Source organism: Eretmochelys imbricata, chromosome 18, assembly GCF_965152235.1.
Source record: "Eretmochelys imbricata isolate rEreImb1 chromosome 18, rEreImb1.hap1, whole genome shotgun sequence".
Lineage (NCBI taxonomy): Eukaryota > Metazoa > Chordata > Testudines > Cheloniidae > Eretmochelys > Eretmochelys imbricata.
This window is the reverse complement of record NC_135589.1, coordinates 16,878,318-17,009,979: the sequence shown is the minus strand read 5'-3', so window position 1 is coordinate 17,009,979 and position 131,662 is coordinate 16,878,318. Positions and strand designations below refer to the sequence as shown.

At 48.6% G+C, this 131,662-nt stretch overlaps 3 protein-coding genes and 1 long non-coding RNA gene across 5 annotated transcripts; 1 reads left to right on the top strand and 3 right to left on the bottom strand.

The window, feature by feature from the left end:
* Positions 1-15,727: 15,727 nt before the first annotated feature.
* ATAD3A (ATPase family AAA domain containing 3A) lies at positions 15,728-83,081 on the bottom strand. Its single transcript, XM_077837314.1, has 16 exons — positions 82,823-83,081; positions 81,395-81,471; positions 80,730-80,831; positions 79,763-79,822; positions 79,239-79,308; positions 76,576-76,741; positions 75,635-75,704; positions 58,369-58,524; positions 58,163-58,219; positions 56,641-56,766; positions 51,546-51,670; positions 48,694-48,745; positions 46,017-46,087; positions 42,134-42,301; positions 40,080-40,188; positions 15,728-20,176 (listed from the first exon to the last, which is right to left on the bottom strand). The coding sequence occupies exons 1-16, from the start codon at positions 83,040-83,042 to the stop codon at positions 19,997-19,999; spliced, it is 1,809 nt and encodes a 602-aa protein (XP_077693440.1). The 5' UTR covers positions 83,043-83,081; the 3' UTR covers positions 15,728-19,996.
* A 309-nt stretch (positions 83,082-83,390) lies between these two features.
* Positions 83,391-94,613, top strand: LOC144276960 (uncharacterized). Of its 2 annotated transcripts, none has more exons than XM_077837429.1 (5): positions 83,391-83,515; positions 86,282-86,415; positions 87,518-88,391; positions 90,344-90,517; positions 91,723-94,613. In XM_077837429.1, exons 1-5 carry the CDS (start codon positions 83,469-83,471, stop codon positions 91,886-91,888), a joined length of 1,395 nt encoding a protein of 464 aa, XP_077693555.1. In that variant the 5' UTR covers positions 83,391-83,468; the 3' UTR covers positions 91,889-94,613. The 2 variants fall into 2 exon arrangements, with proteins under 2 accessions (XP_077693555.1, XP_077693554.1); XM_077837428.1 differs by lacking the exon at positions 83,391-83,515 and adding an exon at positions 84,764-85,363.
* On the bottom strand, positions 88,924-91,756 carry LOC144276961 (uncharacterized). Its single transcript, XR_013348369.1, has 2 exons — positions 90,919-91,756; positions 88,924-90,437 (listed from the first exon to the last, which is right to left on the bottom strand). It is a non-coding gene; the product is annotated as an uncharacterized LOC144276961 (long non-coding RNA).
* Positions 94,614-97,603: 2,990 nt separating the features above from the next.
* Positions 97,604-127,495, bottom strand: VWA1 (von Willebrand factor A domain containing 1). The gene is made up of 6 exons (XM_077837427.1): positions 127,226-127,495; positions 114,070-114,633; positions 104,284-104,562; positions 103,036-103,308; positions 101,708-101,977; positions 97,604-99,896 (listed from the first exon to the last, which is right to left on the bottom strand). Exons 1-6 carry the CDS (start codon positions 127,296-127,298, stop codon positions 99,856-99,858), a joined length of 1,500 nt encoding a protein of 499 aa, XP_077693553.1. The 5' UTR covers positions 127,299-127,495; the 3' UTR covers positions 97,604-99,855.
* Positions 127,496-131,662: the final 4,167 nt, after the last annotated feature.

The following is a 131,662-nucleotide window of genomic DNA, read 5'->3' as shown; positions in this document are numbered from 1 at the left end:
GAACCCTGCCTTAAGCAAAGGCCCCCTAGGAAGCTGCAAAGAAATCACCCACCAACCAATGGGATTTTAGCATTTTAAGAGGGCTGATCCTGCTCCACCTTGCACCAGTTTTATGTTGGTGTCACTCCATTGATTTCACTGCTGTCACTCCGTGTTTACACCAGCATGAGAGGAGAATTGGAGCCAGGGCCTTGGATGGGGTTGCTCCCAGGGCAAGAGAGGAGAATAAAACTCACAGAGATAAGTGGAGTTACATCCCCCATAAGCAAGGGGAAAAATCAGGCCCACCACTTGCTATATAAATGTTGTCAGTCGTTCACCGCACCCCCGGGAGGAAGTGATGTATCACCCCCATGTGACCAAAGGGGAAACTGAGGCACAGAGAAGGGCTGTGCCAGTGAGTCAGTGGCAGAGGTGGGAGTAGGCCCTGGAGACTCCCCGCTCCTACTGTGAGTAAGGGGCGAGGGGCCGGCCCCAAGACCTGAAGGGCGAGTCCTGTATAACACTAATTTCTAATGATGGCCTGTTGTAGTATTTAGTGGGCTTGAGTTTAAAGGGCAGAGGAAAAAAACGTGTTGAACCGTACCGGGAAAAATGAATGTCCCTTCTGTGAATTCTTGGATTCTGTGCGAACCTGCCTCGGTCTTGATTGCAATGTCTGGGTGGGGGAAAAAAGAAACCAACACACACAAAACCCCCCTTTGTCTTATTTTTAATTGGCTTCCTCTGTCTGCGACCAGTTTAATTTAGAAAACAAAACAAAGACCTAGAGCTTCGATATTTCATAGCACATCTGGCCTTGTAGTCACACCTCCTGTCTGGTTGGAAAATACGTGGCCAGCTGATCCACATCGGTGCTTGTGCGTTTGTCATTTAAGGCTTCCTGTCTGTAGGCACTTGGAAGTGTTTGGTTGAGAGAAGCTCCTTTCCAAGGCAAAGGGTGTTACAGCCGGGGTGGGTGAAATGACTCTTGTGAATTGGGCCTTATGGGCTAAATCCTCAGCTGGTGTAAACTGGCATTGACTTCAGCTGAGGAGCTGGCCCCTTGCCGTCAATAGAGATTGGCTAGCAAGCTGTCTTGGATGATTTAGACACAACAAATCCTGTGTCTGGACAGAGGGTTAGACTAGATGACCCGGGCGGGACTTTCTAACTCTGTGATTCTATGATGCCAATGTACACAGCCCGAGGATCTGCCTTTCATTTTCTTTAATATGTAAAGCAGCCCTGTGGAAGAAAATGAGCTTTACATCAGCCTGCCACAGGGAGCCTGCCACAGCAGCGAGCGGAACTAGGTGATCCCAGGCCAGGCTGCATTAGAACTGTAGTTCTGCTCTGCACTTTGACTTTGTGTTGCTGTTTCACGCGCGACGCCCCTTACCAATGAAAAGTGCCCAGGGATGGCTCACGCTGCTCCAGCCGTGTGCGAGTTTCAGGCCAGGCCCAGAGGAAGCGAAATCCTTCACCATGCACGGGGCTGTGTCCATTTTCCATCTGGCCTCTTTTCCATACACAGACTAGTTTAGTTTCCCCCCCCCGCCCACCCCACAGCCCTCCCTGAGCAACGGCAGGCTGTGGGCGTGATGCCCAAACCTGGCTAAGCCTCACGCCGTGGAAAAGAGCACATCCTCACAGCACAGGGTCTGACCCCCCCCCCGCCCCCCCCGGCCGCTGCAGGCAGTGGCAATACGCAGTGAATTTAATGCACTTTGCAACAGGCATATTCAGCAAAAAGCAGCTGGGCCACAGGCACCTCTATGCAAAAAGGTCGGTGCACCCCTTATGCCCGGAGGTTGCTGGGGTGGAGCCTCTGCACAGGTGTGAATTCACCGCCTCCAGGGCCGTTCTTACGTATGTTGCACCCGCATGACTTTGTTGGCCTGATTCGCTTCTCCCAGTGGTTTCCCGGGGTGGGGGGGGGTCCATGACCGTCACTAGAGCGACTCCAGATTTCCCCCAGTGTAACAGCGGTCGGACCAGGGCCCACTCCCAGGAGGGGAAAACCTGTGCTACAGCTGGGCACTTCGTGAATGTTGGGCCCTAGGGACCGAATGGTGACATTCATGCCTGCAGAGCGGCAGCAGCCAGCCTAGCCTCCGGGTTTACAGGCACTCCTAATGGCATGGCCGTGCCGGACTTTTTCCGCCGAGGCAGCGCTCCCAGGCAGCTCCAGAGAAGCATTAGGTAAAAGTGCTGGTTCTTTGGTGGTTTGTTTTTTTAAGAGCCCCCGTGGCCCCCCCCCCCAGTATCAACCCAATGAGCATTAACGGGGTGGAAATTCCAAAGCGTTTTGATGGCGCAGAATCGAGGCCCATCCCATCCCCAGTGCTGGTCTTCCCTGGCCTTGACTGCCGCCGTCTGAGTGTGTGGGCTAGTGTTCTGTTGTCCAGTTGAGCCCGTTACTGTTGCTTGCAGCTCAGCTGTTTGTGACGTCTCCTGTCCTGGCGTCCCCCTTCCCCGTGCACGTGTCTGTTTTGCTTCTGCCTGGATGTTTGTGTGGGGTGTTTTTCCTCATTTAATTGTCTGAAGTGTAATAATAGTGGCTTGTTCGTTGTGCTCTTGCCTCTGATCCAGTCTAAAAACCACAGACAGCGAGAAGCGGGGGGGCCTAGGTAGTAAGGAACGTCTGCAAAGCAGGGCTCAGGGTGGGTAAAGAGCAGGTGGGTCCTAGGGAATGGGGAAGCCTGGGCAGCAAGATTAGCGTGTAGCCTGTGATGGCAGCTACAGAGGGACGGGGCCTGGGTAGCGCTGCATGCGGCTTAGTGCTCATGAAGCAGCTGCTTTGGAGAAGGTTTCGGCAGAAGGGGAATTTTCTGCAGCCTCAGGAGGGGCTATTTTTAGAGCAGATGGAGCTTAAAACTGTCTCTCTGCATTTGATCTCAAGAGCAGGGATTGGAACTAACATTTTCCCCTGTAATTTCAGACCAAGAGGCCCTGTGATTCTACCACTTTCAATAAAGAACAGAGGCATGCTCCTGTAAGGGCTTTAGCAAAGGAGACGGGCCTGCTGACGTCCCCCAAAGCCTGCCAGCAGCCCCTCTTTAAAGTCAAGCCTCCTGTGCCCAGATCTATGGACTAGTCCCCAGCTCCTCAATGAAATCCCTGCAGATCATGGTATTTAGACTCAATTCTGCCCATCCCTAGTTCTGGGCTTTCTTTCTCTTACTTCTTTCTTTAGGCTTAAAGACCCATACTTGACACAGGCAGGTCTTTGTTCCTGACAAGCCAATCCACTCCTTTTGTTTAGTTTCCCCCTCTGACATCATCATCACCCTCCCTGACATCAGGTTTGGTTTCTGCTGAGCTTGGCGGCTTATAGGTTAGGAAGAAGTATCAGGCAATGGGTTTAATGGTGCTGCACCAGGGCGATGTGGTGGCTTATTGGTTAGAGCACTCAGGCGGGCAGGGTTTTATTTTCAGCTGTGCCCCAGTCCTGGTGGGTGACCTTGGGCAAAGCCAGTCACTGCCCTGTGCCTCAGTTTCCCATCTGTGAAATGGGGGTGATGATACTGACCTCCTTTATAAAGTGCTTTGAACTCTACTGAGGAACAGCACTAGGGGAGTTAGATATAATATGAGGGAGGGTTTTGACACCTTAGTTCTATGCACAAGTCTTCACTACAGAGGGAAAAGAAATGCCTAAAGTATCTGCTAAGAAACCAGATGGGGGATTCAGGTCTGGGCTGAGCAGCAGCACAAGACCCATATCTCATGGGTATCACCGTTTTCTCAGTCGCACTGGCCCTCGGGGGGAAAGGGTGTGATCTCATTCCCTTACACTAAAATAGCAGGGGGCCAGCCCAGCAGAAATCAGAGCCCCATTGCGCCAGGAAGTGACAGTTCTCCCCTCAAAGAGCTCAGAGCCTAAATGGTGGCAAAAGAGAGGCAGAGGGAAGTGACTTGCCCCAAGTGCCCCAGCAGCTCAAGGGCAGAGCTGGGACATTGAGCCCAGTTGAGTACTCTATCCACTAGGCAATGCTGCCTCTGCATTAACTGTGTTTTTTGTGGGGGGGGGCATGTTGGGGAGGCTTTCAGGATGGGAGCTTGAAGAGGGAGTCAAGAGCATTCTGGAGCAGCTGCTTTAAAACCTTGTGTACACTAAGGAAATTATGCAGCTATTTCATAGACTCATAGACATGCAGGGCTGGAAGCGCCCTAGAGCGGACATCCAGACCAGCCTCCCACAGTCAGGCAGGCTCAACTAAACCTAGAGCCTCCCTGACGTGTTTCTCTAATTACAATGATGGGGCTTCCACACCCTCCCTTGCTAACCCCTTGCAGAGCATAATTGCCCTTAAGAGTTCGAAAGCTTTTCCTGCTAGCTGACCTAAATTGCACTTGCTGCAGATTACGCCCATTATTTCTTGTCCTACTTTCAGTGGCCATGAGCTCAAATGCTCATAGTTCTCTTTACGACAGCCGTTAACATGCTTGAAGACCACTATCAGGTCCAGCCTCAGGTCTCTTTTCAGGGGGGCTAAGGGTGCTCCAGTTGTTTAACCTCTCCTCCTAGGTCAGGTTTTCTGTTGTCATTTTTGTTGCTTTCCTCTGCAATTTGTCCACCTCTTTCCTAAAGCATGGCACTCAAAACTAGACAGTACGAAACCAGCTGGGGCCTGGCCAGGACCCCATAGAGCAGGACAGATCCCTGCTGTGTCTTACACACAACACTCCTGTTAATTCATGCTAGTGCCAGGGGCAGGCTGAGGCTACGTCTACACGGCCAAAAGAAAAGGGGGGGGGGGGGGGCGGGGCAAAGACACAGCCACTTGGCTTTTAACTGAGGTGAGCAGCTTGAGTTAGGTTAGCAAACCAGAGTTAAAAGCCAACTTGCCGTGTAGACATCAGATGGGCAGGCTCTCATCGAACCCTGCTTACAGCAGCTCTCATTAACCTGGGATGTCAAATGCCAGTGGCCTCCCATCACAGCTTAAGTCTCACTGAAAGTCAATGGGACTTAGGCACTTTTGAAAACGCACATTCAGGACCGGGCTTGATGCTGCAGACCCCGCTGGTCTGATTCAGTGAGCCAGGAAACGGCTCTGAGCTGTAGGCGAGCTATTGGAAAACGCTGGGGCTGCAATGTATGCATGCCCGGGGTGGCATTTTTGTGTTTCAATACCTAGGGCAGGAGCGGGGAGTGCAGGAAAGGAAGTTTAAGAGGTGCTGTGATGCTGAGCTGTCAGTTCATTGCGTTCTGGTGGAGCTTTCATGGTAAGATTCCAGGCGTGTTGCTGTTTCTGTCTGGGTAAAAGCGTGAGTTAATTTCTCCCTGGGTTGGTGTGTGTAGGCGTTCCCATTTGTATTACATGCTATGTTTTCCATACTATCCTCCATTCTATGGCCATATTTATTTTTAACTGTGGTCGCTCATTTTGTTCCCTTCTTCAAGCAGAGCACTGTGATTTATGCTAAGAAACGATGCAGGCACCATGAGTGATTAGTGTCACCCCAAAGGCCTCAATCCTGTGAGGTGCTGAGCACCCTTCGTTCACAATGACTAAGGCAGCAGAGTCTCTTACAGGATCAAGGCGGTTCTAATAACGCTCCACTATGGGGACACTGTAGCAAAACTTGAAGTAATACTTCCCTCAATTTGTAGTCCCGTTCGACCTGTTTTCTACACCCAAAAACAATTTTGCACACATCAAAGAGAGAAGTAGGCTCAGCCTACGTTGGTATTTCCTGAGAGACAGAGAGAGATTATGCTTTTATGGATTTAATCCTGCAATAATCTCTCTTGCAATCTGAAAAGCAATAATGGCTAATTTTCTTTTTGATGCGCTTGCATAAATGAATGTCATCTGTATTTCGTATTCTCCTGGACGTTGGGCTCGGAGCTGTGCTGTTTCTGCGCTGAGTGAAGGGGAGGGTGAGCAGCTCCTAGTGAAAGCTTCAGCAAGCTTTATGGGCGGGGGGCACACTGTGATTTTTTGGGGGGTGGGATGGGGGGGAAAGTCAACGAGTGAATGTATTTCAGCCAAGCCTTCCCTTTCGATAATGTTTGTATAATAGGTGATTGATTTAGCCGCCTGAAACCAAGCCCATCCTTTGCTGTTTGTCAGTAAAATAGTTTTTTGCATGTTTTGCATCTGTCTGGTTCTTTCCAAACTTTTGCAGAGAGGGAATCTTTTTAAAAGGAAGCAGGTTATTCCAAACACAGGGAGGCGGCTTCTAGTCAGTGTCACGCCCCTGGCCTCACAGTGTGTTGGCCCTGAGATATCACAGTGGTGGTGGTGATCAGTACCTCTGCTATGTCTTTCTCCAGCATTATCTGTCCAGCGGCAGCATATTGAATAATGGAAGAGGTTTGTTCTCTAACAGAAGCCTCTGCTAATACGCATGCCCTGGCCTTAGAGTGAGTGGTAATATATGTATATAGTTAAACACACACACAAAGCAACTGCGTCCTCCTTGTGGGCAGAGGATTTATAATGGTTTCCATAAAACCAATCCATTCACACACTCAGATACGCTCACTCAGCCACATCCCAGCGATCAGGGTCAGTTAGAAGAAGCAGTGGCCTCTCCCTGCCTCTCAGATGAACGCAAGATGGCTTCACCATTGTTATAGGTCTCCAGAGAAAACTCTGCAGATCCGCTCTCTTGGTGGTTTAAGCACAGGCCTAAGAAATAGGATGTTATAAGGTCTAGTCTGCTGCTGGGGGACACTCCTTGGAGCTGCTGGGGCTAAGATTTTCAATGGATGTTTGGAGTGCAATTGGCATTGAAAATTACAGCCTCTCTGCCTCTGCTTCCCCATTTGACAAATAGGTCTGATTCTCCTCTTACTTATCCCAGTGTCAATTCATGAGCGTTACTCTTGATTTAACTGGGTGTGTGAGCAGAACCAGGCCCTCACTTAGTTCCCTTCAGTTGGATTCATTAAGTGCTTTGACCATGAGATGGACTAGGTATTACTCTCCTCCTGCCTTGGAGATTTTCTCCTGTACCTGGCTTTGTTTGGAACAACTTGGAGCAGTCAAGTCACATTGAACAATTCATCTGGGTCTTTTCCCCTGGTGAGATGTTGGAGCATGTATTTGTTATACCTGCTTCGGCAGGCAGCTCGGGGGCACAGATGACTCAGGCTCAGATGAGACCATATGTGAAATCAAGGAGCGGGGAGAAAAAAACCAACCCCTGCAGAGAAGAAATTCAGAGCCTCCAGATATAGCAGAAACATGGGAAAAACCACACACAGGCGGGAGAATGAAGGCTGGTTGCTGGCACTGAAAGTGATTAATAGGAGCTGGTACCTTCACTAAAGGACACACTGGAGGTTAGGAAGAAGCCAAGAACATGGGAAGATTTTTCCAGCTGGTTCTCCACAGGGGAGAGATACATTGAAAGAGGAACAAGGGCTGGAGGGCTAAGTCTGAGCTAAGTGGGTGTTGCCACCCGTTGCAGATCTCAGGGGCGTGCCCAATTGCAGCATGTAATATCAGCCTGTAAGCTCCCACCATGATGACGGAAGGGGACCATTTCGCTTCATGGAGACAGCATTGTCTGAGCCCATCACCAGCTCTTTAGGAGACCATGCTTCTAGTAAGAGGTGTGTGGTATTAAAGACCAGGGTGTTACGGGGAAGGAGGGAGAAAGGGAATCAAGTGAAGGGATGGTGTTTCCCAGCACCAACCAAAGCAATCATGATCATTGACACCTCCTCGCCCCACCCACAGCAATCACTCTGTGCTGGTAGCTATTGCCACAAACACGGGGTTGACGGAACACATCCCAAGGCTAATATGGAGGTGTTGTTTGGTGGGAAGATACAGGTCCCAGCAGTCAGTGCTCCACTTCGATCCAAGCCACTAGGTTCCCAGTAAGCTGCTGTGGGCCTGCTGCTATAAACTAGCTTGTCAGAGCAGACTCCTCCCTGCTTCGACTTTCCTTGGCTGCGGGAGCCAGTACTAGTCTCTGTTCTATTCTTCCATCCGCGATGGGTCACGGTGAAGGCACTCGGGGACAGGCAATAAACCTAAGCCACCTTCCCAGCCATGTGCAGCTTGAATGAGAAGCCGGTTAGTTGGGAATGCTTAATGCAGGCATAATGAGGAACGAGCCACAGGGACTCCAAGGGCTGCGATGCTGCAAAAGAAACCACAGCGAGCTGTGACTATTTAGAAAAGGTTTTTTTTTTGCTCTTTGGGATCTTGTGGTATCACTGGCTCACTCAGAGCTGCTCCAATCAGATGAGGCCCAATGGTACTGTCTTTACTCTGTAGCACAGAAGCATCTCTCCAGAGTGGGCCTGGCTCCAGTCTCCATGAAGAGAGCTGGAAAGCACCTTGTTGCATGGACCTTGCTCAGACATGGCAGGCCAGATTTTCAGCACGTCTGCGAAAATGAGCACAGGTCCCTTTGCCCCTGCAAAGCCCCATGGTTGTGGGCAGATGCCCTTATCCATGCACAGCATTGTTAACCCTAAGTGTGCAAAAATCGCAATTCAGGCCCTCGCACCCAACACAGCTGCCCCTGAGCACTGAGCAAGCAGCAGCGCCCAATGAAGTTGGGACTTTCCTCCCGCAAATCCACAACACCCCTTTGCCCGTGGGGTTGGCAGGCCTGGAAGCACAAAGCCCTTTGCAGCGTTACATTGGGCACGTGCCGCCTATGGGAGGAAGGGAAGACCAGGAGGTTGCACTGGTTGACGCTAGCTTTTTGGGCTGCATTGAAAACAAATAAAGCAGTTAGCCCTGGCATGTCTTTGTTATGCTGAACCTCCTAGCAGCGCTGCTCAGAGCCCTGGGACTATTGCAGGGCTCCAACGCCAAGAGGAATCTGCCACGTGGAGGATATTAGCAAGTGGAATGCATATCCTGCGAGGAATTAGTGGTTAACCCAGGCTGTCTCACTGCTCTGGAACATGAGGATAGTTCGCTCTCTCTGCACAACGTACAGAGCCCTTGTATCTCTGCTGGTGGCTCTGATCTCTTGGACTCCCTTCTGAGCAAGGTGCCCTGGAGCAAGAAACTCTGCAAGTAGTAGAGATGCCCATTTCCGTATGGATCTGGGCCGTGCTACGAACTATCACAGAGGTTAAGAGCTTAGCAGGATTGGACATTTATATGGACAACAAGAATATCCAGTCACAAGAAATAAGGAGTAAGAACAGAGCTTTGGAAGGTTTATAAACCCTACAGCATGAGCTGATCTCCAATGGGGATGGAGAGAAATCTTTTCCTAGGGGCCAGTTATGCCATGACAGCCTTCTGCAGTGTTTCCTACACCTCTTTTAGAGGCAGCTGGGCCTGAGTATTGTCCCAGACAGGACATTTTCCCCCAGCCATGTTCTGTTGCCATTAAGGAGCAGGAAGTGAAGTGTTATTCGTATGGTGCTAGCACCTAGGAGCCCCAGGCCCTGTTGTGCTAGGGGCTGTACAACTGGGCTGGTTTCTAATACCTAAGCACAGTAACATGGGAGTCAAGACCAAGGCTGGTTGATGCTTTGCAGACGGGCGTCCCGAGAGAGGAGGAAACCCTTCCGCCAGCTAACAAGCAGCAGACCTACATGCCTAATGAAATCAGCTTGCAGAGAGCTGCCCAATCAGTAAACAAGCCCTTGGACATGGTTTTGCTCTGAGACGGCCAAGACAGCCCCCTGAGGAATGTCTCTGGCACGAGCAGCCCCTCCTCACCGTCCAGCTGCAAAGGATGGAACGGCATTGAGATGCTGCAATGGAAGGCAATGCATGCGCCACTCTTGCCCTGTCCTAAGGGCCTGGAAGAGACGTGGTCTTTGGCCTCACAAGCCCATGCTTGCTCAGTGATGGGGGTCACAGCCGCATGCCTCGCCTCCTTTGCTGCCCCCTTTCACGGGGAAGATAAGAAGCTATTTTCAGTTGAACTGCAGCCTAAGACAGAAAGAAAAGAAGGACTTATGGCACCTTAGAGACTAACCAATTTATTTGAGCATAAGCTTTCGTGGGCTACAGCTCCCTTCATCGGATGCATTCAGTGGAAAATACAGTGAGGAGATTTATATACACACACACACACACACACACACACAACGTGAAAAAATGGGTGTTTTCGTACACACTGTAAGGTGAGTGATCACTTAAGAGGAGCTATTACCAGCAGGGGTGGGGGAGAAGAAACCGTTTGTAGTGATAATCAAGGTGGGCCATTTCCAGCAGTTAACAAGAACATCTGAGGAACGAGGGGGCGGGGGGAAATAAACATGGGGAAATAGTTTTACTTTGTGTAATGACCCATCCACTCCCAGTCTCTATTCAAGCCTAAGTTAATTGTATCCTGGATAATTGCAAACTGGATACAATTAACTTAGGCTCAAAGAAAAGGAGGACTTGTGGCACCTTAGAGACTAACCAATTTATTTGAGCATGAGCTTTCGTGAGCTACAGCTCACTTCATCGGATCGTTCATCACTTCATCTCACTTAGGCTCAGACATTCTTGTTAACTGCTGGAAATGGCCCACCTTGATTATCACTACAAAAGGTCCCCCCCCGCTCCCCCCCGGTCTCCTGCTGGTAATAGCTCATCTTAAGTGATCACTCTCCTTACAGTGTGTATGGTAACACCCATTTTTTCACGTTCTGTGTGTATATAAATCTCCTCACTGTATTTTCCACTGAATGCATCTGATGAAGTGAGCTGTAGCTCATGAAAGCTTATGCTCAAATAAATTGGTTAGTCTCTAAGGTGCCACAAGTCCTCCTTTTCTTTTTGCGAATCCAGACTAACACGGCTGCTACTCTGAAACCAGCCTAAGACAGGACACCCCCATGGTGGTCCCCTAGCTGTTATCCCCCCTGGAGCTTTCCCTCCGCACAGTTAGCTGGGGAGGATTCATTATCATCAAATAAACACAGATGGGTTCCCATGCAATGCTGGGTCCCAACCCTGTAGCACTTCCCAGCTGCTTCTGGGGCTCAAGCCCTAAACCCACGACAGCCACGACTGCGGGGAAATCCAAATCCAGCACCCTGCTGCTGACAGCCTGGAGACAGAAGGCTGCTACTTAGCCACAGAACAGGGGTAGCCCATGATAATATGGCCGGGTCTCAGCATTAGAAGAGAACCACAGAAATGTAGGACTGGAAGAGACCTCGATCAGTCAGCTACTCCAGTCCCCTGCACTGAGGCAGAACTAAGTATTATCTAGACCATCCCTGACAGGCGTTTGTCCAGCCTGTTCTGAAAAACCTTAACCTTAAATACCTTTAAAAAATGATGGAAATTCCACAACCCCCCCAAGTAATCTGTTCCAGTGCTTAACTCTCTTTCGTGTTAGACGTGTTTCCTAACGTCTAACCTAATTGCCCATGCTGGATCGAGAAATGGATGGTTCAGTCTCTTTAGCCCCATGCAATCCCTAGTGCCTCTGCTGATTTGTTCATTTTAATGACAGTTGTACAGATCATTCTTCCAGAAAGGCAAGAAAAAAAAAATCTCTTGGCCCAACTCATCCTTATGTGGACTTAACGCTCCCATAGCAATGGGGCTGTGACATAGTTTATATTAGAACGGGGCAAAAAAATTCCTACAAAACATTTTTTGGTGAGAAATGAATTTTTTTAAAAACTGGAAGTTTTCACAAAAACATCAATTTCTGGGTTTTCAATGAAAACCCATGAACCTAAAAATGTTCAGGTACTAAAAAAAATTTTTTTTTAAATTGCGTCAAAAACCTGAACAATTTGTACAAAAACATTTTTTGTTTTCTTTGAAATTGTTTCTCTCAGGGGAGGGATGTCAAATTTCCTGACCAGCTCAAGTTCATACCTCTTGGAAGGGTCTCTTTCCGTAAAAAAAGCTTATGATTTGGGGCGGGCTGCACAAATCAGATGTCAAGAATTATAACATTCATAAACCAGTCGGAGAACACGTCAATCTCTCTGGTCACACGATTACAGACATGAAAGTTGCGATATTACAACAAAAAAACTTCAAATCCAGACTCCAGCGAGAAACTGTTGAATTGGAATTCATTTGCAAATTGGATATAATTAACTTAGGCTTGAATAGAGACTGGGAGTGGCTGGTTCATTATGCAAGGTAACCTATTTCCCCTTGTTTCCCCCCCCCTCCCCCCCAGATGTTCTTGTTAAACCCTGGATTTGTGCTGGAAATGGCCCACCTTGATTATCATACACATTGTAAGGAGACTGATCCCTTTAGATAAGCTATTACCAGCAGGAGAGTGGGGTATGGGGGGGTATTTTTTCCATGCTTTGTGTGTATAAAAAGATCTTCTACACTTTCCACAGGATGCATCCGATGAAGTGAGCTGTAGCTCACGAAAGCTTATGCTCAAATAAATTGGTTAGTCTCTAAGGTGCCACAAGTACTCCTGTTCTTTTAGTCAGAACCAAGGCACACAGCTTGTGATTCTCCACCTGGAGTGATGGATTTTTTATCAAAACTAGAACTAAAGCTAGAACGGCTGGCGGAAGGGAATAGATAGATGACCAAATTATCAATCCATCTCGCAGATGTGATGCTATTATGCATGGAAGAAGGTTCAGACAGCAGTGGCAATGGCTGGGAGTGATTGATCACTCACTGATCCATCTGGCCCCAGATTTGCTCTCTGATAGAAAATATCGTTTTAACAAAGCACCATTAGCTCATAACTCATGCTATTTCATGGATGGGAGATAACCTTAGCTGGGAAATGCCATCCCATCCCTGCCCAGAGCATTACAAATTGCCAGGCAGGTGCCATCTCCCCAGGGGGCATCACTTATTCACTGAATTGACAGCTAACTAAACTTAATTACAAGACAGTTTAAGGCTGGGGAAGTTGTCAAAGACTCTGCATTTAAATCTTTGATGAGCTCAGCGGCTGAAAGCAAGCCGGCATCCCCTTTTTCCCTTTGCATTCTGGGCTGATTAACAACTGTGTGGTGGCTATTCGGCAAGCAGCAGAGTGTGAAATCACATCTCCTGGAGGCAGGGAGCCAAGTGCATGGTTAAAAGGAGGAGGAATGTCTTCTAAAGGCAGGATTTAAAGGGCCGGTAGCAACACATTCAGGTTTTAATCTACTTTCCTGGAGAGGCCAGCTTCAGCTTTTTGCTGGCTGGTGAAATCTGATGTGATGCTCTGTGAAAGAGAAAGGGGGTGGGGTGTGGGGGAAGAGGAGAGTAACACGGGGAGCTCAAACCCATACCCTGAGACTAAGAGTCTCATGCTGGACCAACTGCACTAACGAGGCACTAAGGGGGAAAAAAGAACCCTTCATCTTTGCATTAACCCCAAGAAGAGGGGCAATTTCTGAGATGTGCTGGGTTCAGATGGCATAACAACCTAAATACCCATGCAGGATTTCCACCACTTCACTAACCACCCACCCAACCATGAAACTCTCTCTAGAGCTCTCCCGCACCTGCATCAACTTCCTGGACATCATGATCAGCTTCATGGAACTGTACAGCCACGCATCACTGCCCCAGATCCAGTAACCACCCCAAACACACCAAGAATTCTGTTAGCTACAGCCAGGCACTCAGATACCACAGAATATGCTCTGAGGGGAAAGTCCAGAATACGCACACACTTAAAACTGCCTTCACTAAACCAGGACACTCCGCCCGAGAAGTAGATCGCATCATGGAATGGGCCACCCAGATACCCAGAAAGAACCTGCTTCAATAGGGAAAAAAAAACCACTGATCACACACCGCTGGTTGTCACCTGCCACCCCACACTGGAACCCATATGGGGTAGCAAACAATTACAACCCACACTTGATGGGGACCAAAACCCCCAATCCTCGCCATGCTCATCATCAGAAGCAAACTCCTCACAGACCAGGACAACTCAAAGTGGCATCAGACCATGCCATGACAACAGATGCAAAACCTGCAGACATATCTCCACAGCTATAATGATCAATACCACCCCTCCCGCCCCCTCGCATCTTTCAACATCCAGGGGTCCTACACATGCCAATCACAATATATGGTGTACCTCATCCGGTACATCAAATGCCCCAACAAGAACTATGTGGGTGAAACCAGAAAAATCGCTGCACTCCTGAATGAACCCACACACAAAAACGATAAAAGACCTGTCATCGGTGGGTGAACACTTTTCACAAAATGATCACTCCATAGCTGATCTCTCAGCCCTCATCCTCAGTGGAAACCTGCACAGCACCTTCAAAAGATGAGCCTCGGAGCTTAAATTCATAACTTGGCTAGCTGTCTACACATCCAGCGCGTCTGGTGAAGATGCTCTAAACCACCTCTGCGAGCGGCGGTAGCTATGGCGATGGGAGAAGCTCTCCTGTGCACACTGGTGCTTATGTCAGGGAGTGGTTTATTCACCCACCTCCCTGAACGACAAAGTACGCCGACACAAGCTGTCATGTAGATGTAGCCTAACAGTACTGGACTCAGTGGAGACGCTGGCTTAAGTCTCATTACAATCTGTAATCCACTAACCCTTCCTTGTCCAATGACTACGGGGGTGTTAATTTCCCACTTCGTCTTGAATGGTCTCTTGCAACATGCATTAACACCTTGTGCTTAACAATCTGTTTCACCTTGTATTTAGTTGTGACACTCTGAGTACCTTTCCCAGACCTGATGAAGAGCTGAGAAAACTCCCCTCTCTCACCAACAGAAGTTGGGCCAATAACAGATATTACCCACCTTGTGGCTCTCATATCCTGGGACCAACATGGCTACAGAAACACTGCAAACCACTGTCTTTAAAGTCAGGATTTCTCTTTCACTGGGTGAGGCTGAAGTGTCACCGAGCCACCAGCTAATTCAGACTATTTGATACTGTATTTGATCTACCACATAACTAGGGCTGGGAGGGATGGAAGTGGACGAGAGACCCAAGTGCGATGCTCCAGAGATTTCAGAAGCAAAAGGCACAGTCACAAGCAGCTGGCTAACAAGGCGTGAAAAGCACAGATGTGCACAGCTACAACAAAGCCAACTGCTGCATCCCGAGATTTCGCAGGTGAGGTGTTGGAGCTAGGAATTTGCAGGAGGTTAAGAGATGTGCAGGGTACAAGCCCGCCCCCACATAGTACGGATTTCCCGTTCTTCAGCGTAAGCCATATTGATGTGAACACCTGGAACACAAACATATGGTTAGAGCAGGGGAGTAGGGGGTCAGGACTGGAGGGTTCTAGTCCCAGTCTGGGAGTGGCAGTTCTTCCTAATGGTTTAAGCAAGGGACCTTAGCTACGTAATCACTGCAGAAAATCAGTGTTTTTACATCACCATCACTAACTCCAGATATCTGTCTCAATGTAAAATCCTAGTGGAGATGAACCCCTGTTGTTTTCACCCCATGTAGCTAGTCAAGGTCAACCTCAGGTGGGTGGTATAAAAGTTGACCTCGACTAGCTACATGGAGGTAAAAACCACCTGCGCCTTGTCTCCATTAGGTCTTTACATCCAGATAGCTGGCTCCATGCGAAACACATACCTTCAGTGTAGTGAAATCACAGCCCATTGGGACTCCTGAGTTCTATTCAGGGTTCACGGCCTGACCGGAAGTCACCCAGCTTTACTGTTTGCAAAATGATTTCAGACAGAGGTGAAAAAAATCACAGCAAAGGGCAAGGACTAATTATTCCCACCCCTTCCCCACCATAAAAAGAAACAGAGGGCTATCATCACCATCCTCTCTTCGGCTTAGTGTGAAAAGCTTGACCCCCACCTGCCCTCACCCTCCACACACACAAAGCCAGGTGCAGTGTCATGCAGAAGGCAGAGAGCCACCAACAACATAGTCAAATTTCATATTGTTTTATTAAAACAAAAACCAATGGTTATAACTTGATAGACGTTTTTGTTCCCTCTTCCCCCTTTCCAGTTAAATTATTTGGGCAATTACAAAAGTAACGATCACAAGACCTAAAAGTTAGACACAGAGCCTGGACAGTCACACTTAACTCACCAGAACACATGCAGAGAAGCCATCAGATCGTGTGTGAGTTCATACAGTCAGTGATTGGGTCATAAGCAGTGGTGCAGAGACCCTGTCCTGATTCAGGAAGCAATAGCTGCTCTCTGGGGCATGGAACCTTCCTCATTCATGCGGAAATTCTGTGCAGCAGAACTCCAAGGGAAAGCTAAGGGCACCTCCAATTAATAGCTATCATTTAAAGGCAGTTTCTAAATCCACTGATTTGGCAGCAAAGAAAAAAAAATTAGTGCAAAGCCTCACCCAAATTGGCTGTCAGCACCATTGATCAGGTGGGCTGAGAATGCCACCAGCCCTTCAATTCCCCACCACAACACCATACTGCCTTTAACTGGGCTCGACCCCGTCCCCACAAAGATGGCCAGCAAGGGGGGGAAATGGAACTGCGTCACCAGAGCTATGGCTCCACTTGGTTTTTAAGACGTAACTGAGGGCAACCAGTTGGAGGCAGCGTAGGACACACGGACACAGCAGCTGTGGTGTTGTTTCACTCGGTTTAAGCGGTGTTCACTCTCTATTTACCGGTGTCAGCAGAAGACAGGAAAGGAAGGATAGAAAGGGATGAACAGACGGCTGGAGAGCACAGTAGGAAATACAGCATTTCTCTTTCTAGTATCTGTGGGCTCCATGTACATCATACCAGAACAAACCAGAGGAATACCCAGCTGTGTTCTTGCTCTTCTTTCTTACAGCTTATAGAAGAAAAATGTGATTGAGGAAAAACTAATTAGGATGGGAAGAGACTAGTTATCTGAGGCTGCCCTAATAAATCAACAGATTCTATTTAATGAGCAATTACAGACCGGACAGAGGGGCAGTAAGAATGATGGCTCATGTTCATTTCCAGGGATTCCAACTAAAGTGGGCTCAGTTTACAAGGGAAAAGACTGATCCCCCACCCTCGCCAAGCTGCCAGTGCTGTAACACCAGCGGGGACCAGCGAGTCAAGCAGTGTTTTTTACATCAATCATCGATAACGAAGTGTCACACATTAAGACAGTTCTGTTGATGCATGAGGCAGAGTGGGGCCCAGACCGTTTGGCCCTGGCAGAGCTAACAGGAGCAAAGACTGGGTGTGGCATCAAAGGAGGCAGGTAAATACTTGGTGCTTTTCCACCAGTAGATCTCAAAGCCCATTCCGAAATGGGGGTGAGGACCATTCCCCTCCCTCCCCACATTTCACAGACAGGGAGACTAGAGAAACTGTCTGATTTTCAGAGAAGCTGAGCAAGCCCAGAGGGACCTGCACGTGCTCAGCACCCAGGACGAAATCCATCCTGACAGTCTCTGCCCTCCCTACACCATGAGCTGGACCCTGCAGTTCACCTGGGGACCACCACTGCCAGCCCTCAACTGCAGGGCACGCAATAAAACTGGCCGCATGCAGGAGCGACAGAGGCTGCCCCCTTTGTGGTAATTACACCGTTCTCAGGGCTAGCGCTGCACGAAGAGATCTTCAGCTTCCCTGGACACCCAAAGCCGCGCACCCACCGGTCTTTGACACCAAGATCGAATCGCTGGGACCCTGCCTGAGATGTCCTTGCCTGCATCTGTAAGTGCACACAGCACAATACAGTAAGGCATCGACACCTCCCTTCTCCCCACCCCAGCTGAAGTGTCACCTTCCAAAGGCAGAGATGAGAATGGATGGTCGGACAGCGCAGACACACCCCAGTGTCACCTGGTCAGAGCCGTATGAACGCGTTGTCCCTCCCTTCCGGCCAGCCCTCAGCACACAGCAGCACCTGCCCCACTAGCCCATTGTGCTGGGAGTTGGACAGCGGTCTTGCAACAGGTGGTTTTCATCCCAGAGGACTTTCTGTACAGCTGCCTGGGTGAGATCCAGGGAAGCAGCCTGCAGAGGCCGCTGAAAAGCACGTCAGCGCTTAGTAATGCATACTGGGAAAGATGCTGCCCTGCCCTCAGCAAGAGGAGCCTTGCACTCCTATGCAGTACCCTGCAGCTGGACACCGGCCACTCGGAAAAGCTGCACCAGCCTCACATAAGCAAGTTTCTGAAGCTAGAGTTTCCCCAAGCAGCCAGATTCTCTCTCGCCCAACCTAGTATCCAGAGATGCTGGTGGGGCTTCCAGCAGCTGTAGCGAGAGCGGACGATGGCACAAGCCAGGTGGATTTGCAGCCACGAGTGCTGATGCCTTTGTGGTGCCCCACAAAGCTGCTTGTTTCAAGTCCCCGGGAGGCCAACCCTGCCAGTCTCTGCACAGTCACTGCGATCCCTCCCGCTCCCAGACCTTGTCAGCACGCATTTCTCAAAGCTGCAAGCCAGCTCCCAGTGACGAGCACGCTGTCAGTTCCTGTCGGGGGAGAGCACCTCCGCCAGGTACTCCAGGGCACAGGATTAGCTCAGGCAAACACATCTGGGGGGTGCGGACACAGAGGGGAACTTGGAAAGCAAAGCTGCTTGGGAACCCGGAGTTCAAACCCAGTTCAGCTCAAAACCAGAGGCTGTTTCTGGCCTGCCCGCAGACTCACAAGCAGCTTCGATGTCACCAATCCAGGGAGGCTGGGCTCCAGGCTCCTGCCACAGGCATGCTTGTCAAGCGCTCAGCAGGCCAGGAGTGGCTCCAGGGCATCTCCCATTGCCTCCCCCCTCATGCCATGGCATAAAACAGCATCTGAGCTGCCACGCCAGATGTCTGCCCGCTGACAGGTGCCAGACAGCCAGCCCTGGCCAGGCCAGCTCCCCCCCATGCAGCTTTCAGCCGAGAGAGCAAGCCTGCCTCAGGGGGGTGGAGGGTCTGCTGTAGGGCACGAGGAGTTCTGTCTAAGGCCAGGTCAATCCTTTGCCAGTGGGGCTGGTGCTTTTTCTGCGGTAGCCACCTGTCTGCTAGGATCCACCAGCTCGGAGACTCGTCGGAGGGCAGAATTACGTGGAAGCAAAATCCACGTCAAAGCCTTCACTGCTCCCACACCGAACAGCGCAGCAAAAGGCTGGATGGACACAGCAAATGCAGCATCTCCCAGAACAAAGCCTGTACAACGGGAACATGTGCTCCGGCAGCAGGGAACCAGTCAGTCCCTTAGCACGGGCTGTCCTTCCTCCTTGCAAGAGGCACTACCGTTTTAGCAGAGAGTCACCGCACTGTCCCCCCATAGGCCGCATCGACCACTGGCTCGGAGTCCAAGGGCTGCCTCTAAGATTGCTGCTATGGGAAATGCAGGTGTCAGTTGATCTCCTTGATCCTCGCAGCCAGGTGAGTTCCAAGGCAAGGCCCAGGCAGGTTTATTCCACGGTGCCACGTGTGAAGGGGATAAAAGCTCAGGAGGGATTTTATTCTACACAGCCCTCGTGGATACCGGGGAATTTTGTGGGGTCTGCCCTGGCTGATCTCACACCAGGTGCTGACATGCTGCATGTGTTAAAACTCAGCCACGGAACGGGACCTGCCTGGGAAGAGCACGATGTCCTGCTGCTCGGGGCAAGCCCAGCGCTGGGGCGCCCAGATGAGCCACGCAAGAGCTGTCGGAGCAGCGTCTGGTGCGCAGCAGGGACACGCCGTTGGGAGAGTCTTGCCATGGCTGAAGGCTGTAGCTGCTGTGCCGGGCTACTGTGCTCCTTGGAAACCACAGGCCAGCACGCTCGGGGGTCCTTCAGTGCTGCCAAAGACCGGAGCAAGTGAAGGACCCGCCGCTGAAGTGCTGCTGTAGACCCGGAGCGCAGCCTGACCCGCCGCCCAAGACCCGGAGCGCCGCCGGGAGAGTACCAGCGGGTGGTGCCTTTTTTAATCTCCGCTCCCCCTGGCTATGCCACTGACAGAGGGGGTTGACTTTGGTGCTCTCAGGAGAAAGGCCACAGACTAGCAGCGAGGCAATGGCTTTGCGTCAAGGGGGCTCCTTTAATTTGGCGGCTTCTTCAGCCTGCTTTAAAAGACATTTATTTCTGGTGTTCCCTAAAAGTATAAAATTGAGAGGGCAGGACCTGGGCAGCTCCCATCGCTGCATGGCAGCGCCACTGGGTGCTCACCCCCAGAACATGATTTCACCAACACGGCCGGCCAACCGACCCTCCAACGTCATTCCCCCGGCCCTCCCCGCGCACACCAGTCTGCAGCTTCTCAGACAGCCGTCCCCACGGGGAGAGGCAGCCGTTGGCTCTTGCCAGCCTCCTTGTTTGGGTCTGTGCCCTCCGCTTTCAGCCACTCCATCTTCTGCTCGTGCTGCTGTACCGCGTCGGCCATGCGGGCGTCGATCATGGCCTCAGTCAGGACGCCGTCCTCGGATGCGTACGCTGCAGCCTGCAGAGGAGGAGAGAAGGCCAGCTGGTTAGAAACTGAAGGCTCTGGCCTCCTCCCTCCCGACATCCAGACTATGCTCAGCACCTTGGCTCCTGAGCACCCTGGCACTGGGCCTTGTCCAGCCTATTAGCCACCAGTGCAACTGCCCCAGGGCCAAGCTGCTATTGGCACGGATGCCTGAAGCCAGGGTAAGATTCACCGGGGCTAAAAGCAGTTTTGTCTGTCTGCTGTAGAGGTTTGCACTGGGGTAGCTGCACCTGGGGGCAGAAATCAGGGCAAATCCCTGTCATGGACAAGGCTGGGGCTAATTTCAGTTTTTTCACCTTAGAACGATCAGAGGCAGCAAGTCTGGTCTTGCCCAGATTTGCAGGAGGGTCAGCGAGCAACCCTGGAGTGCTCAGCCCTCACCCGGAGGGCTGGCATCATGTGGAGAGAGATCTTCCTTCCCGTTTGACAGGCGTTTGAATTAAATCGGGGTTAACATCATACATCCCTTCCCCCTCTTTGCCTCTTTGCACTGGAGCAGCCTCACTAAAAATCCTTTTAATTGCTCGGGTTTCCCTTGCTTCATACTGGTGATATTAACCCTAATAGTTCTCCAGTTTATCCACAGGGTAGACAAGCCCATAACTTCTCACGTAGCAAACAGTCAGAGCAACACACTGTAGCTTTTTGGTGGTAAAACAAAAAAGTCTTCCAGGGCTTCTCTCCACAACATAAAGCAGCAGGGAAAAAAGAGACACATTATTTCACTCGCAAATGCCACCTTTTATTTTAAAAAACCGTTTCCACTGCAACGGGAAAAAACATGAAAGCGCTCCTCTTTCGGGGGAGGGGAAGCTAACTAAACACACAGCCTCTTACAAAATCCTACAGATGCCAAAAAACCGAGACACGCAAAAGACTAGCACAAAATGAAAGCCTAGTTATAAACCCATATTGATCTCCCCACTCCAGTGGGGAACAGAGGTCTCCAGACAGCTCGTGCCTCAGAACAGAGAGACAAATCATCACATGGCAAGAGCCAGGTGTCGTCTATTGCTAACGAAAGGTGCTAGACTGACCGCCCGAGAGACTGAAGATGTGTTTGCCCACAGATAAGGTGCGGCATGGCAACGCAAGCCCCGCACCTTGGCCAGTGTCCTCCGACTGCTGAGCGGAAGGGACACTAGTGGGGGTGAAGCCCCCAGCGTCTCTGCTAGGAATCCCAGGCAGGGTCTGCCCATTGTGACGGCCAGGAGGGAGACACTCCCCTCAAAATGGCAAGTTCCAAGTAAATCAGTTTTCTACCTGACCTTGAGAATTCAGGAGGGCGAAGGGGGCACTGACAGAGCCAGCAGCAGCAAAGGGAGGGCTGCAACCTGCTGGAGCAGCTGCTGGCGTCGCAATCAAGCTGGGATCACCTCCAGAGTTTTAAAAAATCTTCCTCCTTGAAAAGAAAGCTGAGTGAGAGAAACAGGAGTGGACAACGTGGGGAGGAAGAAAGAGCAGAAGGAGAAAATGGAGCTCAAGAGAAGAGGAAAGATTCTAGCTCCTCTCACCCAGAGTCAGTGCAGTGAACTGGAAGTCAGGACTCCTGGGTTCTCTTAGCAGCTCTACCATGTGAACTAGGCAAATCGCCACCTCTCTGTGCCTCAGTGTCTCCATCTGTAAAATGGGGCTAGTCCATGTGCCTCATGGCAATGTTGGTGGGAGGGGGAGATCAACGCTTCCGAAGCGCGGTAAGCCCCTCAGCTGGAGGGGTTCCAGCTGAGCTAAGAATTACTGAAGCATTTCAGAAGAGCCATCAGAGGGGTCAGCCTGTCCTGGCCTCATTCCACTGGACAGCTCACCTCAAATGGAAGAACCCCCTTCTTCTACACCCCCACTCCTTTCCCACTATAGTGAGCTCCTCCCCTGAGCGTGTTCACCCACGAGCCCGCTTCCTCTGTGGACTCAAGCTGCCCGCGCGAATTCCTGCCTCCAATTCGTAAAAGCACGACATGTCATGGAAATGTACGTTCCCCCCCCCCGTGCTTTTTATGCAGATACAAATCGGATTAAACAGTTCCGTGCATGAAGGGCTGGCAGCAGCTTAACTCGCTTCCTAACAGTTAGCAACTTCAAAAGCCACCAGACTGGAAAGGAGCAAACAGACTGGCCATTTGCCTTGTGTTCTGGCACAACGTCTTGCGTCACTTAGCCCACCCACCCCCGAACGATCACACCAGGAGTGCTGCCGAGATCGCCTTTGTTGTAAGGACAGACACATGGAGCAGGGAGGATGGCCACACTGTTTCTGCTATGCTACTCAAACTCCAGCGCTAATTGCAATTGTGCCCCAGCCCCCACTGCTGCTCTCGTTTGCTCCCTACACTCACCTCTCCTGGGCCTTGATCCTTTAAAATCCTGACAGCACCCTCCACTCCCCATGTGGCAGTGGGCGTGAGGATGCTGGTGCTTGGCACCATGCAGGATGGATCCCCTAGCTCATCTCCTCCCCCACGCTGGGAACAGTCCCCGATTCCTTGCCACCAGCCTGCTTCTCCTGACCCACTTTGTGCAAACCCAGCCAGCGCTGCTCGCCACCTGCCAGCACTGGCCCCGGCAGTCTGGTGGTGGGGCTTCCCCATGGATCCCAGGTGTCTGGCTGAATTTGAGTAGAAGCTCTTCAAGGCAGAGACCACGTCTTGCATCTATAAACCATTGCGCATAAGCACCTGGCTGGGTAAAACATTAATGAGAGTCTAACACTGACGCTGCCAGGCAACAAGGCTTGCAGCATTTAAGATCCAGCAGCCTATTAAGTGTAATGCAACGGCTTCTAGCTCCCCCAGGTTGTTATACAGGCAGACCGTAAACTAAGCCAAGAGGGAGATGCTGCGTAGCACTGTATCAGCAGAGTTAGGGGCTGGCCTAGGCGGGGGGAGGCTTCACCTGTTCATGTGATTCATGCCTCCCCATTACAGCAGGACAGGAAACGGTTCTCTCCTAATCACGAGGCACAAGGTTCCCAACTCGGTCCTTAGCCCCCTCCCACCAACCCTCTGCCCCTCTTCTTCCTCAGACAGCTGGCCAGCTAGCAGGCGGAGGAAGGCTTATCTGGCAACAGCACGACACTCCACTGGACATGCAGACAGCGGTGTCCAAATCCCAAAGGGTGCATCATCCTCTCAAGCCTCCACCCCCCGGGAGACACTGGGGCGTAACCTTGCAAATTTCTGCACTTGCCCTGGGCAATGATTTTGTAGCAAGCAAGTTAACAATTTATCACCATCACCTTTGCAAAGGTGAGCACACAGAGTTGATGCTGGAGCCGGGAAGTTTGCACGACAACTTTGCTTGGCTGTTGCGGGTCACGCACTGGGGAAGCCAAGACCCACAGGAGAAGGCAAACCTTCCCAGCGCAAACAGAGGGCAGTAACAGAGTAGGAGTGTATTGCTTTTTGACTGCAATGGGCATCTGAGCACAGGCTTCCCCTCACAAAGCCAAGGAGACATCCCACTCTCATCCCTCCCCAAAGGCACTGAGCTGCAAAGGGAAGCTGATTTAAGTGAGGTCAGGACACCCCTCCCTACCTATCTTCCTCCTCCTGAGTAGCTGCCTGATCTCTCATTAGATGCTGCTTTGCAGCCCAGCTCTCAAGCACAAGCTGTAACTACTTAAAGGTTCCTAGAGAGAGATCAGTCGGGGCAGGCAAGAGGGCTCACTGCTCACAGGAGGGCGGGGGCTGAGCGTAAGAGCCCGAGCAGGCCCAGGGCAGAGCGGTTCAGCTCGCTTGCTGGTCACTTTTTCAGTCATGTTTTAGGAAGTCCAGAAGGAAGATTCCTGCCCGCCGGGAGGTGCTGGGGGCTGCTGATTGGAGCAGAGGGCTGGAAATTAGGACTGCCCCATTCTATTCCCGCCGAGTCGCTGATGCACCTGGGATAAGCCTGTTCAACCTCTCTGCCTCCCATTTTCCCACCTTGGAGCAGGGGTGAATTCCCAGCTCACGGGGGTGTTTGTCCACCCTAAGGTTAGCGAACAGCCTCAAGGCGCTTGGCTGAGAAATGCCGCAGGAGGCTAGGAAAGGACAATGTGCTGGGGCTGCCAAGCGCTTGTCCTCCACATTGAAGCACTTAAATCAGGCAGGGAGGCTTCAAGCTGCACAGCGACATTGCAGGTCCCATTCTGCAGCAGGCTGGCAAGGGAGCCCTGGCATCGCTGACTGACCAGCCCGCCCTCAAGAATGTCATTATACGGTGACGGGAGCCTGGGAGGCCCCTTCTCCCCCAGCATCTGTGCGGTGAAAAGGCTGCAGGGCCGGTTTGAACATCCCTTCTTCATGGCTGCGTAGCCCTTCTCAGGGTGCATCCAGCCTGCCAGGGCTGCGCCCCCAAATCTGCCTGTTTTCCCACAGGGCAGCCCTGCAGTTGGGAAGATCTGGCATTTTAAAATGGGATAAGCGCTTTCCATGATGTGTGTGCGCGCATCTGTGGTGAATAGACAGGAGGCGTCCGCTTCTTCCCCGCCACTGCAGAGCTCATCAATTCCACTGTGAAACCTTCAGCAATGCTGCGCAGTTCACGCTCTGTTGATTTTCTCAATGACTTTCTATAAATAGAAAGCCCAGGGCCCTAGCTATCAAGAAAGCAAATGGGGAAGCGGCTATCCCTTCTGGGAGTAGCTTACACTCTAAAAGCAGCACCACGCTTCATTTATATTCATACTTTGCTCTTCTGTGCAGACATATTTTAACCCATTTTCTCTAACACAACTCTGCAAGCTTGAGAACGTGGATCCAGACCAATTCGGAGGCAAAATTAAATAATTTTGGAGCTTGGTGAGGGAGCACAGCATAAATCCCTTCAGAATTATCTCAGTGATTCTCCCAAAGCCCCTCTTCAAGGAGGAGAGAGACTGTCACACTCAGATGACAAGCTCTGAGGTGTATGCCCCAGAATGTGTTTTCCAGAGATGGTGCTGCATAGGACACCCTGCCCTGTATCAATCTCACCTCCAACACCCTTCAGCTCAAAGCACTTCACAAATAAACATTAATTCTCACGACGCCCTGCGAGGCAGGTATTCTGCAGCTGAGACTAGACGGGGTAAGGTCACACAAGTCCGTGGCAGAGAAGGGAACAGAATTCAGGAATACTGACGATAGCTCACCCATTTCCAACTCTTGGTCAGCTCTACCAATGGGACAGGACCAGGATTCCTGGGAGTCTCTTACAGTGAAGGTCTGAGAGCTGTACCAATGAAAACTCATTTCATTAGCTGATATTCCAGAGCAACAAGAGCAGCCACATATCAATGAGTTTCAATTCGAGATGTACAAGTGGAGAGTTTGGATAGTACTGGAAACATTGTGGAAGAAAAGACCGTCAACAGTGGAAGTAAATTTTAGTCTTTTGCCATATCAGTAAGGGTCATCTATGGAGAAGGGAAAGCCACTGGGACAGAGGAAGTCAGACAGACAATCGACTGTAAAAGGGGGCCTAAGCCCTTGTATAGATTTCTAGTATGCAGACTGTTAGCCGCACACTGGACAGAGGTGTGGTTTTCTAGTGCTAGAGACTAGACATGCTGACTTTCTGCACCTTAATGTTTATGCGAGAATCACAGAACTGGAAGGGTCCTCGAGAGGTCATCTAGTCCAGTCCCCTGCACTCATGGCAGGACTAAGTATTATTTAGAGCATTCCTGACAGGTGTTGTCTAACCTGCTTTCAAAAATCTTCAATAATGGAGATTCCACAACCTCCCTAGGCAAGTTATTCCACTGCTTAACCACCCTGACAGTTAGGAAGTTTTTCCTAATGTTCAACCTAAACCTCCCTTGCTGCAATTTAAGGCCATTACATCTCGTCCTATCTTCAGAGGTTAAGAAGAACAATTTTTCTCCCTCCTCTTTGTAACAACCTTTTATGTACTTGAAAACTGTTGTGTCCCCTCTCAGTCTTCTCTTTTCCAGACTAAACAAACCCAGTTTTTTCAATCTTCCCTCATAGGTCTCGTTTTCTAGACCATTAGTCATTTTTGTTGCTCTTCTCTGGACTTTCTCCAATTTGTCCACATCCTTCCTGAAATGTGGTGCCTGGAACTGGAGGCAATACTCCAGTTAAGGCCTAATCAGCAACTTAAAACAAGTCTTGGCAAACTAAGCCAAACTAAAAATAACTGACCATGACCCATAAATTGGTCTACATTAGAGAATCAATTTTAAATCCAGTTTACAATGGGATTAAAACTGTATTAGCTGTAACAACTATCCCAATCCCGATCCTTATTTAGGCAGGATGTTAGGGTCAGTGGCAATGCTGTTCACACAGCACATGAATACATATTAATGTGAGTTACTGGATGCTAAGTGACACAGTGGGTCTGTGCACCAGCCTTTCACTTCTGCAAACCCTCATTCACCTCCCTATTGGGACAGGAGCAAAGTTTGATAATTTCTTATCCTAGTCCCTGGCTGGACGTTCATCCACATCACAGAACCACCACCAGAGTTAGGTATGATGGGTAACCCCCAGACTGTATGATAATTACTGCAGGGCCTAAGAACCCTAGTGATGGATCAGGACCCCAGCAAAGCGGGGGGATAGGGTGGGGATGGTGTGCTTGCAGGCTGAGATCAAGGTGCATCAGCAGAGCTGAAGGGTCCGTGGACCCAGTGGTGCCCTGGCAGATTTGTGGCAGTGGAAGAGGAGGCAGCTCTGCAGCTCATGAAAGGATGAGTGCGCGTATGGAGGAAGGAGTGCACACATGGAGGAAGAGCGTGGGTTGGTGCAGTTTATGCTGCAGTAGCCCAAACCCTGCATAGCACCTGCCTGCTGTAACCCAGCAGCTCAAACCCTTCCCTTGTGATCATCCGTTTCACCCAAAGTCAAACGCCTTTTTGACAGCGTTTTAATAGATGTGTTCTCTGCTTGCATTTCTCCCAGGGATGTTGCTGACTTGGGGGTGGGGGAAAAAAAAAAAAGGATGGCGGACAGTGCTGTGTCTGGTGTTTCCTGGATGATTTGATCAGGTTCAACTGCGTGGAAATCAGATGCAACATGGCCTTGGCCCGCTTTGAGTAGTCAGAGGACAGATCTCATGGAACGCAGCAGCAGTTTGTGTTGCTCAAGCCTGCCGTTTCGCTCCTGCAGCATTCAGTGCTCCTGCCAGACACTACGTGTGGTTTTGTTCAGTTTAAGACACATGTAAAGAGGTTTAATGATTACAGACAGCAAGACTGCAAACGACTGTTGGAGAAAAAGCTAATTAAGAAAATAGATACATGAATCTGAGACAAATTAAGTGACAGGCATGTTGCAATTAAGCCTGCTCTTTGGGGATTAGTTTAGAGTCACGTTGAGGGCATAATACAAAATAGCCCAAAACAAAAGACAGATGAACTGCTCACATTGAGCATTTTGCTCTGGCATTCATAACTGACAATTTTTACTGGGGCTTTGTGCTATTACCTTCATTGGAATAGGTCAATTTCATTCTTTTTTTTTTAAATTTAATGAAGTCATTAGGCAGATTAGATTTTGGGAGCTGTTGTGATAAGCCCATCTTGAGAAGACTTGGAAGCTTAAATACCTCAAGCCATAATTGCTTCAAGGCTGCTTCGAGGACTTCTAAAGAGCACCTGGCTCAGCTGCATCTGCTGTTTTCCAGCTTTAGGGCATAGCTATGACTAGAAAACCAGAGCTGTAACCGCGACACCATCACGTTTGCTTTGTTCACAAATTTTCCCTACCTGGTAGCAGTTAGCACTGTGACCTCAACATTTTTTTTTGGGGGGGGGGGGGGGAAGAGCAGGAGGGGCGGATGGGGAACTGGGCTATCAATCACCAGCTCGAAAGATTCTGGACCCCCCACCATAGTGATCCTGTGGATGCAGGAAACAGCTGGTTGCATTCTAGGTATTACACGGTTGCCGTACCGAAGTGCCTCAGACGGGGTAAATCTACGTTTGTGTATGTGAGCTTCTGGAGTAAAGCTAGTCACAGATGACTAAAATAAAAGACTTGCTGGTGTTCAAAAAGATGCTGCTCTTGGGACGTTATTTTCTGACCATAGCCACATGTGTTGGTGTTTGGTTTTTTCGTTAGGTACAGGAGGTTCTGCATCTCCCCCCTCAACCTTGCGTATGCAGCAGATTTTGTAACAAAGAATTCAGCGATGAAGGGATCAGTATGAGCAACTATGCAAGGATATTATGGGCTGTAACATGGGGAAAGGGCAGCAACGTCACCCAATACTAGAGACCTCCCTAAATGGTCTGGCTTAAGGGTGTTTAATTTCTACTACCTTAGGTTGAACCACAAGGGAAAGGGAAATGCAGTCAAGGGACAGACTGTCCACAAAAGGCAGGCAAGAGAGAGTTTGGGAGCTGACATCTTATCTAGATGCAGTGGTTTGGGTTAGGTAATTTTATCTGCATGACGGAAACTTGATTTACTACGGTGTCAATACAGTACACAAAGCTAAATCTTTCACTCGTGGGAAAGGGCATTATCCCAGCCTCAACTGGCAGTCCACCATGGACTCCTCCTTCAAGGCTGATACTGATCTACTATACTTATACCATCCAAAAAGATCAGCTAGGTTTAGACGACCTTTAGTTAAAAACCTGCTTTGGGTACAATAATAAGAACAGGCACCGATATAGTGGTTTTCATCCATGGATCTCAAGTGTTTTATCCAAAGACAGGTTAAGCAAAAACAGAAAAAGCTTAAGTAACTTTCCAATGTACGTCAATGGTGGAGCCTGAAATAAACAGACTTTTGTAAGGCACAACCTTCTACTATGATAAATTGTGGCATAAAAGCCTTTTCCACACACACTCACAAAATGAGTTGAAAGCAACTGAAATCAATGCTCATAAAAAAAAACCACAAAACAAAAAAACCCCAATAGCACCAGCTAGGAATCTAGGAGAAAAAGTTCAGTGCAAGAATCCCGGTCCTCGACACAGCTCTGCCAGTGCGCCATACCCAGACCTCTCTTCTCAAGACAGACCTATGTCTGGTCAACTGGGTGGAGATTTCGCCATGTGCACTGGGATGTAACTGAATTAGTGACCCACTCCCTGCTGCGATCATCAACTTCACCAGGAAGGCTGGGGCTTTAACTCATGCCACCATTTATCCGTAGGACTATTTTGACCACATTTCTCTACATGCCATGCAGCGTTTGTACCCAAATAGTTTACACACTGCTTATTTCTCCTCCCCTTGAATCTCACCAACCCTCGGATTTTCCAAATGCCTTGTACACTGTGAAATCTGAAGATACGAATTTAACGGCTGTCATTTTGCATGACTGCTTGTTTTGTTTCAAGAGAGCTATTGCTGGGATGTACATTTTACAGAAGTAATTAGGGTAATGGCACTAAGGAAATCAAGGTACTGTACCTTCCCTCCCTTGGTATGCTAGTTCAAGATCACTTAAAGAATAAATGATGGACGCAGAGGTCATGCCTGGGATTAATGAAGGCTGGGAGAGTTGATGGTTTGATGAAAAGCTGAGGGCCATTAACTGCAACTATTCATTACAGGAAATGCCTGGTGCCAAGCTGCTTCACCTGTGTTAATAAGGTGGCAATTTTTGTTTTTTGTTTTTTTTAAAATCAAGTAAATAAAAAAAGCCTGACACAATGAAAGGTTTACTGTGTCTCTCCATAACACTATGACTCCCTCCAAGACAGCTCAAGACAAGGGCTCTAAGTCTATATTTGGGATTTCACAATAGATGGGCAGCAGCCCATGTAGCTTCACTGAGAAAACCAAGTAGCAAGGAAACTTACCATTCACTGATTAAGCGTGCCCTGCTTTTAAGCAGAATATGTGGTCTTGCAGATAGGGTACAGATCTGGGACCCAGAAAACATGGGATCTATTCCCAGCTCTGCCACTGCTGTGACCTTCTCCTCCCATCTCGTCTGTTTAGATTGTAAATTCCTCAGGAACGGTTTATGTACAGCACCTAGCGCCATGGGGGCCTCCGATCTCAGTTATGCACCCCTGTAATATACATAAAAACTAACTGGTTGCTGTCCACCAGTTGCTAAATCCCAGTACAGACAAGATTTGGGGACTGACCTCACTAAGCCTCCTGATCCGGAAAGTAACAGCCATAATCCACACCATTTAAGATTGCTGGATAGGTATCTGCCCCTTCAAATAATAAGGCAACCACTTCTAGTCTTGCACTCATTCCTTCTTTACTAGAAAAGCATTGTCGTCATAGCCAAGGTCTCAGCTTTCACTGAATTCTGTAACCATGTGAGAGTTGGCACACAGCAGGAGTGAAAAATTTACCCCAGAAAATTGATTTACTGAATCCCAACAGACAGACGAAAATGAAGTAAGATGACTGCCAACAGCACTCATGAGCAGTTGCCTCTGAGGCCAAATAACGTGTACAGCAATTCAAGTGGATCAGAAGGTAGAAATGCTATCCACAGGTTGAAAGGCAGCAGGAACAAGTGGATCTCAGCAGGAGTGAATTGCACATGAACTTTGTAAGTGTCTGTGCGGTTGCTAAAAGGTGGATTCCAAAAACAATGTGTTGCAACAGTGGAGAGAAAGTTGATTTTAGAAGGTTGCAACTGGCTTATAGGAGTCTGAGTATTTTGATTAATTTTGTATTACCACAGTGCCCAGAAACCCTAGTCATGGAGCAGTGTGCTAAGTGCTGTACAAATGGTTGTGAACTTGACACTACTGGCTTTTTTCTTTAAAAAGTTATAAAGAAATCCAAAATCATGAAGAGGCTGAAATACCTGTTGAAACATCCGTATGACATGAGGCTGTGGAAGTGCCCCCCTGCCTCCCATTCCAACCAGATGCAATGTTCTAGATATTGCACTGGTGAGCCTCCTAAGCAAAAATGGACACTCATGCTGAATGATGCCAATTCTGTGTAAGGATTTCTGAAACACGACAGTTCTCCACTATGATAAGACTAGCTGCTTCCTGGCTCATTTGAGCTACACCTCCCATGCCCAGTGTGGATCTGGTACCGTTCTGCATATGAATAGCTTGCTTCTCCTTCTTCCTCTACCTGCACAAACAATGCTTCCAGCAGCTCTTCATAGAAGGAACCCATTTTTTTGGGTTTATCAGTAGAATAGCAAACGGACTGGTCATCTCTTCCCCTAATACAAATTATTATGGAAGCCACACCCACAATTCCAGTTCAAGCCCTCTTCCTTTTCACTGAACACTCAGTTGGCTTATAAAAGTCCTAATATCCCAGTGCTGCAGCAGCTTCGCAAAAATTGAACTCCCAGGGCAAGCGTTTGCTAGGTGAATTAAATACCATTCACTTCATTATGCGAAGGGCAGGCAAGTACACTGCATGCCAGAGTTGCTAGGTTCATGAGACGCTTGCAAGACCATTGTGCAAGTACATTTGAGTTGAGTGCAGGCAGCCCATCTAAAACAATGACCTTTAATTCACTTGGCTCAGTGGAGAAAAGAGTGTGAAATTCAACACGAGGAGCTGATTTACTGCCAAGGGGGCAACGGGAAAGGAGGAGGATGTAACTGGGGCTGCTATATTTCAGCCTTTAATCTTGTAAAGAAAACCTGAGGCACTGCATAAGGCTTCCTAAGAGCACACTACACTAGACTTCATAAAGAGGCCCTGCAGCTCTTTTTAACTGAATGACCAACTATAGTACTGATCACTCATTTTTCAGAGGGAGAGGGAAAAATTCTTGAGTCCTTTAGAAGTTACTCGGTATGAAGAAAGCTGCTTGGCAGCTAATGAAGTAATCCCAACACCCGGCTTCCACATACGATTTATTATTTAGCACTATGACTGATCTGAGTTTAAACCAATCGCCAATAGCGGGCAGTTGTGGTGATGTGTAGGAAAGTGACGGTGTTCTCAATTATGTCTTTCCCTGCATGTCTTGCTGAAGATGATCTGAGGCAATATGCAATAAAGAATGCAAGCCGTACCGCTCTCCAGCCAACAGTGTTATCTCTGCAAAACATTGTTTAGTCTCTCCACCGCTGACTGGTCCATAATCAGGGCTCTATATACTCTGCACGGTGAGGGCCCCGGAACTGGCTGCTGAATCAACACCTTGCTGCAGAACCGTGCTTCACCACCTCAGCTTTATTTAAAAAAAACAAACAAACAGAAGCATTTCAAGCCCATGTGGTTCGAGAAGCCAGCCCTAAAAACCAGTGCAAAACTCGACATCTTGAAACAGTTCAGGGAGGTGTGAACTGCCCTCTTCATATCAATGGGGCTTTCCTTCTGAACTCTAACGACGACGACTTACTACTGTAGAATTATCCAGCCGAGGTGCTGGTCCCACAAACCTGGATCAACTCCCATGCCTTTCTGGGTGCCAAAAATCCTAACCCCTCTCCTGCTCAGTTGCCAAACCACTTCTAGCTTACTCTCTACTTCCACCCCAAACTTCTCCAGTGCAGTTCTGCATTGTCAGTACAAACGTCTCCAGGAAGATCAAAAACTGAAAGTGCATGGACAGCAAAAAATAAATTGATTTACTATCACAACGGACATGGGATACTGCACTGATGGTATTTATCTTCATACTTAAGGCCTTCAAAATTTCAATACTTCCTTCCAACGTAGCTGACACAGGTTCATCCTGCTGCAGAGTGCCGCAAAATCCAGGGTCCTTACTACAAAACTTGGGCCTGGTTTGTCATGAAGTACATGATCTGGGCCCTTATCCAAAACTGCCAGCAGACTAGACAAGAGTCAAACTCTTTCGCAGAATAAACCATGTAATTCCACTGCCCCTGTCTCTCAAGTAGACCTGTTCTGCTAAGCAAAGCAACTGACAAACTAGAGTTGATCTGGTTTTGTAATACTCCTGATTTTCAAAACCATTCACTGAGTTGTAACATTTAGAACCTCACCTCCTCTTTATGAGAAAGGGAGAGCAGGTGACCCAACTGTCAGAAGATATCCTTTTTAAACTCAAAGCTGCACTTTCCAGTGCTAGACAGGGATGTCTAGAATAGTTGTGTATATCTTAGAAAACTAAGTGTACCCAAGTGTGGTATGGCTCAATTTTTAACCAATGGTTTCTGGTGACAGAACAATTGACCACCAAAGGGAGTTTCTTTGATTTCATTTGGTCTGCTCACAATGTATGAGTATTCTGAGGAAAACACACACATTCCATGACTTAAACTCAAATCAAAGAAACCACCTTTTGATGTACTTTATATGTGCTACAAAAGCCAAGAGCTCTTGCCTTGCAATAAGTTCAGTTTAGGTATAAAATATTTTGGAGTCTAACAAAGTACACAGACTTTTGATGGAAAGCGTTAAGACACATTTTTAAGTTTACATCGCTAACGGTTTAAAATGCATTGGTTTGACCTGTGAATTTCTCACTATTCCAATTCATTAATCTGGAGAGAAGCTGTTGCAGGTACAGCATGAAATTCTTTTGCTAACACCTTGTGAAATTATAGCTTAGGCATGTCAGAAAGTAAAGGCAAAAATCCTGCTGACTTGTCTTGTTGTTCAGGACGTAGAATCAGCCATAAGCTTCCATTAACCTGCCCAGCTATCCCATGTATATACGTGCTGAGGTTGATTTTCAAAGCTGGGTGCACAGTTGCCAGTTACAATCACCCAATTTGTGAAGGCAAATGCAGTATCCGGGCATAAAAGTGGACAGCAGCTGTGCATGTGAATATGCAAGGTATACGTGGAATTGTGAGCGCCACTCTAAACATGCAATTATGTTCCTGTCTGAAGAATCAGGGTTCCCATGTCCACCACGGAGCTCATTAACTTGAAGCCGTAACACAGAGAGCTACATGTTCCAGCTAATTTCTAAGGAGCACACTGAATTAACTTTCCTGTAAGCAGTGTTTGACTTCGGAGTTAAACTACCAGATGTTTCCTGGTAGCAGCCATAACATACAAGAATATCATGGGTAACATGTCTTCTGGAAGCTTCCCATGGTGGAACTGCGGAAGAGTTCTGCTATGGAGAAGATGCTTCATCTGATATTTTAAAAGATTAAGGAGCCGAACAGTGTGAGGAGCACCCTGGACAGAGAGAGCAGAGTATGGGATTGCTCTGATTGCTGCAGAACAAAAGATAGGGCTTGGGATCATGTGGAAATCTACAACTGTAGGACCCAGGAGATTGGGAAGGTGATATGGGGACAGAGAGATGAGATGAGACACATCAGGCTAACACCATTAAGATTAGTTATGTTTGTATGGATTAATTAGGAGCCAAGCGTTAGCACGTTTAAAGGAGAAAAGGGGAAACTTTGTACATACTATTTCTTCACGGCAATATGAAATTGTAGCAGCAGCCAACTATTGACAAATTAACCTGGTTACGCCACTGGCTTGCAGCTCCCAAAGTGATCCAATCAGCTAGCTTTGGGAACTCCCTTTTATGGGGGATTTCCAAAGAGAATGGAAAATGACACAGGACCGGTAAAGCTAGAGCTTATCGCTTGTAACAGTCAGCCATGTGCCCAAATCCAGGCGCTGGGGGCAGGTTTGGGAGACAAAACAGCTTCAATTAGAATGGCAGCATCAGGTCGATCAGCAGGCTCCACACTCCAATCTTATTAAGTAAATTGCCAGTTTACTGCAAATTGTTATTCACTCAGCAGAAACGATCACGCAGTCATTTCTGTACAAAGTCATTTTTGGTAATTTGCGATGGAGGGAGTCAATGCTAATTGACTCCCATGTTTACAGGGAGATGGGTGTTATCCCTTTCAAGTGCAACATCATCCCCATCTTGCAGCTTTGCTCGTCTCCCCAGCAGCAGGGAGGTGGCAGGTGTTTGATTCTGCAGTGCGAGCAGTACACCCGTAACGGGGACAGGGCAGCACAGCAGAGATCAAAATGTGAAAACAAACCACGGCCGCAGGAAAGGAGAATGCCCCAAGTTATATTGTCCACTAGCTATTCTATGGCTTCTCGCGTGGCCTCCCAAACTCCTGGGCATCTGATCATCCATACTGAAACCTTTATTTTTGACCCAACGCTCTGTGGTACCCTTTTGTTCACATACAGTACACTCCTCTGAATTTCCATCATTAACACCACAATATAACTTGTGTAGGGGAGTCTAGCTTGAGTTTTAGCAACCCTAAATTATCCCTACACTCAGTTCTGCTCCTGAGAGCTGTCTGTATAAATTATTTCAAAAGGCAAAAGGCTGAACAGATGCATTGGGGGTTAAATAAAAGCCAACTGGACAGATTGGTGTCGCTCCATTGAAGATATGTAGATTTACATCACATGAGAATCTGGCTCATTCCACAACTAGTTTATTTCCTTTTAAAATAAAACCCATAAGACTAAGTTGTGAAGAAAGAAGGATGTGTTAATTTCATTTGTTTTTTTGCCAAGCTATTAGAAAAGTAATTTTGAAACATGAGCTTTTGCAGGCAGACTGCCTTATCTGTGAGTTTCAGCAATTCTGATGCTAGACTATATACGGAGCCACGGTTAATACATTGGGAAGAATAAGCTCCTGATATACTACCAGAGGCAGTGGAGGCAGAGAATTCTGGGAAGATTTCCCAGGAGATGGTTAAAAGCCCATCAGGCTGAGCAAAGGTTTGATCTCTGCCTCCAAACTACAGAGGACAGGGAACACCCAGTATGAGGATTGCTGGATACAGACTGAGTAAAGGACAGAATGAAGGGTTAAATGGGAGAAGAGATTTATTCCCTAACCCCCAAGATTAGGTTTCACACCTGGTTCCTCAAGTGTAATAATAAATACCTACATCTTATACAGCATTTTCCCATCAGTAGGTCTCAAAGGACTTTACAGTGGAGGTCAGGATCATTATCTCCACTTCACAGATGGCAAAACAAACAGAGAAGTGAAGTGACTTGCCACAGGGCACCCAGCAGGCCAGTACGGGGAATAGAACCCGAGTCTCCTGAGCCCCAGTCCTGTGCTCTGGCCACTAAGCCACAAATCCTAAACCCCTTTCAGAACAGTTTAGCCAACAGGACTGCACTATGCATGAAGTCAGAGAGGAATAACCTGGGAGTTAGAAGACCGGGGCAGGTCATTGTCTCTCAGTTCCCCTCCCCATATGATGAGCACAATACTTGCCTCATTTGCGCATGCTATTACTCAATTTGTGGCTGCAAACATAGCAATTGTATGCAAATTAGACCTGCAACGATACACTTGAAGGCTATACATTTGGCCTGGAAAGTGTAAAAACACCCCCAAACCCTATAAAAATGAGTTGGCCTTATTACAAGAGTAAGCACAGGCTCACAACACCTTTTATTGGAAACAGTGACCCTTTGACTAATTTCTCTAACCTAAAATTAGAGGATTTCCTCTTGCCATACAATTAAAATGGTTTTCAAGTCCACCACATTTTATTCATAAAGAGCTGTCAGCAAACATCTGCTCTTCCAGGTTCATTTCAAGGTAAATGCCCTTCAAACCGACAGGAAGATAGATCAGGCGATCGTAAGCTTATCCCAGTATACATCTCAATCAACACACCTCTAGATTCTTCTTACATGGAAAGAAATGCAAATGTCCTACTAGAAAATAAAAACTAACTTTTACTTGTATTCCAGAACTAAAAGAAATAAGGCCATTTCATAATGGCTCAGCGCTTTCATTTTCATCTGTGTCCTGAGACACATGGCTTAATAAAATGATTTACAGTCTGCTCTAACATCTTTTAAGAATAATTTTGTACCAAGATTTCCCATTAACTTGAAACACCATTAGAAATTAAATCCCATGTGTTTCATGCAAAACAGACAAATAGTCTATTTGGAAACAATTCTGCTTCAATATTTATTACATTTCCTTTCCTTCTGCTTTAAATATGCAGGGAGGACAGGAATACATAGGTGTAACTGGTTTTATCTTCCCTGATGCTTATTCTCAATCCAAAAATCAATCTTTCGTTGATTTCCCAATTTGCACACTATGCAATACCAGAAGATTAGGACTTCAACACAAGAAGATATTCTTAAGAGCAAAGATTCTGCTTTCATATAAGGATGTCTTTAGCAACAGAAAAAAATAAAGAACATAAAAGCTATGTAAATGGCATTGTTTCTGGTATATATTATTAATTTCCACCAGGCCATGAGCATGCATTTGCTTTAAAGAGGCATAAAATGTACCCATAATTCCAGGACCTTACAATCTAAGTGAACGACTATTCACGTGGCACCAGCAGGCAAGATAAGAACATAAGAATGGCCATTATGGGTCAGACCAAAGGTCCATCTAGCCCAGTATCCTGTCTTTTGACAGCAGCAAATGCCAGGTGCCCCAGAGGGAATGAACAGAACAGTTAATCATCAAGTGATCCATCCCTTGTTGCCCATTCTCAGCTTCTGGCAAACAGAATCTAGGGAAGCCATCCCTGCCCATCGTGACTAATAGCCATTGATCGACCTATCCTGCATGAACTGATCTAGTTCTTCTTTGAATTAACTTTCAGAGAAGTTGTATAACTCTTCTTTAGTAACTTGAAATCTGTACATGGCATATTGACTGTTAGAGGGCCAAACTGAAAATCATGGAATATCAGAGTTGGAAGGGACCTCTGCTCTCGGCCATAACATTGGAAATCCCGAGTACTCCATTGAGGTGGAAATCCACCATGACTTCAGTTACTGTGCAGCATTTAGCAAGAGGAGTCTGTTCAATCTTCTATACTTCAGCGTTATCAAACCCAGCCCAAGGTGTCACAGGCTTCTTACCATCAGCAACAGCCACAGCAATACAGATCGCCCGTACGAGACCAGTGCTACAGAGGAAAATACCCAGTTCCAATCTCTATTCCAGCAGCGCAGTAACATTTATTTATGCAGAAGTCAGCAGGTGTGTGTTTTGCGCTCTGCTTTGGAGGCACCTGCTGTAAAAAAAGCAACAGACTTTCTGCTCTGACTACTGTAATTTACACCCAACAGAAGGTCAGGGGAGCTACTTATGTGCAACAGGCTCTATGCCATCACCCTGGCATATGCCACCGTGGCTGCTGAAGAATTAAGTTTTAATGAGAAAAGCAGTTCTGCAAGGCCTCCTTTCACAAATGCAAAGCAAGAAGAGGGAATCAAGCTGAAGCCACACCACTGTGGGGTTGTTCTTTTCATCAGCCACAGATGCAATCCATGTCGTAGCTCCGATGGAGGGAGAAGGGAACATGGCTGACGTATGTGCTTTGTGTGGGTCTGTAGTCTAAGTGTGTCTCAGGACCAGTTCTGGTTCCAGGCTAAAAAGTGCTCTGAAGAAGGCAGGATGAGGAGTTTTGTTCCAGACTAAATGAACAGGCCACCATAATACAAAGAGGTCTCACCGGAGAACCAAACAATCTCGCACTAACACATGAACTAGTACTTGGGTCTCAAACACCCTCCCCTCCCAGAAACACTGATCAAGACCTGAGCTTCCAGCCCACATCCACAGGGATCACTGATGAAAAACGCATCCTCAGTGCCTCACCACAAGACCAAGTGCTCCTATGCTTCCTATGGAATGCCATGCCAGGCTCTCACCTTTTCCGCTTGACTGAAGGAGAGAGAAATGCTAGATAACCCTCAGCTGTAAGCCTGGAGCATGGGACAGCATAACCACATCATATGAGATGCTTCAGAGTGCGCCATCTTTCTGTCGTTACTTTGGATGGCTCCCCAGACCCCACAAGCGGAGCGGACCAAGGAAGGAGTGCTCTGTTGGATGCCAGGAAGCACAACTAGGGTCTGAGGGAGGTGCCACGATCCATAAAGCACTTCTCTGTCTTTGTGAGAAACAGAAAACTGCCAGCAAAGCTACTTTTCACATGTCAAAAACCCAGAAACGCCCAGCCCCTACCACCTGTACCCTCACAGCCCGAGGCAAGAATGCCAGAACAAGCCACCATCACTTGCCTGATAACTGCTTATGAACTAGACATTTTCAAATTTTTAACAATGACTTAGAAATCCACTAGCAGAGACCAAAGCTGTCGCTCCCTGCATCTGTTTTTCCGCTCTGTTCAATACGCTTCTTGTATGACACCTGAGATCCTGGATAACCACCAGCCCTCTGTACAGCATCTCAACGATCTCATATTTGGGCTCTAAGCTGCCAGGATACCGCAGTATTTGCTTTGCTTTGGGAACAGCTATCAAACATTAGGCTGATAAGTTTTCAGACTCTGCCTGCTCTGTCTTGGGGACCCGTTTCCTGATCGGTGTGTCTGGCAGATAACCATTTAAGACGCAGGGTGAAATTCAGACCTGGCATTAGGGGTGTAATTCCAGTGAAGTCTCTGCATCTGCTTCCACCAGGTCTGAATCTGGCCCCTCAATATTTGGGCCATTTGTCATCCTTGACAAACCTCTTCACCCATCTCCATTGAGGCCAGTGTCTGGCCAGACCTGCATCTTTGGACCCTGGCTCTGCTCTGTATGGAGGGTTGTCCAGAGATATGCCCTTTTTGTTCCTTGTCTTTGCAAGTGTGAACAAGACTGGGCAGTGCTCCTCTCAGCTCACTGATCATTTAGCACCATGCTCTGGTAGCCCTCCTTACTGAGCCAGTTTTCTGCAAGCCAAGCATTGATAAACCAATTGCAGGACACCCAGAGCACAGCAAGAGGGATTAAAATGTCACAGGGAAATGCAAAAGCTGACAGGCTATCGATATGGGAATGGCTTATTGTAAGTGTCCCCTCTGGTACTGCTGTGCAGTGTGCTGGGTACTGGCTGACTGATGCCATCCACCCCAGAGCCAGCTGCATTTCAGCCGTGCAGTCTGAGTGTAGTTTGTGAAGTTCTACATGAAAGGCAGAATTTGAGATTTCGCCAGCGCAAATGTAAAGCTGCCATCAGCTGATCGCTCGAGCACGGACTTGGGTTGAGCCCTTCCTTAAAAAAGAAAAACCACCCAAGAATGCCAGTCACCAACTTCTAGTTTACCTGCCACGCCACGGCGAGCTGGGAGATCTCTCGGCCAGACATGCCCTCTGTCAACTTGGCAATTTCAGAACACTTTTTCCCATAGTCAAACTGGGCCAGCTTTAGTCGCCTAAAGGTCAGAAGCACAAGGATTAGTTTCCATGCAGTAACATCAGGAGAAAAAAAATGGAGGGTGGGATTTTAAGAAGTACTCTCATGTTCGTTTAAGCCAATGGAAACAGAGTTAGGCCAGTGCAGGAGCCATTCACTTGAATGCATGCACGGGGTGGGGCTTGGGTGTCCCAAAAGGAGAAACATTCACATGGAGACGGGATCAGGAATAGCACATGGAATAATGCTAGCCACAGCCATCTGTGGTGGGCTCCCAAAGGCAACCTGAGACTTCTGGCCTGATTTAGACTCCTACCGAGAATGTTAACTAGGCCACGGGCATCCTGAACCGAGGGAGTGGAGTCCCGGCAAAGGTGCCGGGAACTGGCTGAAAATAATGGAGAGGTGGCTGCTGCACTGGTCAACAATCAATACTTGAGCAATTTTATCTCCCAGCAGCAGCTCTATTTTGGAAATTAGGAAACAAAGGCTCAAACTGGCCCCCCAGTGAACTCGTGATTGTCACAGCTGGTCATCAGCTCTTCTCTCATTAATTAGTGTCCCCCTCTTGCTGGCAAAATTTCCACTTCTCTTCATGTGGTCTAAGCCAAATGTTCCAGAGTTTCATAAGCAATAAGAAAAAAAGGGGATTTGCTGTGAGGCTGAATCTCTCTAGTCCGTTTGTGGGCTGGGGGCCAGAAGGACAAGACAGCTCAATACAAAGTGCACAGCCTAGAAGAAGCCTGAGCAGAGGACTGGGAATCAAGAGACCTGGGTTCTACCCCCAGCTCTGCCACTGGCATCCTGTGGGAGTGACTTTCTCCAAGCCCCAGTTTACCCCAATCTGTAGCATGTTAATTCCCACCCCCATGACAGCAGTAAGAAGGGCGAAGTGGGGAGATTCTCAGATGAGCTGCTAGGAATAAGACATTGTGCAACTATGACTCAGACGCTGAACGAGGAGTGTTCTGGAAGCAAATTATTTTTCAGCCCTTAAGTATTCTAGGAGCCAGGCGTGCAAACTGCAATATGGGTAATTTCACATTCGGGAGTCTGGAGCTCACTATTCCCCCTGCAACTCTCCGTAGTGGATAAAGACACAAACCCCACAGTTTAATGAAGTATAAATATTTAGCTAGCAAATGAGGACTGGAATCAACTTCTTAAGATAGCAGAGGGCACTCAAAATAAGTCAAGGCTCAGGAAATATTTCTTCTGCCTTCACTTTTGCCCCATTTCCCCCTTCTCCAATTATCTCCTGATTGCAGTCACTACCAAGAGATGCTTATTCTGGGAGGAAAATAAGGAGAAGAACTCGACAGACTGGGATATGCCCCAAGACCACCAAAACTTGAAGTTGCATATTCTCGGCCTCATTTGAACATGCATCGCACAGCTTGTCACTAAACGCTAGAGATACTATCTTAAAACAAACCCACCGTGAGAGAGGGAACCCTAAGACAGAGCATCCATTATTACCATAGCACTTATACGTCCCTGTCATGGATCCCATTGAGCTAGGCGCTGTACAAACAAAACAAAAAGATGGTCCCAGCCCCAAGGACCTTACACCTAAGTCTAAGACAAGACACCACAGATGGCTACAGACAGACGGTGGAGTACAAGGAAATGAGACAATACTGGTCAGCATTTTCCCCAGTGGTGTCTGCATACTAGCAGCCCAATCACTGTCAAGGGTCTAGTCACCAGGGTATGTTACCCGTCCCTTATCCCAATTCTGTTGAAGAGCAGGGAACACTCTCGAACGATGGCAAAGGAAGTCTCATGGTCATTACGCAGCACAAACACTGCTGAAGCCCAGAGGAATCCACCTTCAGACCAATAGGCACAATTGGCTGGGATGAGGGTTTTGGTCTCCAGTGATGATAATCAATGAAGAGCTTTTCTATGACCCAAGGACCAAACCTTCAATGACCCCACTGCTCTGAGGATGGGATACTTACTGTTTCCCCTCTGTGGCAGGCTTCAAGACGTGCTTATCAAAATACATCCTCACCAGCCGCTCCCGCTCTTGTAGCTGTGGTAGGTCAAAGTTCACCATTTCATCGATTCGGTCGTTGATGGCCCAGTCAAACTGCTCTGGCTGGTTACTTGCTAAAACAAGCATGAACCTGGGGAGGGGGAGGAGGCGAGATCAGCGAGAAAGACACCCATGGATGCAGTTCCAATATGACTCATGACTGCTATGGGCCAGAGCCCATGTGCGGTCATCTTTCTTCCTCAAGTTCCACAAGCTCATCTTTTCCCACTATTTAATGCTCCAGCGAAGGTCTACTCGCAATGTGGAAATTGGCATTGCCATTGCTACCACAGTGACGGACGTGGGCTGGAAAGAGGCTTGTTACATCAGTGCAGAAGCAGCCGGCTGGAGTGTGAGAACCCCCCACCCCCCGCCCACCACCAATATCTCCTGTACGAGCCGAAGCAAGAGACAGGCCCAGGTGCTGGCAAGGGGACAGATTCCATCACACCTCTAGATCACTGGTTCAAACTCACCCCAGAGAGCTGGCTGAAAGCTCTTACCCTCTAGCAGCAGTCTGATGGCTTAAATGAAACAAGATGGGGAGCAGCCTCAGTCCAGTTCCTAGTGCACACATGTCCACCTCACAAAAAGCCCTTGCTGGCTCTTTCAGTGGAAGCCCCAAGGACTGAACAGAGCCATCTTGGCACTGGTAGCAGCCCCTTGCATGAGGGGAGTGACAATGGGAATGGCACACCAGGGAGGCTTGCACTGCTGGGGCCGTACCTGTTTTGTGACAGGAGGATTTGGGTCTCTAGGGCATTTTGAAGGCACAATAATTCCTCTTAAAAGATGAAAACATTTAACAGCAGGGAGACTGCAAGTGGCAGGGAAATTGCTTTTGATTTAAAGCTGGGTAACGCTAGATGGTGTTTCCTTCAGTGTGAGCATCCTGTGAGAGCCCAGACTTTCCAGCACACTAGCAAGCACACCTAAGGGAAGCGGGCATCCAAGAATGGGCAGGTTCACCTGACCCTCCTCTTGCTCCAACACACTGGACACTGCTCCAGCTACCTACCTGCTCTGGCCCTCTCCCTCCCTTTCTGGTAGCTTCCCAATTTGCATTTTGAAAACAGAGTGGCTGCTTTTTCGCTTTGTGATGATGCTCTCCCCCCTTGCCAATTTTGCTTTAGTGCATTAATTGAGGCTATGGCATAATGGTGAAGTATAATTTGAAATGGGCTTTTAACAGCAGCTATTGAAATATTGACCCTCTTGCCGCTTGTTGAAATCCAGGCCCGCCAGGGGCCATGTTCTTTGCATTCATTTGCAAAGAGAATTTCTCTGGCCCAAAAGTCACATCGGCATTCTGCTGAGCCACGGTGGAGCACAGCTGGGCCTTCCTAGACAAAGGTCTTTCTGTGGCGAGGGGGAAGATTATGAGAGACAGCTGGAGACAAGGGAGTGCAGGAAGTTGCTTGGAGATGTTAGTAACAGGTACCCAACATTGAGATTTCCCCATACGTCCTTTTGGGAAGCTAAGATCGGCTACATAAAACCTAGCACTCATTGAAGGCAGTTCCTGCTAAGTAACAGAACTCCTCAGGGTTCCACTGACACTCGTGTATTTACACAGGCTATCAGAGTTACCTAACAAAATCCCCATATATTGCTGGCAGGAAGGACTTATCTAAAAAAGCTGCAGTGAGAAACTCTGAAAATTAAGCAGTGCACAAAATCAACAGGAGACGTTCGCTTTCCTAGAATGGTTCACTGCAGGAGTCATGAGCGAATTAAGTACTCATCAAAATGCAGAGCTGGTCATTTGGATTGGAGCACGGGACCAGCAAGCACTGGAAGAAGCTTCTCCAGAGCTCTGCCCAATGTACCTCAAAACGGGAGCTAGAGCAAGGAGTTGGAATGAACCATTCCCAGCCTGCTGCTGGATTGCAGTGTGATTGTGACTCTGACGCCGGGCTTCAGTTTACCCCTGGGAATTGTGAACCATAAAGGTTTGCAAAGCGCTCCACTCCTTGGGAGGAAAGAGAGGCAATAACTACAATAAATCTTGAGCTGCACCACTCTATTAATCCTGAATCCTGGGGCTTCTTCTGGAAGAGCTCCCTCGCTGATCTCAATTGCTTTGGCAGAGCATAGGGCAAAAGACAGTTCCGTTAAGTGACCTGACGGTTAGACTATCCGCTGTCACCCTTTAAATCTTTGCAGGTTTACTTTAAAACATTATGCCCACTCAGTATGTACAGTGTTCATTCTACTGTCATACCTCTGGGAAATACCGAGGTAGCCCTGGTTAATTCTTATTACTAGTTGTGTTTAAATTCTTTGCATTGCTAGAGCTTTTCAAAGTGCTTCAGAAAAGGAGGACAAGATCATTATCCCCATTTTACAGCTGGGGAAACCGAAGCACGGGAATTGTCCAAAACCACAGAGAGCCAGGAAAAGAACCCAGCTTTCATGTCTATGCAGTGGGCCACATTCCCACCCTTTTAAGGCAACTGAAAAGTTTAATGGTGACCAACGTACATAAACAATAAACTTGGCAGACTATAGCTCCCATCAGTGCTAAGAAGAGTCCCATGAGTGCCTCTGGGAGAAAAAACTCCTGCCAGTGTCCTGAACCAATCACACAGCGTTATAACAATGTTCACTTCGTTATCTATGTACTTCATTACGTTTTAATCACTGGGGCATCTGACCTCCCTGCACTCAGAAAGGAGATGGTTATTTTTGACTTGGCTCCTTTAGAAAAGGATAAATTTAATCATCAAGCAGACTTGGCAAAGAACCAAGTAAAAAATGACTAAGGGGAGAAAAAAATCATTTTATTGTGACCATTATGATCACAGGGAAATGATTCCCATTAGGCTAAGCAGTGCTCTCTGGGTAGGAAATGCTGACTATACAGAAACTGGGCACAAGATGAAGGACAGCCAAGCTAATTCACATGCACACGTATTTGACACCACCACCAGACAATAATCTGTGTTTGTGGACATATGTGACAGGCTCAAAGAGAACAGCTCTGGGTTTCCTAAGTGTATTTACAGTAGAGTACACAAATATACTGAATCCACTAGAGAGCTTGCTCAGAAGTGAGAACACGGCCAGCTTTAGGCACGAGAGATGGCTCACCCCTCGGGCACATGATCAGAGGGGGCTCTAGAACAGTTAAAGTGCTGCAGGTCAAACAGGCACCAGGAAGTCCTGTTAAAGGGTTTCAAGTACACACCTGAATGCCACTAAACCCCATGGCAAGCGTAGCACCTTCTTTAGTGACACGGACATCCATGAATCCAGATTGCACTGGTTTAGCAGAAATGCTAACCGCCCAAGAAGGGGAAAGTCTGTGCTTATGCTTCCTTCAAGGCGATCTACAGAGCCATATACTGTCCTTACCCATTTTGGTGAAGGCTACGCAATGCACCTCAAGTGTTAAAACAGAGCCATATGTAGTATCTCCATGGATAAGGACGGCTCAGTCTCTTGTACCGTATATTACAACGAGGTCTATACAGACTCCCTTCAAACACTTTCTGGGGCACTCAGAAAGCCTCCAAGTTTGACAAACAGGAGTCTCCACTCATGCACTACACTTATGAGCTTCTTTTCTGGCTCCAAGGAAAGAGAAGCAGGTGACCGAATTTTTGTTTTATCTTTAAGATGCAATAAGTCACTCAGTTTTCTCAGCACAGATTTTTGTATCTCTTGATGGAGGAGATCAAAGGTCTAACTCCCAGTGACCATCTCAACTTGTATACCCTGTCACCAGGCAAAAAAATGCTTTAGAGACTTCTGCCTGCTTTTACTGAACATGAGTTATTGCACTACAGAGACTGGGTTCTTACTTGTTACTGTGCTGTCCTGTCCTGTGCAGAAATGCATTCAGTGTCGCTCTTAGGTCTTCACTGATTTTCTCCTGCAAAGAGAAAATTTCAGAGGAGGGTCACTCACCTGTTGTCAGAGTAACAGCCGTGTTAGTCTGTATTCGCAAAAAGAAAAGGAGGACTTGTGGCACCTTAGAGACTAACCAATTTATTTGAGCATGAGCTTTCGTGAGCTACAGCTCACTTCATCGGATGCATACCGTGGAAACTGCAGCAGACTTTATATACACACAGAGAACATGAAACAATACCTCCTCCCACCCCACTGTCCTGCTGGTAATAGCTTATCTAAAGTGATCATCAAGTTGGGCCATTTCCAGCACAAATCCAGGTTTTCTCACCCTCCACCCCCCCACACACAAACTCACTCTCCTGCTGGTAATAGCCCATCCAAAGTGACAACTCTCTACACAATGTGCATGATAATCAAGTTGGGCCATTTCCTGCACAAATCCAGGTTCTCTCACCCCCTCACCCCCCTCCAAAAAACACACACACAAACTCACTCTCCTGCTGGTAATAGCTCATCCAAAGTGACCACTCTCCCTACAATGTGCATGGTAATCAAGGTGGGCCATTTCCAGCAGAAATCCAGACTCTCACCCCCCTTCCTTTTCCCCCCCTCCCCCGGGACACACACACAAACTCACTCTCCTGCTGGCAATAGCTCATCCAAACTGACCACTCTCCAAGTTTAAATCCAAGTTTAACCAGAATGTCTGGGGGGGGGGGGGGGAGGGGTAGGAAAAAACAAGGGGAAATAGGCTACCTTGCATAATGACTTAGCCACTCCCAGTCTCTATTTAAGCCTAAATTAATAGTATCCAATTTGCAAATGAATTCCAATTCAGCAGTTTCTCGCTGGAGTCTGGATTTGAAGTTTTTTTGTTTTAAGATAGCGACCTTCATGTCTGTGATTGCGTGACCAGAGAGATTGAAGTGTTCTCCGACTGGTTTATGAATGTTATAATTCTTGACATCTGATTTGTGTCCATTTATTCTTTTACGTAGAGACTGTCCAGTTTTACCAATGTAAATGGCAGAGGGGCATTGCTGGCACATGATGGCATATATCACATTGGTGGATGTGCAGGTGAACGAGCCTCTGATAGTGTGGCTGATGTTATTAGGCCCTGAGTGGTCAGTTTGGATGAGCTATTGCCAGCAGGAGAGTGAGTTTGTGTGTGTGTGTGTGTGTGTGTGTGTGTGTGTGTCCCCCGGGGGGGGGGGGGGGGGGGGAGAGAAGGGGTGGTGGTGAGAAAGCCTGGATTTGTGCTGGACATGGCCCACCTTGATTACCATGCACATTGTAGGGAGAGTGGTCACTCTGGATGAGCTATTACCAGCAGGAGAGTGAGTTTGTGTGTGGGGGGGTGGAGGGTGAGAAAACCTGGATTTGTGCTGGAAATGGCCCAACTTGATGATCACTTTAGATAAGCTATTACCAGCAGGACAGTGGGGTGGGAGGAGGTATTATTTCATGTTCTCTGTGTGTATATAAAGTCTGCTGCAGTTTCCACGGTATGCATCTGATGAAGTGAGCTGTAGCTCACGAAAGCTCATGCTCAAATAAATTGGTTAGTCTCTAAGGTGCCACAAGTACTCCTTTTCTTTTTACTCACCTGGTGGTCAAGGATGGGCTGCAACCTTTGCAAATATTAATGGTGATTTTTCCATTTTTATGGAAGTGCTTAAGGCCCTGCAAGAGATCAGGGCCCCTTAAGCTAGGCACTGTACACATACAGTGAGAGTGACTGCCCTGAAGAGCTTACAATCTACCTGTTCAAGACAGAGTGGGAAAGGAAAAACACAGAGAGGTGAAGTGACTTGCTCAAGGTTACCAAGCAGACCAGTGGCAAAGCCAGGAATAGAACCCAGGTCTCTTGGCTCCCGGTACACTGCTCTATCCACTGGACCGTGCTGCCTTTGGCTGAATAAATATGTCCAAGGGAAGCTTTCACTTTCTATTTAGGTTCTTGAAAGGAAGGGGAATAAAAAGCTGCAACAAGAAAAGGATTCCCTTGAACATGTATTAATATGATTTCTCCAGGGCGGGAACTGAAAACTCTTTAAACAGATGACTTGGATTCTGAGTGCTGGGCCTAGGAGCAAGATGAGATTCCCCTTCAATGCACAGCACGGGGATTTGTTCTTAAACCGGCAAAAAGGAGTTTGTGGCTTTTTTTGGTGCAGCTTTGTTAGTGCTGTGGAAAACAACTCAGATATGACAAGAGTCCAAGCCAGCCACTTGCCAGGGTAAAACACACCCGCAGGGGCACAGCAGTGAAATGTGGGACCATGTTTCCGCTGCCTCCTGTCATTTTAATTCATCATTTTCTCTCCTATCACCCAGCCACCTGCAAACTGTCCAACACATGGCTCATGCTACCCACCCCCCACTGCTTGTTGGAGGAAGGAACAAATTCTCAAGTCAATGTTGAGCGACATTTGCCCCACACAGCTGCAAGAGGGTAATTTCTCCTCTTCACGTCTCTTAATTATGTAAGCAGTAGGGCACCTGCCAGTTTTAATCATTTTTGCCTGTCGAGGCTAACTAGTCAAGTTAATCGAGAAAGCTGCCGGCTGAGTGACCGACCCACACCACACACAGATGGGGGCTGCATGGAAAAGCACTTACTGTTGCCCTCTTCCGTAGGAACGCATCTGCTTCATCTACAAACAGCAAGAGGCTGTGAAGGGAAAAAAACAAAACAAGTAGAGACAGAGAGACACAGATACAGCAGGGGAAGAAGGCAAATGATCTAGAGCACCCTAACTGGCTTAGGGCTCCTCTCTCCCCAGACCTGATCATCAGAGGTGTCTAATCTGAAGCTCCACCAGTATATATGGAAAGGGGCTGTTGGCGGGGTCCCCTAGCTTTGGAATTTGTCCCCCACTGCTCAGAAATAGCCTGAATTGGAGAACTTTCATGGCACGTTGCAAAGCTTATCTTTTTTTCTCCGGATGCTTGAAAACAGGAGGGTGTGGGGAACAGCTGGTGGGGGGTCTGAGCCACATGATTTAGTGGGATTGGCTAATCCTAAATTGTACTGCTGCACTTGAGTTATGTTCAAGTAATTAAGTAGGGTAGGTGCTCTTTTAGCATCTGTAATACAAAGTAAATACACAGCTCAGGGCACTAGGCAGGAATCCAAGAACACAAGCAGCCCCGGTGAGAATATATGCCATACAAAATATTCCATGGCTACGGCTGCTGTTATTTTACGGATGTAACTTTTGGGTCACACCCATGGCATAAAACTTTCCCCCACTAACTAATGGTATTTTCCCGAACCCCTCTCTATTAATATTTTTGAACACACAGGTGGAAATAATGTTTTTTATTATTTATTCATTCCTCCAGGTAAAGCCAATGAATAATTCAGAAAAATAAATGCTTTGGTGACCCAAGATTTCTGGTCCCTGCAGGAGAGGCAGGGTAAAGAGGAGGCCCATGTATTATGTTCCCATTTATCTAACACAACAGATACTGCTTCCTGTCAAGTGATCCAAGTGCCTTTTTGAAAAAAACCTCAACCCCAGCTTCCCAGGAAATAGTCTCAACTGCTCTTTCCCAACAGAACAGAACAGTTTCTTCAGAGTTGCCTCTGCCCCTGCCTCCAAAGGCTGGCAGCTTAGCAGAGGCAACAGCTAAACTACAAGTCTGAAAGGCAACGCATAGCAGCTGATGGAAGCTGTTTAAAAGCTTGTGAGCGCTGCTCCTAGAATATGCACGGATACATCTCCATAGCCTTTCCATTTCCTATTTCTGGGGTGCACCCTTGAGACAGATCAAGTGTCACAAGTTCAAATTCCAGACCAACTAGTGCTGTGAAATGTGGTGTTCTGACAGGGGGTTTGTGTTAGAAGTGGAAACCTCATCTCTCCTCTTCACCTGATGCCCCCCCCGCCCCTTTTCAGAACAGTATCTGCCTACTGACAGTAGGAAAATGACCCAAACCTATGGAAAGCAGCCTGGGGTTCCTCCAGCACATTGTATGCAGTGGAATAACTTATTTATGCCAGTCCGTTTTCTTAAAAACTGTAGGCCTTCTGCCTTCCAGCTCCTCAAAATGGAGGCTGTAAACTCTTCCAAAGGAAGTTTGTTTTGAAAGCTTTAAATATCAACTTTTAGGGGCAAATTAAAACAATTTGGTGATGAACGCAGCAGACTATCCATATGGACACTGCAAGAAAATGTCTGTCTGAACCAATAACAGGACACATAAATCACCCATTAGCCCTCTCCATGCAAGGCTTACATCCTGCAAAATAGCACAGGAGCAAAACGAGATGGCTCCCAGCCCTCTTATTAGATTTTTAATATGCCTGGGAGGGGACAAGGGTGCACATAGAAGAGTGATATCAGCTTCATGCCTTCCTGCAGCTCGCATGAAGCAATTCACATCACCACAAATAGCTTAGCTAGGTGCTCTCTCAAGACTCAAGAGTAGGGATTTAGTCTGAATGAAAGAACCACTCCAGAGCGTTTGTTTTAAAGGGGTCTTGGAAAGGCAGGGAGCGTTTGCGCTTTGCTTCTTGATGAACTGCAATGTGTTTGAATGGATTGTTACAACATCAAGAATAGAAGTCCCTGGTTTTGCTGGAAGCTCACTGGAGAACTAACCAGACAAGCAGGAGGAGCATGACACCGCAACAGCCTAAAACTTGAGCAACAGGAAGGGGAGGGCATTATTAGACAGACTCTTTAAAACCTGGTCATGTCTCAATTTTTGTTACCATTTATTTAATTCCAACCACTGACTCGCTTAGGAGAAAAGCTCTCCGGGATTCACCATTCCCACCTCTTCAACTGGGAGCCGAGAGAGTTCCCATTCCAATTCTCCATTCCTCTATGAAGGCATCCAGCCAGGACCAGAGAAGGCAAGCGCTGACACCCCTGAGAAGTCTCAGGTAAAGAGCAAGCAGAACATTCTTTTTCATAAGTGGGGGGCCAGGAGGGGAGAACTTTTTCAGCCTTCTATACATCGTTAAGCAGACGAAGAGTGCACCCCATTGCAGGTCACCATTAAAAAGGTATGATATGGGATGGGTAATGCAACACCTGTTCCATTACAGTTTCTACCCAGAAGCATCTGTGCGTACATCTATATGGCAATCACAGGGTGTGATTGCAGTTCAAGTAGACTTATCTGAGCTAGCTTTAATCTAAACAGCTCAGGTCCTCGAGCAGCGCAGCCTCAGCTCAGGCTAGCCCCATGAGTAACTACCTGCGGTCCTGGGCAGGCTTGTACAGTGCTCACTGAAGCTCATGCTGCCTCAGCTTTACTGGCCTAGGATCCAAGCTAGCTAGATTAAAGCTTGCTCGGGTATGTCCAATCAAGTTGCAATCACACCTTGTGATTGCAGTACAGACATACCCCTATGATTCACAAATGCCTGGTCATTACGCGCTCCCATTCCACTAGGTCCCCCATGCAAGGTAAAGGATCTATGCAAAGCTCAGATGCCAAAGGAACTCCTACTTACCCTCTCCTACTTGTGTTAGCCCAGTCGAAGACCTTGTGCATGGCAGTAACTCCTTCCCGCCCCATGGGGGCGACATCGCCACCTGTCATGATGGCATAATCCATGCCTGAATGCATGGCTAATTTCTGGAAAACAAAAAGAGAAGAGAAAAGAGGTTTTTGAGTGGTGATTAAAATGTTCTCATTCACTATTCAAGAGCACAGAATAAGAAAGTGGGAAGAGGGTATTAAATTACTGACATCTGCTATGGTTTGGGACATGTCAGAGCCTCTCCAACTCATTTGCCCATCTGTAAAATCCTGGGCATTCTGCCCCCTCACCTGGTTGAGAGTATTAATGCTTGCAAATTACGGTGCTGATGAAAAATGGAAGTACAAGTAGTATTAAACCATGGTCTCATGTCACAGAGGGGCACAGTAAGAGTATTTTAAGGGAAAGGAAGGAAGAATGGATAACCTTGCAGGCAGACTCGGGAGATCCAGATTCAAAAATGTTAAGACACAGAAGGGACCACTATAATCCTATAGTCTGACCTCCTACACAGCACAAGCCAGAGAATTTAACCCAGTGATTCCTGCATCAAGTCCCTAACTTCTGCTTAGGCTGGAGCACATATCTTAGAAAGACATCTCATCTTGATTTAAAGACTGAGTGATGTGAGCTGCTTCAATGGTTATTACCCCTGCCCGTTAAAAATTTACACTTTAATTGTAGCCTGAACGTATCTAGCTTCAGCTTCCAAATCGGGGATCCTGTAAAGCCTTTGTCTGCTAGATTAGAGCCACAAAACATTCTTCTCATTTAAGTATTTATACACCTTGATCAAGTCATCTCTCTTGGACAAACTACATAGATGGAGCTTCTTCTGTTTCTTAGTTGTAAAGCAGATTTTCCAGAATTAAGATCCTTCTCGTAGCTCTTCTGAACCTTTTCCAATTTGACATCCATGTTTTTTAAAAACAGGACACCAGACTCCCTCCCTTGGGCAACTCATTTAACCTTTCTGAGCCTCAGCTTCCCACCTTCTGATTACACTCTGTATCCCTTTCGCTGCATTGTTTGTTTAGACTGCAAACTCTGCAGGGCAGGGACAGTTTCTTGCCTGTCTGTGCAACACAATGGAGCCCTAATCTCAACTAGGTCTTTTAGGAGTTAGAGTGATACAAACAACAAGGGACGAAGCTCTGCATTTCTCTATTTGCTGATGGAGTTAAGAACCTGGCTTGTTGATGATTATTTAACTTCTCTGGCATTCAGCCTAAATTATGGAACTTTTCCTTCCATTTTGGAGGCTGTTTTTAAAGCCTGACTCAAGTCATGAGTCTGGTGAGTGCCAAGTGAAGAGTTTCATAAAAAAGCCCTTGGAGTGGGCCAGGAATGTCTCCAGCAAGCCTGAAAGTAAGCAAATCTGCTGTGCTTGTGCACAGTACCAGCTGATCCATCAGGCGGGCTGGACAGGGCATAGAGATGGTGCTTATGGAGCACGGCTTCACGCCAACTGGAGTTGCTGAGGATGCTGTGTCGTCACAGGGTGGAATTATAGCACAAGGAGAACCTAACTTCGTCCCCCCAGCTTTGGATCAATAGACTTTAAAGCCAGAAGGGACCACCATGATCATCTAAGTCTGACCTCTTGCACATTCCAGGCCACAGAACCTCGCCCACCCACTCCTGACATAGACCCCTAAGCTCTGGCTGAGTTACTGAAGTCCTCAACTCACGATTTAAAGACAATGACGTTAACTCCCACTTTAAACATCCCCTCTACCTGACTAAAGGATGCCAGTGGGGAATTAGCCTGCAACTGCCAGTGTCTGAGAGCCATAGAGGGCTTGGTTGAGAGTTCAATCTGTCCCAACACACAGGAACTTTGTCATAATAAACATTTTGCAGGAGGCGTAAGCATGAGCGACCGTCTGTTCCACACACATCTCTGGGCTCAGGTGAGCGTAGGAAAGGAGTAGAACAGTAGAGAGCCTCTTCCTCCCCCATGCCCCGTATCAGGAGGTGGTGGCAAGGAGCAGCTTGGTGGAGCCCTGCCACAGCCAGCAGGCTGGATTGACAACAGAACTTAAGTTGCCAGCGCAGTCCTTGCTGCCCAGTTCTGCCGACTCAGCTGAAGGGAACTTGTCTGAAGGTCAAAGTGAACAAGCCAGTTTGTGCAGGGACGTGACAGCCACCGCTACGTATGCCATTAACATCTTCCCATCTCCAGTGAAACATGCTCAGCTGAACCGGACCAATTAACTGCTGGGTGGCAGGAGGCAGGGGAAAAAAAGCTTTGCTTTGTCCATTAAAATCACCCAGCTCCTGCTACTAAATGTTAAAAGTGTTCAGAATCAGGCTGACAGTGCTGGGAGCTCAGAGCCACATTCACGGTGTTCACAGCCTGCCATCCAGCACAGCTACTTAACAGACTGTTGACCCATAGAGCCCTACACTGCAGGAAGCAGAAAACCCTGTCATGTTGCTCCACGCTGCCATCTTTTATTGTTCACTGAGGACCGAGTCCATGTAGCTGCTTTGTTTTCTGTTAAAGCCTATCTGAATGTTGATGCTGCAGGACAAGTTGGTGGTTTTCAGCCGCTTTCCTGGTGGATCGGTAGCCACATCACAAAAGCTATCCATGCCACTACAACTGGCCAGTGATCAAATGGGCTAGGGAAACAGAAATCCAGTGGCCCCTAGTAGCCAGGATTGAAGGAGATCAATGAGGCAGTCAAGTATCCGAGGGGTAGCTGTGTTAGTCTGGATCTGTAAAAGTGGCAAAGAGTCCTGTGGCACCTTACAGACTAACAGACATATTGGAGCATAAGCTTTCGTGGGTAAATACCCAGTTCGTTGGATGCACGTGCGGGCACACGTTCACTGCTGCTGGTTGGGCTGTTCTGTGGAGAACGGACTTCAGTGTCCAGGACTAATTACCTTGCACTTTTCAAGGACAGCCATCTTAACTGACTAGTGCCTTCCACTCTTGCTGGGGAGAATAAAGTGACCAAAATTACAGGACACTGAAACTAGAAGACTCATTTAATACCTTAAGAATTGTATCCGAACAGGAAAAAAACACGCACATTTCGGTATTTTAAAAATTACAAAATCTAGACATGATTGCACACTGCTACCAGACCTGGTTTGGAGAGCATGTTTCTACAACGGAAGCAGCAGCCCTGAGAGTTCAGTAGCCTGCAGAGTCCTCTGACTTCCCTTATTTGTCCACTATTTTTTTTAAGTACAGGAAAGCACAAGGGGGCACTGAATTCCCAGGGATGGTGTCTCCTAGAGTAGAAGCGCTTCCTGAGAGTACACATTGCCATACACACTTGCTCAAAAAAATATGCAGTTTGACGTAATGGGGACGTGACCCTCAAGGTGGGGTGCAGACTTCTCTCCCCACCTCCCATTCATGGGAGCACAGGAGCCTGGGATGACAAGAGACCTACAAGAGCAGGACATATTTCCTTAGAGTAGATCACAAGAAACGGATGCTTTTCTCCCACCAAATTGTTAAATAATGTCCCTTTACACTAGAGTCATGTCTGGTCTACACTTGTTCTTCTCAGAGGTCAAGTCAGCTGATCCATAATTAGACTTTACACCAACGATGTTCAGATAAAGAGACGAATTCTAACAGTAGCGAGTTTCCTATGGTACTGGCAGCATCTCATTTTGCTACTGAGGAAGGTTTACAACTCCTGTGCTGTGGCTCCCCCACTCGGTAGTTACCCACCTGTATTTTAGTTGTAGCCCGCCTGTGTAAGACCTGAACGTCAGCCGTGCTCCACACCGCTGCCTAAAGGCCACGGAATGAGTAAGTGCACGGGGTCTTTGCACCCAGGTGCTGGTGAATTCTGGCTGGCAGCCGGGTGTAGATTCAGTGCCATACAACATATTGTGTGTCGCCACCACCGTTATTCAAGAGAGACAGACGATCCAAACAGGAGTAATGGACTATCTGGTGGCGTAACAGGCTAACGAAAGCACAGCTCCAGCTGCGATAATGCCGTCTCTCCCTGCAACTAACGCTTGCGGAAGGTGTTCTCTCAGGAATCCTTGAAAGCTTTTATTTCTACAAACACTCGTTCAGCAAGGGTGGAGACAGTTCAAGCCATAACATCTCTTTTCCATCAATATGTCAACTCCAAACCTGAGGGCTAGCCTCGAGAGACAAGAGACTAATTCAGTCTCCATGACCCATACAATGCTTTTCACAACACGGATGCTCTTAATGCAAGAACACAGGAATAGTCAATGAAAAAAGGTGGCAAACTCAAGACTGAAAAGGAATGACTTTTCCACACCACGACTGACCTGTGGAATTCACTGCCACAAGAGATCACTGAGCCCAAGAGCATAGCAGGATTCAGGAAGGACGGGATGTTTATATGGATAAGAATATCCTGAATTAGAACAACACATTAAAAAAAGTTTTGAAGGTATCTAAACCTTCCTGCACTGGGTCATAAGCCAACAGCTATCAGGGTTGGGAGAAAGTTTTTTCTGGGGCTTCGAGAGCAAAAGTGAAATCCATTATCTGAGTTAAACGAGGTCTTTCCACCCCTCAGAACTGCTGCTTGAAAGTAGTGTGCTGTTTGTCAGAGTCAAATCCAGACTAAATCAGAGAGCAGCACACTGATAGGGCAGACAGAACAATGCTTACTTATCCAGCCCTCCTGCTCCCTCCCCCTATGAATTAATAAGCAACAGGATAGCCCATTTAGGAGTCAAATATGATTAACAGAGGTGGAAATGAGATACCAGGGCTGGCGTTGGCATTTCACAAGTCATGTCTGCCAAGTGGCGCACAGAGGCTGTTTCATGCCATCAGCCAGTCCAGATGGGACAGTTTCTCTCTCTAGGCTGAAATCTAGAATTCAAGTCACTGGACTGTCTAACCCGGAGCACAGAGCAAAACGCTATAAGGTGGATGCCCCTTCTTCCTCCCTCAGCACCCCGGAACCCCACTCTACACACACACATGCTCAGCAAAGCTACAGCAGTTGCTTGCAGCCCAGAGAGATATAGTTATAACATTGTAGGGTACTCCTTGAAAACCCACAACAGCTGGGCTGTCAAAATCTTGGCAGGGTCTTACCTTGGCAAAGAGAGTCTTCCCAGTACCAGGCGGGCCGTACATAAGGATATTCCTGTACAAACTTTTGTTCGTTCTTGTATTTCTTGTTGCTATGGCAATGTCTCTCACACGCTCCTCCAGCTTGGGCTGCAAGAGGAGAAAAGTTACGTTTGGGAAACAGACAACACATCCGATATCCAGAGATGCCTATGCTTCGCACACTGGTATAGGCAGACGGCTATCATTGCTGTCTGCAAACAGCAGGGTTGCAGTCTCGGGTCTGATGAGTTCTTAGCCTGAATTCCTCCAGCTTATTGGCTTGGACTTGAGTAGTTCCTCCTTCTGCTTCAGGATTTATTGTATTTCAAGTTATAATTACTTCAAATTCAAGCCACAATGAGCTAAGAAGAATAACTTTTGGGACTGAAAATGGATACGAACGTTTCAGAATCTACCCTACCACGGACGCTCTAGGACAGGGGTGGCCAACCTGTGGCTCTGGAGCCACGTGCGGCTCTTCAGAAGTGAATAGGCGGCTCCTTGTCTAGGCACCGACTCCGGGGCTGGAGCTACAGACGCCAACTTTCCAACAAGCCGGGGGGGAGGGGAGGGGTGCTCACTGCTCAACCCCCGGCTCTGCCACAGGCCCTGCCCCCGCTCCTCCCCCCGCACTCCAGAGCCTCCTGCACGTTATGAAACAGCTGATCGGGAGGGAGCGGGAGGCGCTGATCGGCGGGGCTGCCAGTGCGTGGGAGGCACTGGGAGCGTGAGGGTGGGGAGGAGCTGATAGGGGGCTGCTGCCATATTACTGTGGCTCTTTGGCAACGTACATTGGTAAATTCTGGGTCCTTCTCAGGCTCAGGTTGGTCACCCCTGCTCTAGGAGCTTATTTTCCATGAACTACCTACAAAAAGGGACAAGAGCAGGAAGGTATGTAATAAGCCAAGTTAGAAGCAAAACTATTGATAGTAATAAACCTTCCATGTAAGTGGGAGTGAATGCATTTCTTATACATATTCTTACATTCTCGGAAATACAGAGGCAGATATTCCTACAGACACTTCTTTTTGGTAACACTCTCTAAAAAACGCCCTTTAATTCACTTGATATTACGGAATGAAATTCAGAAACAAATGTGCAAAATCAGTTCTGATGAGTGGATTGATAGCCCTTCAGATGGTGTTCAAAGTCAAAGGCATATGTTGCTTGGTTCTCTGACCTAACTGTGGTGGTCAGAGCCGTAAGAGTTCACAGATTAGAGACAACATGTAGAATTTGGCCAGAATTGCCAGATTAACATGCTGACTAAGGAGAAAAATCACGCTGACCTAAGACTTCCAACTGCTCTGTACAGAGGGGTCAAAGGTTGGCAGGGTGTTTAATGTGTTTCATGCTGAACATGGAAGCTTATTTACACTCCAGAGTGCTACATTTCCAGTATTACTGAACTGCAACAAAAATTAAAATGAAAGCAAGGAGAGAACCTTTGATATTTAGACACCAAGATCCTGGATGGTTTGAGATAGCAAAAGCCTATACTCACGCTGAGAACAACTCCTTCAAGAGCATCTTGAGCCTTGCTGGTAAGACGCTTGCCAACCTGAGAAGGAGAAATTCATTAAAAAACACATTATGAAAATATGAGCACTAAGTGTGGAGTTCTCGATATCACACTGCCAGACCCCTAGAGCAGGACTAGAACAAGCTGCGTCCCAGCTAACAGCGAGCCAAAGGAAAGAAGGTATTTACCTTGATGGGATGCTTGAGTGCCTCCACCACTGTAATGCGTGAGGTCTCTCTCACCAGGGAGGGCTTGCCCAGTCGAGCTTCTATGTATCGCCCTGCAACCCCAGTAGCGTTCTTGGCCGTGTAAATCCCCACTGCCAGCAGGGTCAGACCTGCCACCTGGAGAAGAGGGGAGAATTCTGATCAACTTCCTTTGCAAGACAAGCTGGAGTCCGCAACATTCTCCTATTGGCAGGTCACACTCAAGGCTGTATGGAGGGCTTGTCCACCAGCATCCTGGAGGGAGGGTGTTAAAGCACAGATCTATGCATCTCACACTGTAAACGGAACAGTGTTATAATGGAGGAAGACGCAAAATAATCTGTTTTGTTTCTGACTTGGTTAACCAAAATTTTGAAGGATTTTGATGAAACTGAAAATTAAATGCATCCTCAAGCTGCATTAGTTGCTAATTCTGTTTATCTTTGTGTATTCTTTTAATGGTAGACTGGTGATCTGATTCATTTTACTTGCTAGTGTACAGAAAGTGTACCTCTAATAACTACCAGTATGTGATTGCTCTGTATTAAGAAGGGATTTTTCCGTGGTAATGTACCTTTCTGGTCCCTCCTTTGAGTTAATGGACAGGGCATCCTTGACCATCAGAAAACCACCAATTAATAATCTAGGTCAAATCTGGCCCCACATGTAGGTTTAACTGAAAAACAAGCATCCACAAAACCTGAAGACCAACAGAACTGTTTCCATAAAAGTGTGTTCTGATGTTCTCTTAGATCACCTGTAGGGTTTGCACATACCGCAACAGTGTTAGAAACTCACTATAAACAGAAAAGAAAACAGACCTGTCTCTTCATTGCGCAACGTAAGAGTGCACTGGACTGCAAGCTCTTCAGGCCAGTGAACATGCCCTTCATTTGTTCCATGAAGCATCTAACACATTTTGAAAATATTACAGCACCCAGTTTCAATAATTTAGAATGTTACTTGCAATACAAGAGGATTTAAAAAAAAAACCTGAGCAAGTCCCTTTAAATACTTTAGAAGGATTTCTACACGAGAAACTCTGAGGACAGCTGTGAAATCAAGAGTAAATCCAAGAATGAATGAGGCTCCAACTGGCAGTAACTTCCCTTGACCAAAGTGGCAGTTGAGCCCAGCTTCAAAGGTTGGCTCTTTCACAGAGTGCTTCATACCGATGGTGGAAAATTTGGTTAAAGGAAACAAAACAAGGTTAAAGATGAGTGAATGTTTGCTAGTGGCATGAGGGCAGCTTGGTCAGCTGGAAAAAAATCCTTGACTTGTGCTATTCCTAACAGAACGCTCAGGAAAGGAAGGTGCTTTAATATTTCAGCACTTTAGTTAAAATACTGTTGGACAAACAATCTGAAGTATCCCATCGGCACACTAGACTCTGCTGTTGGTCTTTGATTGGTACTACTTTGGTGGCAATTGAAGAGCTGTCTAGTCTAAGAGGACAGTTCCCAGAAGCTCAGATTGAGCTTTCCGAAAGGCATGTTAGAGATAAGGCTCCCAGTTTTCAAGTTAAGAAAAATCCAATTTAAGGAAACAAAAGGTGAAAAGCCCAAGTGCCCCATACCTCCTCTGCTATTTAGCAGCCTCTCAGTTATGCATGAGCCAACACCATGCTGTTCCTCATGTGAGCAGGATTACCCAGAGCAGTTGCCAGGAGAAAAACCTGCCAGTGAAGGGAGAGGATATGGCTTGAAATCATACCAGAAGCAGGTAAGCATGGAACTCCCAAATTTAATGTCTCTTTACCACAGCCACAATTCTGAACCGTTGCATGCTGAACTAAGTGAAGGTACAGCTGCAGACTATGGTTGCTGGGTTAGCTCGTGCACCTCTCCCTCATGGCCCCTGTAAAATAATTTTGGGATGGTCACAAAAATTCTTCCCCTTCTTCCATTCCCTTCCTTTCAAAGGGTGGTGGTTGGAGCATCTCCTTTATCCTTAGATGCAGAGGTCCTCTGCTTCTGCATTCAAGCTGCCAGGGTCAACAGCTGATTATTGGCCTGTTCTGAGTTTGCTATACAAATCTCTAACCTCAAGTCTTCACAACCACCTATAAACTACTGTGCCAAAGCCACGCAGCCCTTAGTGATCGAACACCGAAGGCTCTGCATTTTACCTTTAATTCCAATCCCCTTTGGCAACAGTCCAGGGAGGCATGAGGGGGCAAACAGGATGGAGAAATGGTGCCTGCTTCACCCTCCCCATCTCTGCAAACCAATCCCTCTTCCAACCAACTTGGCTTTATTTGCTCTAAATGAAACAAGCTTTAATTAGACTGAACTGCCTCCACCAGGAAAGCTGCCAGGAAGAAAGCTTCACTCAATAAGGTGAGCTGCCCATAGCCTGTTTAAACACCATCAGCAGCTGCTTTGACAAGCAGCCTGTAAATAAAACTTCCTTCAACAGCCATTTTAGTGTCCAGCTGACCTCTTAAAACCAATAATTACTACATGAATTGAGGGCAGAGAAAACCCCAGTCACTGTGCAGCAAAATGCTTTGAACAGGAAAAACGCCAAATTCCAAACGTCACAGGTACCAATGGGGCAAAAAGGGGGAGAGGAAGGCGGTCAGGGTTGTGCTGCAGAAAGCTAGTCCTATTTCTAGATTTTAAAGTCTCCTTAAATTACTCACTTACGGACCAACCTGGGAAAAGAGTCACAGCCCCATGGTGTTCTTGGAGCATTACTGCATGAGGGAACAATGATCTTCCAGCCAATAGAATCCTTAGTTGTTTTAACAAACTACTGTTCTGAGTGTCGTCTATGATTCTCCTTAAGATGACCTGACTTTCAGGAAATGCTGATCATACAGTCTGAAAATCTGGCCCCTTTAAAATGCTTCAAGTTAGACACCCAAAAATCAAAGCCACTTTTGAAAATCTTGACCCACATACACAAATCACTTCACCCACCACTGAAATGCAGCTACCTTGGGGTGGAACCAAATCATATATCAGAGCACAGTAACATGAAACAAAAGTGTAGGAGGTGAATAGTGTATCCAACCAAAACTGCACGGGAATTTTGGGAAGGCAGAAATATCCACCATCATACAACCACAAGACTAATAATTCTTCTGCACTCCTATAATTTCAGAGATGAACTTTTTCAAACCAAACCTGGTCAAACGAGTATTTCCCTTAGGGAAAGCTTTGCGTCCCAGCACTCTATAGCATGGCAGCATTACTATACCACGGAGTGAGTTATTTTTAAGTCTCCTCTGTACAAGAATTTAACTGTGTGCTGTACTGGCGGCTCCTCATGCAGCCGAGAAACTACTTGTTGGGATGAAGATGCTAAGACAAAGGTCTGAATTCTGCTTGCTACTGACGGCTAAGGGCATTTGTTTTCAGATGAATCTACACAAGCAATTCACCTGTCAAAATGAGGTCAGAGATAGCACAAAATATGATGGGAGATACCAACAACTCAGGAAAAAAGGGTGCAAAGAAAAAAGACAAGGAGCTAGAAAGTTACATATTAGCTGCATGCCCTTCTTAGGGCTGCTCTGTTTAAAGCTTCCTTGCCAACAGGACCAGACTCCTCATCTCTATAGAACATATAAATCTGGGAGGTGCTGAAGTCCCTAGCTCACACTAGCTAGAACTTTTACACTAACTGGATTGTAAATGCCATGTAAGTAAAGAGCAACTTGAGGGTTTACAATCAATGGTGGCTCAGAGCCCTTTTGGTATCGCTGTTACTAATCAGACTATTAATGGCCTCTGAACAGAAAGGCTAATACAGAGGTGTTATAAAAACAAAGGGACAGAGTTAATCAGAGAGACGGTAAAAACAATGTCCTGACGTGGACAGGTGTGTTGTGTGCAGCATCCCTTTGGAGAGAACCATACAATTTTGTTTGGAGGCTGCTGAAGTAGACAAAGCGAGTGCCACCGAGGCAGGGGAGAGGGGGAACCTCATCTTGCCCTGTTCTCATTTTGGCCCAATGACCAGAGAATTTTTTAAGCCCAAAACATAAGCATTGCAGTTACCTGATTACATGGATTCATTCAGTGACCACCCTTTAGATTTTCACTCCAGTCCTATCACACTTAACATAGTACAGCTCCCAATACTAAACTGCAAGACGCACTCAGCTACTGCTATTACCGTTCAGAAGCACGGACCTACATCCACATTACCATGCAGTGCTGCATATCAGTGAGCTGCGATTACGCTTGCCACTAGAGCTGTTCAGTCTAATGACCCTTATAAACACAATCCATTATAAACACACTACAGTAAAACCATGCCAACTGAAGCAGTATTAGCATAGCATTCTGTACAGAATACTGAAACATTTTTTGGAAGGGCTACTGCATACATGAAGAGGGCTGAAAACCCAATACAGTACCACCTTCATTATCCAAATGCAATAGTGTGTGTGTGTGTGGGGGGAATCAAATTACTTAGGACAGCTGTTTCAGATAATCCAGACAATTTCCATTGTGATTAATTGACATTGGAAGGTCTTGGTATTACAGGGTTGTTTACCTACAACTCAAACGCTGCTCTTATTTCAAAAAGGACAGGAAGCTCTAAACATTATTCCGAGCGGACTTAAGTGTCTGTTCACTTTTCCATATCAAAGACTTTAAATGAAGAATATAGGGAGCCCTGCTACACTCCATTTATTTTTGGCATCTAAGAATTCTGGGGAAATGCGTCCAAGATGAACATTAGACCTGCTAGGGGTATTCACAGCAGCATTTTCTCTCTCGTGGCTCAGGGGCTTCTGCCCATTATAGTCTTATCAGGGCGTTTCTCAGGAGTACAGGGAAACGGGGATGGCTGGTCTGAGAGTGTTTCAGCAGAAGCATTACATCCAGAGAATCTCCGATTCAGGCTCCAGTACAGTGCCTCTGAGCTCTGTTTAACCAGCGTCTGAAGGCTACCCTCATTCTCTCTGCAACAGTCAGATCAAGAATACTCCCCTTAGTTCTAGGCAGGAGACACATACTGTCTGCAAATATGGGGTGTGCTCTCTCTTCTACACTGAAAAGCTCAGGGATCTCAGCTCAACGCATAGGAATCTGTCAAGTGACCATTTCAAAGTCAGTGGAAGAAAGTTTACAGCTGTGGTTCATCAGGCAGGCTCCTCTGACAGCCCTAATATAACTGAAATCGCAATTTTCTCTGCACCAGATTCATTTGAGCCTCAGCAGCCCAGTCTGCTTAGGGCCTGATTCAAATTGGCTGCCTATTCTTGCTGGGAGACCCACTCGTTGACTTCAATGGTAGTTTGGTTGCAATAAAAAAGGCTGAGGTGAGGTTGAGACCGAATAGAATGTAGTTCTACATTCAACCTACACAGACCCTTACTGGAATGGGGCCATTACAGCACCTACAGCCAGAAGGTGGGGGTGGTATAGGGAATAACTGTCCATGGTCATGAATGTGGAGAAAGTTAAAATTCTGCTTCTGCAGGCTACTCCCATATTTAATATTAAGCATCTGATTTAAAAGAACAGGCTTGGTAGAAGCAAGCATGAAAATAGGAGGGGGAATTTTTGCCTGGTAACAGTTCAAATACATCCACTCCCACCTTCCCTGAAAAGGTCATGGAATCTGCAAACGTGATCAGCTGAAGCAGTGCATGGAATTGGAGAACGTGTCATCACAATGCATCAGGGATACAACCGTTTCAGAGAGCACAGCATCAAAACACGGACGTGTTACAACTAGACATGAGTAGATGGGGCTGAAGATACAGGTGGTGCAGGGACTCATAAGTGTCAGTATGGGGAACTGCAACAGAGGTGGGCTGTGATCTGCATTTTAAAAAGGAGCTAGTGAGTGGAAGATGAGAAGGGAACTGATATGATGGCAGCAAAGGCTCAGCCTCCAGCTGTAAACAGGGATTGGCAGAGACCAAACCTGGCTGGAGGTGGGGGATGAACAGACCGGATCATGCACAGCAGACAGAAAACAGCCACTCAAAACCCAAGACTAGCTTCAAAACTGAAGCCACTTTGTAAATTATAATCACCCTGTTAAAAACTACAGCTCTCAGAAAGCACAGGACACAAAATATCCCCATCAATAAGTGAAGCAGAAAGCCCAGAGACTTCCCCTCGGGTTACAGCTGGTGTCCAGTTCAACAATCCTGAGGTTAACTTGTACTAAACCAAGCAACCCTGCAGGCAGCTACTTTGCACTAGCTGCCTGTCAGACAGAGTGAGGCACGCTGCCTTTCAGACAACACGAAGGACATTCTGGTACACTGCTAAGAATAATGCTTCAAAGGGGGATGGATTAGAACAGCAAGACTTCAAACACATCTTCAATGTGTATGGGCATGTCTCCTTGTTTCTAGAGATGGAAAGCACTTGATGGCTTCCAAAACCCTTTATTTAGGCCACGTTGTTTGGCATTCCCTTGCCACGTAAGCCCCAACAGTTGCTCTGCCCCCAAGTTCCATCTGCCAAGACATGTGCAGGATCTTCTCCCCGGAAAATCATATTCACTGTTAATTACAGCAAATGGAAATTCTGCCATATTGCACACTGAGTCTTTGGGCTGCCAATGCTGCGCCTTGAACAGGAATCGTTCCAAAGTATCTAAAGGTCGCCAATTTAAGAGTTAACGTTAAAGAACTCTCCACCAGATTATTATGATGAGACACTCCGATCACGTTTCAGGCCTCAAAGCCCTCTGCAAAGATGGCTACTGTCCCTCTTTCATGGAGATAAACCTTAATATGGAGTCAGTGGCCCAGTCAGAAATAGAAACCAGATCTCAGAGTTTCCTGATCTATGCAGTAGACAACACTGTGGGGTTGCATGTTGGATCTGCCTTTTTCCTTCTAAACTACTACAGAGCATTGCTGGTTAAAAGAGACCTTGAGGGCTGACTGCACTTCATCCTGTTGAGGTAGGTAAAGTGAGTGCCACGGAGGAGAGGGAGAGGGGAGAGCGTGCACACGCCTGGACAGACAGTAACGGTCCCATGGCCCTTTTTGTAAGAGCTGGGGTTTGGCTCATTGTCCCTGGCCAGAATTCCCTTCCCCTTCCACAGTGAGATAGTATGCTGTGAACTAGGGGTTGCCACCTGCTAGGCATACAATCCGTGAAGTACTTTGGAGTGGAAGAGACTATGCAAGCAGAACATTAATCACCATCACATTGTGTATTTTAGGAACAGCTCACCTTAAGGGAAAAGGCACACAAACTAACAGCAATTTTTTTTAAAAATGCATCAGAAGCAGAAAGCCTGCCAAATGGGCCACGGGAGGATTGAGGTGCTGAAGAAGCACTCGAGGAAAACAAGGGGGGAGGGAGAGCTCAGTGGTTTGAGCATTGGCCTGCTAAACCCAGGGTTGCGAGTTCATTCCTTGAGGGGGCCATTTAGGGATCTGGGGCAAAAATTGGGGATTGGTCCTGCTTTGAGGAGGGGGTGGGACTAGATGACCTCCTGAGGTCCCTTCCAGCCCTGATATTCTATGATTCTAAGGCTGCTGCAGAAAAGCTAAATGAATTATTTTCATCAGTCTTCACTGCAGAGGATGAGGGAAGATACTCACAACTGATCCATTCTCTTTAGGTGACAAATCTGAGGAACTGTTCCAGATTGAGGTATTAACACAGGAGGATTTGGGCTAAAATGAACAGCAATAAGTCACCAGGACCAGATGGTGTCCACCCAAGAGTTCTGAAGGAACTGAGAATGAAATTGCAGAACTATTAACTGAAGTACATAACCTATCGCTTAAATCAGACTCTGTACCAGATGGTTGGCAGATAGTTAATGTAACACTGAATTTTAAAAAAGGCTCCAGAGGCAATCCTGGCAATTACAAGCCAGTTAGCCTAACTTCAGTACCAAGCAAACTGGTTAAAACTATAGTTAAGAAGAGAATTATCAGACACATAGTTGAACACGATATGTTGGGGAAGAGTCAACATGACTTTTGTAGAGGGAAATAATGCATTAACTATCAGTCAGAATTCTTGAGGATGTCAAAAAAGATGTGGACAAGGGTGATCCAGTGGATACAGTGTACTTAGACTTTAATAAAGACTGACAACATCCCTCCCCAAAGGCTCTTATGCAGAGTGAGCAGCCATGGGATAAGAGGGAATGTCCTCTCATGGATCAGCAACTGGTTAAAAGATAGGAAACAAAGGGTAAGAATAAACTGTCAGTTTTCACAACGGAGAGAGGTAAATAGCAGGGTCCGTAAAGGATATGTACTGGACCAGTGCTATTCAACATATTCATAAATGATCTGGAAAAGGGGTAAACAGTGATGCGGCAAAGTTTGCAGATGATGCAAAATTACTCAAGACAGTTAAGTCCAATGCTGATGACGAAGAGCTAAAAAAGGATCTCTCAAAACTGGGTGACAGGGCAACAAAATGGCAGATGAAATTCAGTGCTGATAAGTGCTAAGTAATGCATGCTGGAAAACAATCAAAACTATACATACAAAATGGGGTCTAAATTAGCTGTTACCACTCAAAGATTTTGGATTCATCATGGATAGTTCTCTGAAAACTTCTGCTCAACACACAGTGGCAGACAAAAAGCTAACAATGTTAAGAACTATTAGGAAAGGGATAGAAAATAAGACAGAAAATATCATAATGCCACTATATAAATCCATGGTACACCCATACCTGGACTACTGCACGCAGTTCTGGTTGCCCCATCTCTCAAAAGATGTTAGAATTGGAAAAATTACAGAAAAGGGGCAACAAAAATGGTTTAGGGCTATGGAGCAACTTCTGTATGAGAAGAGATTACAAAGCCTGGGATTGTTTAGCTTAGAAAAGAGACGATTAAGGGAGGATATGACAGAGGTCTACAAAATTGTGAATGGTGTAGAAAAAGTGAATAAGGAAGTGTTATTTACCCCTTCACATAACACACGAACCAGGGGTCACCCACTGAAATTAACAGGCAGCAGGTTTAAAACATGAGGAAGTACTTTTTCACACAACGCACAGTCAACCATGGAACTCATTACCAGGGGATGTTGTGCAGGCCAGAAGTATAACTGGGTTCAAAAAAGAATTAAATAAGTTCATGGAGGATAGGTTCATCAATGGCTATTAGCCACAACGGTCAGGGATGCAACTCTATGCTCTGGGTGTCCCTAAACCTCTGACTGCCAGAAGCTGGGATTGGATGACAGGGTATGGATCATTGAATAAATTGCCCTGTTCTGTTCATTCCCTCTGAACCATCTGGCACTGGCCGCTACTGGAAGACTAGATATTGGGCTAGATGGAACACTGGCCATACTGGGTCAGACCATTCTGATGTTCTTAAAAGGTTACTGCTTTAACTTTGAAAAGGAAGGTGTTTGGAGAATAGGCAGGCGGAAAAGGGCAGTTCTGCAAAACACACCAGAAAAAAAGAAACTTAAGCTCTGTGCCCCAGAACCCAACAGCACAATTAGTTTACAGAGTAATTAGCTTAACGTTTAATTTACAGCCAGATGCTGGTGATTCAAACCAAAGCAGCTCCAGCTAGAGGAAAAAAAGCAGGATGCAGCAATTGCTTTTAGAGCCAGCAAACACACTACTTCTCTCAAAGAGAACGACAAGGTCAAACCAAGGGCTCAAGGGCAAACAGAATATGAACACCATTTAATTTTACTCACTTTAAGTGTGCGGTAACAGGCCTGGAGGGCTCAAAATAACATCAGATTCATAAGATAGCAGGAAGACCTCAGCATTCAATTTATCTCAATTTATAGAGGTGTTGGAAGGAATCCACAAGGGAAGGCAAAAAACCCGTTGCCTTTTTCAGCAAGCCCTCTGTAAAGATACTCCACCCACAACCAATACCTAGACCATAACATGGGACCTTGGGCACAGATCATCTGCTTTGAAACATGGCAATTAATATTAGTGTATCACAGAACTGGGTTAAGTCACTATTATAGGCTGCAAAAATTAAAAGAAGACCTGCCAGAGAGATATCAGACTTGAATTTCACTATTACACACCTGCAATATAAGTTATGCACCACCACAGCTTTGGGATGGACAGATAAAATAAAAAAAATGAAACCCACAAAAATCTCAAACCATTAGTCCAGGCTCCCACATTCCCACTCACTAATCCAACCCCTCCAATTCTATTCAGGTTCTTGTAATGTCTCTGTAACCATGGTATCCAAATGCTTCACAAAGGCCTGAGTAAGTGACAACCCAGAAACAAGCGTCTTGCTCTCTTGGACCTGCAGGGAAAGTGAATTCCAGAACAGAGATCCTCTCTGACAATACCCTGCATCAATCAGCTGAGTAGAAACATTGGGACTGCACATAAGGAGGGGCCAGGTAGCCAGTAGGCCTGAGAACATAGGGTTAGGTCAGGGAAACCAAGATAGAAGACGGGAGAGAGAATTAACCTAACCCACCCCGACTCCCCAAATCCTGCTCCCATAGATTTCCAAGTGGCAGAAAATACAGGTGTGAGTGCTTGAGAGGAAATACAAAGTTTAGCTTAAAACTCCAAGTTCACAACATAAGAGCTTGTTATTTTGTACAAAGGCTGGAACAAAGCAGAGGTATCTGGATCAGGAATTTGTGCAGCTGAAAGCACCAGACAGTAAGTTTAAAAATGATCTGCAGGTTCCAGATGCCCCAGGTACAGCCTACTTTCTACAAAGGGATTCACTCAAAGCAGGTCTCCCTTTCACTGGGGTGGCCGTGCAATGTCCCCTTTGTACCAGCCCACGCAGGAGCCTCTATGTATAAAACCGGAGGGAGGAACAGAGGTGGAAATGGCTTTCAAGCAAGGTGTCCATTTTAACAAGCTGGGCTACTAAAAATATCTTCTCAAAATTACAAATCGGGATGTGTTGCTCAGTTTGTAACGTTCTAAAGAGGAAACTTCATGGCAACAGGAACAGGCTGCCCTGCATTCATGCTGTGTAAATGGCACAGTGCAGCTTTAAGCCACAATTTATTCCAGCAAATGCAACGGGCTTCAAGCGCTTGACAGGCTTGCGGCTCTGTGATGGAAAGGAAAATATGGCCTCAAAAAAGTTTCTGTAAAAATTCATTCAAAAGGTGGTAACAAATGTTAAGTAGGAATTTCTTCAACAGGTGGCTCCACCGATTTTGTTTCAAGGTCAACTTTAGCATGAGCAAAATCCTTAGCATCAATAAACATACACAGGACCACACAGGGGTTTGGGGGAGCGGGACGGGCGGAGGGCTGAGAGGGGCTCTGAACAGAAGAGTCTGGGGGCTCAAGTCCTTCCAGACTCCTCCACCAGTTCCCACATAAATGGAAGGTGTCCCCTATACCTATCACCCAATGGCTTTGTGCTAAAGCTGCGCTATTAACACTACTGTATGCTGCCACCAAGACTTCCAGGGAGAAAGTAAAATGGTTGAGCATCATTCTGCTTAACTGTATCAGAGAAAAAGCAGGGATTCCTGACCCAGCCCTGACACTGCATTTACTAAAGTGACAGCAAGATCAGTACACAGCAGTAAGATGGGAAGCTTACAGTCTCTGTTATTGTAATGGAAACAAGAAAATCTTCAGAGATGGTTAAGCCTTGACTTGCTTCCAGGCTTTGGGACTGAGCACATGGGGTCCTCTCCAGCGACCTCTCTGGACAGTTTAGGAGTGGCCGCAATGAGAGCCCCACCCAGTCATCTTCAGCTAGAGGAATGGTGGCAGACACACAAGATCTTCACAGCAAGCAGGGGGAATAAGGAGTGTAAGGGAAGCAGGACATTAGAGCTCGGAGGGAGAACGTAGAACGTCTCGCAGCGGCCTTAAAAAGCTGTAGCTTAAAATAGCAAATTAAAATCAGCTTTCGTGCTGCATCTCCTGTTATTCCCAGAGTCCCTGAGAGTCCCTAGAGGGCAGAGCATACTAGAAACTAGAAGGGAGGTAGTATCTTCATCCAGCATCCTACCTGCTCCTGAGCTAGCGAGTAGCTAGGCAGGAAAGTGGGTTACCAATGTCTTTTCAGTTCATTATGGAACTAGGTCAGTGACTCGACTCGCTCCATGTGGCCACTGGATACAGTCAGAATTCACTAACCCAGAAAACTTGCACTTTGGAGCAGGGGGAAGGAATGTAGAGCCCTTGCCCCTGGAACTCAGTGCTACAGAGCCAGAGTTCAATGACCATTAGTGTATGTCTACCAGTTAGAGAGCACATAGAGATCATGGCAAGTACCACACTGCCGCTCCACCATGACCTAAAACAGGGGGGTCTCAGCCTTTCTTTCTAAACACCCCCCTCCCCACAACATGCTATAAAAACTCCTGTGCCACAATAACTGGTTTTCTGCATATAAAAGCCAGGGCCAATGTTAAGGGGTAGCAAGCAGGGCAACTGCCCGGGGCCCCAGGCCACAAAGCTACATTGCTCAGGCTTCAGCCCCGGGTGGTGGGGCTCAGGGTCCTAGACTTCAGCCCCATGTGGCGGGGCTTCAGCCTTCTGCCCTAGGCCCCAGTGAGTCTAGTGCTTGCCCTGCTTGGCGGCCCCCCTGAAGCCTGCTCGCAGACCCCCAGGGGGCCCTGGTTGAGAACCACTGACCTAAAACACTCCCATTGACACTGACTAAAATCAAGTACACCCTTCTGGTCTCATGCCACAGGCCTTCTTGTGGAAGAGAAGGATATTCGCAGAAGATGGTCTGAAACCTGGGCCGAGATACCAAACAAAAATCGAATTGACAACCCAACTGTGCAAGTGTCGGGCTTCTCCTCCCCGCAGAGCATATGGACAACTCTAAACTGTATCCACACCTGACGTGGAGGATGCGCATACTTACTCCATAGATGGAAAGCGAGGAAATCGCCCAACTGTGACTGTGGAATGGTGCCAACTTTCGGACACATCACGGATGACTGCCCAATCCACGCTCATCCTGGAGGTGTCGTGGCTAGCCACATGGCTACCCCCTCTGCTCTGGGATGGATAAGAGACCTTAAGATGCCATTGCTTTCACTGTTCCACTCTTGCCATAGGAAAGAAGAAGGGTATGTCTACACTGCATGTGAAGGTCTGACAGTAGCACGGGCAGGCATGCCCATCTAGCAAGCACTGGTAACAGCAGCAGTGTAGATGTGGCAGCATGGGCTTCAACATGGGTCAGCAAGCCAAGTATGTACCCAGGATCCCCGCTGACTTGGGAAGCTGGGAACGAGCGACAGGGGATGGATCACTTGACAATTCCCTGTTCTGTTCATTCCCTCGGGGGCATCTGGCACTGGCGGAAGACAGGATATTGGGCTAGATAGATCTTTGGTCTGACCCAGTAGGGCCGTTCTTATGTTGTACGCTGGTTGTCCATACCGCCCCATCTACGCGGCTATTGTTACCTGTGCTAGCTAGATAAAGAGGACAAAGTAGAGGAGAGTGGAGGCCTGACAGGCTGGGTAAGCAAGAATGTTTGATGGACAGCTGTCCTATCTAACGGGTGAGTTAACATAAAATTGTACCTCTGCCTAAAGCAGAACACTAGTATAGTTTATATATCAGTATCCCTTATAAATATGTATCACATTTTGAAAACAGGAAAAACACACAGGTAAACATACAACAGCAAGTTTTCAGCCAAACCTAATAGGGCCTCAGTAGCTGGACCTCAGATACAGCATCTAAATGCTGGTATCTTGCAGACCTTAGCTAATACAAAGCAATATGCATTAGACAAGATGCTGGGTAAGGGAAAAGGGTCCAATGTGAGCTTTTCACAGCATTCACAAGGCATTTAAACGCACAAACCAGGCTTAAAGCAGTGTTTGGGTAAGTTAGAGCCAAAATCCTAAGAGTAAAGGGGTTTTGTGATTGTGCTTTAATATTAACTGTTCACACAATTTTTAAAGATTTCAGTGAAAAACTATTTTTCTGGATTTAACCACCCCCCCGGATGGTGATGTAACCCCAAGCGTGACAACTTGGTGCTAGTGTAGGAGACAGAGAGAGACACTGACCTCTCTCATCTTACAGTGCCAACGGAGTAAAATGCAAAGAGTAAACAGAACCAATGGCTGATGATTAATTCAGCTTCTAAAATGATTTCTGCTTTGACAAAGTAATTGTCACCATAGCAAACGGCATCTTACAAGACTGTTAGTCTGAAAGGGTCCTTTTAATGCTAATGCCAACAAACTTGGCAAAGGAACTCTTCTAAATGCTTTAGGACTGAGCCCACTGAAGTAAATAGGAATCTTTCCATCAATTTCAAGTGTCTTTAGACCAGCTCCTAGCAGCTTTTTCTTGAAATTGCAGAAACTGCAAGCTCATTTAGTGAAGCTACTATGTATATCAGACATGCTGCAATATTTAGGCACAGCAGAAGTAAGCAACATTATTTTGTGTGTAAATTACCTCTGCATGGCAGGCATAAGGGTAATATTCATAGGAAAACGGCTCCACCTAGTCATTCATTTGAGCAGATACACTGAGGACTTAGTCTCAGTGTCCTTGGGAACTTTAGCATGCAGATTCCTTACACAATAAGCTGCACAATGCAGGTTTCACGCATGCAACATCAAGGGCTCAATCCTGCTTTCTGGTGCACTGCATACAGCAGCACTGCTCTTGAAAGTTCAGCTATTGTGTAAATCGCAGATGACTTTCCAAGATAAGCAGCAGCAATGTGTGTCATACAACCAGGCAGGAATGAACCCAACCTGCTTGGTAAAATTTCTCTGCAGAAACATACAGCTTCTTAAACATTTCTCTGCAGATTTGCAGCCCAGGGTCTAAAGAGGGTGTCTGCGGTGCCATGTAGTGTTAGACGGAAATACACCAATACACAGAAAACTGCTGAGATGACCAGAGCATCACGCATGTCCTTATGTTTCCAGCATGACTCAAGCGCTAGATCAAAAAAAGCCTCAAGTGTTCCTTTTATTTTTAAAATTAAAGAACATCTGAAACTGTTAAATCCTAGGGCAAAGATTTAAAGAAAAAAGTTCATCCCCTGGCTGAGAGTTCATTACCAATTTTAAACCTAGAGCTTTTCTCCTCCCAACAGCAAATTAATAAAGCCACTGCAATTAGACTGCACTACAATGGAAACCGTGAAACTTCACTATTGTTCTGCCAACAGCATTGCTGCCATAAAGCTACTTATGAGTAAACATTACTGCATTTAGGTGGTTCTCTACCATTGTCAGTAATGCCACCTAGTGTTACAAATGTATAACTAGGCCTATGTATTGTAGGGACTGAAGTAACGTGCATTAGCCGCTGTGCTGCCAGCAGACTAGACTGGGAAAATAAAAATCAAATGTCTCTTTTGTTAAGCTTTTCCCCCTCTAAATTAAGTTTTTCTGATTCGCCTTTGGCAAATCAAAGCGGGTGCTTACAGCCTAACATTAGAACTTTCTTCTGCCCCAGCGAACGGTTGCAGATGACAGCAACATGTTCAGATCCAATCAAGTTGCTGTAGCAACGAAATGCTGATTATCCAAATCTGTTCAGAAAGCCTCCAAAACCTGGTTGCACACTTCACCGTGTAAATTCTATCCTCAAGCTCTTGCTCAAGAGTCTGGATTGCTAGATACCAAGTGCACACATAAGGTGTAAGAATGCAAACAGGTGGAAGCCCTGGTCTCACTAGTGTCTAAGGGAGCGGAGTTCCTGCTGATTTCTTTTGGTGCCTGTACTGCGTTATAATTCACCTGAGTCTTGCTGGATATACAGTGTGGTTTAATAGAAGAGTTTGTTTTTCAGAATCAAAAATACATTGTGAGGAAAAGCCAAAAAATCCTCAATTGTAAAAGCCAAGGCTTCCCATAGTATGCTCCAGTGAGTGTTAGACACATACCCAACTGGGTCTGTGGGTCCTGATCCAAAGACTCACGTAGGTTTTTGAATTAGACCACTATTCAGTTTCACACTGCACCTGGCTTTATAAAACCAACAGGCAGAGGTGAGAAGCAGGCAGAACAAACCTAGAGGGCAGTGCAAAATTACGTATTTTTTCATAAGAGGAAGTTGGTAAAAACAGTGGAACCAAGATAAGGAGAAGAGAGAAAGTTTAACCGTTAGCAGGTGTTTGACGGCATAATTTGTATTTATACTGTACAATACACAGGAAGGAAACCCTTCTTAATAAACTGCTTAGTTACCCAGAAAGCTTCTCATGACTCTCACTTGCAGCTCAAATGGTAAGACCCACTGCGCCTCTAGTGATCAATGCTTGGCATATTATATATATATGCTGATTACCCCTCCAAAGTGCTATATGAACCTCAGTTAAGGGGAAGAAAATGAATCTGAACACAGATCTGGTTGAAAGAGGAACAGTGTCCCAAGGGAAGAGGAGGAAGCCCTGTTATTCAAGTCATTGACAGCCAGAAAAGGGCAGTTTTCCCGCTCTGTCATCTTAGTTTTCCAGGCTAGACCTGGCCTATATTTTGAACATTAAAAAACAAACAGAAACTCCCTTCACTCCAAAACCCCCTTTTGGAGCTTTGTTGTCCAGCCTAGAGTAAAGAGGGCATAAGCTCAACTTGTTCCCCCTCTTTGCAAGTACACCTTAATGCATTTATGATGCTCTTTCCATCCCACCCCGAAGAGTCACTTCCAATTTTATTACAGTGCCACCGACAAGACACCAAGACAGGCTCTTCTCTTTCCTAAATATGAGAAAGGAACAGGAAGAATGCACTGGAGTTCTTAATCAACACTATTAAATGAATTGCAATGTTCGGCCAAACAAAATAAAAGGAGCAAAATAAGTAGAGATATCTGCGATTCCAGTGAGGGTTGTGTATTTACTGAAAGATGGAACTGTCAGTGTTTACTTACTGATGAAAAAGCTAACAAAAAAGTCACTGTAATCTAGTCAATTTCAGAAAGTGAGTTAGTAATATCAGATGTTCTACTTGTCCTTGTGACACTCTTGTCAGCTTCTTGGTTTAAAGACAGTCTCATTTTTAAAATAATTTATCCTCTCTGTTGTTGCTGGATGAAAGACCCACAAAAAACCAACGGGCAGGGGAAACTGAATACAGGAGAAACAGTGAAACAGAGTACATAAAATGCTGTAACATGCACAAAGTAAATGGGAGAAGTTTCATTTTTGTCTACTCTTGTAATAATTATAACCTTGCTTGTTAATTGGAGGCAGACTTAAGTATGCTTTTGAGTTGATGGTGTCTATCTCTGATAGTCAGCTCTTAGTTTCTAACCCAGAATTTTTAACATTACCAGGGACAAGGAGAAAAAAAAATACAAAATCAGGTTCGCAAATAACTGTTGTCTATCTTCCAAAAGATATGTCCACAGCTTACCGTGGCTGTAACTTTATCCCAGTCTGTTACAAAGGCACGAAATCCTTCTCCAAACAATGTACCCGCTGTCCTGTGGAAAGAGAGCAGCAGTGTAAGCAGAGACTTTGGAGCAGAGGCAGGAAAGGGGGAAGGATTTTAAGTTTGAAGGACAGAATTGCAAGCAGCTTACAAGATTACTCCAGTTTCCCTGATGACTTTCTTCAGAACCAGTCAAAGCTAACAGAGCTCACCCAGGAACCCAAACATACAGGGCAAATATATTTATAATCGTCTGGTGTATATGGGATTAAATCCAGAAGAGCTTCTGGACCAAAGCTAATATGTTTACTTTTTACTCACTTCATTAGAGTTGAATGATAATAAAATTTCATGGTTACTTAGCCATTCTAGATACCTTCCAGCCAAGAATCCTAAAGGACTTCATAACAGTCAATGAATTAAAGCTGACAATACCCTTGTGAGGTAGGTAAATTTTACGTTTGTTTTGTAGGTGGGGAAACTGTCTCAGAGATTAAGGGTGAAACCTCCTTTCACTGGAGCCAATGAGAGTGTTGCCAAAGATTTTCACAGAGCGAGGATTTCCCCCCAAAATGATCAGGTTAAGGTCACGTGGTCTGTTAGAGAACTCAGACTAGAATGCAAGTATCCTGGCACCCAAAACATGACTAACCACTAGACAATAGTTCTCCTTTCCACTACACTATCCACCCTAATCACACCTAGAGATAGGGAAACAGCAGTTTTTAATACGCTACCTTGGGGCAGAAAATGAAGGAACACCAGCAATAACAATCTTTCCCTTTAAACTTGTGCCAAAAAAACAACAACAACAAAAAAAACAAACCCAACCAAACTCCAAGGTTTTTTATACAGCCCATTTGATGGGGGTGGTGTGAGGCAGTAGCAAGGTGACCAACTCCCCTCAGCTGGTTTGCACATACTTGAGGGAATCTAACACCGTCTGGCGATGCTCAGCAGCTTTCAGGCGGATCTGCTCCCGAATGAGATCTGCGTTCTCACGCTCAGCCTTTGCGCGGGCTCGCACTTCCGCTTCAATACGCAGCATCTCATTCTTGTGCCGCAGCTCCATCTCCCGCTCCACAGTGGCTTTAAAAGAAACAAGGGGGTGGGATTTTACTCTGGGCTTTATCCCAAAAACCAGCTTTTGGGAGAGGGGTAAATATTATCAGCTTTGCTACATGTCAGATGCTTGTGACCTGACAACAGATTTCAGTGACCACCAGCCTGCCCACAAAAGGAAGCAAATCAATACAACAGCATGAAAGCTAAGTCTAGGAATCTCCCCTCTAAGAACAAGGAGATGGTCATCTCTGTAATATTTAGGCAGGAGTGCACCAAGAATTATCATTGCATTCTGGGAACACGTTACCAAGAGAATACACTGAATACATTTGTTCAGAGAAGAGCAACAAAAATAATCAGGGTGAGTGTGACATCAGAGAAAAGAATAAGAAAACTGAATACAGACTGGTAGAGATTGGCTGTGCAAGGTCAAGGGGGAGATGGTAACAAACCTAAGAATGTACACGCCCAGGATGTGCAACTAGGAGTAATGGGATGAAAGTGAAAGGTCAATGTAGGCGGAGTTAAAGGAAAAACATCCCCCAGGAGTGAAATCTACTAGACTACGGACAGGATTGGTAGAACTCCATTTTTAGTTTTTTCCAATTCCAAAATTCTATATCTATTTTTATTTTTAATAATCAATTTTTAATTATTGCTAGTTGCTGGAAATTAAGGGTTGTAGGGTTGAGGGTTTTTTAGGGCAGTGCTGACAGCGAGGCTGCAGAGGCTCCATGCACAGCAGAGGAGCCCAAGACACCCAGGCACAAGGTGCAGGAAGGCTGTGGTCCTGCAAGGGTGGAGCGGAGACCCCAGCCAGGACTCTGAGGACGACAAGCCCTGCTCGCAGGGGGAGGCCACCATGGTGCTGAATGGCTCTGTCCCCAGCTGGGAGCCCTCTGCCGATCTGCTGTCATAGGAGTGAGGACACAGCCAGTGCCAGTGGTGCTGCAGAGGGATCTCTGCCCTGCTGCAGGGCCACCGACATCCAATCCCTGCAGGCGCCCGGGGGAGGCTGCACTCCCAACAACTGTCACCAATTGATATTCTTTCGTTGATTTCAGCGTGTCAGCTGAAATTTATATGCCAACAGTTATCAATTTAAATCAAATCCCGCCAAGCCTAACTATGGAACAATCTCCCAACAAGGCCCAGCATTTGAAATACTTAAAATTAGAGACAAACACTAGAGGATGCATTAGAGGGGACAGTACTGTGCTGGACTGCAGCAGAAGGAACTGGATGACTTCACAGATCTTTTCCACTTCTAATGTCTACGTGCCTACAGAAAAAGCCAGGTCACAAACAGGACAGGCTAACAAGATACTTAAAATCGACACTGGATTTCAAGTGTTAATGCTCTAGAGAAGTCCTAGCCAAACACCCGATTGATTCTATGATAAAATGGTTCCTGATAAAATCCGGAGGGCAGGAAATGCAGGAGTGCTGCATTACCTACAGTATTACTAGACCAAGAAAGGTTGGTGTGTTGCAGCGTTCGGCCACTGGAAGCCACACTCGAGTGCTTTCATGTAAACAAAGGCTCTCTATAGAAGTTTAGCCTTTCCCAGAAATGAGCTACAAGCACCAGCAACTCCAAGAGATCTACAAGAACACGCAGTAAAGTGGGGTTTAAATCTACCCTGCACTGTCTGTGTGGACACTGCCCACACGCCCGAACAGTTCCATAATGCACTTTGATCTACTCTGCTTTGGAACAGAGTAGATCAAAGTGTACGAGGGAACTGTTAATGTGTGTCAGCAGGGTCCACAAGGACAGTTAGTTTGCAGCAGGCTAGTGCGGGTAGATTCACATCCTGGCTTGCCGTGAACTAAATGTTCTTTTAGACCAGGGGTGGGCAAACTACAGTGCGGGGGCCACATCTGGCCCTCGAGCTCCAGCCAGGGGGTGGGGTCTGGGGCTTGCCCCGCTCTGCGTGGCTCCTGGAAGCAGCGGCATGTCCCCGCTCTGGCTCCTATGCGTAGGGGCAGCCAGGGGGCTCCGCACATGGCCAATGGGAGCTGAAGGGGCAGCGCTGCAGACAGAGCAGCAAACAGAACCGCCTGGCCATGCCTCCACGTAGGAGTCGGAGGGGGGACATTGCGCTGCTTCTGGGAGTTGCTTGAGGTAAGTGCCGCCCAGAGCCTGCACTCCTGACCCCCCTCCCGCGCGCCAACCCCCTGCCCAGATTCCCCCTCCCGCCCTCCGAACCCCTCGGTCCCAGCCTGGAGTACCCTGGCCCCACTCCAGAGCCCACACCCCAACCCCTAGTTGTGAGCATTCATGGCCTGCCATACAACTTCCATATCCAGATGTGGCCCTTGAGCCAAAACGTTTAACCCCCGGTGCAGACAAACCCTAAAACCAGCTGTGATTTAGTTGCTGCTTGCAGATCCTGCATTATGAGCCCTCTAATAGCCTACCAGTCAGTATGTACTAGTACTCCAAATACAGTTCAGAGGTTGCTCTGAATAGCCACTTAATCCCCAACCAAAAGGCGGAACTGAAATATCACATTACCTCGCCTCATTGCTTCCTGCTTCTGCACAGATTCCTCCTGCTTCCTCAAGTTCTCTTCATTAAGGAGTTGCTAAGAAGAAGAGATCACATCAGAAGATGAATTAGGTTGGGAGAAAAGGCAAAACAGGAAGATGGAAAACTGTAGTTTTCACACACACTAGCTGTTTTAAGATCGCCAATCAACCTAATACACATGCAGACCTAAACATTACAAATGCTCTGGAAAAAAAAATACTTAAGAATTAAATATGTTCTTCCTCCCAAAACCCACAATCTCATGTTCTCCCAGCTACTTCTTGCACCTTTGTCCTATTTGCTGTCAGTTGCTTTTGCATCAGACCTGCTAGGCTTGGAATGTAGTAACCCTGAGGCTGTGCAAAAAAATCTAAGCTCTCCCATCACAGTGGTGCATAGCATCAGTCACTGGGTTATGAGGGTGGAGCATAATTTAGCATCATTGCTCCTAGTGAAGTTAACACAGATTGGCTAAGCTCTCAGCAGTTTTAGAAGATGGAACATCTTACCTGCTGTCGCAGCTGCTCTTCATAGCGCTGTCTTGCCAGTTTGTCCTGATATTGGGCCCTCTTCAAAAAGAAAAGAGGAAATGCAATAAAAACCCTGCTCTAATCAGCAAACAAGACTTGAGTATAAGAAGGAAAAGAGATCAGCATTTGAAATAGAACACTGTCAATGTGTTAGACAATCAGTCCTAGACCAGTGCCAAAAAAGCTCTGATGGCTGAAGATGTAGGGCAGAGGGGGTTGATACATATAAAATTAGGGCTCGTGACAAATGGCAAGGATGTTGAACCTTAAAAACCAGTTTGTCAGCAATAAGAATGAAAGCTGAACTGCATTTCCCCAATTTTAGCATTACTGTCCCAAGAGCTGTTAGAACCCACTGATACACCCCATCAAAAAGCTGCTCAAAAGCCAGCTCATAAAAAGAAAAATAGTTTGTCAAATTCTGGGTTAAGATGGTAATTTCCTGAGATCTCTTTCCAAAAGGGTTAGATTCCAGAAGACTTAAGAGAAACAGGGAAAATTAGAGGCAATCTGAGATTGCACTCCAAGTAATTTAGGATGCATTTCATTGTCTAGCCAACAGATATGCTGGGTAAGCCAGTAGTTTTCAATTTTTTTCATATCATGACTGATACCTGCAAGCAAGGATGCATCCTAGAATGTTTTACACCAATTCCCTGCAGCACTTAAAGAAATTCAAAGGCAGAGCCAAGGAACTGGTCCAATTTACTGGATTCTTTAGGGTGTCTTGGGGTCTGTTACAAGCAGCTATGCAAACCAGTGTCAACGGAACACCAGAGCTGGGGAATGAGTTAGATTCAACTGGGGATGACCTCCCCTTAGGGACCGCAACCCCCAGGTGGAGAATAGCTGGTGTAACTGAATAAGCCTCTCATGGTGTGTTTCCCATTCCAGCCAGCACAACAAGCCAGCCATCATGTCTGCTAGTTTCCCCAAGTTTCCTTACCGCTTGATGCTGTCTGGTTTCTTCACTTAGTGTCTTTCTTCTCTCATCTGCTTGTACCCGGATCTGTTCGTTCTTCAGCTGTTCAATGGCTGCCTCGTATTCCTATGAGAAATGGGCCAGCATACGTCAGCTTAACACAAAAGCCTCCACAGGGCTACAAATGATAACCATATTCTTCAAAATAGGTTTCTAATAGGTTTCGGTTCCTCAGCGGGGTAATGCAATTCTTAAGACCAGGGATCATATCTGATTTTGTGTTTTGCAAAGTGCCACGTACACTTACCGTGCTATATTAGAGGCTCAGACACCATAAATTAGGTACTGGGAAAAGAAACAAATGTATTGCTGTTGTGGACAAAGGATATTCTGGGAGCTACAATACCAATACGAACCACAAAATATCACAAGTTCTTAGCACGGACATAAACCCTGTAAAAGAGCAGAAATTAGTCCGGCTGCAATGCTGCATTTCCAGACTCTCTTTTTTATAAATCAAATGAAGTAATGAAAATGCAGGGAAAGGCAGTGTACTAAAAGTGAACTCCTCTGTGCAAGAAGAAATCAAAATAGCCAAGGCAGATCGTTAGACAATGAGGGCCAAAATCCATCCAATGAAGTCAGCAGAGCTGCAGTAGGCATGAATTTGATCCTGAGGCTCAACATACCTTAATTTTGGACTGCTGCTCCATTTGCAATGTCTGTTCCTGCAGCTGAGCAAGACTAAGAGCATCTTTTGCATGGCCTGAAATTAATAAGGTTGTTTAAGAACTTATTTCTGCAGTATTAGATCCTACTTTTCTAAGCAAACTTGGTGCTGGTGAAAGATGTCACGCTTATGGCTCTAGAAACTGAAGTTTTCCGTCCACAAAACTTTCAGTGTCTAGGCATTTTAAACACAGTAGTCCTATGAGGACCACAAGTCAAAAGAGCATTGAGCAATTGATTGCTTGGTGTAACCATGTGCAAGAGCTGCCTGAAAGCAGCTGCCAACTCCAACTATTTCCCCTATGTTTAAAGAAACAACACAGTGTTGAAGGCATTAGAGAAAGATGTTTCGTATGTTATGTTCCAAAAATTTGTTGCGCCCCCAAACTTCTGGCGAGGAACCTTCATCATCACCCTCAAATGCTCCCAACTCTTACAGTAAGGAAGATCAAAAACATTCCATGGCTATTTTATTCCTCAAAAAGGAGTATTTCAGGGCTCAAAACTGTGTGCGTTATAATTTGTTAATTTACACTTTATCATAATGAGGTGCTGAACCAAACGCATGAATGGAAATGGGGAGGGGGGCCTGCTCACAGGACAAAGAGTCTGCCACTTCTAGGTCATAGATCTGAACCTGATGCAGGCCAGAGGTTGCACAAGGTTATTAGCAAAAAGAAAAGGAGGACTTGTGGCACCTTAGAGACGAACCAATTTATTTGAGCATAAGCTTTCGTGAGCTACAGCTCACTTCATCAAATGCATTCAGTACATCGGATGAAGTGAGCTGTAGCTCACGAAAGCTTATGCTCAAATAAATTGGTTCGTCTCTAAGGTGCCACAAGTCCTCCTGTTCTTTCTGCGAATACAGACTAACAGGGCTGCTCCTCTGAAACAAGGTTATTAGTAGCCGATGGCGGCTGGCCAGCCTGTGTGAATTCAGCCGGTGGGCGGCTCAGCCCAGGTTTTAACCAAGCAGCTTCCATCAGCAGAACGATCATTACCACCGCCCGGCTCCGCAGAAGCGCGAAGAACGGACAGTCGCCGAGGCAAAGCGCCTTTCCCGGCGCAGACGAGGTCTCTCCAAAGCAAGGCAGAGGCAGACGAACTGAGCAACCTCACCACCAGACTCGGAGTCCCCGGAGCTGCGATTTCAGGCTCATGGCAGCGGCGCCCGGCCTGGCCTGGCCTGGCCCGGCCCGGCCCGGCCCGGCCTGGCCCGGCCCACGCTGGCAGGGATCCCCCAGCCACGTGCCCTCCCCCACGGGCCTGCCGCGCAGCCCCCACCGGCCGGGCTATGGGGCACTCGCCCTGGCAACGGAGCAGCCCCTCCCGCCGCGGCTGCGGGCCCCCTGAGTCCCGAGCAGCCCCCAGGCCCCCCCACTCACGGGAGGCCTCCAGCTCCCGGGCCGCCTTGGCCGCCCGCTCCAGCCCGGTGGGGTCAAAGTTGCTCCATTTGTCCTTGGGCGTGTTCCGGTCCCCGGCTCCGTCCCCCGCTGCGGGGCCCCCGGCGGAGGGAGGGGGCGGCAGGGCCAGGCCGGCCCCGCCCGGGCCTGCGTCCCCCGCCACGGGGGGAGACCCCCGGTTGAGCCCGAACAGCCACGACATGGTGCCCGCGCCGCCGCCGGGAGACCAGCCACACGCGGAGCGGCCGCCGCTTCCACCGCGCAGGCGCGGCCCCGCCCTCCCTGCGCCCATTGGAGCCGACCAGTTGGGCGTCACCAGCGCGTAAAACTTCTCGGGAGTTCTGATTGGTGAAGCTGGGAATGCCGTCCACACGTCCCGCGGAGAGGCACGTCCTAGGTCACGTGAGGCCTTTCCCTACTTCCGATTGGTTCGATGCTGGAGTGGGACTCGAGGAGGCGGCTCGGAAGAGTAATCCGATTGGTTATCGAGACCGCTGAGGGGGCGGGACTTCGAGGTCAGGAGGGGAGAGGAGAAGGGGCGAACGGAAAGGCAGCGGGGCGGCGCTTCCGCCTAGCAACGAGAGTGTTGGGGGCGTCGCTAAGGAGGGGGAAGCTGCCGGTGCTGGACATGGCGGAGCGAGGGCTGCGGGTGCGGGGCCGGGGAGCCCGGATCAGGTGCGGGGCGGGGCCAGGGTGGCGTGACTCCCCCCGGGGGACGGGCGGCAGGAGCCACCGGGGCGTGGTCCCCTTGGAGGGAGGAACCCCAGGGGTGTGAGCCCCTGCGGCGGGAGGGGGAGCAAGGAGCCCGGGGGGAGTGTTACCCACCCCGCAGGAGCGGGTAGGAACCCCCAAGGGGTGATCCCGGGGGGAGGAACCCCGGGGGGGGGTCCCTGGGTAAGTGCATCAGAGGGGTCGCCGTGTGAGTCTGGATCCGTAAACGCGGCGGAGAGGCCTGGGGCACCTTCTAGACTCACCGAGGTGCTGGAGCATGAGCTTTCCGGGGTGACTCCCCGCTTCCTCGGCGGCACGCAGTGGAAATTTCCAGAGGCAGGCATAAATATGCAAGCCAGAATCAGGCTGGGGATAAGGAGGTTAGTGCAATCAGGGAGGATGAGGCCCTCTTCTAGCAGATGAGGTGTGAACGCCAAGGGAGGAGAAACGGCTTTTGTGGTTGGCGAGCCAGTCACAGTCTTTGTTTCCTCCTGAGCTGAGGGGGTCAGATTTGCAAATGAACTGAAGCTCCGCAGTTTCTCTTTGAAGTCTGGTCCTGAAGTTTTTTTTTGCTGCGGGATGGCTGCCTTTACATCTGCTCCTGTGTGTCCAGGGAGGTTGAAGTGTTCCCCTACAGGTTTTTATATATAGCCATTCCTAATATCTGATTTGTGTCCATTTATCCTTTTACGTAGGGACTGTCCAGTTTGGCCGATGTACATAGCAGAGGGGCATTGCTGGCACATGATGGCATAGATTACATTGGTGGACGTGCCCGTGAATGAACCGGTGACGGTGTGGCTCATCTGGTTAGGTCCTGTGATGGTGTTGCTGGTGTAGATATGTGGGCAGAGTTGGCATCGAGGTTTGTTGCATGGATTGGTTCCTGAGTTAGAGATACTATGGTGTGATGTGTAGTTGCTGGTGAGAATATGCTTCAGGTTGGCAGGTTGTCTGTGGGTGAGGATTGGCCTGCCTCCCAAGGCCTGTGAAAGTGAGGGTTTGTTGCCCAGGATGGGTTGTAGATCACTAATGATGCGTTGGAGAGGTTTTAGCTGAAGACTGTATGTGATGGCGAGTGGAGTTCTGTTGGTTTCTTTCTTGGGCTTGTCTTGCAGCAGGAGGCTTCTGGGTACACATCTGGCTCTGTTGATCTGTTTCCTTATTTCCTTGTGTGGGTACTGTAGTTTTGAGAATGCTTGGTGAAGATCTGGTAGGTGTTGGTCTCTGTCTGAGAGGTTGGAGCAAATGCGGTTGTACCTCAGTGCTTGGCTGTAGACAATAGATCGTGTGGTGTGTCTGGGGTGGAAGCTGGAGGGCCACCCCCTGGGTGATATGGGCCTCCCAGAGAAAGGGGACATGAACCCCGGGAGCGCTTCCAGGAGACAAGGGGGTATCAGCCCCATGGAATGGCCTCCACAGGGGTGGGGATATGAACCCGCAATTGAAATGTGCAAAGTGCGAGCCCCAGGGCGCTCCTGCTTTATTATAATACTTTGCCCTTCTCTAGCTCCTTCTAACCAAGGTGCTCAGCGCACATTAATGAGCTCACACCCATCACCGTGAGGTAGGGGAAAGTACAAGGCCTAGTTACAGCTGACAAAGCTAGTGCAGAGAGGAAAGGTGATTTGGCCAAGATCCCACAGCAGCTCAGTGGCATGGCAGGTATTGAATCTAGGAGTCTGGGTTTCCCACCCTTGGCTTTGAGTCTTACACACATTATACTGTAGAAATGGGCGGATTAACTTTTTCATTAATTCTCAAAAGTGTGAATATGGTAATTGACCTGGCAGTGATTGTTTCCAGCAACAGGTAAGCAGCATTGCTTCCCAACAAAAGACAGCAGAGAATGTAAAATTAATTTACTGTGAAATAGAGTCAACCTCTTGTAAAAACAAATAAATAGTTCTGCAGAATTTCTGTTCATTTATGACAGCAAAAATAAGGTAAAGAGAAAGATAATTTAATAATGATCAGGGTTCCTTCCAGTGTCTGGAATCCAGCCAGCTAGACCAATGGTGCGTTAACTCCCATGTCCCAGTTCCTGCAGCACTGGAAAAGACAGCTAAGATCTAGTGACTAAAGGGAAAGTTTCAGAGGAATGAAAAAATCCCTACCAAAGCACCTGCTGATCAGCTCATACCTGTAAGCTTGAGGCTTGAAAGTCTTTACAATATTTATTTTAGCTTGTATCACTAGAGGTGCTATTTCTGTTTATGCGCACTTTAACAACGCTTTTTAAAAGGTATCCTGGATAAAACAGCAGAAATGATAATTGAATGGCACAGATCAAAACTAGCAGCCTTTGGAATGAGTGAAAGTATTTACAGAGTATAGAAACTAAGACAATGAAGGAAAACAAACAGTCTATGTTCGGAGTGATCTGGAGTCTGCTCTCCGATAACCAGCTTTTCACCATTTCAACTCCATTGACTTAAATTAAGTTCCTAGTAATTTACATTGGTATAAGGGAGAGGAAGCAATTCAAGTCTGTTTCTATCTTTTGATTTCCACAATAACCACCTACTTCAGAGGAGAGATACCACTGGAGGCTGCCATTGTCAGAGCCTGTGTTAGACGTAGTTCACATCTGAATATAGACTATTATGCATATTTAGACTACAGTGGACACTTCCCACCAGTTTCAAGAGTAACACAAACATACACACAACCTGTTATTAAAATTAGTACAAACACTCAACACTAAAATGTTTTCTTTTTTCTTTAAAGAGAGAAACCAAACAAATTCCTTAGCAGCACCCAGAAAACTACTACAACTCACCGTCTGAGCCTCAAAGGACCGGAAAAGAACCAGACACTGCACAGCAACTGGGAAGGAACTTCATTATTTAAAAAACAAATTGGTAGGATATAATATAAATCCTGATAAAGTCACCACTTTGACAGTGGATGCTCTCTTTTTACATAGTATATCTTATCATCTGGAAAAGACTGTGGGCCCTATTCAGGTTTCAAGCTAGTGTAAATCAGGAATAATTGCAATGGAGCCAACCAGTGTGAATGACATCAGGATAAGGACCACTTTATTTAAGCTATAGAAGACCGATGTTCAAAGGATCTCTGTCATATTTGTGTGTATTTATCTTAAACATACAGAATATAGATCTTTTAAATCCAAAATGAGAGCAAATATATTTTACCAAAGGATTTAAAAATTGCATGAAGTGTTAACTCACTTAATGTTGCCTGTATTTTGCATCTAGGAGAATGGTGGTGGTTTTTTGTTTTGTTTTTAAAACAGGAAGGAGGGGTGTGGCTAGTGGTCTAAACATCAGAACTGACAAACCTAGATTCTCTAGGGCAGACTCAAACTTGGCTAGATTTAATCGGTGCTGTATGTATATAGGACCTGATCCTGCAAATACTTACTACTGGACCTCGGGCGTGCTACTAGAAGTACTCCTGGGGAGACTGTGGCACCCCTCACAGTAGTAAACATTATAGTCAGTGGTTAGTGTTTGCAGGATTTGTCCGATAGCATATGAAGTGCTTTGAGATCCTTTGGAATGCAAGTCCCTAAGAGATGTAAAATTATTGGGCCATATTCTCTGCTACTATTTTTATGAAAGATTGTGCTTTAAAATGAGAATAATCCCAAACTACCACTAGTTAGCCTCAAACTGACTACATCTCATCCAGATTTTTCTAGGGTCAGTTCTCAGACGTCCAATACTTATCCCTGACTGCCTTATTTATAACACATTGTATAACATCCACCCCTTAAGGGTAGAGCTGTGTGCCACAATACATATAACATACAGAATAATTCTTCTATCCCTGTGGGGCTGTGAAGCTTAGTTTATAAAGTGCAGTGAGATCCTTTGACAGAAGTACGTATACTACATTATTTCTGCTCTGTGCTAACAATAGCTACTGATAATGTAGAGCAGTCTACAAGTATAATTAATAGCATTTCCTAAATAAATGCATTTTTTCCCCACCTAGAAACTAGCTTATCTCCATATATAGAAGAGAGTCCCAGCATTGATGACTTAGAAGAAAGTTTGCGGAAACTTAAAGTTCAGGTGGACAGTTTGGCCTCAAGTCTGAGTTTTGACCCTCATCAAGATTATGCCATAGATTCTGGCACTACAGTCAACTCGAGCACTTTTAATTCTACGTGGCCAAGATTTCATAATGGGACCTATGCAGAGGCAGACACTGGAGATGCACCAAAGCAATCTGCAGAGTCAGAGTGGTTTCTGAACCCAAGACATCTAGTCAAACCATTGGGAGAGTATCCAGCACTAACAAGCTTAGGCCTTCCTACATTCTCCACATCACCAATCAACTGTGTGCCAGGGCTCCTGGGGAGTGAGATTGCAAGTAGGAACTATGTGCCATCACTGGATCTTGCACATACAGAGTCTTTCCAAGTGAAGCTTGGTGCTCCTCATGTGATTGGAGTCAGGTCATTGTTGCCCCCTAAAATCCCGGTGCAGGATCGCTCTCCTGAAAGGTCCCTCTCCCTTGATCGTTCTGGGACCAACCGATCCCGTTCATTCTCTCCGGCTCCCAAAAGAAGCCGGTGGCTAAGATCTCGCTCACAGTCACCTAGACCCATCTGGAGACCAAATTCTGCTAAGGCAAATGCCTGTGCCCAGCCTCCACCGCACTTTGGCAGGTCCAAGTCCAGCAGAAAGAAAACGGCTTCAACCAGACAATCACGATCCAGAATATACAAACCAGGAGCCCTGGCTGCCAGGTCCTGTACTCCAGCCAGGATGAATACAAGGGGAACACTGAGCTATTCTTGGAGCCCTTACAGTCTGCCCTCCACCGCTGTATCCTCACCAACAGCTCAGGAGATTAATGAACGGTAAGAAAAGGCTTGTGCGGACATTCAAACTTTCCAGGAGTTCTTCCTGTCAGTGTGAGTCCAGACCATGTTACTAGATAACTATCAGATGTAACTTTGGACCACATTCCACACTGGTTTGTCCAAACAGTGTAACACACACAAGAAAGTACATTATATTCCCAGGCTACATTGTAATTTGGTTTTTAATTTGTTACCTTAGGGCTTGATCCAAAGCCACTGGGAGTCTTTCCATTTGATTTAAAATGGATTTTGGATCAGTCCCAGGAGAACGTAGTTTAAAACCAAACAACCAACCCGAAGTCAGAATTTTACCGTAGCTTTTAATGTAACATCACCTCTGTAGCCTTTTTTATTAAAGTGAATTTAGTAATGTTGTATTACACCATCCTGGGTTCAGGTGTGGTGGTTACAGTTTCAAGCTCAAAAGAGCGAAAGTCACCTCTGCTACTTGCTTCAGATTTAGAGCCTCTATGTACACCTAAAGACCCAGGATAGTGACCACACAGACATTCACAAGTACAAGGGCTAGTCTGTTTTACAAGTTTTATTATAGTTACAGTTAAAGTTATGATTATCCATGTATATAAAATTCTATAAAGACCTATGCACAAGTTAGAAATATAGTCATACTCCTATTCTTAAGGTCTGATGGATGTCTTGCCAATTGATCATCAGAGGGATGGTTCCTGCTGGAGTTTTCCTGTAGGGAACTCTTTTTACCCAGTCTGGGAGCCCTCTTTCATCTTGTGATTCTGACTTAATTTACATTCTGCATATATGGATGAAGGTGTCCATCCTCTTTTTCCTTATTTGTATTTTGTCCCCCAAGAATATTGGGGTGTCCCATTTTTCATAGGTTGTTTGTAGTTCCTTTATTCCCATTAGCATTGATGCACATAGTGCAAGCTTTGGTAAGGGCCTGTGTTAGAACAATATGACTACCGGGTATCTTGTAGTCAAAACTTACTCTTCAGGTTAATTGTTCACAATACCACCCACTGGAACATCTTTTCCCATAATCTTGTGGCATAAGTAAGTGACCAAAAAATGACCCTATATCAAGCATTTTTTAAGCCTGTGACCTAGTATGGCTCAGTATGACATCTTCCAGACCTCAGGTTGTGGGCCTTGCATGTCAGCCCTGCTTACTTCACTACCTAATGCATACTTCTCACTTCTTCTAAATACTGATCAATCTTATACTTCTAGAATGCTACAACGTAAATCTTTTTAGCACAGAATGATTATGTATGACACAACACACAAGTCATGAATGATCAAATGAACCAATTGGCCACACCACTCATGTGATGCTCTCACCTGTGTCACTGGAGGTGCTAATTAGTGCTTTCAGAGAAGCGGTTAGTGGAGGATTACCTATGTTCTAAGCAGTCGTTCTCATGATGTCTTGTGCTTTAGAGCTGAATTTAGTACATAAAAACCCTATGGTGTGTGTGAGTCAAGCTTGCTTTATACATAACAGACTTACACAAAACCCTGGAAATGAAGTTAAAGCTTCTAACATGACATTTTTTACTTCTTTACTCAGAGACACACCTCTCTGCTAGAACAAACAGCATAAAACATGACACACCTTTAACTCTGTCCCAGTAGGGATGTCAGTCTTCCAGCACTCCTTTCCTCAAACTCCGCATCACCATAAACAGCCGGATGTCCCCTAATCCTTTATCTGGAAAATCACACATGTTTGGGGGTAGGGGGAGCTGGAACAGTCTAGCGATTTTTGGATGCCCAGCTTGAGCCACCTTAAAGGGGCCAGATCTTCAGAAAATATTGAGCACCTGCCCTTTGAAAATCCATTTGGGCACTCAACAATTGTAGCAACTAAAGTCACTAGTCACTTTGGGTCACAGTTTGTGAAATGCTTTGAATTCCCCAGCTAAGAGATGTTATAGAAATGCAAGGGCTTGTTCTTGTTGATCGATCAGGTTTCTGCAGACTCTTGCAGAAGGTGCTGTTGGGAGGTCCCTGATAGAAATGTCCCCATATCAGACGGAGCTGGCTCGTCTCAGGCTGGAGCGCCTGCATGTGGAGGAGGAATGGTTATTAGAACTAAAGAGGCAGCAAGAATTGGAGCGAACTCGGGGTCCAAAACCAAAGTGGTAAGTGCAAATCCTCAACCTTGTGGGTAGCCCAAGTGGCCAGGCTGCACGCTGGGTTTCTCCAAAGGAGAAAGGGTGCTTGGACCCAGGTCAGCTTAAAACTCCTTGGCTGCAACCTCACATATAGTCTGGTGGGGAAATAACTTCACAAATCACTGTAATGCTTCCAAAATACTTCACTCTGTCATCTAAAACCAAGCCAATCGCCTCAGGACTAAGGTTTCAAACCTTGACCTCTGCAGGGCCCAGTATTGTGAGCCAAATGGATCTGTGCATGCATGCACGTTTTGTGGGTGCAGTTTGGTGCCGGGTTCTGAAAATGTAGGAGCAGCTATTGAACCAGCAGAGGGAGCACAAGCTAACTAACAAACCTGTGAATCTGAAGCATTGATGATACTAACAGTCATGGAGTAGCCATCTCCTCCTCTGCTCTGTGAGAAATGGCAGGGGGCGCTCATGGGAGGAGGAAATCGGTATCTGCTAAAGAGTAAAGTCCAATCTTGGTGTCTGTAAAGCAGGAGAGAGTGTATTGTTGTTTTTAACATAAGGGGAAGTACTCCAGGATCTCAGCCATGAGGGTCTTATAAGTACCTGTATAGATAGTGGAAGATTTATTATTGCGCCTCTTAAAGAGTTTCCAAGAGTGAGGGTCACTTGGTCCTGCATGTCTGTTAGTGACTTGTGTCCTGTCTCCCATGAGGGTTCTATAACATCCTTCTAAATTGGGCCCCGCCCAAGGCAGGGTTGTAGCACATTGAGGCCGCCTGTAGACTTAATGAACTTCTTTTAATCCACTCTCATGTACGGCTCTGTCTGATCCCCAGCTGGGATGATGCCACAGAGTACCCTATGCATCACACCAGGGAGTCTTAGGGCATCCAGGAGAGAAAGGCAGGATGCTGGAGAGGCAAGATTCTCTGCACACAGATATTTGGGGTTGGAGTCAGATCTTTTTTTGGGTCCAGACATTGGATAGGTTTGTGTGTTGGGCAGAGAGTCACCAATACAAAAGTAATACTACTTTATCATGACTTCCACCCTGGCTCAGCTGAAATCGGAGCTTGGAAGATTTGGGGATAGAAAGAAGAGTCCAGAGGACAAGGCATATTTGGGAAAGAACCATTTATGTGGTGCCTGCCCCCCTGTGGCTTTTATTATTATTCCCGTCTCAGAGCCTGTCCAGTACTGTTGCTTCTCTTTTCTAGGTATGAGATGAAAAACTCCCAGTTTCATTATGAAGCCCACAAGAGTAACGAGTTGCTGAGGAACAGCCAGGACTTGCAGTCTGTATATAACTATAGGCAGGAACTGGCAGCAATGTCCAAGGAATTCCAACAGCATTTGAAACCTGCTCACCTGCACTCTCTCTAGTAATAACAAAAATGCATGGGAAGAGCTCTAACCAACCTGTGCTGGTAGGAGATGCAATCCGAGACTCCAGCCTGTGAATTCTGGAGGCCCATGTGCTGTGCTTAATGAAGAGGAAACAAGATGGTGGAGAGGGGAATTCTTTAGACCCAGTAGCCTATGGGCCAGTTCCACTCCAGTGCAACTTCACTGCCTTCAGCGCTGAAGTTGGCTTATTATCGTAAATAACAACTGACTAAATCACTAATGCTATTATTCACCTCTGTACTAAGGGCCAGCAGAAAATCTATGTGCTGGCCTTCCGCACGGGGGGGAAATCTTACCCTATGAGGAATTATCCCAAATCAACTTCCTTGCAGTATAAAAGAGCCTTTTACTGAAGTGGAGGGGAAAGGATTGAGGCAAGGGAAAAGTTAAGAGAACAAATCTATGGAAAGATTATAACGAGGACCACAGAAACAGCCCTAAAGCCCTAGTTGTCAGATCCTGCAGCTTGAGATGATGGGGGAAAAAAAAAACTCTGAACACGGCATTGATTGGCTCGGACACATTGATAAATAGCATAATGGCATTTGTTCAGCCTTTCCACTGATGGTGGCCTCTCTTTTCAACACTTGCTTCCATCAAAGTGCAGTTTCAGAGCGACTCTTTGCTCTTTTTTGCAGTTTCCTTCATTCTTTCTTTAATCCCTTCTGTAATTAGCTGCCGGCTAGTGGAGCATTCCAAAAGCAGCAAGCTGCCCAGGTTCAGCTGCAAACAAAAGGCGCACTGGTTCCTGCAGCTACTTACAGATGTTCTCTGCTGCATGATCCCAAGGTGCAATGCAGGCCATTCTGGAAGCCAAGACAATGGCAGGCTGGTAGGTTGGTTTGTTTTGGAGATTTTAGCCTGCAGTGTCCATTATTTCCACAGTTTACAAGCAAACAGCCTAGGGATGATCCATCTCTGTTCCCTAAACAATATAATTAATTCTACTTTAACAACTTTCTAGTTAACATTTTTAATTTTCCAACAGAGGCCTTAGAATATATTGATTGTTTTAATAAAACTCTGTTTACAGTGATCATTGCTAGCAATCACAGGGGGACATTAGTAGGCCTTGGTTTGGAGCACCTCAGCTATCCAGCACAGATAATCTATTTGCTACACTGAAGGCAAAATATTCTGAACTATTACAGAGGGGATCTGGGAATAGGGACTAATTTCACAAGCACAGAAGGACCCAAATAAAGAAGATAAATGTCATCACTCTCTCCCTAGCTCATTTTGGTCTGACATAAACAAATTGGCTAGTCCGCTACTGGAGATATCAATGATTGCTATTATTGTTTACCTCTCCTGGGGAAGCGACTATTTTAGCCTGCCAGTTGAACACTGCGAAAGTGACAGAACTATTCAGAATACTGTTACTTTGTTCAAATCCATTCCTGTTCATTTACAACTGCATTGATCTGCCCTGTACAGTACAGAAAGATACCATGTTAGGAAACAGATCACATCCCTTTTCCCAGTAGTACCCCTAGATAAACTGAAATGTTTCAAATTAAATTTACTTTTCATTGTTTATCCTGGTTTAGTTTTTGCATTTCTGTGTGGGCATGAAGTGATCCATGTCAGTTTCACATTCTGCTTCTCCTGTATTAGCACAATGCTGCTGTGCTTGGTAGGTAAATATCACTGGGAGGTTGAAGTCTAAACAAAAAAACATAAACTGAACTAAAACTCCAAATAATCTCTCCCCATCCTCCACTAAATCACCCCTCCCCCAAAACCTAAACACTAAGCCACGCTTCCTGACTCCCAAAGCCTCTCAGAGCCAGTAACAGCCACATGAGAAAGCAAACATTTTTACATGGGAGGCTGCATAGTCCAGTGGCTAGAATGCAGGACTGGGCATCAAGAGCGTTTGTTTCTTTTCCCAGGTCTGCCACTGACTGGCTGCGTGAGCATGGGTATGTCATTTTGCCTGTCTGAACCTCAGTTTCCTTGTTTGTCAAATATGGGTAATGATAGAATCATAGAATATCAGAGTTGGAAGGGACCTCAGGAGGTCATCTAGTTCAACCCCCTGCTCAAAGCAGGGCCAATCCCAATTTCTGCCCCAGATCCCTAAATGGGCCCCCTCAAGGATTGAACTCACAACCCTGGGTTTAGCAGGCCAATGCTCAAACCACTGAGCTAGCCCTTCACCCACAATACTTACCCTCCTTTGTAAAGTGGTTTGAGATCTGGATAAAGAGGATTATATAGGGCCTAGGGATTATTGCCACTTGGTTGGGCGATGGATTTGTCGCCTAGAATTTAAGCTATAGGGATTCATACTGTACATATGTAAGATCTTCTGACTTAAGAGATGGGTGAAATCTTGGCCCCAGTGAAGTGAGTGGCAAAACTCACCCAGGACTTCAGTGAAGCCAGGATTTCACCCTACGTTTTGGTAGCACGAGAAAATGATCATTGTTAGGGTATTCTCCATAGTACACATGGGTTAGAAAGAGTAGGCCAGTCTAGGTGCCTAACTAGGGATTTCGGAGCTTAACTTTAGTTATCTGTGTTTGAAAATGTGGCTTATTACATCTTGGTTTGAAAGTGGTTCTCTCTCATCTCACTAGCTTGTAAACCTGTTCTTCCCTTTCAAGTGATCATTGTTCTCTTGTGGGATGACTGTTTTGTAGAAATTCTGTATAAATGAGAAACGTGGATGATTAATAAAATATTGCAGATTCTACCTCATGAATAGCCAATATTCCAAGGGTCTGGATTTTGCTGATTCTTGAAAGATGAATGAAATGAGGCAGCAAACAGCCCAAGTGACAACCACTGGGATTTTTAAAAGAGTGTATGGGTCTAAGGTATTCCACTCCCATTGAATTTCCATGGAATATGGGTGCTTAAGTCCTTTTGACACCTTTGCAATCCCATCCAACATACAATTATTTGGAAAAGAGAATATATGCAACATTTATGTATTGCACTAAACCACCTAATGTGCGGTTATGGTCACAAATGACCAGCAATAGTGACCCATCGTCTGCATTGGCTTTACATCTCCAGCAGCTGCATTCACTCAGAGAATTTTGCCCTGTCTGTTCCAAATCCAAGCCAGAACTCAAAACCAAAATTTTCTTCCTACCCACACTGGAAACTGAATACATGACCTTGGGGGAGGAGTGCGGGGGGGAAATCAAGTGGTGTCCTTTCTGCTTTGTACATAAAACCTGTGGCATCAGAAGAGGGATGGGTGGGCCTTTTTCAGGCAAGTGGTTGTGGATTATAAATTTACATGCAGCGTCACAAAGCGTGCCATATTTACTCCTAGGGAAAATGCTGTTGCAATGTGCGTTGAAATAAAGAAGATTCTCTTCTCACATCTTCAGCTGAACCTCAGGCTCTCCTCCCAGGCTTTAGGAGACGAGCTGTTATCGATTTTCTCTTCTAGTTTTCCTATGCAGATGCTGCATTTGCATGGGATTGGTCCTCGGTTCATTTGAAGGCAATGCTCCCCCCAGTCATACAGTTTGGGGGTGATGAAGGAGAGAAAGCTCCCCAAAGGCAGAGGCCAGTAAGTTAGGCAGCGCTCTCATTTTCAGGTCATCTGCAAATGTTTCTTACCTGCCAGTCTGGTTCCTCTGAAGATTTTAAAGGCTGGGATTTAATAACATCCATCATGGCAGAATGCTGGAAAGAAGCCATCTGTCCCCCTTTGGCTGTAGCACAGCCGGCCGCTCCCCCATCAGAGCATGCAGAAGCATTGGCTTCAGCAGCTGCGTATGGTAGGGACTCACGGTGCTACAGGAGAAAGTACAAAGGGGAAAGAGGAGCCTTGAACAAATGCCATTGCTCTTGGGAGCCTTTCATCCCACACATTGTCAGAGCACTTTCCTGGCAGGCTGAACACTTCCCCCTGGCCTGTGGGAACTGGTCCAGCTTTTATACCCCACAGAACTATTTTCTTCTCCTGACCAATGACAACAAACCCTCCCTCCTGCAGTCCCTTACCCCACCCCTTCTTTCAATAAATGGGGGAAGGCACTGTAGCTCCATTAAAGTCAATAGAACAATGCTGATGGATGCCAGCTGAGTACCTGCTTCAGTAAACCTCTGAGCAAGCGGGACCTCCCTGCTGCTTGGAGACAATTGCTCAAGCACATAAGCCAGAGCGCAGCTTCCCTTTGAAGTATGCTTGAGCCTGGGATGTTACAAGGAAAAGCTGCAAGAAGAATTCACCCCAGAGCAGCAGGGTTTGTTGTGAGTTAAGAAAACAAAACCACCAGAGTTAAACTCTAGAGCTGGGGCCAAATACACTGGCTTTTCCTGCAGAGAACAGCTAAGAACATATCCCTGGGTAGACTGCGATGTTTCAGCTTGGAAAAGAGATGACTAAGGGCGGGGGATATGATAGAGATCTATCAAATCATGACTGGTGTGGAGAAAGTAAATAAGGAAGTTATTTACTCCTCCTCAAACACAAGAATTAGGGGGCACCCAATGAAATTAATAGGCAGCAGGTTTCAAACAAACAAAAGGAAGTATTCACAGTCAACGCACAGTCAACGTATGGAACTCTTTGCCAGAGGATGTTGTGAAGGCCAAGACTATAACACGGTTCAAAAAAGAACTAGATACATCCATGAAGGATAGGTCTATTAATGGCTATTAGCCAGGATGGGCAGGGATGGTGTCCCTAGCCTCTGTTTGCCAGAAGCTGGGAATGGGTGACAGGGGATGGATCACTTGATGATTCCCTGTTCTGTTCATTCCTTCTGGGGCACCTGGCACTGGCCACTGTCGGAAGATGAGATTCTGGGCTAGATGGACCTTTGGTCTGACCCAGTATGGCCATTCTTATGTTCTGATAACAAGTGAACTAAACTGGAAGGTTTCACTCCCTTTCCAGGTGGAACAGCACATGACTGGCAGGCAATGTTCTGAAGAACCAGGAGGCCTCAACAAGAGGAGGCTGGGGAAGCACCCCACAAAAACATAGGGGTTCCTGTAGCAGATCCCACCAGTTGTCCCAGCTGGTGCAGTCTGCAACACTGGCCAGCACCAGGTGCTTCAGAGAAAGGTGGAAGGACCCCAAAGTGTACACAGGGTACGGCACAGGAGTTAAATACATCCAAAGACATTACACAGGACGACGGTAGAAAGTTGCTTTATCTCCCACCTTTGTGGCATTGACAGAAACAGTCAACATTATTGTAAATCTTATCTAGGTATTTCTAACACGCCCATCCTTGTGGTATGTGTGTACCGTGCCAAAAATCCGGTTACTGAAACATTCAACTTGGGAATATAAAACACACACAGATCAGACAAATGGCAAAATTAAGGAGCCAGATTCTCAGCTGGTGTAAATCAGTGTAACTCCATTGATGTTATTTTGATTTACAGCAGCTGAGGATTTTACAGCAACATTAGCTTGGTTACATTGCATATCTGGCAGACATATTTTAATATTACTTTTTATTCAGTCCAATACATACCTTAATCAGTGTATAGAAAGAGGGTCTCCCTAGAACTGCAGATTTTGAGTATTTCCATCATAAGTTCTTGTCACAGCTACCTACCATGAAGGTGTATGCGAACAATTATATTGAGTCACTTATAATTAAAATGAATACCAGGTTTTCCACACATCCCCCTTATCGGAGAAAAAGTTACCTTTAATCTATTTGCCACCTTGTAAGCCAGCAGGAAAGAATCAGTCCAATTGAATAGATCTTGTATATTTAATTTACTGTCTTCAAAAGAACGCGTTACAATAGAGGGAAGGCAATGTTAATGCATAGTAAGTTATGCCGGGGAGTTGCACAAAATTAAATGATCTCCGTCTTACAGCAAGAATGAACAAGATGCTTTTACATTTTACTGCATAAAAGATTCGGGAGGCTGTATCTTCCCCTTGATGCAAGTGTAACCTCAATGTTAGTCAATGACACACGCACCTGCCAAAGGAGAACACAGGCCCTGTAAGCTCCCCTGCTGGAGTCAGTCACCTCTGTGCAAAGGGCCCGCCCAAGGTCTCTGCCCCATGTAAGCCACCCAGTTGGAGTTCAACACATCAGGTCCAATCAAGTCAATGGCAAAACTCCCACTGACTCCGAAGGTGCAGAATCAGGACCCTGAAGGGCTTGCAGGATCTATCACATGGCTTCCCAGACATACAGGACAGCTATTAAAATGCTTCACATGCATGTTAAATAAGCAATGAAGACCAAACAGCGCAAGCGTTTCTAGGGGAATGCATGCACGTTGGCGCTGCGCCCTCGGGCACAGAGAAATATGTACATCTCCTTCACACCCTACGCCCCGGCGGGTGGAACTGCACATCCAAAATGGCATTTTCGCTAGGTATTAAAATGATCAGCAGCCTCACTTCCCCCTACACACCTTCCCATCCCGAAAAGGCAGCAGGACCAAACCTGGAGGGTGAGAAAACAGCTAAGCGGTGTTCCTCCCACAGCAATCTCCTTTTACATGCAGCGCAGGATTTGAGGCAGGGCAGCAGCTATCTGAAAAAGTTTTTGATGTGAATATAGTGATGGGGAAAGGTTCCTGGAGACCACAAACAGGAAGCGGCAGTGCGAGCTTCCCCTATATGGCCGTGCTGATGGGACTCAAACGGGACACGTCTAGGGGTGTGAGAGTAAATTAATCTCCCAGGTCATCCTGGATCTTCCACCTGCTGGGCCAAACTAGGATCAACTATGTGGCTGGCGGGGGGCGGGGGTGTGTGTGTGTGTGAGTGAGTGAGAGAGAGAGAGAGAGAGAAACTGCCACCTCAGCTGGCCTTTCTGTGCCCATGACATGCTGCTTCTGATCCCAGCAGAAGGCAGAAAAGGGTATAATCTGGTACCTGTTTTGGTTGGGGGGGGAGGGGAGAGCAGGATTTCCTGAAATCCCTTCATTTCTGAGCAGATGGAGTGGGGGGGGGGAATTTAATATCCATGGAAGTGAGAGACTGAAGCCGTGTTGATGGGGCAAGCCCTATACGTGCTTCCTTCACACAGTTCTGCCAATGCATGTCAACCTTGACCTGAAACAACCCTGCTGCTCCATTCCTGGGAGTTAATCACGCAAAGACTGCCAGTCTTCGGAGACAGACATAAATCAAGGTCTGGACTGGTTGTGGTTATTAAATAACCCAGGGCGCTTTAGAAGAGTCAGGGAGTTAACCACTGTGTCCTGGCCAATCTCCAGATGGGGTCTCACATCTCCTCTTCTCTCCTCTCCCCAAATGATCCTTCTAGCTGGATCGTCCCTGCATATTCTAAGCTCCTTTAAAGGCTCTGTCCCTTCCACATGAGAGGTGGCTGCATTTCAGGGACGGATGACCGGAGCACCGTTGGGATGCTCGCTGAACATCATGTTTGGATGGAAGGTGCTATTCATTAGGTGAATCTATTCTTTGCGGTCCTACCCTATTCCCTGTCACAAGACCTAGATCTGCCTCCCAAACCCTCTGATCTCACTGGGCACAATTCACCCCGGTCTAACTCCAACAGCTTCAGTGGAGTTATACACCAGGGACCAATTTGGCTCCCAGCCACTTGTGATCAGTGCAAGGCCGCTTATACTCCGCAAAAATCAAAACAAGAAAGAAAATGAATAAAAAACAGGAAGCAAACGACGGTTCAGATTTCCCACTTTGTCTTTCCTTCGCTAATTTTTCAGGTGTAGGAACATACGAAAGGGTAACACAGAGGCTAGTACAATTTTTAACCTGCACCCATTGCATGGCTGGGATCCATCAGCCCGTCTGCTTGCTCCAGCCAGCCAAGCAATGTGATAAGCTGGGGGTCGCACTTTACAGTCTCAGGAGCCTGTGGGCTTGACAACAGCTAGGGGGAACCACACACCTCCAGGGGTAATGCAGGATGGGAGCTGATCTGTGAGGTTCCCCCCCATTCACCCTTGTCCAATCCTTTCCCCTCGCTCTGTAGGGGAACAGCTCAGTCCAGTGTCCCTCACGCTCTCCGTCTGTGCTTGTATCCTTGTGTGGCTGTCGCTGGAAAAGGGCCAAAGGACAAATGGTCAGCTCTGCCCGTCTGACCCTCCGGGGAAATCTCAGAGAGCTCACCCCCCCACCTGAGACATAGCTCCACCATGGCTCCGGTCTTTACGGGGGGTGGGGGGCGGAAATATCTCAACTCCACCCTCCCCCTGGCCTAGGGTGCCCAGATGTTCCGATTTTATAGGGACAGTCCTGACAGTTGGGGCTTTGTCTTATATAGGCGCCTATTACCCCCCACCCTGTGTTCCAATTTTTCACCCTTGCTGTCTGGTCACCCTCTCCCTGGCCTTGCCTAGCCAGGCAGTGTCCAAGCTCTGACCTTTCCTCTCTGTCCACACAGGAAAACTCTTCTCCCAGCCTGTCCCCTCCCCTCTCTCGACTACCGCAACCTCTTCCCCAACATGCCCCCTCCCCGGTCCATTCATACTCAGATCCTCTTCCTTTACCATCACTCTGACGATATCGCCCCCTCTCTGAATCCCCCTGCTGCCTCCCGCTCCCCATTTCACCACGTCAAGTTCCAGTCTTGTAGTTTTCACCTTCCAAGCCCTTCTCAACTCAGCCCCTCCCTGCAGCTCTGCTTTGGTCCCTTATCTCACCTTCCCCCTGGTGCAGCCATGCCAGCACACCCACCTGCTCCTCCCATAAAGAGGTCCCTGCACTTTCTCCCACCCTGTCCCCAATGCATGGGACTCCCCTCCCCGAACTTCTTCTCCTTCAAGACAGCGGACGATAGGCAGATGGGTGATGTCAAAGCAGTACTGGACACCACCAGTAAGATTTACACGCTGCAGTTCCAGCACCCAGGTGCCCTGCTCCTCTCCTGCTAACCCCAGCTACTTTTTTGCAGGGAGCCTTTTGCAGTTGGCACATTTCCTCCTGCCTGCAAAGCTGCAATTCACACCCCTAGGCTGAAGAACAGGGTCATGTAGACAAGCCACAGCCACTTGGAGAAGCCCTCTTATTAGAAATGTGTGAACAGCTGGATGCATCACAGCCCGGGGATGTCTTGATTGTGGGGTGATAGATCGGTATACCAGCCCCCAGCACAAGAGCAGCGTCATGGCAATTAGAGCCTGATCCAATGCTCACTGAAGTGGGTGGAAAGATCCCCTTGATTTCAAAGGGCTCTGGATCGGGCCCTCTAAGAACTGAAAGAGGATTTCAGTATCAAAGCATCAGCAGCCTCTGGCGTGGGTACCTCCATTTTTACGTGACGAACTCGAGACCCCTCAAAGAAGCCCAAACTTCCAGACTGCACTGAGCACTCGCCTTGGGAAAACCAAGCTAAGCTACAGGTGTCTCAAGCATGACACCCAAAATCACTCGTTACTTTTGAAACTCTCCACCACCATCTCAGCACTCGGAGAACCCCGATGCGCCGTTAAAACAGGGCTCCTCAGTCAAGGAACCAGAGCAAATCAACCTCCCAGACAACAGCGCTTCTTGGACAGGGTCAGTTTAAAAACACAGAGGATTTAAAAGAAATCTGTCTAGGTCCCAGGTCCCTCTACTGTATGTTACAAACCAGAATCCTGCCAACCCAGCCCCCTGGGTCTGATTTTCACAGGTGCTGAGTATCTACAGTGCTCACGGAAGTCAATGGGGACTGCAGGTGCTTGGCACCTCTGTAAATCAGGCCACTTCGGTCCTGCCCCGTGCCTCTGGCTGTACCCAATACACACTGTCCTGTAAGAGCAGCCAGTGCCACTGGGCATGGGTGGGCATTGGCTCACAGCCCCCGCCCCTTGCACGAAGGCGCTAGTGCATTGCCCTGTCCAGGCGGGCTCCTGTCCCCGACTCACCATGCTGCATGTGCACCATGCGGCATAGCCCCTTCCCCGGCTGGTTCCTGTACATGGGCTTCACACACACTTTGTTGGCAGTGCCCGAGGCCAGGTCCGTCAGGAGCACACTGTGGATCTGCGGCGAGACGCTGAGGAGCGACGAGGGGCCCGTCTGCCGCCGGCACCTCACCCGGTAACCGAGGACTGGCCCATCGGCCGAGTCCCAGGAGGCCTTCAGGGTGTTGGGGCCCATGTCCTCGAAGCGCAGGTGTCTCACCTTGGAGCTCTCTAGCCGGGGGATGGAGAGAAGAGCAGGTTAGAGGGGCCCAGTCATTTGGGGTCATCCCTCCTTCTGGGGCCCATTTTCCCCCATTAGTGACTGGCGCTGGGAAGAGGGCGGGGTTGACAGCTCTGCAGGCCACAGGCCCCTGTTTATCCGCAGAGCAGGGACAGCCTGGGCAGTCGCCGGACTCCCTCTGCATGGCTCCCCGTGCCCTGGAGGGGCCTGCTCCAGGCAGGAGGGGATAGTTCCATCTCCAGGGCTCGTGGAGTCCTCAGCGCCTCTGCTGACACTGACATCTGCCCGTGGGAACTGGGCTGTGATACCCCCATGCCCCAACTCACCTCCCATCTCCGCCATTGCTCACTCCAGAATCCTTCTGACTAAATCAAGCCGGATCTCGCCTGCTCTGCCAAGCTAAGCTCCCGAGACTTCACTTCATGGGAGCCCCTGACACATGACCCTTGTTAATGAGCTTCCACCCCAGTTACACCAACCACACTGGCGGAGTTTTGGCCATGTGCCCGAGGGGAGCTCATGACCTCCACCCCTCCGACACGCCAAGAGACAGGCCACGAGGAAGGAGAGGACGACAGCACCGACTTTCCGTCCCTGGGGACTCCAGCATCCTCCCAGCCACCTCTGCTTGTGATGCTCCAGGTGGCTCAGGAGGACAGACTCCGTTGGAGACCTCTTGCACACCTACTGTCGAATTTTCATCAGTCCTACGCTCTGTCACGTTTCTATGATATGCATGCTCTGTTCCCTGAAAGCTGCATCGTCCCCCTGGCCACTTTCTGCCCCCGGCCCTGCTAGGTGGCTTGGCTGACCAGCTCAATTGCTGGAGTCCTTTCCCTGAGGCGCAGCGCTCCCTTGCCATGGGGCGTTGGCTTTGCTTGCAAAGGTGAGGGGGCTGTGAGACACAAAACAGAGGGAGAAGGGCTTCCCCCGCAGTGCCTGGTCTGGCCAAAGAGGTGGTCACATTCTGGAGGAACCCCAGGCCACGCAGTGTTATATCACACCTGGGACTGCTGTGTCCTGTCGGCAGAAGGCCCCGCTCACTCACCTTCCTGTGTGCAAGCTTTGGCCGACAGGGCTTTCTCTTTCCCCGATTTATAGATGGCCGCCACCGTCACCAAGTAGGTGGTGTTGGGGGCCAGGTTCTCCACTACCGTGCTGTTGTGCGCCCCGTCCACTTCCAGCAGCTTAGCCGAATTGCCAGGCAGCGGCCCATACAGGACCTGGTAGCTCCCCACGCTTTCTGGCGTGGGAGCCCAGCTGACGCGGAAGCTGTGCGGCTTGGACTCCGAGATGAGAACCCGAGTTGGGCTGATTTCCTCTGCGGGAAGGAGGGAAAGGAAGACAAGTGTTGGTGTGATTCACGGCAGCAGAGCGAACTCCAGCCGGAGCAGCATAAATAAGCTGGGAGCCTCTTGGCCATCATGGAGGCAGAAGCAACTCGTCCCCAGTCAGACACGTCGACACAGCCCAATCCTGCTCTCAATCAAAAGGCTGCCAATGGGTACTAGTTTTCTGCACTTCTCCCTCAAACGGGTCCAGCTTCTGCTCACAATGTCACCCTCTAGTGATCACCGACTCCTCGTCACCCGCTAGTGGTCACCAGTAGAGGATGGGATGCTTGCTCCTGCCTCAGCTCAGACACCTGGGTCTTTCAGCTCAGGGGGGAGTGGCTCATGGTTTTAGACCCAGCGGTCCCGGGTTCCTTCCCAGCTGACAACGACCGCCCCCTCGGTGCGTGGTGTTATACACGCCTGGGTTATCACACGAGGATAGTGAGACAGGGAGTGCAGGTCTACGGAGCTCTTTCCACCTGCTTGTGCTTTGCTCCCCGTTACCCCGATGGCATCCACTGATCAGCACTGGGTAAGCCAGGGGAAAGCCGAGACTTCCAGTTTCCAACTAAATTCTGCTGTTTTTTTCTCTATATTCATGAGAACGGCCATACTGGGTAAGACCAAAGGTCCATCTAGCCCAGGCTCCTGTCTCCCACAGCGAGGAGTGAACAGAATCAGGCAGTTGGGGTGACCCACCCCGTCTTCCCCTTAGAATCTGCAGAGATTTTAAGGCCAGAGGGACTCACTGTGTGGCCATGTAATCTGACCTCCTGCGTAACCCAGGCCAAAGAATTCCACGGATTGATTCCTGCATCACGCCCACACCTCGTGGCCGAGCTAGAGGGTCTCTCTCAAACCCATACTCACTCTCCTCATGCCTCGGCTCTAAGGTCTGGGCCAGGGACTGTCTGCGTTACGTGTCCATATGGCACCGAGCACCATGGGGCTCATCGTCTTACCTTCCAGCGTGGTGACCCTGGTGGTTTGTGGAGGGATATAGTGCTCGTTGGACTCTGGAATGAGCACGACCTCGTAGGTGGTGTCTGGCGAGAGATCGCTCAGGAAGAGGCCAGTGTGATCCCCGGATACTTGCTTCACTAGCTTTCTCCTCGGGTCGTCCGTAGGGGCGTACTCCACCACGTAGTAGCCAGTGTCGCTGGAGAGGAGCCTAGGCCACGTCAGACGGAAGCTGCTGGAGGTGATCTCCAGGGCGCGGAGCCGCTTGGCTCGGATAACATCTGGGAGAGAAACAGCATAAGAAGTTACTGGAGGATCAGAGAAGTCCCACTGATTCTCCGTGCCTGTGCAAACAACTCCCACCCATCACATCGGCAGCAGCAGCTTCGTTAAGCACAGAAAATGCAGGTGAGCATTTCGCATTGCCCAGGTAGCTGGGGTTCGCCTCTCATGCTAGGAGCTCTAAACACATTAGAAATAACTCTGCACACAGCTCAGATCACACTTAGTTGCAATGCAGCCACTTCTGGGGTGGAACAGGGCAGCTGGTTAGCAGCTCATAGCAACACCGCACAACAGGTTGGAGCTGGGCTGCCATGAACCAGTCCCTTTGTTTTTTTTTTTTTAATTAAAGATTCTGGAGCCACAAAAATGCCTCTGGCCTTTGCCTCAAAACCATGAAGCAAGTGTAAACAGAAGCAGGGGAAAGTGGATCATTTTCGTCACTTCCAAGTGACACCCCCTTGTATCCGTTATCATCCATAGAGTACCAGGGCGGCGCTTGTAAAGAGCAAGTGCATCTCTCTCCCACGCCCACCAGATGGCGGTGGAAACCACCCCCCAAAAAGCTGGCACAGGGCTCAGAACCGCACAGCTGTGTCTGTCTGTGGCGGGTGGCCGCTCTACACCAGATGCCCACTGAATAGTACCAGGCCCTCAGCTCCAAAGAGCCCTCGTTCAGCAGCACACGCTGCTCAGAGCTGGAGAGAGCAGCTTCAGCTGGGACAGGACAGGGCAGCTCCACCACCGCCCGCCCTGCCACCATGCCCCTCCGCATCAGTCATACCCCTCTCCACCGCCGCAAGGACTGCATGGAGGGCAAGCTGTTGGGATGGAGACACCTGCCTCACTGGGGCTGTGCTGAGAACCGCCCCCATCCCCACCCCACGCTCCTCTCACCCTGGCCCCCGACAGTCCTGGGCTGGTATGGCTGCCAGGCGGAACTGGGCTGGAACCTCCGACCCCGAGGCCGGAGATCCAGCCCAGCCCAGCCCTGCAGTAACTGGCATGCAGCAGTCATCTCTGTATGCTAACGCCTCGGGGGGGCACTTCCCCGGCCTGCCGTGGCAACCCCGGCCCTGTGGGATGTTCACGGGGAAGCCGACTGCGTTTGCACAGTGTGCGTTCCCCGCCTAACACGGGGATGGGGGCCTGCACATGGGCACAGCCTGCTGCAAGCGGGGGGCAACCGCTTCCCTTGGGGGGAAACTCTCCTTAGCTCACGCCGGGGACAGGAGGGATGCGCCACCTGAGAGGCAGGCAGTGCTACTGTCCCCATATCACCAGAGTGGGGAACTGAGGCCTAGCGAGGTGAATGGTCTGGTTATCCTGCCCTCTGCTCCCACGGACTTCCGGCCAGGAAAGCCTCGCCCGAACTCACACAGAGACCGCGACAGAGCTGGGAACAGAACCCACGAGCTCTGACTTTTAGTCCCACGTGGGTCCACCCTCCAGAGGTCAATCCCCTGCCTCCCAAGGAGCCAAGTCAAAGCACCAGCTCCTCTGAAGTGCCCAGGGTCAGCCAGCATGGAAGAAGAGGCCATTCTCCCCAGGAGACTCCATGCCCCAGCCCTGCTGCTGTGGAAGGGGGGCGGGGGAGAGTTAGGGGGTTGTTTGGCATTTGCTGAGCCCTCTGCATTCATCCCGGCTGAGGTCACCCATCCCAGTGCTCCACAGATGCTCCATTGTGTTGTGGCACCCCGTGCTGCAGAGTTCCCCGCCCCTTGCCCTGTCCACTCCTTTCCCCCATTCTGTCCCAGAGGCGGCTATCTCCAGGGCTGGCAAAACAGTGGAGCCCCCATTGTCCCCTGCCACCACTGATTCCCTCTGGCCACATCCTTTGCCACCTCCCTTGGTACCATTGCCAAGCCCTTCTCTGCAGCCCTTGGCATCTCAACTCAACACCTCTGGCGCAAGGGCCTTCTCCTCTGCAGCTCTCACCATTCCCAGGGCCTCAGCACCCCCTTGCCTTCAACATGCCCCCCAAAAAGCCTTTTCTTCCTTGCTCGAGCCTCTTCCTCTGCTGCGTTTCGTTCCCTGCAGAGCCATGTGGGTGCACAAGCTGGAGAGGTTGGAACCCGACTATGGCTCTTCTGTTGCTCCTGCAAGGGGGAGCAGGACATTGCCTGGGACTGGCAGGGCTCCCAGCTGGCATTCCCAAGGCCTTGAGCCTTATTAGAGGAACAAACCCACCTCTCACATTGGCCCGTGGGCCTGCCCAGTGCACTGCTGATGGGCTGCTGACAGTGCAGATGACTGGAAGCAGCAGGCCACCGTCTGATAAGATTTCAGAGTAACAGCCGTGTTATTCTGAAATGTAATTACTAATGCAAAATGGAGTGAGCTGTAGCTCACGAAAGCTCATGCTCAAATAAATTGGTTAGTCTCTAAAGTGCCACAAGTACTCCTTTTCTTTTTGTCTGATAAGAGACTCCCTTTTGCTTTACCGGCTCCAAACCACACAGCTTCCTGCCTGAGTGGGAAAGGGAGGAGCTGGGAAAACTCAGTTCAGCCATGAGCCCGTGATGCCAGCCACTGGCAGAGGGGAAGCCTTTGCCTGGGGCTTGGACCAGTAGGCTGTCCTACTGCATCCTCCCCTTCCACCTTGAGCTCAAAATGCTTTACCCATATCACTGTCCAACAAGCACAGGTGGGGAAACTAAGGCACTGAGCACAGACCTGACTTCCCAAAGAGCACACAGCAAATCCACAACAGAGCTAGGAACATCACCCAGATCTCAGCCTGCCCAGGAACCAGAAGCCCAGCCTTCCTCCTTTAAACTGCTGGAGTTCCAGGCCAGCTCCCTGGTAACCAGAAAGCAGCTTCAGTTTTTCCTTTGAGCTGTTTATGGGCTTGCCCAGCTGGGCAGGAACATTCCACATCTGCCATGCCCTCGCTTTCCCCCTTCACCAGCCAGCAGCATTCAACGCCCCCTCCTCCCTGGTTTCCATCGTGCTTTGTAAGAACTCCCTGCAACCCTGGGAGCTGCTCCCGATCCTGCCACTCCATGCAGTGCGATTCCTAAGGGCACAAAGGACCAGCTCAGTTCAAACTTCGGAGACTGAGACTGAGGTTCTGGAAAGAACATTTATCCTGTCAAAGGCCAAATGCACTTGGGCTGGAAATGAATCATCTCTGAGACAGAGCCCCCCAGGGGTGTTGTGTGAGAATCGGGGGGTGCAAACTAACATTGCTCCGTCCATGGAACTAACCTGTTTTACATCAGCTGGGGATCTGGCCTGTAGCTTGCTTACAGCACTGTGCCCTGCTGCATCGCTGGAACTGCCGTGGCCACCAAGCAAAGCCAATAAGCCACAGAGAGCTGGGCACGTGGCTTGTTTGATTCAGCACCCTATGGATTTCTGATTTAAAACTAACGTTAGGCTTGCAGGATGTTATTCCCTAGGCATCGATCCCAGCTGAAGCTTTCCAATCACCAATGATTACTGCACCCCCGACCTCCCCACACCCGCCGTTAATGATCGGACTCTCACTCATTGCGTCTTTGTGGCTCATGAAGGATGGACACAGACGAGCACTTTTCACAGCCATGAGCTTGTTGGAAATTTCTTGATTCTCAGTGAGCCCAAGACTAAGGTGGCAGGAAACCTCCTTTCTTCATCTGCAAAGGAAATATCGTTCTTCTCTGTGCAATCGCCTGGGTCGGGACCCAGGAGACCTGGATCCAGTTCCCAGCTCTGCTGCTGGCTTGTGGGATGACCTCAGGCAAACCACTTCTCCACTCTGTGTCTCGGTTTCACCATCTGCAAAATGGGGAATAAGGATACCGCTCTCCTTTGTAAAGCCCTTTGAGATCCAAAGTGCTGCATAAGAGCTAGGCATTAATTATTGTTCTTATATTACCACCTCCACCCCGGCTCAGCTGTGACCTTGGACAAATCCCTTCAGCTCTGTGCCTCAGTATTCCTATCTGGGCTATTGATATCTACCAACCGTTCCGAGGCACTGGGATGGAAAACGCTAGGTGCTAATAGGATCAGGCTCCCAAAGGTTCATTTCAAACAGAATGGCCAGTCGTCGTCCATTTTCACAAACAAATGCAGGTTAGAACAGACTGAATTCTGCCCATCGAGGGTAGGGCCTCACATCTGCCGAGCCCGGTGGGCGCTATTCTTTATCAGATTGGGAAAACATGTTCCCTGACTACACAATGGGCCCGGGTCCCTGACACGGAGCCTTCGCCGTGGGCTGCGGAGCTCACAGACGTGCTGCTCTCCCGGGGGCTGTGCTGGAGCCGGCTGCAGTTTCTGTTGCTACTGTGCATGTAGGGTCCTGCAGCGGAGAAGGTGCCAAAGGGTGATGTCAGTTTCTACAGAGCACAGCCACGGATCAGACATGAGCAGGGAGAGACCCACACGTCACCCCCCAGGGATTCTTTGATTGCAATCCAGGTCCGTCCCTCGGAGAATAAAGCCAGACTCTCTCCTCCAACTACAGTACCTTGAGAATAGGTGCGTGTTTCTTAGCATTTTCAGGGGACACTAGCAGCTTAATCGTGGGCCACTCTTCTCACCTGCGCTGGTGTACGTAGAGAGTAACCCACTGGAAGTCAGGAAGGTTACACTGTGGAACCAGGCACTGCCATACTAGATTGGACCCTGGTCCATCTGGTCCAGTGTATTTCAATGCCACTGTCTCTAAGAAGCAGCCTCATAGCCTGCGCTACGTTGCTCAGCCGTTTCCCCAAGATCCGATTTATTTTCTCTGAGTCTGGCTGTCTGTCGCGGATATTTCCCTGGTGCCCGTTGCAGGCTGTGATGGTTTGGCCTGGTGAAAGGAGCAGGATCAACAGCCTTTAGCCCTTTATATATTCGCTGTGGAAGCGCAGAATGGAGATCATCCTGTACACTGATGAAGTGAGCTGTAGCTCACGAAAGCTCATGCTCAAATAAATTGGTTAGTCTCTAAGGTGCCACAAGTCCTCCTTTTCTTTTTCCTGTACACTTGCTGTCTGCTGGCCAGCGGAGAGCGGCGCATTGACGAGGGGGTGACAGACTTAGGTTCCGTCAATTCAAGCAGGAAAGCGAATGCCAGTGATTGTCTCCGCGGATTTAAAGCGATAGCGGACAGCTTAGAAGGGGTGCCCAACAGCCCCCCTAGACTGGGGGAGGCCAGGGCGGTGCGGGTGGAATGAAGTAACTGTGGGGGAGACAGTTGCCTTGGTCAGTCTCCTAGCCCAGCCTGAATCTCCTCTCACTTACAAGAGTTTTACACCATCACAGCTCCACTGACTTCAACAGGGCTACTCCCGATTGACACCAGAGCAAGCCGAATCAGAACCTGGCACAGTCTGTCAAGCCATTTACACTCACCGACCTTCCCAGCGCCCCTCACCGCAGGTCAGTTGATATTATTATACCCATTGTATACGGAGGGAAACTGAGGGAGAGAGATGATGTCACTTTTCCACAGAGGCAGGATTAGAAACCAGCAGGGGGGAGCCCCCATACGTCCCAAACACAAATCTCTTCCCCTTCTCTCACTCACTCTCAGCACTGGCTTGGATCTAAAACTCCAGCATGACTCCCAGACCAGACAGCTTTGGTTTATTAGCTGCCTGCTTAGATCTCTGAGCAAATCTTTAGAAGCGAAGGAGATGCTTCTGAAGGGAGCAAGGAGGAGAAAAAGGCTAATGCAGCTCATAAAAGAGGTGTGGCCCCTCCAATTTACTCCTTTTGTGGGTTGTTCCCATGCTCATGTTCACACCTGAGGCAAGTGCTGCATGGGAGCCAGGTCCATACTGCGGGTGTATAGCAACGAGCGGGGATGAAACCCAGCCCCTTCCTGGGCAGGGGTGGAGGGAGGAAACTGGCCAATTTAATTACAAAGCTCATTTGTGCACCTACAAAAGGCTTTTTAACTCACTATCTTGTTTCAAGAGATGAGGACAGGATAATGAGGATAATAATGGCAGCTCCAGGCCTTTTCCCATGCTGCCTGCTCGCTTGGAACGGCCTCCCTGCACTGCATGCCAGCTGCCTTCCCATGGCAGATGTGCTTTGTGAACCCACAGCTATAGGGAAGGGAAGGCAAAGGGGTCTGCACCGGGGCCTGCTCTTGGCAACTCCCACCATTTTATTGAGGCAGTTGGTATTTTTCTTAAAGCCCCAGCTCCTGGAGTCATTGGCACAGGGGAGAATCCTAGATTCATTTAAAAAAACAAGGAGTCTAGGCTTCACCAATGCAGAGCAAAGCTTGGCCTGAGTGCAAGCCAGATGCTCACAATCCAGAAGGCAAAGGAACACAGCATGTATTATTGCTGACAATCTCGTGATCTTCACGCCAGATCCCGGAGGGGCCTGACTTATGATTGGTGTGTGCTAGGAGCTGGCGATGACTCCCCCCAGCTTCTGGGCTGCTGCAGCTCATTTGCCAGCTGGGGTTTGTCCAGCACCTCGCACATTGCAGCCACGGCTGCGAGATACATAGTACATGCTCCCTGATCCCCCAACTGGAGGAGAGGGGGAAGCCCCGGCTTCTCACCCAGCTACTCTGCAGATGTGTTTGGGTTTCTTTTCTTTTTTATAGTTATAACGTATGACTTTTTCATCCTTGGTTTTCTAAATATTGGCTTTTCTTTAGTGACAAAATTGCTGTGTCAATAGGAGACCATGGAAAGGGTTAACTGGCTACTCCACACCGTGCTCTAACCAGTCTCCCCTAGCAGGGGCCGCGCAGGGAAGGAAAATACCCTTTCCAATAGAGTCCGCCTCCGGAAAGCGACTGGAACGCCTCGCAGGGCCAAAGGAACTTGCTCAGCTTCCCAAAGAAATCCTAGAATACTAGGAGGCTTGGGCCAGGCCTCAGCTTTGCAAGGGCAGGCAACACCCCGAGGAATGGCACTGAAGAGCCGCGTGGAGGACGAGAGTCGTAGGTAAGGACGTGCAAACGAGCACAAGGCGTTCGCTTTGCTTCGGCAAGTCTGACCATGAAAATCTAACCCACCTTTGGCCTTCCACTCTTACCAATCACTCCAATTCCACAGCCACACTCGCCACAAACAGGCTTGCTGCCAACATGCTAACCTTGACTAGTCTGGCCACGATTTTCCTGGAATCCCGCTAGGAACCATATTTAATGATTATTAAAGAGAGCAGCATGACAGGTGGCCTCAGGGCAAGACCTTGATCCTTTGGTGAATGCCAGCCGCCGCAGATACACGCAGCCACGTTAGGTTAGCTCTGTTCCACAGGGTCAGCGCTAAGTGAGTCGACCCTGCCAACAGTTCTATCAGCACTGGGTGTATTCTATGCATGCAGCGGGTTCTTATGATTATTCTCCTTTGTTTGGATGGGACAGCTTCGAACCGCTTGACGTCTTTGAAATGTTTGTTTAAAACTTTTGGAAAATGTTCACCATCCATCTAGAAATCAAATGAACCCACGGTAATTTACTGCCCTATTGTTGAGTTCTACAGAGTCACTTCATGCTTTATGGCTTCCGGATACTTGATGGACATTAACGAAGTAATCTTCTAAGGCAAGCCGGTGTTATCCCTGTCTTACAGAGGGAGAAACTAACTCAGGGAAGTTAAGTGACTTACCCAGTGTCCCAGAGGGAATCAGTGGCGGAGCTGGGATACAACTTGGAAAATCCTAGCTCGCACTAACACATGCCACTCAAGAGCCCACACCACCGCCTATGTAGCCTGGACTGGTGTGTTTACATACTAAAGAACAAATTGTTACATCAGGCTTACTGGGCAGCCTGGTAATCTTTTTGGCTGGAATTTACTAGGGTGCCACAGAGAATTAGGCACCAATCTCCCCTTATGTTTCAAAGGGATTTGGGCACCTAACTCTTTATTTTCTACAGCTAAACCTCCTGCTCTGCTCCGAGTTCCCTGGGTAACCATTAACCTGTGGAGACAGAAGAAAAGTTCTTGGGTCTGGTGCATTTTCCTGCCTGGATTGACGAGCAGGGAAGCCAATGACCTGCATCTGTGATGATTCATTTCCAGATCTGGGGGGTTTCAAAGGAATCCAGACAACTCGTGTCTGAGCTCCCTTCTCTTCTCCCCCACCCAGCAAATCATTGTAACGCGAACACAGCTAACTGCCCCCAGCCCGCAGAAGGGAACAGACCCTGGCTTGTTTCCATTGTAGCGTGCAGGGGGACATTACCGCTGCAAGACCTTGTGGGATCTTCCCCAAAAGGAAGACAAGAATTTGTCCCCACTCTACCCCCAACCTCCTCAAGGCCTGGGGTCACTCCTGGACAAGCAAGATCAATGCCGCAGCTGTCCTAGGTCAATAGGAGGTCTCCCCACCAGCCCACACTACGGTCCCAACCTCTGCTAGCAACGGTTGGGGAAGCCAATCTACCTGACACAGCGGCAATGCAGAGTGTCTAGGGGGATTCATACCCTGCCAGCTCCTCAGGGCAGGGGCCTTCTTCTTATCTTCACATCCGAAGAAAGGCGGAGCACTGGAGCCAGATTTTCAAAGGCATTTAGGCACCTAACGACGCAGACCTGCGCCTGGCAGGATTTCTACGAGCCCAGAAGCAGGTTAAGCCCCTAACTCCCACTGGTTTCGTGCCTAGCCAGCTTAGGCGCTTTAGAAAATCCCCCTCAGCCCCTAGCTGAACAGTTAGGCACCTCAATGCCTTTGAGAATGGGGCCTTTGTCACGGCAACCCACACGGCGTGGCGCTAGTGGGGGCTGGACCTCACATCGAGGCTGAGGAGCCTGTTACAGCCTCGACTAGCAGAGCTGGATCTGTTACCTCCGGCAGCAGAGGCTCCTGCTTTAAGACACGGAGGCCCCCGATCCAATACCTTCTGCGGCTCCTGAGCCCACCCGGGGTGCAGTGCGCACCGTCTCCCTCAGCACACATCTGCGTAGGACACCAGCTGACCCCGACTTTCGCCCCTCCCCTGAACTGAGCATTCTCAGAAGCGCCGCAAGGTCTGGCCACATGCTGCGATTCAGTAAAATGGGCTTAGCCCAGTGGTCCTCAAACTGTGGGGTGCATCCCCATGGCGGGGGTGCAGAGGAATGTTTGGGGGGGCACGGCAGGGAAGGAGTAGCACCCAGCCCCGCTGCGGCCCCGGCTCCTGGCCCCAGACCTGCACCCCCGGTGTGGCCCCAGCCTTGGTCCCCTTACCCCTGTCCATGTCCCCTCCCCTTCCCGGCAGCCCCACTCCCGGCCCCTAGGGTGGGGTGTGGACAGGGGCAAGGGGGGGTGTGATCATGAAAAGTTTGAGGACCACTGGTTTAGCCCCTCTGCATTCTTTATGGGACTGGAGGAGCCGTTCTTGTGGTGCCCCCGTTCCCCGCCAGAGGGCACGGAGGAAATGCTGGGAGATTCCCAGCCCTGGCTTTGCAGGCCAGAGACCTCCACAGAAGGTTCGCAGAAATACCTGAACTCTAGGGCACTTCCCCAAACCGAGGAACTGGCTGGCATTCACCCATCCCCCTCCCATCCCCCGCAAAGGGGCATCGCTAACTGGAACGGCTCTCCCCAGGCGAGCCAGCGCATGGTACCTATGATGGCATCCCTCAGCTCCTTGGTGATGATGGGCAGGTCATCCACATCCACAAAGTACAAGTGCTTCTCTGGAGGCTGGCTGGCAGCTGCTGAAAGCTCCAGGTAGTTCCCCCGCCCGGTGCTGATGATGAAGACCGTGACCTCCATGTCCTTCAGCAGCTGCATGGGCTGGGAGATGTCATCAGTAGAGAAGCCGTCCGTCACCCACACCAACACCTTGGGCACATCCGCCCGGGCGCCAGCTTCATCCGTGAAGAACTTCTCCTTGGCGAAGGAGAGGGCTTTGCCCGTGTTGGTGTCCCCCATCAGCTGCTGCGTGTCCCGGATGGCCTGTTGCACCGCCCCGGTGGACAAGTACCGGTCGAAGGGGAACTCTATGGTGGGCACAGTGCTAATGTGGATGATGCTGGTCTGGACGTCGCTGGGGCCAAAGGTGAAGGGTCGCAGGAGGCCCCTGATGAACTCCTTGACCCTAGAGAACTCGTAGTAGGAGACGCTGCCAGAGCTGTCCAGCAGGAAGAGGAGGTCCCCCTCTGAGTCTGGAATGAAGGGCTGGAGACCTGGCAGAGAGAGACAGAGAGGAGGTTATTGCAATGATGTGACCCAATCCAACCCCTGCCACAGGAGTCTGGTGGCAGTGAATTTGCCCATTTTTGGCCAGATCCTGAGGTCCATATGCAGGTGCTCCAATGGGAATTTGCCAGAGTAAGGACCTCAGGACTGGCCCCGTGTTTATACATTTTCTGACTTGGTATAAAGACTCCTGGGTTCTACTCCAGGCCCTGCCACTGACCCTCGTGACTTGCCCGGGCTGGCACGTCACATCACCTCTCTGCACCTCCCTTTCCCTGCCTGCACGGCAGCATTCATCGTACTTATCTGCCTCGCCTGCTGGGTGTGGAGCTTAATTTCTGCAGAGCAATGTGAGATCCTCAGATGAGGAGTGCGAGGCAGGGAGACAGACATAGCCAAAGGCTTGTACCTTTTAATATGGCCACAGACTCTATGTAGTGACAAATCAAGAACAGAATTTGGTTCTCTAAACACCCTTCTAATGGAGACATTTGGAAGCACTTAACCCAGAAATGGGAGTGCATGGAAGGGTCTAATCCAAAGCCTCTTGAAGTCAACAGCTTTGGCTGTTTGGACTCTCTGTGTGATGAAGGCTGGGGTGAGAGGCGTTTGCATGATCCCAAAGGGGAGGGGAGGCGTTCAGGAGACAATCGCTCCCATACAATCTGGCATATCTGAGGGCCCCGATGCTACCTGCACAGCCCCCGGGCTGCAGCAGAAAAGGTTACGTTTGGACCATGACTGCAAGCAGAGGCGTGGATCCACAGTGTGTGAAGAACCATGCTACAGCACCGCGCCTGGGACCCGCGCCTTCCGCAGGAGGGTTAAAATCATGCAGGCAGCTACCGTAAACAGGATCCTGGGTCACCCAAACACAGCCAACAAATCCCAGCGCTGCCGAGCGCCTCTCACCCTCCTGCTCTTGCCAAAGGCACTGAGTCAGGCCTGGCCTCTGCAAGCACCGTCCTTTTAGGGGCATGTTCTGCACGGCTTCCAGGGCAGAGATCAGCCAGTGACAGCAAGAGTCAGGATGCAGAGTGCAGCTCCAGTGGTGGACGAGCCAGGCAGCGGCTCGTGCTGCATCTCTGCTCTCCAAGGCTCCTCGCCAAGTTCCTTTTAAAGTCACATTTTGCAAAGAAACACACACAGGGAAGGAGGGAGGGCAGGAGAAAGGATTATTCCTGGTATTACACCAGCACCTCAGAGCCCCATTGAGCGAAGCGTTGTACAGACGCAAGAGAGACTGTCTCTACGGCAAAGAGCTCGCGGTATCATAGCTAGACTGACACCGGATGGGAGAGGAAAGAGGCACAGAGACCCTTGTGAAAGTCCCACAGTAGATCACTGGCAGCTCCCAGAATAAAGCCCAGAGCAGTGTCCTACCCACTGGACCACGCTGCCCCTTGCGTAACAAGAAAGGAGAGAATGCTCAACGAATTCATCTTCCTGGAGATCAGCACAGCCAGCAGGCATATGGAGCCGAAGCTGCTGCTGACCTCCCAGACGGAGCAAGGTGGGAATGTCCACCCCGGCCCCAGGCAAGTCCTGCCATCTTCTCCCAAGGGGGCAGTGAGACAACAAGGAGGGCCCCATGGAGAGTGGGGGAGCGTTCCGTCCATGCCAGTCAGGAGATGGGACCTGGTGCAGTTCTGCGGCTGTGGTACAGGGGCGCTATGGGGCTATTCCAATGGGAAAGGTAGTGACTTTGATTCCTCAGCAGGTAATAGAACACCTTGCCCTTCTATAACACCTTCCATCCGGCGATCTCAAAGCACTTTACAGACACGCTCACCCACGACACCCCATTTTACAGATGGAGGCCTGAGAGGGTCCGTGACTTACCCAGGGTCACACCGGGAAGCAGTGGCAGAGTCAGAAATCAAACCCTTGGGGCCTAGCTGCTGATCTCCCCCCATAAAAATCGATTTGTTCCCACACGCGTCCCTATTGCGCAGCACACAGGCCATCTCCTGGCCTGTTCCCCCACGCTGCCAGGGGCTGGAAGTGTGCTAGCTGTCCCAGCCGGCGCAATGTTCGGACCCTTGAGGCTCTGAAACATCCATGGCAGCCAGACCTACGGTCTCAGCCCGGGGCAGAGCAAGCTCCAGAACCAGAAGCAAACAGCTGGGAAGAAACAGGCAGAGTCACAGCTAAGGGAATGGGACACAGAGGAGGAGGCCTCTCCGATTTCCTGGGGCTGAGTTTGGCTGGAAGAAAAACAAGCACAGTTTGGAAAAAAGAGAGACAATAAAGTAATGTGGCGGGAGACGCTGCCGCTTGTAGATTCCCAGGAGAAGCAGTTGGATCTCCGAGCTGTCTGGGGGGCTCTTGGCTTGCTTCCAAGGTTGCAGGCAGAATCCATCCCGGGTGGGGCAGCTCTGCAGGCAGGAGCACTGGCATAGCCCAGATGCTGGCATTTTAACCTCTGCGTCTTGCCCTTCTGAGGCAGGAGTGTAGGGAGGGACGCCAGTGCTTTGGCCTCCCTAGTGCGCGCGCTGCCGAGAAGCCCTGTGGAGCGGCGCCGGGGGAGATCTGGTGTTTAAGGTCACTGCAGACAGGACTTGGGGTTTTCAGAAGCCAGCCGGATGTGCGCTCCTAACTCACTTGGTGCTTTCGAACAGTCCCGCTCTGTCAGCCTGGGATACGCGCCGACTGACTCCACCAGGGAGCCAGGCTGGAGAGTTCTGCTCTGGAGACTCCCAGAGGCACCATGCAGACTCTTTCAGGCTTACAGACTTTAGGGGTGGGCTCAAACCCCAAAGCCCACCCGAACTTTAGGGATGCTCGGATCTGGAGCCAACCTTTGTGGCTTGAGTTCTTTATTTTTTGCTTGTTACAAAGGGCCAATCAGGGCCACATGCTGCAGAATCTGTGGGACCCCGTTGGCTGCACTTGGTCAAAGCTCAGCTCTGACAGTGAGCCACCCCTGCAGCCGTGTAACCTCAGGTAGGAGCTCGCCAGATCTTCCAAATTTAATAGGGTGGGGCCTGGCCAGCACTGGACACCCCCCCCCCTTGCAAAGGTAGGTTGTAAGAGGTACTGATGATTCAATAGGTGACTCTTTCCCTCTGGGACAGTTCTGAGCCCATTGGGCTTCCATGGTGTTGGGAGGTATCTTCCAGCGGGGACATACAATCAAGATCCAGATCATTCATGGTGGTTAATGAACCCCTGGCACTACTTGTGAAAGTTGGGGTGTCCTCCCAAAAGAGCAAGGATCACGCAGGAGTCTCTTATAACTATGCCCCATCCTCACATGAACCCACGACCGACAATCTCCCATCAGCCATGCTTGAGCCTCGCATAGTCAGTCCTCTCTAAGTGACCGAAATTCCCCGATGATTTCAGCGACGCCAGTTGTTATTCACGTCTCCTAAAGACCGCTGTGTGATCCCACCGCATTCCCCACCCCAAAGGTGTCTACACTTCAGTGCCTGGTGGGTGAGCCCTGAACAAACAGCCCACATAGCTCTGTGGGATCCTCCAAGAAGAACGGTAGCGTTATTGGTATTCGCAGCTTAGTTAATCGGAGCACTCGGGGGAAGCGGAGGAGGACAGAGAGTATGATGGAGAATCTGCTGTGAGAGCAGCATTTCTGTCTGGCTCATCTGTTCACGGCCGCGGGGCTGGGCTCAGAACTTAATAAATTCTTCAGGCCCTTATTACAAAAAATGCGGCACGAATCCTTAGGGGACTGAAAATGCCAAGCGGTGGAAGATGGACTGAAAATGCTTCAGCGGGGCGGTGTGGAGCTGCCCCACATTACGGGGCGCTAGTCTTGCTTCTCTGAACACCTGGGCCCTCAGGTGACTGAAGGTCAGAAGAGCAATGAGGCTAGTAACCATAGTCCATTCCCTAACAGGACTGTCAGCCCCAAGAGCTCAGACAGCCATAGCAAGGCCTCCATTAGTGAGCAGGAAATGTTTTTAAAGTAAGAAGGTTTCAGTTCTTTTTATTGTCTTTCTGGGTTTTGAGCCTGGGGGGGGGCACATTTTCCAGCCCCCACCTGCCCTTTTTCCACAAATGAAAGCTGAGATTCTCTTGTAATCACAGGACTCCAGGAGTTGGAACTTTGAAAAAACCCCACCAAATACCACAAGGTTTGTGATGAAATCACAACAGCTGGCAATGCTGAATAGGGTATTGTTCAACAAGACTGGCAGCCTGCCTCTGAAGGAGACCAATGACTGGGATTGCGGGGGGTTCTGCACAGCAAGGATGAGCTGCATTGGAAGAACAGCCCTGGAAGAGCAGGGCAGGGCAGGGGGCATTGTCAGATCTGCGTGGGGAACCCAGGGCATGCTGCAGGGCAGGGTTGAGAGGCATTGGCAGAGCAGTGTGTGTGGGTCCGGGACTGGAACGGGAGTGGGTGCTGGGGGACAGGAGTGAGGGGCATGGGGCCAGGAACAGAAAAGCAGGAAGGGTGCAGGGCATGGCCAGTCATAGTGGGAGCCCAGAACTTTGAGGTGGGGGTGGGAGAAGGGAACTGGCTCAGGCCAGCAACTTCCCCCAGGGCCTTTTCCCCTCCTTTGACAGCCCTGAGAAGAGGCCACGCCAGAGGAGAAAGGGAAGGGAAAGCTGGACAGAGGGGAATCCATTCCCACTAGGTGACCGAGAGGGCTAGCAGCAGTTTGCCCTGAACGTGGAGCTCAAATGCCAACTGAGCCAAGGAGCGTGGAAGCTCCTGGTGCAGCCTGAAGGGGTGAGCGCCCTGCCCTCAAACTGCCTGCACAGGGGAGCCAAAACCACAAGGCAGGAGACAGTTGGATGCGAACTTTCCCAAGAAAGAACTGCTCAAAGGAGGCACATACACCTCCCCTCTCACCCTGATCCCACTGGAGAGAGCGAGTGGGCCGGGGCGGGCATCGGGGGAACCAAGCAACGAAGGGACTAGGTGAAAGGGAAGAAAGGATAAGCAATGGCAGAGGACTGCCAGGGGGACACACGCAGATATCTGAGAGATGCGATCACCCAGCAGGCTGGGAAATGGCTCACGGGAGACCAGGGGATGCAGATCGGAGGAACGGGATGGGAGGAAGGACAATTTAAAACTCCCTGAGAGTGTAACCTCTCGGTCTAGGGCAGGGCTGGAAGCCACATGGCTTGGGAAATTGAAAGCTGGACTAGACAATGTTGGGATGAGTTGTCGTGTGTGTGTGTGTGTGTGTGTGTGTGTGAGCGCTGGTGGGGTCGGGGGGGGAGGGGGAGGAAGAGTTGGGTGTATCCATGTCCCCATCCTCCCTGCCTGGAACCAGAACTACTCAGCTGTGTGTCATAGACCCCTAGGCTGCTGACAGCTAATGGGGATTCTCCTTTAGCCCAGAGGCAGAGGGTGCTTTGGAAACAGGAGGGTCTATATTCCACCCCATCAGCCTCCAAGAGGCCACACTGCACGCGAGGTAGAAGTGCTGGTACGTTGTCACAAATGTAAGTGCATCACGTGCCCTTATTGGCCTTTCCCATCTTGAACGTCTAGGATGTTTCTAAAGCTCTTTGGAGAGTTTAGTGTCTAGCCCACAGATGCTGGTTTAGCTTCTCAGGGATCCAAACTCACCCCTGCACACGCCTGTGCTCCGAGGCCGGCTGGCTCAGGGCCAGGACCCCTGTCTGGATATAGGGTTCTCCTGCTGTTGATCCTCAGCGTAGGTTAGATCTGGGCCCATCCAGGGGTGGCAGGAGGTGTCTCAGAGTGTGTGTGTGTTTCAGGGTGTGTGTCGCAGGGGTGCAGAGTGTGTCAAGGGTGTCAGGGGCAGCCGGGCGTGTCATTTGTGTGCGTTGGGGCTGGTATTTGGCAGGGGGCCCGTGTGCCGGGCGTGTGCATTGGGGCTGGTATTTGGCAGGGGACCTGTGCATGTCGGGGCGAGCGTTTCGGGAACATCAGCCCGTGTGTGCGTGAGCATGGGGGCCGGAGCACTGCGTTGCTCTGGGTGCGTGTGCAGGATGGCGGGAAACGTGTGTGGGATTGTGTTTGTTAGCTCTGCCATCTAGACACCTGTAGCTGAAAATCCCAAAGGCAACATGCCCTGGAGTCACCAGAGCCCCACAATGACCCCCCCACCGCCCGCTGTGTGCATGTCTTCCCTGGAAGCAGCACCCGGTTCCCGAGGTCAGAGGCCGACTAGCCCATGACCCTGTCTCAGGTATGATGTGCCGGCTGACAGGATGACGTAGCCATTCCAGCACACCATGACCCGGCAGCAGAAGTCACGTGAATCCTCCTCATTACAATCCCACCCGACAAAGGAGAGCAAGAAAGTCAGAGGGTGGCGGCTACATGGGAGATGCCCAGAGGAGGCGCTGACGGAGCTTATATTCATCATAGCCGCCTCGGCCTGACCCAGCCCGGTGCAGAAACACACCCATTGGCACTGCAGCATTACAGACCCCTTCGCAGAACAAACCGCAACACAGAGTCCGTTTCAGTGACATTTGAACCCATGTTTAATGTCAAGAGTTGGGGGCAGACCTGCAGCAGGGCAATAATTCATTGTAAAATCTAGCTCTGATACTGCACTTCCCAGCCAGAGATCTCAAAGCACTCTACAGATGGAGTAAGTATTATTGTCTCCCTTTTACAGATGGGCAAACTGAGGTAGGGACTTTCCTGAGGTCACTCATCAAGTCAAGAGAAAAAACCCAGGTCTCTCAAGTCTAAGTGTCGAGCCTTCAGCTCACTGGGTCACATAGCCGGACAGCCGCATGAGTGCCTAGAGTAATACAGGACCAACAAACTGCACAGAGGGATCTGCTATTTATTCACAATACTGGCACAGCCTGGGTAGCGGCAACATGAGCTTCAATCCTGGCCTCAGCTCGGGGGGAAATCCACGCTCCACGGCCCCCTGAGTCCTTGGCCTCTCCGCTGAGTCTGCCAGCGAGGCTGCAGCCAGTGGAGGTTCTGGAGAAAGAGACACCTCGACCCACCCGAGAGGAGACTTTCAGACAATATTAGCCCAAGCCAGATTCAAACCAGTGACGTACAGGGCGATATATTACACCCCGGCCACTAACTTCAGTCCTTTCGGTCAGAGGGTTCCACATTGGCCGGCTGCCGTGTTTGCAAGTCACTCAGCTCTTGCTGGCACTGCTCTGTGCTTCCCCCTTCTGGGTCGCACACACTGCTGTATGCCCAAGTCAGATGGCAGGGCCCGCTGCTTGGCTGGCAGGCCAGGGCGAGAGCGCATGGAAGCACAATTGCCATCTCCTGGCATGAAATCATGTTTCCCTGTCTCTTCTACTACCCCCATCCGGCAGGGGGGTATCCCTTAATTTTCTGAATGTTGCAACAAGCAGCTGCAAGGGCTCCTGGCACTGGCACGGTCTGGATGGCCTGGTACTGGAGGTGGCCCAAGGAGTCTGCTTGTCAGTGGTAAACAAGATCATGTGCACCTGAACTCCCTGGGCAGAGCAAGGAATGCTCCAGGACAGAAAAGGCTCCAGTAAAAACCCAGCCCTGCCAGCGTTACTGAGTCACTCAGCAGTCAAGAACGGCACTGACCAAAAAAACCACAGCGCAGCCACTCCCAAGAAGAAACTATCAAAGGAGGGATGTGAACCAGCATCCTGCCAAACCTCAGATGATGCCACCACCCACTGAAAGGCTAGATGGAGCTATCATGCCTCACTGGAAATGGGTGTGTTGATTGGCTGGCACTCCAGGAAGTACCACATCTTCAAGACAGAACTTCCTGGAAGGTGGTTAGATTTTATTGTTTGGAGAACCTGTGCAAGGAGGCAGGCGTATATTTTTCAGCAATTTATGGATACCACAGAATGGCTGGTTCCCTCCCCCCTAGGGCTGATATATGCAGGTTTGCTCCTTTATAAAAAACCCCCCACAACAAATGCTATATCAGGGTCAGTTTCCCCTGACACTTAACCCCAATAAAATGTAAATAAATTGCCCCCCCCCCGCCCCCAGGTCCCTCTCTGTTCACAATTGTCACTAGACTAGTGCTGGGACAGGGGACAGGACATGGGACAGGAGCACAACACGCTATCAGGCTGAAGAATGCTTCATCAGGCCCTTTCCTTTACATTTTCTTTTTTTAATTTCCTTGTAATCGTTCCAGTTCTTTCCTTCCCTTCATCTTTCACGTTTCATCAGAGATGGAAGGGGACCCCTTGGGGTTCAAACTGCTAGTTAATCCTGTGGTGCTGTGCAATCAGCCCCTACTCCAAACAACACTGACGTGTCATTAATCCTTGAAGTTTGGTGGGAAAACTGAGATTTCTCACCTCCAGTGGGATCTTTACGACAAGGAACCTGCCTCAGCATCATTGACCCATGCCAGCCCCGTGACAAAAATACACAGACCTAGCTAGGGCGGTTGGGTTTGGGTTGTTTTATTAAACCCATCTCTGTTCTCTTGGCAACTGGTAAAGAGACTTCCTTATAACGTGCTTCATGGACCTAGGTCCAGCCTTGGCCCCGGAGACCCTATTCCACTGCCACTCTGCCGATGCACCTCGTGCTCCTTATTCTTAGACACAAAATCTCCTCCTAGTCTGGGGGCTAACAGTGGGAAACTCATGACACTGGTGACCCCAGGGCGTCCTGGAACCCAGGTCTTTAGAAACAAAAGGCAGAGCCACTAGATCGCTTGCCACGCAGCCCCACTCTCCCACTCGATAACCTTTTTGTATTGCAATGTGTATGCCAGCCAAGCGAGGTGCTGGCTACGTGACTGGAAGTGATCAGTGTGGAGATCACAAAGCTGTCCCGGGACCATCAAGTCGCTTGGCTTTAGCTGGGAGAAAGTAGCAGGCCAAAGCTTTCCTCCTGCCTGAATTGAGATATCAAAGGATGATGCTGGCCAAGACTCCCCTCCCTTTCAGCAGTGTCACCCCATCCACGCTGCGCTGCTTGATTTAGATGAGACTCAGAACTGGTAGGAAGAACGGCGCGAACTCAGGAGCCAAGAGACATCAGTCACCAGTCTCTTCATTGTGCCTTAAAACCTCCAGCCCGGCCACTCTTTCCACCCCCACTGTTTGGCCATAAGGGAAAAAACCCAGCACCTTCAGAAACAGGGCTGGAGTTTGGCTGCTGAAGAAAGCAGGCTCTGTTCTCAATGCTGCCCCAGTCCGAACAGATGGGAGGAGAAGGACTCGCCCTGGGCAAAGGCATCAAATCTCCCAAGAGGGGATCTTTACCATCGACCCAGCCCTGGGGGCGTTACTCTGGCGTGCCAGGCAGATTAGAGAGAGGAGAGGCTGTACTACAAGTGAAAGAAACCACACTGCTTGGGAGATGGAGGGTGTAGGCGATAAAGCACAGATCTCTCCAAATGAGGGATGCTCACACAATCAGAAGACCAAAGCTGTTAGGGCAGTCAGTGTGCACCAAACATTGGCCACAGATTGAAAAACAGCTCGTCAACCAAGCTACTTTTAAGGCTATAGCAGTGTTGCTACATCTCACAGTTGTCTTGTGATACTTGGTGCTTTGCATAAAGCCCCTGCTCCTGGAGTCCTGTAATTAGGGGAGGATCTCAGCTTCCAATAATAAATAAATAATAAAAAGTTTCTAGCCTTCGTGGTAGTGGAGAAGAGCTTGAAAATGTGACCTGCCGGCCTGGGGTTTCTCTGCACTGTGCAGCTCCTTGCTGAGGCTGAATGAGCAGGTGGGACCCTGTCCAAAGTGTGCATGGAAGGACAGTGGCCTCCTGGCCTAGCTGCTGCATAGGTTGGGTTGGTGACCTCCATTCCCCTTCTCATCCCCTGCGTAGTGCCCAGCACTCAGGCTTTGGGGGTTGAATGTCATCCACTATACCCCTCACGTCTCCAATACCGCCCTCGCGTGCCTCCAGAGCTAGCTGCATAAGATGGCCAGGTCTCTTTCCAATGAAGAAGCCCCACTTCACTGTGTCTAGGCAATAATCTTACATGCTCCCACCACGACACAGAGGGCGAAGCGAGCAGGGCTGGTGACAGCATCAGCTCTCAACTTCATAGCTTTCACCCCAGCTAAGTGCTACTCTCCTCCAGGAGTTTGTGTTAAGATAGCTGCTAAAGCCCAGGTTCAGCCTGCCTTCAGCCGCTGTTTCCTCCCTTCACACTCACCAGCAGAGCTGTATTTCCAGAGCAGCATAACTGCCTGGAGATAGACAGCAACCTGTAAATCCCAAAGGCCCGGCTCAGTGCTGCTGCCTCCCATTCATTGTGCTGGTGTGAATCACACAATGCAGCTGCAAAAGGCAACCACTGCTGCACAAGGGTTTTGCTTGGGAGTAAAGGGTGGCACAGGGTATAGGGCAGTGATGAACTGGGTTCTAAATGTTCTCCTTTCTATAGGCTGGATTTTGATTTCCGCTGGCGTAAATCTAGAATTACCAGCTAACGCTGATCTCAATCACACCCATGTAAACCCAAAGTAACGAGGGGTGGAACTCAAGATTGGCACTGAGGGGGAGGGAGGGGAACTGAGATCAGAATCTGGCCCTAAGTCTGAGGCTACTGCTGCAGGTCACGCACCCCACTGTCTTAGCTGCAGCTCTCCGATAACGAAGCTATTGAATTAATGTACTGACACGGTCATTCCTGAGAGCTCAGAAATGCCACTGGCCACCCAATAACGTCCCTGCATTGTTTGCTGCCATTAACAGTGAAGCCACACAAGTGTTAAGTGTGAGCACCAGCAAGATCCAGGGACGTGTGGACTGACTTTCCGTCTTCTGCTTAGTCCCTCACACCTGCCAATCCAGCCCACCACACACCATACGATTAAATCAAACTCAGCCGCGCATGATGGCCCATCCAACACACAATCAGATGGTTTTCTCCAGAGCACTTTATGCAAAACTTTAGCGGCAGCTCTGCTGAGCCCCGGCTGGGAGTCATAGAAACACGGACGAGCAACGCAGTCTGATCCTGGAAAATAGTCTCAGACTGGCTGACCAGTATTTGCATTTCACTGGAGGGTTGTAAAACTAAAGCAAAGAAACGGAGATTGCAGCTTGTAAAACTTTGCTTCTCGTGTCAGCCACATCTGTTTTATAAAGCGAGGCTTGCTCTTTTTTAATTTCCTCTTCAAAGCAAGGTCTCTCTCTTAGGCCAGGCTAGAGAAGTGTCATGTGCATTGCCAGGGCTGGTTAAATAAATAAGAATAATCATTTCTGCTTGTGTAGGCATCAGAAAATCCTGGCACAGCACCAGGTGCAATAATGCCTGCCCGGGCACAGGAATCTAGCTTGGTAAATTATGTTACGTGGGCCAGATTCCAACTCCTTTACACTGAGCCCTGCTTTACTCTGCAAGGAGTCCCACTGAAGTCAACAGCAAGGCATTGCTCAACTTGAGTAAAGGTGGCAGGATCTGCCCCGTAAAGCTTCTAACTAGAACTGGTCAAGAATTGTTAGACGTCACTTTTTTTTTTGTCACAAGCTGCCAATTCCTCAACATTGGAACACGTTTGAGGGCAAGGGTCGGTCCCGACAAATCTCTCGTTTTCGAAAGCATTTTGAAAGAAGTTTCAACTCTCACATTTTTCATTTAAAAAAAAATCTCAATTGTGTGGGTTCAAAATGCCTTTTTGTTTCGTGCAATAAGCTATAAACATATATAAATGAAACAAACAAAGAGTCGTCACAAGAAAACATTTCACAACGATCAACACGAAATGTTTGGACGGAGCCAAACCGTTTATTTTCCAGATTGTCGGTTTGCGAAGATGTTCACAGGTTTGATCTTTTGTTCTGATTTGGGACAGGAACATTTTTTGAACCATCAAACTTTTCCCCAGGATGGGAACCCGGTTGCCCACCCAGCTCTCCTTCGATCCCTCAGCTGCTTCCCCAGCAGGAGAGGCTGAGAATCTGTTATCTGGCCTTGCTGGAAAGTTCGCATCTCCTCTCACACAGCCTTATCTGCCCCAGGCCTTCCTATCTATTATCCCACTGAAATCCACCTGCAGCTGCTGTTACTGTACCATTCAAACCCTAGGATTTTTTCTACCTGTGAACAAACGAAGAATTAACCAGACCCTGCTGACTTAAACCGTTGTCCGCAAACTTTGTTTGTCCATCACTGTCTCAAGTGACACCTTCCTCTCCAGACCCCACTCACCCCCTGGTTTCCCACTTTGTTTGCTGCGGTGCTTGCGACAGCTTCCCCTGTTGCTTGCAATGGGTCTGTCACAGGGGCAGAGGGAAACTACTGGAGAAGGGCGAGAGGAGGAAATACGAAAAGGAGGACCTGTGGCACCTTAGAGACTAACCAATTTATCTGAGCGTGAGCTACAGCCCACTTCGTCGGAAATATAGTTGTTAAGCCTCAATAATTAGCAGGCGCAGCTGTAGCGCCGGAAGTTATTATTATTATTATTATTTTTTAATTAAGATTTCTGCAATAAAGAATCAGGCACCCCTTTGCTTAGGGCCGGGCGAAGGTCTGCAAGGGCCCGGGGCAACTGCATGTTATTCGCTGAAATAAAGAACAAACCAGGCAAGTTTTCTCCCTGCTGGGGCAGTTTCAGGGAGTTTACTCCCCCCCCCCCCCGGCCCCCTTAACAACGCAAATCCCGGGCAGCATTTGCAGGCTGAGCGGCAAGGACCGACCCCGGGCTTTGCAAGCACTCACCTTTCCTCGGCAGGCTCTGCGCCAGCGCAACGTGCAGCCACAGAGCCAGCTGAAGCGCCGCCCGGGCCGGCATGGCCAAAAGTACCCGAAACCCCGGAGCGCGGCGCTCCGAAGGCGGCGGGGCGGCCACGCATAGTCCGGGGCCGGGTCCCGCAGCCCCCGCCCAGAGCCTGGCCCCGGCGCCGCGCGCGCCCGCCCGCCCGGAGATCAGAGCCCCGCGGCCGGCGAGGTTTTGCGGCGCTCTTTGCGGACTCCGGCCGGCGAAGACAAGTCCCCTCCCTTCCCAAGTCATTAAATCCTCCCCCGCCCCGACGGGAGTGGCTGGAGGAGCCTCCCCAGCAACACCCCAGCTGCTGCGCTGAACTTGCCTGCAGAGCGGGGACTTGGTGCGGCTGTCGCTGGGCTGATTCCCCAGACGGGGGCTCCAGCCCAGCGGCAGGGAAGAGAAGCCACGAGCGGGCGACTCCCCCCTGAGCGGGACCCGAGGGAGAAGGGGGACTGGGTGCCCCCCAGGGCACCCGCCCACCGGTGATCTCGGCGAGCAGGACAAGGATTCCACCAGGGCTTAGCGCTATTCTGCGCTGCCCGCCTTGCCCCTAAACTGGCCAGGATCCCAAGGCCCCGCGCTCCGGGGCAAACTTCCCCGTTGTAGGCCAGTTACCGTCACCGGATCTGGCATGCCGACGTGCAGTGGAAAAGCAGCCGCCTCTGGGGTGCAGGGTGGCAGCCAGGTGGGCACTGCGCCAGGTTGTGCTTCCCACTGTGGCTGGTCCTGGTGACAGCTGCTACATACCCACCTCTGAGCCTCCATCCAGCAACGCAGGTGGGTCCCTGTTTAAAGTTAAGCAGGAGTTTAAATACTTTGCTGGAGTGGGCATAAAAGAGTTTCTCCTTTAACTCCTGTGGCAAGGGACATGTACGAAAGATCTCACGTTTGATCCACAGCAGGGACAGCAGAACCTAACATATGCAGCCTCATTTTGTCCTACTGGAAGGAAGGAGAATTTTGGTCCACAACACTGGGATGGGACTCGGGAGATCTGGGTTGAATTTCTGGCTCTTCCACAGATTTCCTTTGTGACCTTGGGCAAGTCACATCATCTCTCCGTGCCTCAGTTCCCCACTCGTAAAATGGAGATAACAACCCTTCCTTTGTATGCATCTTGTCTGGTTAGACTATAATCTCTTTGGGGGAGGGACTTTCTCTTATTACATCTATGTGCAGAACCGGGCACAATAGTGCCCTGATCTCATTGGCAGCCCCTCGGTGCTATTGGGACACAAACAAATAAGAATAGTGAGAACCGCTCCATGCCTCGCCTGTGGTTTGTCCTTTTGCAACGGGATGACACATTTTTCAATGCAATCCAAATGTAAAGCCCGGGATGCAAAGAGATGGGAGTGCTCATGAAAATAAAATTCCTCTGGCTCAGAGGGTGAAAAATGCATGGCATCAGTGACTGCAGACCTGAGCCCAAAAGTTACTAATGGAGAAGAAGTGGAAAATCACCCTTGATTGCTGAAGACCAGTCGATTGTCCTTCTGTTTTATAAGAGGAGTAACTGGAATGAGAGAGAACAAAAAATAGCGGAAGAGGAAACTTTCGAAGCCGGGGGGGATTTCTGAAAGTTGTGAGCAAAGTTTCTCCCAAACTGATTTTGTGTCTCCCCTCCGGGGAATCTTAGGAAAGTAATAACAGCTACAAGCTATGCAGGGTGGAAAGAAATTTGGATCCAAGTACCCCAGTGACATGGAATGGTGGGAGGGCCCCAGCAAATTAGGGTCAGCATGGAGACGTGTGGAGTCAAGCAGCCAGTTTTAACTTCTGGGCTTAGTGGCGCAAATGTGACCACCCTAGGCACCCCATTGCACTGCTATGAAAGGGCAAGCTTGGTACCGAACTGCAGGGTGGGGGAGTTTTGCATCCAGGCTGTGTGATGCTCTGTCACTCGTCCGGTAGCACGATATGAATGAGTCAGTCTCACGCCCTGATTGATTCACGCAGGCAGGAATAATCGTTATCCCAGAACCTGGTGAATGGGAAGGCTCCAAAACAGCTGCTCTTGCTCCGACCATCTGGGATTTGTAAGGCCCTGCCCATTGGGGTGGCATCTGAACCCTGCTGGGGGGAATCCTGGCCAAACGTGGTTGCTACTAGCTGGCTTCCCTGGCCGACATGGGCAGGGATGTTTGATCTGAGCACATGGTAAAACCAATGTAATAGCTGGCCTGGATAAAGGCTGAAGGGCTGAGTCCCGAGTTAGACTCAGGGGCCTTATCCAATACCCAGTGAAGTCAGTGTCAGTCTTTCCATTTTTCAGAGTAGCAACCGTGTTAGTCTGTATTCGCAAAAAGAAAAGGAGGACTTGTGGCACCTTAGAGACGAACCAATTTATTTGAGCAGAAGCTTTCGTGAGCTACAGCTCACTTCATGGGATGCATTCAGTGGAAAATACAGTGGGGAGATTTATATACACAGACAACATGAAACAATGGGTGTTACCATACACACTGACTCCTGTGAGCTTTCGATCCAGCAGCATGATATAGAGCCATGATATAGGACAGCAGGTGCCGATAACTCCCAAGGGGAGCTGACGGGGCTCAGCGCATCTGACAATCAGCCCATCAGTCTGTCGCGCAGTTTGGGGAGGGGAAGCTTGTCACTACAAGGGAGCTGGGGAAATTTGGGGGTGTTTAGCCCTCAGAGAAATCAATGGGGTTTGGTACCTGAGGTGATTGTTCAAGGTGGCCGCGGCGGGGTCCATGCAAGCCAGTAGGTGCTGGAGGCTGCTGAGCAAGTATGTGCTAGGATTGGCTCTGGGTTTATCGGTATGGTCACAGCCACTCCATTTCCAGGGCTGTGGTTCCCAGCACTCACCCATGCACGATCAGAGCTAGCCCTGAGACCCACCTGCCTAGATCTGGCCAAGTTCAGGGAGGGGGATCATTTCCTTCCATCACTCACTCCCCAAGCAAGACTTTTCCTTTTGAGGCAAAATGATCATTGCCACTTGGCCCTGCACCACCCCAGCCTGCAAAGGGTTCAACTTGTATCTTCCCATGAGCCCTGCTCTAGGGAAGCAGGAAAAAACAGATTAGAAAATTATTAGATCTTACACAATTTTGTTTTATTTTAAATCCCTGCTGCAAGGGCCAGATTCTGATCTCACTAAAATGGTGTAGATCCAGAGTAACTCCACTAGCATTTAAGGAATTAGGGCCACATTCTGCTCTGAGTTATTCTGGTGTAAATCCAGAGTGACTCCATTTTTAATTACATCTGCATTGGATTGTAAGTCTCTGAATATGGAACAAACCAGACCTGGAGGGTTAGTCTTAGCTTTGAGAACATTGATAATCCTGTTTTATTCATGTCCCAATTAACTAGAAAACAACTCTTTTAAATGTAGTGGAGCTGCATGCTGTTAAAAGCTGCTCCACCCCAGAGACAGCTGCATTTCAGTGCTGCATGAAGCAACTCCTGTATCCATCAGGCCCGATCCTGCAGACACATACACGTGTATAATCTTGGGTACATGAGAAGTCCGATGGCAGGATTGAAACCATACACTGGAAAGTTCTTTGCCTTCATTTTTATTAGTTGTAGTTGGGCCCTACCAAATTCATGGTCCATTTTGGTCAATTTCACAGTCATTGGATTTTTAAAATAATAAATTTCCTTATTTCAGCCATTTAAATCTGAAATGTTGCGGTGTTGTTTGTAGGGGTCTATAACAGAGCCCTTCACGGCTCGTGCCACAAATCAGTCGGCGACGCTTAGCATGCCAGTCCCAGTGCACTTTTATTCACCGTGTCACTTCCCACCACCGTTTATATACAGTCCATTCCACGCAGCTCCCTGGGGGACAGCTAGCTTCTTCAGCCAGCAGGGAACTACCGCCACAGGCTCCTCCCTTTCCAGTTCCCCACTTAGCGGCCTGTTTTATGTAGCCCCCTGTCCGATCAGGCCAGTGGGTGTTTCTGCTGAAGCCCTTAGGCGAGCCATACCCAGCCAGCACCGATTAATGCCCCTTAATTGGGGCTGGGCTAACAGGGGCCTGGCTCAGAACCTCCCAGCCAGAACCCTGTTACTGGGTCCTGACCCAAAAAGGAGTTGTGGGGGGGGTTGCAAGGTTATTGTTGGGGGGGGTTGTGGTACTGCTACCCTTCCTTCTGCGCTGCTGCTGGCCGGGCACTGCCTTCAGAGCTGGGCGCGCGGCCACCAGCCACCGCTCCCTGGCTGCCCAGCTCTGAAAGTAGCACAGAAGTAAGGGTGGCTATACTGTGACCCCCCCTAAAATAACCTTGTGACTCCCCTGCAACTCCCGGTTGGGTCAGGACCCCCAGTTTGAGAAACGCTGGTCTCCCCCGTGAAATCTGTATAGTACAGGGTAAAAGCACACAAAAGACCAGATTTCATGGTCTGACCCATTT

What these genes read in the sequence shown, in the direction of transcription:
- VWA1 (XM_077837427.1), bottom strand. Translation starts at nt 127,298, where the DNA reads ATGCCGGCCCGGGCGGCGCTTCAGCTGGCTCTGTGGCTGCACGTTGCG. An exon ending in GCTGAGGGATGCCATCATAG is followed by an intron (nt 104,563 to 114,069) that starts GTACCATGCGCT and finishes TTTCTCTCCCAG; the next exon opens with ATGTTATCCGAGCCAAGCGG. An exon ending in CAGGGTCACCACGCTGGAAG is followed by an intron (nt 103,309 to 104,283) that starts GTAAGACGATGA and finishes TCCTTCCCGCAG; the next exon opens with AGGAAATCAGCCCAACTCGG.
- LOC144276960 (XM_077837428.1), top strand. Translation starts at nt 85,284, where the DNA reads ATGGGCGGATTAACTTTTTCATTAATTCTCAAAAGTGTGAATATGGTA. An exon ending in GTGATTGTTTCCAGCAACAG is followed by an intron (nt 85,364 to 86,281) that starts GTAAGCAGCATT and finishes TTTTCTTTAAAG; the next exon opens with AGAGAAACCAAACAAATTCC. An exon ending in CGGGGTCCAAAACCAAAGTG is followed by an intron (nt 90,518 to 91,722) that starts GTAAGTGCAAAT and finishes TCTCTTTTCTAG; the next exon opens with GTATGAGATGAAAAACTCCC.
- ATAD3A (XM_077837314.1), bottom strand. Translation starts at nt 83,042, where the DNA reads ATGTCGTGGCTGTTCGGGCTCAACCGGGGGTCTCCCCCCGTGGCGGGG. An exon ending in GGGATAAAGTTACAGCCACG is followed by an intron (nt 58,525 to 75,634) that starts GTAAGCTGTGGA and finishes CCTCTTCTCCAG; the next exon opens with GTGGCAGGTCTGACCCTGCT. An exon ending in GCTAACACAAGTAGGAGAGG is followed by an intron (nt 48,746 to 51,545) that starts GTAAGTAGGAGT and finishes TTCCCTTCACAG; the next exon opens with CCTCTTGCTGTTTGTAGATG.